This window comes from Macaca thibetana, chromosome 17 (genome assembly GCF_024542745.1).
Source record: "Macaca thibetana thibetana isolate TM-01 chromosome 17, ASM2454274v1, whole genome shotgun sequence".
Lineage (NCBI taxonomy): Eukaryota > Metazoa > Chordata > Mammalia > Primates > Cercopithecidae > Macaca > Macaca thibetana.
Window position 1 is genome coordinate 82,358,391 of NC_065594.1, and position 123,643 is coordinate 82,482,033.

The window sequence follows — 123,643 nt, forward strand, 5'->3', positions numbered from 1 at the left end:
CTCACCACCTCACCCCCATCAAAGGCGCATAACAACACAGGGGAACCCAAAGCCTACACCCCTTAACCTGCGACCTTCCAAGTTCATGTCCGGAGCTTTCGCCGACACCGCGGGCTCCTTAGCAGCTAAGCGTGCGTGCGCCGGCTCCCTTGCCTCGGGTCAGCACCCCGGGTCTGGGGCCCCTGCAGCAGCCGCACCGAAAAGTTTCATCCACAACCTTAAGTTTGGAAACTATCGTTTGCCCAGCGAAGGGTTCCCACTATTCCTGGCTGGCGGTCTATCTCCTTGCCCGTCTCTCGGGGAGTGTTTCGGTCCGAGACACCAGGACTCTTTGCTTAGAGGCCTGCTGTTGCCTAAAACCCCAAGCGCGGGCCTCTTTAGGACCCCAGGTTCGAGATCCGAACCCTCCAGTAATAGCCTCAGACTCCGCCCCCTTCACTGCAGCCCGGGCAATACTCGGGCCTAGCTCCTGAGAGCGGCGCCGTTGGCTTACGTAGTAGTACCTGATTGGCCACCGCTCCTTGGCAGGTCGGGATTGGTGGGAGAGGGGCCGACCCCGCCCCTCGCCCCCGCCTCCGGCCCGAGGCCGCACGGGTGTCCTCGCGCTGCTAGTCCGCGCGCAGCCTGGCAGTTTGCCGCTTCCTCGTCCTCCATCCTGCGTCCATGGCCACTGCTGCGACTGAGGAGCCCTTCCCTTTTCACGGTCTCCTGCCGAAGAAGGAGACCGGAGCCGCCTCCTTCCTCTGCCGCTACCCGGAGTATGACGGGCGGGGGGTACTCATCGCCGTCCTGGACACGGGGGTGGACCCGGGGGCTCCGGGCATGCAGGTGAGGCAGCCCCCGAGAGCCCGGGCGTGGGGGCGCGGGCGGCCGGGGACGCGGGTGGGGACACAGCTTCGGAGCCCGGCGTGCCAAAGCCCCGCTCTGCGGCCGAGTCCGGGCCTGGGTGGGCAGCACTGGGGTGGGCAGAGGTCAGAGCCGGGCGCTGGAGGGACCGGCGCCCGCCAAGGGTACTAACGGCGCACCGTGCCAGGGTCGCTGGGCGGGCGAGGGCCTGGACCCCAGGTTGGGCCGTGTTCCCGGCCCAACAAAAGCAGCGTGCCCGGCGCGGCTGGCTAGGGGGAGCCTGGGTCCGCCTTTGGCCCCAGGGACCCCCCTTCCTTCTCGCTTCGGCGCTGCCAGGCCGGACCCCCAGAGGCTCCTTCCCTCCACGCCGCCTTCCTCTGCAGACCCCTCGTGCCTCGGACACTGGTCCCTGCCTGACGTTTTTAAAGAGAATTTTACAGCTTTTATCATTGGGGTGGGGTGGGGACACCAGATAGGCAAGTGACATGAGAACTTAATGTTTAGGGATCGGGAGCTTTGGTTTGGGGAAGAATAGTTTGTCTTTAAGCACGAAAGCTGGGTTTCCAGAAGATAACCCAGTCCGCTTCCGGAATTGTTTCCTGTGGTAGTTTTGTGTATTCTATTTTTAAACGATCTTCTGCAGCGTATTTGCTTAGGGTCATTGAATCTTGTGGCTTAGTCTTCGTTTACATAAGGAGAATTCAGTTAGGTTTGGTTTTGGTGAGCCTCTCAGACCTTATGAAATGATGCGACTTTTTTTTTTTTTTTTTAAAACCTGAAAGCATAAAACGGTTTTTAAAAATTACTTAGTTTTGCCTTAAGCAACTTTAAAATCTGTAGATTCAGGGTATCATACCAGAAGGTAGTTTTTTTTTTTTTTTTTAAAGTATGTTGTCTCTCGTTGAAAGCATTCTGTTTAAAGTCTGTAAAGTTTAACTTTTGTACATTTAGCCCTTTGCTGAAATCCAGTAATAAATTTCACTATTGTTCAGGATCCATCTCCCAGCATCCCTGACTAATCCTACTGTATGCTGATCTCTCGTTGATCAGCCTCGGGCTATCTTATCCTCCTTTCTACACTAAACACTCATCCTCCTCCCCACAATATCGCTTCCCTTCTGGATCCTTTATCGTGCTTTCTGATTATTGAGGTAGCATTTTGGAAATAACTAGGGGGAGTCTGGCCGAATCTGCTTAGAAACCCCTGAGAATCTTGATTCCTGGTGTGTGTTCTTCAGCACCACTCTGGAGTACTGCACACCTTTGATGAATCAGAAGAGGAGCAGGTACTGAATTCCCTTCCAGTAACTGGCGTTGTATAGTTGTCGTTGTATTAATAGCTTAAAGACTTAAAACAATGGCAGCGATCAACTCATTGAGGCTTTATTACAAAGTAGTAATGCTTTCCATTCTGCTGTGGAGTGTGTTTACTTTTTATAGGATGAGTGGGAGGAAAACAGCTGGGATAAGTGGTTCACCGGTTCTGTTGTGAGGATAATAAGAGGGTCAGAAAAGGTTGGAGAAGTGCTGCTTGGTAGAATTTGTTGATAGAATTTCCAGATCTGTTTCTCACATTCTTGTGTTTCTCTCTCTAAAGTAACAATAATTTTCACCCCACAGCGTTGTTGTGAAAATTGGTTATAAGAGGACTAATTACATGTGACTTTTTTAAATTCTCAAGAAAAATATTAAACTATTTTCGCAATGATATTTATTTTATTCTTTTTTTATATGTAATTTCAACTTTTATTTTAGATTCAGAAGGTAGAAGTGCAGGTTGGTTACATGGGGATATTGCCTGATGTTGAGGTTTGGGGTGTGATTGATCCTGTCACCCAGGTGTAGTGAGCATAGTACCCAGTAGGTAGTGTTTCAGCCTTATCTCCTCCCCTTTCCTTTGGGATCCCCAGTATCTATTGTTCCTATCTTTCTGTCCATGTGTACCCAGTGTTTAGCTCCCACCATAAGTGAATAGAAGTTTATGCTGGATCTTTCATCACCAACTATTTGGAGGGTAAATATACGTTAGATATTTGCATGTAATAAATATTCAGATAATAAAATACTGAAATCAAATGAAAGCATAACTCTTTCTCTTTTAACAGCCTTGACTCAGATATTTACCTAAACATAGCCAGTTAAAAGAAATTGGGTAAGGTGGCTTACAAACAGGAGAATTTTTTTTCCTGTACCTTTAACAGATTTGTTTTGTAGATACATGTGTACATCATTAAGATTAGAGGATGGATAGAAATAAAAAGGAAGGAAAGAATGAAATAGGAGGAGGGTGAGGCTGAACTGGCCGTTTGGAAAGCCAGGTGGGGTCTGAGTAAAGGACTAGAGGCACAAGTGAAAACTTGGAAGAACATAGTGAGTTGTCTCAGTCTTTGGTGACTTCCTTGGCCCTAATTCTTTTGTGACAGCTCTGTGGGCATGATAAAGTGGAGGATGGGTGGCATGAGAAGAGTAGTAATTACATAACTGATTTCATATTTCCTCAGCAGGTATTCAGGCACCTACTAGGTGGCTAAGTTTGTGTTAAATGATATAGTCTTGCAAACTGTCACTGTTACAGAGATTGACAGTGGTTATTGGGGGGATGGGGCGGGGATTGGTGGGGAGCACTGGCCAGTAAGAGCTGGGCTGGTCAGGTTTCACAGACCAAATGGAACTTGGACTAGTCCAGAATATATATACACAGTAGCCAGAAGGTCTTCCTTCCACCAGTCTTGTTTCTCTTTGATACATCCTTCACATTTCTAGAGTTATATTCCTTAAAAAACAAACCTTGTATTATACCCCCATTTAAAACAAAGCCATTTTGGAATCTCAATTGCTTTTGTGTAAAAATAAAAAAAAAAATTGAATGGTATATATATGAGACCGTTTGCCATCCAACTCTGCCCTCCTCACGTAGCCTCAGTTCTCATCATTTCTTATGTCCACAGCCCCTTCATCCCATCTTTCATCTTTTGCCTCTCCTTGACCGTTTCACTCTTTCACTTACCCAGATGTTTCAGGTCTTTTTGCCAATACATGCGTTTGCATGTGGCGTTTCATCTTCCATCAGACTTCTACTACCCATCATCTGTAAACTCCTGCTTCATCCTTTTAAGATCCAGGTGGGTCTTGACACAGTTATGTTTTGGGAAATCAACTGATTTAATTCTGTGCCCACCCCACCTCATATATATGTGTGTGTTTGCCATTGTGTTAGGGCCTGCAGCTTCAGAGGTGAGTAAGGCCCAATCCCTCCTAAGAGTTATTTAGGCTTTTTGTCCCTTTGTTCTTATAGCAGTTTGCTCAGATCCCCTTAATAGCACCTGAAATACTTATTTTAGTATTTCTGTTTAGATAACTTTTTCCTGGTTAACTTAAAAATCTTCGAAAGCATCTATCAAAATTGTATGAAATGTGCTTGTAATGTTAAATGTTTTTGTTGAATGGAAAAAATACGTGTGTGCATAATGAAGGAATATAATTTCCTCATGGAGGGAGGTTTGAGGTTTGAGGAGGTTACAATTCGTTTCATAAAAATCTATTTTTACATGCACTAAAATTTTTATTACCTCTCTTTCAGTTAGCTTTCCTTCATTCCCCCCAAGCTGGGTTTTGTGTTCTTATGTTTTTATATGCTTTCATAGATAGTGTCCTAACCTCTTTTATTATTATTATTTTTCCCTCAAAGACCCGGTCTCTGTCACCCATACTGGAGTACAGTGGCACAGTGGCAGGATCGCCGCTCGTTTCAGCCTCAAACTCCTGGGTTCAAGCAGTCCTCCTGCCTCAGCCTCTGCAGTAGCTGGGACCATAAGCCTGTGCCACCACACCCAGCTAATTGTTTTATTTTTTTATAGAGACAGGGTCTCACTGTGTTACCCAGACTGGCCTGACCGCTATTATTTATTGTCCTGTTTTGTGATCGTCTCTCTACTTACTTTTCTTTCCAACTGACAATAACCTTTCTGAAAGCAAAGATTGTCTTATTTATATTAATCCTTATAATATCAGAATAAAAGTCACTGGTTAATATTTATTAAATCTTTATTTGCTTAAAAGAATATTTTCAGTATCTTTCCTGAAATTTTAAGTAAATTCATTAGCTTTGTGTTGTTTATGGTAGATTGCAAACTTCCCGAGGTTTGTTCTGGTCCTCTCTGCAAACGCCCCACCTTTTGTTCTGATCGTCTCTGCACATGTTTGGCAAATCTTCCAACCTTCACTAACTCCTCTACCTTAATGGTTACAGTGGAGACATACACAAAGATTTTTGACATTTTGGGAAAAGCTTTGGGCGATTTCTGTTTCATCCAGCCAACATAGCCCAGTAAGCATTTCCCAGTCTTCCACCCCAGGACCCAGGATTTAGTACTGAAGCTCTACCCATACTAACTGCCCATGCTTGTAGTCCCTCTTTCTCATGTGAAGCCTCCCCATTCTCAGAGATGAGGAATATAGTTCCATTGTTAGCAGTTCACCTTCTTCCTTTCCTTTACTTCTCCGAAAACCCCATGGCAAAATCCTCAGGGGATTTGCCTTTTTAAAACCCTCCTCTGACCCTACATCTCTGTTTTTGTCTTTTTATTTCTAGTGAAGTGGTTTTCTTTATCTAATGTTAAAGTAAGAAATTCATGGATAGAATAATTGCACGTATAATAATTTGTAATGAAAATGTGTGTGTGTGGGAGAGAGATCCTTATAAGCGTGTGGAAATAGGTGACAAATAAGCCATTAAATCCCAATAGACTTTTTTCCTTTGCTCATATATCGATAATGAGGTTTCTAATGAGAGGGATCTGTCTGACCTGTTAGTGCTCTCTTGTTACTCTTGATCTCAAGTCACTCAGGTTTGCCTATTGAGGTGAAGATAGGTGATTTGGGTTCTTAGTCCTACTGTATATCTTTCAAATTTCGTATTTATTTGGGGTACATTTTAAAATAGGTTATTTTCTTATATGATTAGTACATGACCTAGCTAGTTTTAATTTTATAGAGTAGTATCAACTTTGTTTCCATTTTTATTTTGGTAGATTTTCTTACATTTTTCTCTTTTTTAATTATATTTTTGAGACACATAGCCTATCTCTTCAGAATCAGTATCTGAGTTTTATAGTTGTATCATCAGGGTTTGGTATGATTCCCACAGTGATTTTTTTTGAATTATGACTTTGAGCTTTCTGAGTTATTAGAATTCTTATTTGTTACGATTATAGGACAGTTCTCAAGAAGTAAACATCCAACTTGAAAATTACCATACATGAAAATAACAGCTGTGCCTGGGAGGCCTTTATGGCCCCTTCAGCTATCAGGCCCTCAGTTGTTCCATGGCAACAAGATTGAAATGAGATTTGGGGTCCACCAGCCACCCATTTGCTTTGTCTGGTAAAGGAAGAAAAAAAAAAAACGTGTGCCTTTGTTTTCTCCACGTGGTGAATTTCCTTCTCCTTCTTTAGGATGTACCTTAATTACAGAGCTTGGAGGATATTGCAGAGGAAATACTTGGTGTTGGTCAGAAAGACCTGGAGCAGCGGACATTAAGCTTTTTCTTAAAGAGTGTGAATTTCCAGGTGGAATTGGAGTCTGAAGACTGGGCTCTTCCACTTTACTGACAGTTTCTATGGTTTTTATGTTTCTGTTTCTTTCTTGAGGATGGTGTCTTTTTTTTTTTTTTTCTTCAGTCTTTGTGTCTGTTTTCTGTCTGATTCCTACTGGTAACTCAGTACATATTCCCGAATGCGACATATTTCCTTTGGAAAGCTAGCCAAGAAAGAGCCCAGAAATTATTTTTCCCACAAAAATGTGTGAAAATATATACTGTTACTTGTAGCAATCATGTTATGGCTCAAATGAAAATTTGTGGACTGGCAAGAAATCAAACCTTTGAAAATCAGTCTTAGTGCTGAGTAACTTATGTCTTGTAATTCAGTAATTAAATATTCATTGAATGCCTGACAAGCACTGCTAGGTAGTGGGTATATGTTGGTGAATAAAGTAGACATGGCTCTTGCCCTCATGGAGCTTTCTATTCTAATAGGGGGAACAGATGAAGATGACCCACCTGTATGATTAGAAATAGATTTATGTTCTGTAAAGGAAATGAGGTACAATGAGAAAGAATAATCAAGTTTAGGATGGCAGCTACCTAAAGGAGGTCATCGAGGAGGCCTTTCTGCAGGAGGGACTTTAATAGAAAACTGAGAGAATGGAGTCCTGTGGAATGACTGAAGAGATAAAGTATTCTAGGCAGAAGGAACCTGTTTTAAAAAGTCATGAGGCAGGAAAAAGTTTGGCATGTTTCAGGAATTGAAAGGAGGTTGGTGTGGTTAGACTCCTGAGTAACGGGTTGGCAGGGATCAGATGGTGCGAGGCTTTTTATGCAAGTATTCTGAGGGCTCCGTGAATACATCGATGGGCTTAAAGGAGAGGACCGATAAAATACAGCTTGTTTTAATACAGGTTGAGTATCGCAAATTCGAAAGGCTCCAATGAACATGTCCTTTGAGCTTCATGTTGATGATTTTGGAGCATTTGGAATTTTCAGGTTAGGGACTCAGCCTGTGTTACTTTTGGTGGAGCCAAGAGTGGAAACCGAGGGACCGCTTAGGAGGTGATTCACCTCATGGAGGCAAGAGATGGTGGTGGTTTGGAGTGTTAAGATAGTGGTAGTGAAAATGCGATGGATTTGAGCTATCCTCTAGACAAAGAATTAACAGGATTTCCTGTTAGCTTCACTGTGAGGAGTCAACTGAAGTAAAGTATCAGAGGAGGATTGTTAAATTTCCGGGGTGAACAGCTGGGTGTGGGGATTCCTGGGATGGCAAAGCCTGGAGAAAATCAGGTTGGGGGGGGCATGTTAAGCTTGAACTTCATTGTGTTTGAGGTGCTAGTGTGGCATCCAATAATGGTGCCATTTAAAACATTTTTTCCCCCTAAAGCTCTATACTTGTCCAACCCACAGCTCACCATCTTCAGATCTTTTCTCAAATGTTACCGTCTCTGTAAGATCTTCCTTGACCAGTCAAACTTACATTGAAAACTCCACACCACCCATCTCCCTTCCCTGCTTAATTTTTCTGTGTAGTTAATTCTCACCATCTGACATGTTCTTTTTATTTTTTTCCCTAATACCCAGTGTGATAGCACATCTGACATGTTCTTTATTTTACTTTGTTATTAACTGAACTGCTTCCTCACTATAAGATCATCAGAGATTTTTGCGTATGGATCACTGCCATATCCCCAGCACCTAAAATAGGGTGTCGCCTATAGTACATGCTCAGTAAATATTTGTTAACTGAATATATGAAACCACTTGAAGGATTCTGTAGTGTTTCCACAATTAAATTTTCTTACTAGTATTTGTCCAGGCTTTTGGCTTAAAACAATTCAGTTCTCTTTTTTAAGTGAATGCAGATTTTGTATATACACACACACATATATGCGTGGGTTTGCATTGTTTTCTTTAGGAATAAAAACCTAAAATCTACCATTCATATTTTAATTTTCTTAATTTTCAGGTTACAACTGATGGAAAACCAAAAATTGTTGATATCATTGATACAACAGGAAGTGGCGATGTGAATACTGCTACGGAAGTAGAGCCGAAGGATGGTGAAATTGTTGGCCTTTCAGGAAGAGTGCTTAAGGTCAGAGCTTTTGTCTTCTTTTTGAATTTTTTTTTTTTACTCTTGCCTCAAAGCATCTAATGTTTTTACCTTACATTTAGTGATGGGGTATTAGTTATCCATTGCCACATAACAGATTACCTCAAAACTTCCTGGTTTAAAATGACTAATATTTATTACCTTGGAGTTTCTGTGAGTGAGGAATCTGGGTGTGGCTTAATGGGGTTCCTGTAGTTCAGAATCGCCTTGGAGGTTGCAAACGGTTAGCCATGGCTGTGACTTCATCTGGAGGCTCAGCTTGGGAGAGGAGGGGAAGTTTGTTTCCAAGCCTGGAGGGTCACTGGCAGGCCTTGTCTTCTTGCCATTGGGCCTCTCCACAGTGCTACAATACCTGGCAGCACCTTCCCTGGGGGAGTGAGCCGAGAGAGTCCCCACAATGAAAGCCACAGACTTTTTGTAAAAGTGATCTTGGAAGGGACCACCCATCACTTGACTATATTCAGCTTATTGGAAGTGAGTTGAGAAATCCAGCACACACTGAAGGGGAAGGGGTTTCACAAGAAGTGAGTCATTGGGGCTGCCTTAGAAGAAGCCATTATTTTGTTGTTTGATGAGGTGCTTAGAATTGGGCTGTATTTTTCAATGAGGTTGCCAAATTTTGTTTTGAATATAAAGGTAGAGAAAGTAACCACATCATAGCTTTGCCTTCATCTTTTATTGTCCCTTCGTAGTATTCCCAGTGAACTTGAAGAAATACTTAGGCTATAGTAGCTGTTAACTTAAATGGCCGGCTTTGTCTTTTCTGTTTTTTTTTTTTAAACTTCTTTTTTTCGAGACAGAGTCTTGCTGTGTTGCTCAGGCTAGAGTGCAGTGGTTCTATCTTGGCTCACTGCAACCTCCACCTCCCGGGTTCAAGCAGTTCTCCTGCCTCAGCCTCTCAGGTAGCTGGGATTACACCACATCCAGCTAATTTTTGTATTATTAGTAGAGATAGGGTTTCGCCATTCTGGCCAGGCTGGTCTCGAATTCTAGACCTTGTGATCCGCCTGCCTCAGCCTCTGAAAGTGCTGGGGTTATAGGCGTGAGCCATGGTGCCTGGCCTACCAGCTTTGTCTTATTCTATGTCCTTGGTAGAAAGGCCTGGGTAAGCTAAACATGAAAAATAAGTATAAAACAAGCACAGAGCGGCTCATGAGCTAAGGAACATGAAGGATGGCAATAATTTGTGATCCTGTACTCTATCATTTAAAGCAATAAGCAGAATTAGTTTGGAATATAAAATTATGATTATTTAGTTAGCTTTTCCCACCTTTTACCATCTATCTGAATTGTACTTAGGCCTTGTCTTTCAAATAAACTTTTTATGGCAGCATATTGGTTGTCTGTGCCGTGTAATAAAGTACCATAGACTTAGCAGCCTAAAACCTTGTGTATTTCTGTATTTATTATATCCCTGATTCCATGGGGTAGGAGTCCAGGCATGGCTTTTTGTGGATCTCTGCTCAGGGTCTCACAAGACTGCAGTCAAGGTTAAAGGCTCTGCTGAGGCTCAGGCTTCTTTTCCAAGTTTACATGATTGTTGGAAAAATTCATTTCATTGCAACTGTAAAACTCATGATAGCTTGCTTCTTCAAGGACAGTAAGAGAATCTCTGACCTTGGTGATGACTCCAGTCTTTCTTTTAAAGAACTCACCTGATTAGTTCAGGCCCACTGAGAATCATCTCCCTTTTGCTTTGCTCGGAGTCCTTAATTACATCTGCAAAATCCCTTCACCTTCTATACATACCATAATGTAATCATGGGAGTGACATCTCATTAGGTCCTGCCTTCACTTAGTGGAGGGACTTGGTTCTTCTTAGAAATCTGGCTGTCATGGGCAGATGGCAGCCATTAATAATCCAGGTTATACTTCCTTTTCCATGTGTTATGAACTGATTATGTGGGTCCCTACCCCCTGCCAAAATTCATACATTGAAGCCCTATCCCTTAGTGTGATGGTATTTGGAGGTTGGGCCTTTGGGAGGTATTTAGGGTTAGATGAGGTTATGAGTATGTGTCCCCTCAGGATAGGATTAGTACCCTTGTAAGAAGAGACACCAGAGAGCTCTCTGTAGAGCAGGCTGTTTCTAGGGCATATGAGGACACAGCAAGAAGGTGGCCTCTGTAAGCCAGGAAGAGGGTTTTCACCTGCGCTCAACCATGCTGGCACCCTGATGCTGAGCTTCCAGCCGCTGGAACTATGAAAAAGTTTCAATTGTCAGAGTCATCCAGTTTATGTTGCCGGTTGAGAATCCCTTATCTGAAACACCTGGGACCGGAAGTGTTTTAGGTTTCAGATTTTGGAATATTTGCATTGTATATACCAGTTGGGCCTCCCTAATCCAAAATCCGAAATGCTGCAAAATCCAGAACTTTCTGAGTGCCAACATGACACTTAAATGGAGCATTTCAGATTTTCGGATTACAAATGCTCAGCCATCTGAATTGCTCTAGAGTTTGGCCCGTCTTCCACCAAGTGAACCTTATTGTTAGAATATGTTTCAAAGGGAAACTTGGGATTCTCGTGAGTTATGGCACTCTGGGAAACTAGAGAGAATTCCCAGTAAGTCCTGCAGGCTTAGAACCATATAAAATTATTACTTACTTATTTATTTATTTATTTATTTATTTATATTAATTTTGAGATGGAGTCTTACTCTGTCGCCCAGGCTGAATACAGTGGTGCAATCTCGGCTCATCTCAACCTCTGCTTCCTGTATTCAAGTGATTCTTCTGCCTCAGCCTCCCGAGTAGCTGGGATTACAGGCATGTGCCACGACACTTGGCCAATTTTTTTTTTTTTTTGATATTTTTAGTAGAGAGGGAGTTTTGCCATGTTGGCCAGGCTCGTCTCAAACTCCTGACCTCAAGTGATCCACCTGCCTCAGCCTCCCAAAGTGCTGGTATTATAAGCATGAGCCACCATGCGTGGTCTCATTTGTTTTTAAATAGCTGTAGTAATCCCTGCTTTAGATAAACCACATGAACTAACAATATCACTAGTGTTCAAAGGTAGAATTATATATGTATCATAAATATTGATATCTATATAAAGTCAAAAAAATTATAAGGTTTGTCTTTTCTCAGCTTGGAGTCATATTTCTTTAGCTCTACTATTAAGTATTCTCAGCCCTTCATTGTGGGTTTTTACACTTAATTTTTAATTGTGTTCAGTATGTCTTAATAGTTTAAAAAGACAAATATTTTTACAAGGCTTCTAACAAAAAGAGTTAAATCCCCGTAACACCTCTCCCCTACTGTTTTCTACTTCAGCAGTGCATTGATACATTAAATTCTCTTCAGTTTAAAATAACATGCTAATAGTTTTTATTTCTTGATTTTTTTTTTCTAGTCTTAGTCTTTATTTGTAGAATTAATATGTGGAAGAAGAGTTTTTAATTCTCAGGTCCTTTATTTCCAAGACATTTTTTTGCATTTTCTCATAGGTAACTTCCTCTCCATTGTTTTGCTGTTTTTGGTTAATTGCACATTGGACCTCTTGACTTGATCCTCCAGTTTTTAAATTCTTTTCCACCCTCCTTTTCTTCACTGCCTTTATCTTTTTCCTTCCCGAGAGATTTCCAGCATTTTCTCAACATTGTAACCCTTGTGTGAATTTTTTTAAATTTTGCCTATTTTTAATTGCAAAAGCCCCTTCATGTTCACTGGGAGCATATTTTTGTATCATATATGCAACATTTTATCTCTGAGATAAAATTTTAACTTATTTCTATTTCATTGTTTCTTCCCTCCGCTTCCTCCTGTTCTCCTTTCTTAGTCTCCTATTCTGCTTTCTCTTCTTTCTCCCTTTTTCTTCACCCTCTCCTTCCTCCTTCTCTGCCTCCGCCTTTTCCTTGTTCTCTGCTTTTTACATTAGATATTTTGTTTAGGTGTCTAATCATTCCTGGCTGTCTTATTTTAGCAAGGTACAAGAAAAAGTGATTGGAAGCTCCTCTGCTTGTGTGGGGTCTTTTGGTGGGTTTCACTGTAGGGTAATGATAACATTTAGGGGGACCTCCGTAATATCAGTATACACTGTATTTTTTCCACTGGGATGCCCTGTTACCTTAAAGAAGTCCTTAGCTCATTTGACCTGGGGTTTAGGAGAGGAATGAGCAAGAAGTCTGGCCGTAGATATTCAGGTAGCCACACCATGCAAGGGGTCTGGAGTGATGTCATGCAGACTCATTTTTATGTCTCATCCTTCTTGTATTAGTTCCTTTTCACACTGCTATGAAGAACTACCTGAGACTGAGGAATTTATGAAGAAAAGAGGTTTAATTGACTCACAGTCCTACAGGCTTAACAGGAAGCATGACTTGGGAGTCCCAGGAAACTTGCAATCATGGTGGAAGGTGAAGGGGAAACAAGACGTGTTTTCTCATCATGATTGAGTAGGAGAGAGAGCCAGCAAAGGGAGAAGTGCCATGCATTTATTTATTTATTTATTTTTCTTTTCTTTTTTTGAGATGGAGTTTTGCTCTTGTTGCCCAGACTGGAGTGCAATGGCATGATCTTGACTCACTGCAACCTCCGCCTCCCAGGTTCAAGTAGTTCTCCTGCCTCAGCCTCCCAAGTAGTTGGGATTACAGGCGCCTGCCACCACGCCCGGCTAATTTTTGTATTTTTAGTAGAGACAGGGTTTCACCATGTTGGCCAAGCTGGTCTCAAACCCCTGACCTCAGGTGATCCACCTGCCTCAGCCTCCCAAAGTGCTGGGATTACAAGCGTCAGCCACCGTGCCTGACCCCCATGCATTTTTAAACCATTAGATCTCCTAAGAACTCATCACCATAAGAACAGTGGGGGGAAACCCACCCCAATGATCCAGTCACCTCCCAGCACGTCCCTCCCCTGACAGGAAGGGATTATAATTCCACATGAGATTTGGGTAGAGACACACAGCCAAGACATATCACCTCTTCTTTGCTGTGTTGACAAAGTTGATGTATCAGCTTTTCTCCGGTTCAGCTATGGAGATTGCTTGGTTGGTGAAGTTTGGGCGGGATGTGAGATGAGGCAATGGGAGTGTTCTTACACAAATTTTCCACCAGTCTTCTTAGAACTCTGTTCTCCATCCATCCATAAAGTGTACTCACACACATGTTCAGTTTAATTTTTTTCAGAGATGTGCAGGTGTTTAGATATTTTGCAGTAATCAATAAAAGGAAAAATTATTAATCACTGGGATTCTACTTGCATCTCTGCAACTCTTTGGTACACAGTTTTTAGAAAGCAGCACAATGAAGTCTTCAAGTTTCTTTGATGTAGTCATGCATTTATTTATTTATTTATTTAAGACAGTCTCGCTCTGTCGTCCAGGCTGGAGGGCAGTGTCGTAATCTCAGCTCACTTCAACCTCCGTCTCCTGGGTTCCAGCAATTTTCCTTCCTCAGCCTCCCAAGTAGCTGGGATTATCGGCGCCCGCCACCAAGCCCGGCTAATTTTTTGTATTTTTAGTAGAGATGGGGTTTCACCATCTTGGCCAGGCTGGTCTCGAACTCCTGACATCAGGTGATCCACCCGCTTCGGCCTCCCAAAGTGCTGGGATTACAGACGTAAGCCTTCGCACGCAGCCATGATGCTTTGAAATGAATTGAATGTTTATAGTCTATTTTTTTCACATAGCCCGTAAACTGCTAACAGACTTTTTATTTTTCTGTCAGTTTAAGATAACTGTTACGTGCTTTGAACACTTCAGTAACCTCATTCTCTGAGAATGACATTCCTAGGCCTCCTTGAGAAACCAATGGTAAGCTACTTATGGCCTATGGTATTCCCATGAGCAGATGAAAGTACGAAAGGGGAATATAACTTTAAAACCTTTTACTATAAAATATACATACATAAAGTACATAAAACACATATATACAGTTTTATGAATAGTATAGCTAACACCATGGTACCCACCCAGATCAAGATAAAGAGTATTGCCGTACATCAGAAACTTCCTGCATCCTCCTACAGCACAGCCTATTTCAACTTTTGTGATAATCATTCCTTTGCTTTTTTGTGTGTAGTTTTACCACATCTGTGTGGCTACATAAAATATATTGTTCAGTTTTGAACTTTACATGAACAGTCTCATTTCATTCATAAAATTTCGTCATACATCGTTTTTCCCTTGGTGTTGTGAGATTTCAGTTTCGTAAGACTTGCCCGTGTTGTCACGGGCAGCAATGATTTATCAGTTTCATTGCTGTGCAGTATGCCATGGTTTGTACCTACCACATTCTATCCATTCTGCTGTGATGTGTGTGTATCCTGTGCACATGTGTGTGGATGTCTCCAGGATGTGTTCTTAGGAGTAGAATTGCTGAATCATGGAGATATGTCACTAGGTCATGCCAAACAGTTTTTCCAACTGTGTGTTTTTTAATTGGACAGGACATCTCCTTGACCAAGTGTTTGTATTGAAAGACATTTCCAGGCCGGGCGCAGTGGCTAACGCCTGTAATCCCAGCGCTTTGGGAGGCCAAGGCAGGTGGATCACCTGAGGTCGGCAGTTCAAGACCAGCCAGACCAACATGGCGAAACCCCCTCTCTACTAAAAATACAAAAATTAGCCAGGCAGGGTGGTGCGCGCCTGTAATCCCAGCTACTAGGGAGGCTGAGACAGGAGAATCACTTGAGCTTGGGAGGCAGAGGTTGCAGTGAGCCAACATGGCACCACTGCACACCAGCCTGAGCGACAGAGCAAGACTCCTTCTCAAAAAAATTACAAAAAGACATTTCCACTAGCAGTGTATAACAAGTGTTTTCTGACCCCATGATCATAGAGATATTCTCCTATATTTCTAAGAAGTTTCACAGCTTTTCTCGTTTGTTCTAGAATTCACCTGGAATTGATTTTATATGCTTAATTTGAAGAGTTCTGTTTACTTTTTTCTGTAAGAAGACCCAGTTGTCCCAGCATCATGTATTCCACAATTTTCACCCAGCACCATGTATTCCACAATTTTCACTCTAATTTTTAGTGCCTTCTTTTCAGTTGGCACCCTTCAAAATGTGGTGAGCTTCTAAAGTCTCTTTCATATTCTCTTTGTCCCTTTGTTTTTGGATGCTTCCCCCACCTTTATTCTAATTTTAGTAGCATTTTGGAATTTTTTTCATTTTTACCACATTTAACTGGAAGTCATTTTAAAAATCAACACTTAGTCTTAAATGTTTTTGGTTTTTTTTTTTTTTTAAATAAATAAAGATAAATACAGGTATATTGAATGACTTGGCCAGATTCAGCATGGTACTTAGATGCAGTGACAGCCAAAGGAAACAGTGTGCATGTGCCCTGGCCTGTGTGATGAGGCTGGCAAGACTGAAATCATTTGGAAGCAAAAAAAGCTTCTAAGAGGACTTCACCACATGGTACCCTAACACTCAGGTGACACTTGGCCCATTAAGAAAAATGTTTGATTTGTTAGGCATCCTCTCTTTAAGAGAGTCAGAGAAATGAGGTGTAATTGGTAATTAAAAAGATTACTTGTATCATATGAAAATCAGTCTTAATACATTGTAGTTACTGTATAATTAGAACTATTTTTAAGATAGCAACTTAAAATGGTCAAATGTAAAGATTTTATTCTTAGAAATAAAAATAACTTTATGTAGAATACTCAAATATGCAAAATAAAATTTCATAATTGCCGCTTAAAGTTAGCTTTACTCTTACTCGCCTAAAGTTAGATAGCCCTGATTATAACTTTTATATGATTTTTTTTGGTGTACTTTTTGTAACTAGTCTGTCTTCGTGGTAAGGAAAAATACATAGTTGTGATTTGAGAAGTATCTGTTTCCATGAACCGTGCAGACTTGGATCTCATTTATATTTAAATATAAATTCTGTTGGATTGTTTTTATTGTGTGATTATATATAACTTAACGCCTTTCTATTTTGCAGTTATTTTAATTAGTTACTTCATTTAATCTTTTGGCATTTCATGATTTTCTGTAATGTCTTTGTACAAAGAAGTTGCTGCTTGCCGAGGGTTACAAAGCCACCTGTGTAGGGGACACGGGTGAATAAATACTCTGAATTTAAAAGCTAATGACTACTTCCCATTTTGTTGTTGCAGTGCGTTACTGTTTTGCCATGGGCTGTTGCAAAAACGTTAAAGTTCAGAATTCCTATTCTCTAAAGAAGGTTAAGTTTTGAGTGAAAAGTGCTAGCTTGTATGCCAGCATGTTTGAAATTACACATTCTCCAGACATCCAGTTGATTTGGAAGTGATTAATAGCACATAGGCCTTCAAAAGGTCACTACGTAGTATTAATAGCTCCTTGAAGCTCTGTGAATGATTGTTTTCCTCTATTTAGTTGTGAGGAAATTTCATCCAAAAGTTTTCTGCCTGGGAAGTAATTGGATGAAGGACATGGGGATGAGTTAAAGATACTGCACAACTGAGGATTGATGAGGCTACCAGCTCTGCGTGTTTCAACCTTGTCATTTATACGTATTTAAAAGCTGGTTTTGATGACCACGGTTCCATGATTGCAAAGAGTATAAATACCCTACATTTTCTTGATTGATGATTCATGTTGGTTGACGCTCAGTTCACTTTGTTGTTCACAAGAATAAGGTAGAGATTTTCTTCTTTTTACAGATAACGAAGTAGAAGCCTGTGGGTTCCTTCTAGTTAGTGATAGAGTTTGGATTCAGAGCCAGATTTATCTGACTTTAAATCCCATATCCTTTATACAGAATTTTTGATTTCCATGATAGAACTAGGTTCCAGTTTTCAACTTTCCTGTTGTTCGGGCAAGTGATTTGATTTCTCTGCTGCTTTGCTTTCTCTATTTGTAAACTAAGCATACTGTGTGCATCGCTCTACTAAAAGTTTAAAGTGTTTTAAAATACTTTGAGATAGTTTAAAAGATTATTACCAGATTTTAATGGTTTATTGAGACAGTGTATGTTGAAAGCACTTTTTACAAAACATTGTATAAATGAAAGGTATTATTCTAGTTGAATTATTTATGGACAAGAAAAAAAGTGATAAAGACATTAACTACTTAAGAGTATTAAACACATTGTTGTCATACATGAGCATCCTTATCCAATTTAAGCTTGTTAGAGTAGAAGTAATATACTTTTTTGCTCAGTAGTGTATCATTGGAATTGGAAAGCATTTAGTGAATGAACAGGTTACCCTTTTTTTTTTTTTTTTTCTGTAGATTCCTGCAAGCTGGACAAATCCCTCAGGCAAATATCATATTGGCATAAAAAATGGCTATGACTTCTATCCTAAGGCTCTCAAGGAAAGGATACAGGTAATGTACAATCTGGTACCAATGACTTATATTCTTCTGACTTGTCTTTTCCTCAGATTTTATTCCTACTGAAGAAATATTTCATAAAATCTTATTAACTCTTAGTTTTTTGGGGGGTTGGTGGCTTTCAAACAATGACTGCTTAAAGATTCTGCTCAATGGAATGTCATCCATGTAAAGTCGTGATTCTTAATCTTGAGTACATGGGTAAGCTTAGGGAATCTGTGAATACACTGAAATTATATTCAGATTTTTGTGTTTTTTTCTGGGAGATGGGATATAGCTTTCGCTGGATTTTTGAAGGACTTTTTTACTTGAAAAAGGCTAAAGACAGTGAATTCAAAGTCCAGACCACCTTTTCGTTTCTGTTCCTGTAGTTTCTGTGATAATGTCCCTCCCCTGTTTAACTAGCCTTCTTGCTCCCACTTAGTCATCATTTAGTATTAAGGTAAGTGTTAATCAGACCTAAAACTGCTGAAGTGTAAGAAGCACCAGTGTGCCGTTAGAAAAATAAGAGTGGTAAGCAGAATGATAAAGAGCCTGCTTTAAAACAGTTCAGTAAACTTTCTGTGATAATGGAAATGTTTGAAATGTTCAGTTTCTGCTCTGACCATTATGGTAGTCACTAGCTGTGTAGCTATTGAGAATTTGAAATATGTCTAGTGTGACTGAGGAATTGAAATTTTATCTTATGTCATATTTTAAAATTTAAGTTTAAATAGTGTCATGTGGCTAGTGACTACTGTGTTGAGAATGCTGGTACAAGTAGCTAATACAAGTACCTAATACAAGTCCAGGGTTGCAGCTGTAAGATAAGGTATAATCTTGGGAAGTGAGCCTGATGAATAAGATGTATGGGCCCTTGCCTCTGTAGTGTTATTTCCCCAAGGGCCTGTGAAGCGTAAGAAGTTACTCAGATTACCTTATTTGTCAGTTTCTCATCATTCTGCAAAATAAACAAGAATAATGCATATAACTTTTATTGCATAATATGTTATTTTAAAATTTCGGGCTGGAATGCAGTGACATGATCACAGCTAATAACTGCCTCAACCTCCTGGGCAATGCTCCCATGTAGTTGGGACTACAGGCACACACCACCACACCTATCTAATTTTTGTATTTTTTGTAGAGATGGGGTTTCACCATGTTGCCCAAGCTAGTCTCGAACTCCTGGGCTCAAGTGATCCACCTGCCTCATTCTCCCAAAGTGCTGGGACTACAGGTGTGAACCATTGCATGACTGCATTTTATACAGTTTATTAAATTTAATCAGCTGTGTTGATAGGATATAATTTAATATGCAAATATAGTGTTGTTAAAGTAACGTGGACTGTTCCTTTAGCTGTGTGGGGAGATACCATGAGTTAAAGACACTGGAGATAAGGTTAAAACCAATTTCAGTAATACAGAACCCTATCAAGTCAAAGAGGATGGAAAAAAAATAGAGAGGGAGGAAATTGAGGAAGCCTGCATTATCTGTCAAAGTGCAGCTGTAGTCTTAATCTAGTCCTCTGCTAGGCTTATGGCATTTCCCAATTTTGTATGGGCCCAGAATACAACATTTTCTTCCTTTTAATGACTGGGAATTCAGTCAGTTTTCTGAGGTAGTACTAGGTATTCCTGGAGAAGAGAAGGTTTTAAATTGGGGAATATGACACATAACAATACACCTGGATATGTCTTGGTAAACTTCTCTTAAACCGTAGGTGCAATGAATTGACTAACCAGTTTTTAATAAGTGATCCATGGCTTTATCCTCTTCATTAGAAATGATTTTTTTTTCTTTTTGAGACAGAGTCTCACTCTGTTGCCCAGGCTGGAGTGCAGTGGCTCAATCTCAGCTCACTGCAGCCTTCGTCTCCTGAGTTCAAGCTATTCTCGTGCCTTAGCCTCCCAAGTAGCTGGGATTACAGGCACCTGCCACCCCACCCAGCTAATTTTTGTATTTTTAGTAGAGACGAGGTTTCACCAAGTTGGCCAGGCTAGTCTCGAACTCCTGACCTCAGGTGATCCGCCCACCTCAGCCTTCCAAATTGTTGGGATTACAGGCATGAGCCACCACACCCAGCCAGAAGTGATTTTTTAAAACCTCTCTATGAGAATTGTGTAGCACCACAGCTGTAACAACAAAGTTCACATACAAATGCCTGTCTAGGTTTACCTGAGCATTTGTCAGCCTAATTATAACAATTTTTCTCTCTTTGCAGAAAGAACGGAAGGAAAAGATCTGGGACCCTGTTCACAGAGTGGCCCTTGCAGAAGCCTGTAGAAAACAGGAAGAATTTGATGTTGCCAACAACGGGTCTTCTCAAGTTGGTGCTAGTCGATTTCATTTAGACATTACCCTAGAACCATATTCCCATAGAGTTTTTAGAGAACTAATAGACTGTTTTTCACAAGTTTTCTTTATTCACAAATTTTCTTTTAAGTTAGTTAATTTTACTAATTTTTCCTTTATCCTCAAGTCAATGTACATGTGTATGAATTTTTAAAACTTAACATATAATACATATAGGGTAAAAGTACAAAAATTGTGTTTAGTTATGAATTCTCCCATGAAAGTTGCACCTGGGAATTTCTCTTGTGCCCCTTCCTCATCACTGCTCCCTTTCTCTTCCCAAAGACAACCACCGCCTTGACTTCTAACACTGCAGATGATTTTGCCTATTTTGATTTGTGTAAAATGGAACTATATAGTATGTTTTGTTGTTTTTTTTCTTTTTTTTTTTTTTTTTGAAATGGAGTCTCGCTCTGTCCCAGGCTAGAGTGCAGTGGTGTGATCTCGGCTCATTGCAACCTCCACCTTCCAGGTTCAAGCTATTCTCCTGCCTCAGCCTCCCAAGTAGCTGGGATTACAGGCATGTGCCACCACACTCAACTAATTTTTGTTTGTTTGTTTGTTTGGTTTTTTTTTTGCATTTTTAGTCGAGACGAGGTTTTACCATGTTGGCCAGGCTGGTCTTGAACTCCTGACCTCGTGATCTGCCCACTTTGGCCTCCCAAAGTGCTGGGATTGCAGGCGTGAGCCACCGTGCCTGGCCTATGTATTTTCTAATTATATGTATTATTGTCACTTTTCTAAAAAGGGATTTCAGAATACTTCATTTTTCAGTTAATATGTTAGACCTCATGGTCCTTGTTTCAAAACATGAGAGGGTGTAGTCCTTGGTTCCCATATACTGATTTATGGAACTGATACTGATGAACTGATTATTTCTAAATCACCTGAATTATTTTAAAAGTAATTAAGATTTCTGGGCTTTATCCCCTGATAATTCTGATTTACTATGTGGGATGAGAAATAGCATCGATATTTGTGGTAGGCTTTACATGATTGTGATTTGCGTGGAATTTAGTAATCATTGGCCAAGATAATTTGCTATCCTACTAGTTTCTGATGTGACAGCCTCAGATTATCATAAGGACAAATAACTTGCTCAGGATTGCACAGCTAAGTTTCTGAATTGAATCCATATTTCTTCCCTCTAGGTTAATACTCACACCACGCTATTTACAGAAGGCAGATTGATTTTAAGCAATATTAGGTGCTCTTGATCAAAGACTGCTACCTTTTTCTATAAATTGCCAAATAGTAAATATTTTTAGTACTCTCTTATGACTACTCAACACTCCCCTTGTATCATGAAAACATAGGCAATATGTAACTGAACCAGGAAGGCCATGTTCCAGTAAAGCTTCATTTACACAACTTTGTCACAGGCTGGATTTGGCCCATGCACCATGATTTGTCAATCCCTGCTGGATCTTAATATAGTAACATAGTGAGTCTAGAGATATTGTTCGTCTTAATATCAGTATTTATATGCCTTTCTATCTCCCAGCTTATTTCTGTTTAAACCAGTCATTTCCCTAATTATTTGAGTACCTAACTTATTTTTTATATATACTCTAGGTTAGAGAAATGTTTTGGAGAGGTAACACATGCTAGTGCCAGTTGTTGTCTAGTTTGTACATTATCGAATGTAAAGTACTTGGTTTTATTAATGACCACAGAGCTAAAATAAGGTTTCACTTACCCCATTAAGTGTTTCTTTTTAACATAGCAGTTTCTAAAAGAGATAAGATGATTCATGGGTTTTATTATTTATTTGGATTCTTAAGAAAATAAATTTGAGATAGAAAAGGTCCTGATATAAAAATCTGAAAGTCAATAGATAACCTATTTTGTAGCAGTTTTAGAGTTGCTTTTGGAAATGAGTTAGATGAGAAATACGTAACAAGCATATCTTGGCTAAAGGGAATCACCAACATGTAGCACAATGTAGTTCCCAAAGCAGGCCTAGTGAGTGAGTAAATGAGATTGAGTAAAATAACTGTTGTTTAGATCTTTACTGTATGAATGGATATCTGCTTCATTGAATTGAATGACAAGTTGCATAGATAGAACAAAATTTTCTTACGTTTTTTCAGGGTAAAATAAATTTACTATTGATTAACATTGTATCTTTTGTTGTATGTTAATACAACTTTCAGAAGTACAGAATGTACTAATGTTAATCAGTTTTCCAATTGACTAGGCAAATAAACTCATCAAGGAGGAGCTTCAAAGTCAAGTGGAATTGCTGAATTCTTTCGAGAAGAAATACAGCGATCCTGGCCCTGTATATGACTGCTTGGTGTGGCATGATGGTGAAGTCTGGAGGTAAACTTGATGTATTTTATAGATCTTCATTTACAAATGTTTTCTTATCTACTCTGAAAAACATTAAGTGCTCAGAGCTGCACAAAATTTTGGTTTATTCGTGACAGTATCACTCAGCAGAATCATTTGAGGGCCAAATCTGGGTCGTTTTGGACAAGCCCCTTGAACTTCTAGTTATGATTTTTGACACTAAACCTGAATTTTATCTGATTTAAAGAAACCTATTTCATTAATAATTTATTAGTATGTTGGCCATCTGTATTTTTGTAAATGTTTTCTCATTTGTTACTTGAGATAGTGGTACTTACAGGGCTTTGAGAAAACTAAATTTGATGTTTCTAGATATAGTAAGCAATCAGTGTATGCTATTATTGCTGCTGCTGTTTCTAGTACTAAAACTGAAAAATAATAATAATAATGTGATTTATACCAAGTTACCTATCATGTACGTTTTTCAGTTTCTTTTTTAGTGCCTTATATACTGCATAGTGCTTCTTGGAGTTGGTTAGTCTGCCTTCTTGAATTACTATCTGCATGAAAACTGGAAGACATGTTAATACACATATTTAGCCATATGTGTGCTTTAGGATTTCTGCAAAATAAAAAACAGGGACTATTTCTTAAACTTGTAGTCAAGAATTACTTGTAGTCTGTGTCCCTGCTTATATGCAAAGAATTGCATCACAGGGTGGGGCAGATACAGATCATGCCATGACAGCTTCCTCACTGCTCTCGCAATTGTTTACCTTCACAATGCACCCTTCTCCCACGTGTGCAGGTACTAACTCATCTTTAATCAAAGGTATATACAATGTTCAGTTGAATGAGAAATTTCGGCTCAATTTGGGGACGATGGTGTTAATAAAATGACTGCTGCACATAACTTTCAATCTAGATGATATTAAATATTAATGCACTTTTATGTGTATTCACATATGTTGTTTTGATGTGTGCACATGCATGCACGTTTTGAAAAATTATTTTTTAGAGGCTTTATAAAGAATAATAAACCTTGGTACATCCACCATCTGGGGTAACATGATACAGTCACACTCAGTGATAAGCCTTAGGTGCGTTTTAGTGTGGGGAAGGAGGCAAGGTTAAATTCAAGGAAAATGCTAAATACAAAACCGCATATTTAGGAAAGTATATACGACAAAAGGACTTAGAGAAATACTAAAATACTAGCAGGGATTGAGTAGTGAGGCAGTAGGTGTTTTCATTTAAAGTGTTTGCTCTAGGTTCTGAAAACACTGCAGATGACTTTGTCCTAGGAAAAGGAATCCGGAGTCAGGATGTTCAGGGTGCCAGTGTGTGTTTCCACAGGGTTTCCTTGGTCTTCACAGTACTTGATAAAGTGACTCACTTGTAGCAGTTTGTTGATAACTATTCTAAGGGTTTTGTTTAGAGTTTTTGAGTTAGAAATGAAATTTAATCTAACATTAAATGAAATAAAATCTGAAATCTTAGAATAACATTTTAGAACATTTTATTATAATAAATGAATATGGCATAATTATACTTTCAGGTGGTACTAGATAAAATGTAACTTCTTTGCATAATACAGTATATCCTGTAGGGCTTTGATCTCCAGGTTAGATCAAAATTTTTTGAAGAGAACCTTGAAGATCCCAGGGTACATAAGGTTAATCCAGTCCTGTCTGCAGATGTTCTCATTTCACATTTCAAAAATGCCAACCATTTCCGAAGGGAGGTAAAGTGAACTGTTCTTTTAAGTACTTTGGGTTTTTTGTTTTGTTTTGTTTGATGACGAATGTCCAGCGGGTGCTCTTCACATTTCTGCTAATTGTTAAGCGCATATCTCTGCATTTAACGGGTGGCCTCAGATGACTCTGCTCTGAGCATCTGTCAGGACGCAGAGCCTCAGACTCACTGTCACTCCAAATGGAACAAAAACTGGTTGAGAGAAGCAGTGTTTACAGAGGATTACATAAAGGAGAAGCTATTAGTTGATTTCTTTCGGTGGGTTTTGACCTTGCTTATGTCATGTTTCCTTTAGTTTCTTGATGAAAGCTCTATCTTCTTTCCATAGAAAATTGAGAGATGTGTGAAAAGGTCGAGAAATACGTAAAACAAAAGTCTTTCCTCATCATCCTCCCAGCTTACATGTACCCTGCTCTGTGTATGAGCCTCATTTTCGTATCCTTTCTCTGTATTCTAACTACTACTTGAATTCAGCCAACTAGACCTTCAGAAACTTATAACCTTGCACCACATTCATAGTTCTCCTGTCGAGTTATTTAGGGAAGTCAGTAGTAATTTATGTTTTGATGTGTTGGTTGTATTGTTGAGTCACTCCAATGATGGTGGTTATAAAAAACTGACCTGTGGAATGTGTCACTGTATTTGCTGTGAGAATGTTGTTAAAGATGATGATTTCATTAATTCTTTAATCATGTGGCAGATGTTTATTGAGTACCTTCTTTGTATCAGGTTGACACTATAGAAGCTACTCTATGGACTCTAGACTCCGTGGAAGCAAGTGTTGGGAACGTCTGAACCAGTCTAGGAAGCATTAAGAAAGATTTCCCAAAAGTAGCAATGACATCTTAAATTGAGACTTGAAGGATCATCACAGTAAACTAAGCAGAGAGGTAGAAAGGGTGGGGGAAAGATCCGGAGGATGTTGGAGGAACTGTGAGAAGTTTGGTGTGGCCACAAAGGATATGATGGGAGCAAGAGGTAAGGGAGGTGAGCAGATGATTATTAGGGGCCTTGCTCTGGAGTTTCAGTGTTAAGAGCCGTTGGAAGACATGGAAGGTTTTAAAAAGCAGGAGTCAAACGTAGAGGCAGAGCAGGCCATCAGCTCGTCAGGCAACAGAGGTAAGGAAGAGACAGTGGAAATAGGCAGACACATTGTGGAGATGGGACTGTGCAGTTAGATGGGCTGGGGAAGGGCAGTGGGAGGACTTCATGGGTGACTTCCAGGATGGATGCTGCCGATTGCATACATTTTGGAGACAAGTGCTACTTTCTGTAGCATATGGAAGATTTGGCGACATGCATTTTACCAACCAGTCTCAAGCCTGATTCTGTTTTAATACGTGACTTGTTTGCTGTTTGCTTCATTTTCCCCATAAGTGTTTAGTTTCCTATACGTTGGTATATTCTGTATTATTTGAAATGACATCAGTCACATTAGGGCATGCATAAAAACAAATTTTTAAGAATCCTTTTTTCCAAAGTGTTGTAATTTGTTAATGAAATATGCTTCAGTATTTATGATAAATCTTCTCTCTGTGCTCTACCAATAGGCTTCCATTAATTTACTTGGCAATTTTGACTGACTTGCATAGCTTGTTAAAACACAGTTCTTGCAGCTAAAACATACAGCTAAAAACATAATATTGAACTTTTAATGATGTTCATTTCATTTATGACTTTTTGAATGTTAGGTGTATTTTGTTTTAATCAGGCTATCTTCTAAAGTGTTTGGAATGTAATTTAAAAACTAAAATGCTAGTAAAATGGAAAAACATGAAGGAAGACAACCATAAAATAATGTAGAAAGTGCTTTTGTGAGAAATAAATAAAAGTCTGTTATAACTATAGGACTGAAGCTCAGTAAAATTCACCTAGTTTCAAAGAACTTGTGTAAACTGTTAGATTCTCGAAGCCATTACTAAAAGCAGCAGCTGGAAATTAGACCTAGGCCACGTGTCTGAACTATCCTAAACTGCTCTAAAACTCTAAGCCAAGTTTTAGCTCTAATTCTTAAGAGTTCAGGTGGTTTTCAACCTAAAGTTTTGTGAAGGACAGTATTTTTAAAGCACTTTGTGCATGATTTAAGAACTGGTTCCTGTAAGCTATCTTACCTAATCCTTACTGCCCGCTCTATGAAACAGCCTAAACCAGGTAGTCATTGTATTTGTTATGGTAGAAGTAGTAATGTAGTAAAGTAGCAGAGAGACTGTATTACATGATTTTTAAAAAGATAAGAAAATAAATTTTACTGTCTCCGTTTCTCTTTAATTAATAGAGCCTGCATTGATTCTAATGAAGATGGGGACTTGAGTAAATCTACCGTATTGAGAAACTACAAAGAAGCCCAAGAATATGGCTCTTTTGGCACAGCTGAGATGTTGAATTACTCCGTTAATATATACGATGATGGAAACCTGCTCTCCATTGTGACCAGCGGAGGTATCCCATTTCAGATTGACCAATGAGATATAGATATATGAGGTGATAAGTGGTACATTGTAATAGCCCACAGCAACCTTCTAGAGAATTTTAAGCTAGAGATCCCAGCTAAAGGACTAGGTCCAGAATCATAAATGTGATTTAATTCACCTGCAAGATGTTGTTTTTTAAGGTCATAACCATATAGGATCCAGTCCAAGAATATAAGCATGGTCCAACATCAGAAAATCCATCAATAGGCCAGGTGCGGTGACTCAGGCCTGTAATCCCTTGGGAGACCGAGGCGGGCGGATCACCTGAGGCTGGGAGTTTGAGACCAGCCTGACCAATATGGAGAAACCCCGTCTCTACTAAAAATACAGAATCAGCTGGGTGTGGTGGTGCATGCCTGTAATCCCAGCTACTTGGTAGGCTGAGGCAGGAGAATCGTTTGAACCTGGGGAACCTGGGGGGCAAAGGTTGCAGTGAGCCAAGACTGTGCCATTGCACTCCAGCCTGGGCAACAAGAGCAAAACTCCATCTCAAAAAAAATCCATCAGTAGAATTTATCTTATGAACAGCAATGTTGCCTCGAAATCTTAACTCTTGAGAAATTCACCCATGAGTACAGAGAATCAGATAAAAGAATCCTCACTATGGCGTTGTGTGATTTCCAAAAAGTTGGAAACTAAATACCTATTAACAAAAAAACAGATTTTTTCAACAACTGTGTGTTATTCTTACTATCATACAGTCATCCTTTGGTATCTGGGGGGATTGGTTCTAGAATGTCCCTTGGATGCTCAAGTACCTGATATAAAATGATGTAGTGTTTGTGTGTAACCTACACACATGCTCTCCCATATGCTTTCAGTCATCTCTACATGACTTCTAATACCTTACAGTATGTAAGTGCTATATGAATAGTTGTTATACTATTTTTTTTAATATTTATATTTTTGATCTGTGGTTGGTTAAATTGCATCTAGTTGGTGTGGAACCTGTGGATCCAGAGGGCTGAATGTATTATATAGCAATCAAAATGCTATATGTATGAACCCCAATACATAAATTATATTGATGATAAAACATGTAGAACTCTAAAACATGCCTAATAGTACTGTGCAGTGTTTATGGATATGTGTGTTTGTATGGTGAAAATGTTAAATATATAGATGGAAAGATTATGCACAAAGTAGGATGATGGCTACTTCTGGGGGAGGTTCTCCCTCCTTGGGTGGGGGGAGAAAGGAGAATGAAGTGGAATGACTTTAACTCTTTAATGCCCCCCTCCTACCTCCCAGTTCATTGAGGTATAGCTTCAGTACAAAAACGTCACATACATACATGTATATACTTTGATAAACTTTTATGTAAATATATAAATATATCCAGGAAACCACCACAATCAAGGTAATGAACATACTCATTACCCCCAAAAGTTTGTTCTCTTTATTATCCAGCCTCTCTCCACCCACATCCCAGGAAACCGCTGATTTGTTTTCTGTCACTCCAGAGTATTTCGCACTTTCCAGAATTTTATGGAAGTGGAATAAAAAATACTGTTTTCTTTCCTTCACTCAGCATAATGATTTTGAGATTCATTCATGTTATGATTATAAAGTTGGCTCTTTATTTCTGAGTAATAGTTCTTTATATAGCTACACCACAGTTTGTTTATCCAGCTTCCCATTGATGGACATTTAGATTGTTTTGGTATCTGTCGACATATATTTTTATTTATTTTGGGGCTGATAGCTGAGAGAATTAGTTGGATATGGTAAATATGTACTTACCTTTTTTCTTTTCTTTTCTTTTTTTCTTTTTTTTTTTTTTTTTTTGGAGACAGAGTCTCACTCTGTCGCCCAGGCTGGAATGCAGGTGGCACAATCTTGGCTCACTGCAACCTTTGCCTCCCAGGTTCAAGTGATTGTGCTGCCTCAGCCTTCTGGGTAGCTGGGATTACAGGCGCGTGCCACCACATCTGGCTAGTTTTTGTATTTTTAGTAGAGGCAGGGTTTCACCATGTTGGCCAGGCTGGTCTCAAACTCCTGACCTTGTGATCCGCCCTCCTTGCACTCCCAAAGTGCTGAGATTACGGGTGTGAGCCATCATGCCCGGCCATTTAACTTTTTAAGAAACATCCAAGCTGTTATCTAAGGGGACTGTACCCTTTTCACTTCCACCGTGGTGTATGAAAATTCCAGGTGCTCCGTATCCTCAGCAACACTTGGCTATGGTCAGTCTTAATAGTAGTAATTCTAACTGGTATAAGGTATTTTGGAGAAAAATCACATTAAAATTGTGCTTTCCCAATTTTATTTGGGGAAAAAATTAAGAAAGCCAGAATCCGCAACGTTGGGTGAGTGTTTTCTTGCATGACAGCATCTGGCTAGAGCAGAGGAGACTCAACATTGCTGCAGACCCCATTCAAAGCCACATAGAGATGCCTGCCTACTTCCCCCGGAGCTCTAACACACTATAGTCCCCAAACGTTAAGGCTCAGTGCCAGTTGTCATTTATCATTGTGCTTGTATTATTGTTTTTCTGAGAGTAGTGGAGTATTTCTCTATATTCATGTCTTTTAAGAAACCTTTTCACTAAAAGGCTAGTTTTTTGTTTTAGTATTACTTTATATATAACATGTATAAAAACAGTTAAAAATCACAAGTTGTACAACTCTTCGAATTACCACAAAGTGGACACTTCTTTGTAACCGTAACTCAGGTCAAGAAATAAAACATAATGAAACTCCCATCATGCCCCTTCCTAATCAGTAACCTACCCTCCCACCTCCTACAGTTAACTACTAACCTGATCTCCTTTGCCACATTAGTTTGGACCATATGATGTTGCTCTTTTTATGATCAGAAATGATAAAATAGTGCCAGTTTCAGATGGTTCGGCCTTTTTTTCATTTATATGAAATTTCAATATACATTTCTGTGTGTGACTTCTTTAGTTCAGCCTTATTTTTGTGAGCTTTATCTCATAGTACATAGTAGTAGTTTATATATATTGCTGTATAATTGTCAGTTCTATGAATTGACATACGTGTAACCATGTACTATTAATGGATATTGTGGTTGTTTTTAAGTTTTTGAATCTTATAAACAGTGCTGCCATGAACGTTTTTGTGGGTGTCTTAGTTATGTGTGCACACATTTTTGTATTGTGTGTAGCTAGAGGTAGTTATGGCTGGCTCATAGGCTGTGGCAGTGTTCAGCTTTCACTTCAGCCAGCAGTTTGTGGTATGTACTTCCATCCACACTTGCTTTTGTCAGCCTTTAACATTTGGCAATTCTAGAAGGTATGTAGAAGCATCTTTTTGTGGCTTAATTTGCGTTTCCCAGATGACGAGTGAAATTAAACATCTTTTCATGTGTTTATTTGCCCTTTGGATATCTTCTTTTATAAAATGCTTTTTCAAATGTTTGAAGGGGGGATTCTCCCTTTTTTTTATTGTGAATTTGAAAGATTTTTATATATTCCAGGTATAAGCTCTTTGTCAGCTATATATGTTGCAAATACTTTTCCTTTGTGACTTGAGTTTTTGCTCTCCATGAATAGGGTAGCAGAGTAATGTGTATTCTTTTTATCATGATTAATAATGTACAGATTGAATTGAATGACCTTTCAGTCCATGAGAATGTTTTGTCATTTCCCCACCTTTATGTCTCTAGGAGCTCATGGGACACATGTAGCTAGTATAGCTGCTGGACACTTTCCAGAAGAACCCGAACGGAATGGGGTAGCTCCTGGTGCTCAAATTCTTTCCATCAAGATTGGTGATACAAGACTAAGCACAATGGAAACAGGCACAGGCCTCATAAGAGCTGTGAGTGTTTGTGAGTTGTTGATTCAGAAGATTAATGATTAATGATCTTGGATATTTTTAGGTTTGTAAGTGCTCCTGGTTTACCAAGAATACGTTGAAATATATATACTATACAGGACTTTGTTTAACAAAGCAAAAATATTTACTAATTTATTTTTATTTTTATTAAATATTATTATGGTAAGTTATTTGGCCTAACCTTTGTGAAAAAATTACTTCATACTCGTCATTTCTAGCAAATCTCCTAACAAGCAATTTTGAGATACATGAAAGACCTCTTAGCCAGCTTTCTCTAGCCTAAGAGGAATTTAAAACCTCAGCTAATATTCTGTACGTCATTTTAACGTAGGAAAGTATATTTAATTTTAGTGATTTCTTTTTTGAGACAGAGTCTCACTCTGTCGCCCAGGCTGGACTGGAGTGCAGTGGCGCGATCTCGGCTCACTGCAAGCTCCGCCTCCCGGGTTCACTCCATTTTCCTGCCTCAGCCTCCCGAGTAGCTGGGACTACAGGCGCCCGCCACCACGCTTGGCTAATTTTTTTTTTTTTGTATTTTTAGTAGAGACGGGGTTTCACGGTGTTAGTCAGGATGGTCTCAATCTCCTGCCTTCGTGATCCACCCGCCTCGGCCTCCCAAAGTGCTGGGATTACAGGCGTGAGCCACCGCACCTGGCCCTAATTTTAGTGATTTTTTTAACCTAGGAAGGACCATTCCATTCCTTATACCACTCTCCCCCTCTAACCCCACTCTTTTCTAGAAATGCTAGCTTTTTTTTTTTCATTGACTACTTTATTATGTGTCTCCTCCTACCTTTTTGTGTTTATGTACTTATATGTCCAGGTATATGGTGATATGCCTGGAGGTAACTTATAAATTAGAATATGATTGGCTAAGAAACTATAGGATTATATATATGCCCTTATTTTACTGGCTAATCTGTTTCTATAAATTGTTGCCTAAACTAGACTCTTTAATCTTTTTAATAGATGATAGAAGTTATAAATCATAAGTGTGATCTTGTCAACTACAGTTACGGAGAAGCAACTCACTGGCCAAATTCTGGGTGAGTGTTCCTTGACAGTTGTTAGCCATAGAACCTTAGCCAGTGAAGAGCATTAGATGTTTTTCATAAGCGGATTGAATGTCACAGTGGAAGAAAGAACAGTTGCAGTGGTTAGATGGTAACTGTGTGTCTTGTAGGCCTCATGCCCCCATTCCTGTGGTCACATCTGTGATGATGTTGATGCCATTCACTGCATCATGCCTAAAGTCTCAACTCTGAGCATTCCTGTGCTGTCCTTTGTGACCCTTCCTTGGTTAGGTCTCCCTCACAGTTCTTCTGAGATGTGCAACCCACAGACTCCTCTGGTGTTTTTTCACTGTCAGATTCACTGCATCCTCACTTCTCTTCCCAGGCAATTTAGGTCTAACAGTCTATCCATCATTATCATTACTGTTGCGGGAAGTCAGGGACCCCAAACGGAGGGACAGGCTGAAGCCATGATAGAAGAACATAAATTGTGAAGATTTCATGGACTTGTATTAGTTCCCCAAATTAATACTTTTATAATTTCTTACGCCTGTCTTTACTGCAGTCTCTGAACATAAATTGTGAAGATTTCATAGACATTTATCACTTCCCCAGTCAATACTCTTGTGATTTCCTATGTCTGTCTTCAATCTCTTAATCCTGTCATCTTAATAAATTGAGGATGTATGTCACCTCAGGATCCTGTGACGATTGCATTAACTGCACACGTTTTTCATAAAGCATGTGTGTTTAAACAGTATGAAATCTGAGCACCTTGAAAAAAAACAATATGAAATCTGGGCACCTTGAAAAAAGAACAGGACAGGATAACAGCAATGTTCAGGGAACAAGGGAGATAACCATTAGGTCTGGCTGCCTGAAAGCCAGGCAGAACAGAGCCGTGTTTCTCTTCTTTCAAAAACGAATAGGAGAAATATCGCTGAATTCTTTTTCTCAGCAAGAAACAGCCCTGAGAAAGAGAATGTGTTCCTAGGGGGAGGTCTCTGAAATGGCCACTCTGAGAATGTCTGTCTTATACGGTTGCAGATAAGGGATGAAATAAGCCGGGGCCCTGTCTCCCGTAGTGCTCCCAGGCCTATTAGGACGAGGAAATTCCCACCTAATAAATTTTGGTCAGACTGGTTGTCTGCTCTGAAACCCTGTGTCCTGATAAGATGTTATCAATGACAGTGCGTGCCCAGTGGGACATGAAACTTCATTAGCATTTTTAATTTTGCCCTGGTCCTGTGATCTCGCCCTGTGTCCATTTGTCTTGAGGTATTTTATTACCTTGTGAAGCATGTGATCTCTGTGACCCACACCCTATTCGTACACTCCCTTCCCTTTTGAAAATCTCTAATAAAAACTTGCTGGCTTCGCAGCTTGGGGGGCATCACGGAACCTGCCGATGTGATGTGTGCCCAGATACCCAGCTTTAAAATCTCTCTCTTCTGTACTCTTTCCCTTTATTTCTCAGACCGACCGACATTTAGGGAAATAGAAAAGAACCTATGTTGAACTATTGGGGTGGGTTCCCCCGATACCTGACGCACCAATGTGGTTTTTTCTTTTTCCCAAGTGCATGTGGGAACCCAGTTCCCTCTGAAGCCATCCCCAGTTGTATATACATACCCAACAGACCCCCAGAATTGCTAAAATTTTGCTGTTCTCTTTAGTGACTTGCATCTCATCGGCAAAACTTACTGTTGGTGTCATATATTCACTGACTCGGTCAGTTTTCACATCTCCTCAATCCATTCGAGTGTGTCTAGGATGTACCCCCACTCCCCTCCTTCCTTGTTGCCTTCATTGTCTTTTTGCTGCCGAATCGTGTCATGGCCTTGACCTTAATGTTACCTTCCTTTTTTTTCTTCATATTAGTAGCTATTTGAAATTACCTTGAGTATTTACTTACTTATTGATCATCTCTCCCCCATTCCTATCACCAAGCTATCATCTGGTTTTTGAGACATCACTTTACCGTCCTTGTAACATGCACCCTGTTATCATCAGTCATTTCATTCTTCCCTCTTCTCTCACTTCTTTTACTTAAGTGCATTTCTTTCTCTACTTCTTTAACTTTCATCCTCTTGAAGTCCTCTTTTGCTGATATTCTTTCCTGTCTCAGATATTCACACTTACAACTTTGAAGGGCCCTGTACATGGCCTTGTAGCTTTTTAATGTTAACTTCATTTTCTTCTTCATGGTCTAACCTCATCTCCTTTACTTAATGTCAGTACATTTTTCTTGTTTGCTATCAAGCTTTAAGCAGGTTTCTTACACTTTAAAATCTTGCTCTTAAGTTCTTCCTAGGGCCTTAGTTACCTTTGCCACAAAAGATACTAGTTCTTTGGGTCAATTTCTGCTCATAATTGTATGTATGAATCTTCTGAGGTGTGTCTTCAGGAGTATGTTAACTGGGGAATGGAAATAGAACCACCTCTTGCCCCAGTCACTACTAATATTTTACTACCTTGTAGTATATTTTCCCATATATTTTTGTTTTACATCTAGCATTTTTCCCCACATTTAATTTGGCCTTATAATTGCCTCCCCACCCTGAAGCCCAAGTAGGGTATATCACCTAGAATAGCTGTATCATGTCCCACCAAAGGTGGGTGTACCAAAATTTATGTAACCATATATTTAAACAAGGTTTTGGTACTATATACACTTTGGGAATAGAGGCTGATTATATATTCAAAGGAATTATCTCTTTTTCAGGAGAATTTGTGAAGTAATTAATGAAGCAGTATGGAAGCATAATATAATTTATGTTTCAAGTGCTGGAAATAATGGTCCATGCCTGTCTACAGTTGGTTGTCCAGGTGGAACTACATCAAGTGTGATAGGTTAGTTTCCTGTTTTAGAAATAGATTTGTTTAAAAACAAGCAAACAAAAAACAATAATTAATAAAATGTTACTTGTATCTCTATTACGTGTAAGACACTGTACACTTTAAGTGTGTCCTCAGGAAACTTACAGTCTAGTAGGGGAACTGGCACATCTAGAACTGACTGTAATTTAAAGTGGACTGAAATAAGTTGTTTCATAGAAATATAAACGCATGCTTTTAGGTGCATTAGCATATTTAATTTGTAAAATAATCCTGGGAGATAGGTATTTTGTATCCAAAAGCAAAGTTCTGAGTAAAATGTCTGGTACATAGTAGACTTTCCTTGTTTCCTTATTAAATTGTATTCTTTCATTGTATTAGAGAGAGGACTGGTGTTGAGAGATTAGGCAGTTCACTCAAGCCAACAGTGGGTTTAGAATCAGAATCCCTATTTGTTTTCTCTTCTTAATGATTAAATCCATCCCATAGGTGTTGGTGCTTATGTTTCTCCTGATATGATGGTTGCTGAGTATTCACTGAGAGAGAAATTACCTGCAAATCAATACACTTGGTCTTCTAGAGGACCTAGGTAGGTATAGGTAGAACACGGGACCAGTACGTATATTTGGTTAAACTTTACATTGTTGAGAAGGGCAGAGTTTTAGATAAGTTTGCTAGTTTTTTTCTGTTGGTTTTTACTTTTTTTCAGTATTTTCATTTTGATTAACAGTCTTATCTCAAGGACAGATAATTAAAATAAATGAAATAGTGTTGTTGTTACATGGAGAACATCACTATTCTGAGTATAAATTCTTATTCCTATATCCATAATTCTTCATTTATAAGAATCTAAAGAAAAAGTGGGGACTTGGCTATCTTTATATAGTAGTGATGGCCTAGTTTTAAATAATTTTTGATATTTGAACTTTGGTGAAACAAAAGCCCTGAGCTTTATTATAAAGCATCACAGTTATAGGGCCCACATACCTGTGGCTCATGTTTTTGAAGTTATAACTTACTTTGAGCAATTTTGGGTGAGATCTGTAAGTAAACAAGTTCTGATTGAGAAATGAAGTTTATCTCTTTTGGTTCCCTGAAGCCCTCTGAACTATATTTATCTGATTCTGGGAACTAATTTTCTCAAGAGGTGTATTAAGTCCTAAATTATGTAATTCTTCGTTATACCATCAACGGGTACATAAACCTTATGAAAAATAAAGCCTATTTTAATTCATCTCTTTGGAGTTAATTTATAAAAAGAATAGACTTTGAATTTAGTTCAGCAAATACCTTAGTGCCTACAGTGGGCAAGGCATAAATGAACAGTCTGTGATCTGAGTTTCAAATGCCATTTTAGTATGATGGGACTCCAGAGGTGGGAGCAATCACTTGACCCCTTCATGGAGGAGATGCTATTGAAGTTGGCCTTAAAGGATGGATAGGATGTTGAGAGACAGAAGAAAAGAGTTCTATATGCCAAGAATAACATGAACCCAAAGATGAGCAGGTTTTAGAGTAAAGTTTTTTGAGGAAATAACTAGTAACTGAGTATGTTTGAAGTATAAGATTAGTGGGAAATATTGGAAGATAAGTTTAGAAAAATTGTGTTCAGGTGAGATGCAATAATGTTACATTCTTTGAGTTACAGGTATCTTCCTCATTTTCTCTAGGTGATTCCTCTTTAAAAAATAATCTTAGTAGTTTATTATCAAATGTCATTGAAAACAACCAGGCTGTGGACATCCACATGGATCAAAAAGCTTTGCTTTGCACTGTCATTGTAGACTGCCCCTGCCAGCCCAGCTGAAGACACTCAGTAAGAGTGGCTTAGGATAAGAGCCAAAAGTCAGCAAAGCTTGATGTGTTTTATGTTCAGTTAATAAAAGTGTAAAATTATTAAACTTACTCTCTTCTAAAACTGAGTTTGGAATTTTAAGTTTTATCTTATTGTCAATGTAAAAACAAAGTATTAGAGAATGTTTAAACCAGCCTTTGCTGATATTTGCCATAGAGCATTTAAAGAATTATTTTAAGAAAATACCAAGGAGTTCATGAATTATGGGGGAAGCTTGGATTAAAGTAGATACTGATTCACAAACCAGATGTTCTAAGAATTGAATTTGTTTCATTTTTCATAAACATGAAATATTATTAGAAATAATTTGCTTTAATTATTACATTAGATGGTACAAAACATAAAGCATTGACTAATGGTCACTGAGCAGAGCATGTTCTGTTATCTTTGGAAAACACTGCCTCACATCAGCATTGACTGAGACACACAGCATCTACTACTTCCAGGCATTTGCATGTGTGGCATATTTCTTAAAGACGTATTACCATATGTCTGGGCCGGGTGCAGTGGCTCACGCCTATAATCCCACCACACCACTTTGGGAGGCCGAGGCAGGAGAATCTCTTGAGGTCAGGAGTTTGAGACCAGCCTGGCCAGTGTGGTGAAATCTCATCTCTATTAAAAATATAAAATTTAGGCGGGCATGGTGGCAGGCACATGTAATCACAGCTACATAAACAGGTTGTGAAGTTTTATTATATAAATTGAGAAGAAAAATATTACTGGCTTTTTTTGAATTTTAAGGAAACATTTCTGTTTCATGAGACTTTTGTTTTTTTTTTCTTTCCTGAAACGGAGTCTTGCTCTGTCATCCAGGCTGGAGTGCAGTGGCATAATCTCGGCTCACTGCAACCTCCACCTCCCAGGTTCAAGCAGTTCTTCTGCCTCAACCTCCCAAGTAGCTGGAATTACAGGTGCCCACCACCACACCTGGCTAATTTTTGTATTTTTAGTAGAGACGGGGTTTCACCATGTTGGCCAGGTTGGTCTTGAACTGACCTCGTGATCTGCCTGCCTCGGCCTCCCAAAGTGCTGGTATTACAGGCTTGAGCCACCATGCCCAGCTGAGACTCATTTTTAGAATACTGATTTAAACACATAGAAATGCTTTATCATTTACCACTTTAACAGGCTAGTGGAAAATTAGTAAAGAGCAATAAGTAGTCAGAATTCATGATTCTTTCCAGTTATTTTTTCTAATGCTATCAAATACCAATGCTCATTTTGAATACCATTAGTCAATACAGTGCAAACAAGAAGGTAGAAAATCACCCTAAACCTTGTTATCTGTGATATGTACAGGTGACATTTTGATGAACATCCTTTTAGTCATTCTCCCATGAATTAGTGGGAGATGACACTGTTCAGGCACTTTTGTAACCTACTTGTCATTCAGTATTACATCGTGAACATCTTCACAGGTCAACAGATATTTCCCTAATAATAATCGTTCTAAGATATTTCCTAAAAGAGGTGCCATCAGCCGATTTCAAGAGGAATATATATGTATTGCTTTCAGTTCTCTATAAAAATGTAAAGCCAAATTGCCCTAGTGTTTTTACCCGAGTAAAATCGTTCACTCAGTTGGGAGATTGGTATAAGGAGAGTCTGGCAGCCTCTGTGGGGGAATGTATGGCCACTTTGCCAGGAAGGTGGAAGTAGTGTGCTATTCTGTGCCATTCCTTCTTTACTTGGGGCAGAGAACAGAGCCTTGTTGGATGATAATGTGGTTATGAATTCTAAGGGCTTTAATTCATCAGACTTTGCTTGGTTGAAGCTGTCAGCTGGGCAGTCCTGTTAGACATGAGCTATCCAGTATTGCAGCAATCAGGGACGTGAGGTTAGTCTGCATTGACATGTGCTGTAAGTATAAAATGTACACCAGATTTCAAAGACTTGGTACAAAAAAAAATGTAAATGAATTCATTTTTCTTTTTTTTCTATTAATTACATGTTGAAATGCTAATATTTTTGCTATGTCTAGTTAAACGTATTAAAATTAATTGCATTAGTGTCTTGTTAGCTTTTTTTATGTGGCTTATAGAAAATGTTAATTTATATGGCCCACATTATATTTCTATTGTACAGTGCTATATTAGACGTTAAACAAAAGGAAAGTTTCTTATTACAGATAAGAGAGAAGTACATTCATCAAAGAGTCAGAACAGTGACATTTGTTTCATCTCTCTAAATATACCTGACACTATGGCCTGTCACACATGCCCAGATATGTATATACACACGGACATTTCTGTACGCTTATAAGGAAAAAATAAATGCTGCCTATGGGAAAATGGCTATGCTGGGTGTTTTTCCCCCATTGATTCTTCATAATAATATCTTTGTCATTATTTGTAATGAGTGCAGTTAGTACACAGTGTTATACTATTGGATTTAACCAGTGGCTGTCTTAAAAATGCCCGTGTTATGTTGAGCTTTCACCATCCTAAGCAAACTTCAATGGCTTTTCATTTAGTGCTGACGGGGCCCTTGGTGTGAGTATCAGTGCACCAGGAGGAGCCATTGCTTCTGTTCCTAACTGGACATTGAGAGGGACGCAGCTAATGAATGGAACATCTATGTCTTCCCCCAATGCATGTGGAGGCATTGCCCTGATCCTTTCAGGTAAGCATGTTCCTTATTGTCCTTACATTATTGCAGACAGATATTTTTGTTTTCTGAAGCTCTCATGGTAAGAACATGTGGTAGAATTGATAATTCCCTTGGCACAAAGTAGAATTTAAGGTAACAAATAACTTATGTGATAATGACAATTTGAATGTGTATTTATTCATTCAGTAGTATATTTGTTAACGACTATCAAGCAGTATTTTAGCTCCGGGGCTAAATTAGTGAACAAAGCATCAAAACTACCTGCTTATGTGGAGTTTATATCATATATATTATGGTTGGGATAAACAGACTTTGAACAAAATAAAAAACTAGATGTTGCGTGTTAGAAGTTAATGGATACTGTGAGCAAAATGAGGTAGAAAGAGAAGGAGGGGTTTCTAGAGTGGTGCCCAGGATTAAATAGAGTGACACTGGGTTTAGCCAGGACTCACATTTAGGGTAGCCAGGCTGCTATGAAACTCCCTCCACAGAAATGTCCCTCTTTAAGTTGTCTCTCCTCTGCCTCCTTTCTTCACCCCTTTTCTGACCCACACCACAGTTTCTTCTGCTGACCACATCTCCTCAGCATGGCCTGTCCACACTGGTGCTACCAGCATAAACCTGTGATGATATACCACTGTCAAGTGCTACCATCCTTTTCTAGGTTGAGCCCACACTCTTAGGATGGATCCTAACATGACCCTCTTTCTAGTTCTCTTCAGCCTCACCAGATATTTCAAGGCCTCTTGGCCTCCATCTTTGGGTGTACTCCTTTCTGCCATGTTGTGGCCTTGAACACTCCTATACGTTCTCTAAGAGGCGGCTCATATGTCAGTTCCTCTGATGGAGCTTCACCTTTTTTAGATTCTCACAAAACTGGTCATTTCCTTGATTTGCTGTTATAACTTCATAGTGTTTCCATGCTTGCGTTGTGTCTGACAGTATCATCGATGTATGTATGTTTGATGAGCTCTGGAGAGGACAAGAATGATACAGCACTCATCTTACGAATTGGTGGCCTCCATATTCTTCCCATAAAACAGTAATTCCCAACCTGGCTGTACCCTAGAATCATCTGAGAGGTGTTTAATAAATAGCAATCTCTGGGACAGTCCTCAGAGATTCTGATTTTATTGGTCTGTCTTGAGACCTCAGCATCTTTTTTGCTTGAGTTCCCCTGGGGCTTATAACGCCAACAGCCATCTTGTTTAGTTTAACCCAGCAGTGTTTTAAAGAAAATGTCATTCACATGCCTTTCGGTGTCTGCTTTGTACATTTATATTACGGTACAAAACCCACACCAGAGTCTCTGCCCACCACATAATGAGAACACGTGATTTTTGTGGAATAAAACCTTCATATGATGCAAGCAGTTTGAGTCAGATTGTTTAGTTCAGGTCTTCAAAAAAGATTTTAAAATGAGTGTTAAAACACAAGACATTAAAACCAGAGAGTCTACAGGTGATCATACTGTTGGGCGGCTAAGGTTTCAGATAGTGAGTGCTACACTACTTGTTTTTGTTTCTTAATTTTAGGTCTGAAAGCTAATAACATTGACTACACAGTTCATTCAGTCAGAAGAGCTCTAGAAAACACTGCAGTGAAGGCTGACAATATAGAAGTATTTGCTCAAGGACATGGTATTATTCAGGTATTGTTGCCTATATGAAAAATGGGTTGTAAAGTATCATTAAGATAATATCTTAGGTATTATTGGGTAATATTTCATTTTATAACAACGATTCAGTGTATCTGAATTATAGATTATATGGCCATATAACTCTAAGCAAAAAGGATACACAAACAAATTTTGTAGTTAAGACAAATCTATTGCACTAAGATCAGGAAATGTAGTAGATGGAGGCCATGTAGAGGTTAGAAATTCAAAGCAAAGAAATCGAGGTCAAAAACTGTCCAATCATAATGGCATAGGGATTAGTTCCTAAATTTGGTCACTTGAGAATAACAGTGTGAATAGGGTGGAGTGGAAGATGTGACTGGTATTGTTTCTAAAAATGTAGAATTATCCTCTTAGTTGGGGTACCAGGTAGTTTTGAGAAGTGAATATAAACACTATTTGTTTTACAACTGAAATCAAATTGATTGGTAATTTGCAACAAAATATTTTTTGACCCAACTGTTTATATCTTACCATGTATATTCTTTTCACTAGGTTGATAAAGCCTATGACTACCTCGTTCAGAATACATCATTTGCTAATAAATTAGGTTTTACTGTTACTGTTGGAAATAACCGTGGCATCTACCTCCGAGATCCTGTTCAGGTGGCTGCACCTTCAGATCATGGCGTTGGCATTGAACCTGTATTTCCAGAGAACACAGGTCAGTAATAGGCTGGCAGTAAGCTGAAGTATTCACATTTGCTATTTGAATGAGTGGTATCATAATAAAGAATTGCTGTTTGGGCCAGTGTTATGAAGAGAATACATGAATTGCCAGTATGATTATTTTAAATCTTATAGTCATAAGAGAAAATATTAGAGCAATTTGGGGTCCTTGTACAATGGCAATTTAGTTAGCATCTTAAACTACCAAAGAAAACAGTAGAATGAGCCTCAGTGACCCGCAGCTTTATTAAATTGTGGATGATAAAACATCAAATTCCTTTTCCACTTTACCTGCTTAGGTATAAGAGAGAGCTTTCAGTTGAAGAATGAGAAGTAGAAGCACTCTAGGAGAATTGCAGCTTGATTAGGTGTGAAAAAAAATAGTCATCACTATTATCTGGCTGTCTTCATTTCAGTTGAATACTATTACCTGTGTGCAGTAATGAAAACATTCACTTAAACTCTTTATTTTAAGGTCATACCAGTGCTTGGTGAAAGTATAAATGAATCATGAATAATCTAAATTGTAAGGAAGATTGTTTGACTGTTTTATTTAAGCTGTGTTTTGGATGCATTTTACCGCCAACCAAACTAAGTTGCTAAATTTATTTGGGAAGATGCAACATTTTTAAAAAGAAAAAAATACTCATCTTTAATTTTTGGTCTTTTTCATGCCAGAAAACTCTGAAAAAATATCCCTTCAGCTTCATTTAGCTCTGACTTCAAATTCATCTTGGGTTCAGTGTCCTAGCCATTTGGAACTCATGAATCAATGTAGACACATAAACATACGTGTGGATCCCAGGGGCTTAAGAGAAGGATTGCATTATACAGAGGTATTGATGTATCTTCAATTTTACTTTCTTCACTCTTTAAAATGTTTAAAAGGTTAAAAAAAATCCAAAGAATATTTGCAATGTATTGCTTTCTTGCTAAGAAATAGCTAGACCTATCCACCTGCCAGGTTATGCAGTTCTTCTGGTGTGTCTGTATTCATTTAAGCAGTGAAGTTTCTAAAGAATATCTTTTGTCCTTGTATGAATAAGTAGAAAGAAAGAAGAGGTACAGCAGAACCTTTCAATTAGGTCTTCCTCTAACTGGTCTTTTGTCAGCTACACAAAGCTGCAGTTACTTCTTCTTCTTGTTGTTTTTTGTTGTTGTGGTTTTAAGAGACAGAGTCTTGCTCTGTTGCCCAAGCTGGAGTACAGTGGTGTGATCGTAGTTCACTGCAGCCTTGAACTCTTGGGCTCAAGGGATACTCCCACCTTAGCCTCCTGAGTAGCTAGGACTAGTGGCGTGCACCACCAAGCCTGGCTAAATTTTTTTATTTTTGTAAAGATGGGATCTCTCTATGTTGCCCAGGCTTGTCTTAAACTCTTGGCCTCAAGTGATCCTCCTGCCTTGGCCTCCCAGAGCATTGGGATTACAGGTGTGAACCACCACACCCAGCTAGTTATACCTTTTAGTACTCAGATGAAGAAAGCATCTGTTAAACAAATAGTTGTAAACCAGGCATAGAATAGTATCACAAGAGTGTCTCCACATCTAAAGTTATCTATAGTACTAGTTTGAGCTAATTTTCAGTTGGGAGTAATTAAAATGCACTTACTTTGTACTTGACGTCTCATTTTCCCATTTGAACTAGTCAAATGTTGCTATACATTTGTTTGGACTGTTTGCTATTAATTATGTGAGCTAGTGTCAGGAAACTGGTGTCAGCCTGTGGTTAAGACCTTGACATATTAAGAGTAGATTGATTTATTCTGTCAATAGTTTAGACCTCTTCCCCCCCTTTTAAACGTTTGTTTATGGATACTGAAACTTACCAATTCTTTTTTCAAGGTATGTGGCTATGATATAGCATCCCCTAACGCAGGTCCGCTCTTCCGAGTTCCCATCACTGCAGTTATAGCAGCCAAGTAAGTAACAGGTTACTCACAGCTTACTGTTACTTCTAAGATTTTAATGGCTATTCATGGAGTCTTGTGAACTTTTAAGGGATCACTAATACAGAACCGGTAGTGGGGATTTTGTCTTAGTTCTGCTCCCAACTAGCATTTTTAGGTGTCATGTAGTCAGCCATGCTGTCTCTTGTGCACTCTGAGAGTAACTGATGGCACCTGGCATCTCCCCTGCCTCTACATCAAAACTGTTTCCACCAGAGTCACTCTGAGCTCTGTATTGCCCAGTTCAGAGGCTAACCCAGCCTTCATCTGATCTGATCCCACTGCAATATTTGACAATATTACTTGATTCACCTCCATTCCTGCCCTTTTTGTCTCCCTCATGTTTGGGATTTACTCTCTTCTCTTAATGCTCCCACTTTTCTAGTTATCTACTGTAGAAACAGAAGTTAAGAAAGTCTTAACTTTCCATCTTATTCCCCAGGAACCAAGGAAAAAATCAGCAGATTATATTACTTCCTGCTTAAAATATATCAGTGGCACCTCCAAGGATCAAGTTCAAGCTCCTTAAAATAGCACACAATCTCCCTCACAGTTATAGCTGTAGACAGTGTTTCCTGCCTTTCCGTACACCAAATTACACATTTTGGCCAATTCACTGATTTTGGCACTCCAGGTTTCTCAGGATTTGTGCATGTACACAGCTGATAACTTGGTTTCAGTTTCCTGTCTCTTCAGTTAATGACCAAGTGCATTCCTGGTCATCCCTGGGTGAAGGGAGTCCCTTCTTTCTGCTTCGTGGCACATTTTACATGCCCCTGAACAGACTTCAGCCAATATTTTGTAATTTTTTATTTAACTTACACTATTTGACTGTGAGCCCACTGAAGGCACAGGGACTACTGTTATACAGGATGTATGAAATAAATTATCTAGTGGATGAAGGTGAGATTGAGATTGTGAGAGTACTGGAAGCCAAGTGGAAATTCTAAACTTTAACAGTTCTGTTAGTTACTCTGGTAAATATTAAGTATGCAACAGATACCTGCCCATGAGAAACAGGACGAAATTGAGGAGAATAAATTTAAAAAGTGGTGTACACATGGGAAAATTGTGCAGCAGTTAAATTCTCAGCCGTATATTCCCTCAAAATCCAGTAGTAATTTAGACAAGGTAATATGTAAGACCTTCAGGAGTCAGCTGCCACGCAATCTCCTTCAGGAAGCTTCCCAGGCTCCCTAACTCTTCCTGTCTATCTGGAGCATCTTATGTTAAATGTCTCTGATGATGATTCTCTCCATGCTAGACTGTCTAGGGTAAAGAATCATATTTTCTTCTTTGTTACCTTTTCTAGCTCCTAATAACAGGGCCTCATATGTCGTAGGCACTCACTTAACTGTCCTACTGACAAGAATTTGTCGCTAGCATAAAATTTGTTTCCATGGTGGGTAGTTATGAATTTAAACTTTGTTTCATTGATTTCTTACAAAAATACTTTGAAAGTAGTTTGCCTTTTCTTTACTGTTTTACATCATGGGAGTGTTTTGAAGCTACAGGAGGAGCTTAATTTAACATTAGTCTCATAGCTATAATATCAGTGACATAAAACTTTGTCACTGATTTTAATATCTAGGACTCACTGTAGTTTAGAATCTGGTAATTGGAAAATTCTGTGAATGTTGTAGAATGCCTTTAACAAAAAAGAGAATGCTTTTTAAATAGTGTGTGTGAATGTATCTTAAAAATCGTAAAATAGACAAAAAATAGAATCATCTGTACTCTGCTATTCAGAGGTTGTCTCTGCTAACCTACTACAGAAGTTGAATAATATTGTACATACTGTTTTGTAACCAGCTTCTAAGTCCCTGTGTTTATTTCTAATGAATTGGATAAATTTTGCATTTATCCAATAAAATCCAGAGTATCTGTGGTCTTATAATAAATATATACATTTAATTATTTTTATTAATTTTCAGAGTAAATGAATCATCACATTACGATCTAGCCTTTACAGATGTACACTTTAAACCTGGCCAAATTCGAAGGCATTTTATTGAGGTTCCTGAGGGTGCAACATGGGCTGGTAGGTAAAATTAAAATCCACGTGACCACTTATCTCTGTTTACATTCTAATGACTATAGCTATATGAGGTTCATTTATCTGTAACATGTATTTCCCTGGTACTAATGGTACTAATATATATATATTTGGGCACCTTAGACTTTCTGTAAAGTTCAAAACGTTTTTAAGATCTAATAATATTTTGCATTGGCCCATACAGCAAATTAAGGCATCTTAAGATGTTTTTAGTATTTAAGGTTTGAGCTTAGTTTAGAATAATGCCTTATCTGGTAGTAATTTTTTTTTTTTCTTTTTTAAGATGGAGTCTCACTCTGTTGCCAGGCTGGAGTGCAGTGGCATGATCTTGGCTCACTGCGAACTCTACCTCCCTGGTTCAAACGATTCTTCTTCCTCAGCCTCCCAAGTAGCTTGGACTAATAGGCGTGCGCCACCACGCCCGGCTAATTTTTGTGTTTTTAGTAGAGACGAGGTTTCACCATGTTGGCCAGGGTGGTCTCGATCTCTTCACCTCATGAGACACCCGCCTCGTCCTCCCAAAGTGCTGGGATTACAGGCATGAGCCACTGCGCCCCGCCTAATTTTTAAAATACTACAAATCAGTTTAAACAATGCAGCGTTGCTTAAACCTCAAACTGTTAAACTCTTACAATTTTAGAAATAGAGCTTTTAAATCTTTGAAGCTCTGTTTATGAGAGATTTTCACTTCAGTGTCTCTGAAATGTTGAGAGTAAATGATTGCCTAACACAAAGCTCTTGAATTAACATGTTATAGTCCTGTGAGAGTGCTCATGTCATTCTTTTATACAAGAGCTGTGGGTATACCATATTTTCCTTCACAAGTTATATGTCCTAAATTTACAATTTAACAGTCAGTATGGAGGGGTGTGTCAATTGTCAGAGCTCACTCACATTGGTAGAAGGAAGCAAATATGGGCAGTCAAGCAAGTGTCACCCAATTTAAATTAGCAGCCAGCATTGTTGATACTTCTTGGATTTGGCCTCTCTGCTAAGCACTTTACAGAGATTATCTTGTCTAGTCCCATCAGAACCCTATAAGGTAGATAGGTGTCATTAGTAAAAATGGCTTGTATTTTACTCCGGAGTGTGTTTTTTGTACTTGTATGAAAGTACAAATATATTTACATCTGAGACTTTATTGAAAATGCAATATTGATACCACACATGTATGACCTGGTTTGGGAATAACTGGTTGTATTTGATTCCCCATACCATCTTGTGGTCATCTATCTGTATGCAGTCCATCTGTTTGTTACCTGGTAGCACAGGAAATACAAGACTTTCCTTGTTTTATGTAACTAGGTAAGGGCAAAATAATAGCAAAAGCTGAGAGCTAAAGCAATGAATTGAACAGTACCCAATATTGCCTGTTAATTTGCGTACTGGGTTATAATGGAGCTATTGCAGCATTGAGAGGCTTCTAAGGATAATCAGGGGTTGTACTAGACTCGTTCATTAAGCATATTTTTCTGTACCATCTGTGTGCCAGGCCCTTTTCAACGGGCTAAGGTGGTGAGCTACTTAGACAAGGACCCTGCTTCCAGAGGCCTTAAAAGCATCTAGTCCAAGACATTGTAGTTAAGAGAACTGGATTAGAGGGAGACAGCACAGAGTAGCGGCAAGGCCATGGGCTTTGGAAATTGAGAAGTCTGAGTTTGGATCCACACTCTGCCATACACTAATGGTTACCTGAAGGCAGGTTTCTAAATTTTCTGAACTTCTGTTTCAACTATAAATATAGTTGTTAGTCTGTTGTAAGGATCAGGGATTTTATAGAGTACTTGATACATAGCTTGTCTTCGTTGGGATTTCGCTCACACTTGACAGTACTTCTAGGGAGTGGACTCAGAGTTGCTGTGTTCAACATTTCTGGGGTACCATTCTCATAGGGCCCCTTGGAGTTGTACAGCTCCAGGCTCTGGTAACCTGTGCACTAGTAAATTAAAGAATACAAATCTATAATACTGAATTGGGTATTTGTTTAGTGATAAATGGCACTGATTTATGATTGGTTTAGGTCGGTATTGGAAAGAATTTGTTTTTTGAATAAAAATTATCCAGTGATCTAGAATGCAAGTAGTTCAGAGCATTTAACAGTCTTAGTTTTATTTCAAATAATTAGAAATATTGTCATAACACTAGATTTTGTATTCTTGGCAAATGACTAGGTCCTGAGAGCTCTGTGCCCACTTGGTTTTGTCAGCCACGGGATTGCGCCTTGCTTCAGTTCCCTTGAATTAGCTTGGGTATTCTTTAGAGAAGCTGCCAATCTGGCATTGTGGTGATCTTGGCTTACCTCCAGCGCTGCCTCAGGGTAAAGTTAAGCCTGTGTAGTCCTGCCAGGCTTTGTGGAAGCACACAGCACGCAAGTAGACCAAGAAGAGAGATTAGGAAGAGTTATCAATGAGGAATTGAGGCATGATAACAAATAAAGGTTTCCAAAAATATAACCTACCTACCTTTATCTGGAATTGATTGGTTTGCAGCTAAAACGAGGAGGGATTTTAAAAGGTACCCAATTAATATAACTGTGTATGCATCTGTGGACAGCCTGCTGTTTCCAGGTGTTTACAGCATCATGATATTGGTTCATTTTAATACCAGTTTCTTTCTTTCCCATAGAAAATCTTCTACTCCTCTAACTTTATTAATATTTTATTGATTATTTGTTTTTATGAAAATATGCAGATTTGAGTGTATCATTTTATTTTTGATTCCTATTAATTCCCTACATGGGAATTATTCCCTAAGTGGGCATTATTAAAGCCACTTTATGTCAATTTTAGGTCTTATAAGTTTAAAGCTTTGCTTCTTTCTTTCTCATTTTAGAAGTGACAGTGTGTTCATGTTCTTCTGAGGTGTCAGCAAAGTTTGTTCTTCATGCAGTCCAGCTTGTGAAGCAAAGAGCATATCGAAGCCATGAATTCTATAAGTTTTGTTCTCTTCCAGAGAAAGGAACACTGACTGAAGCTTTTCCTGTCCTAGTAAGTTTAACTACAGTTTATAATCCTAAAACAATTTATTTGCCTTTTTGGTATGGGCTAAGACTAAGTATTTGCATTTGATTTTATATTTTGTATTTAGCACATTGGGATAATATATTTTTTAATGCCAAAGAAAATGAAGTAGGAAGATAGAAAATCTAATTAGGGTACTTGAAATCAAGTTAGAGGTAATTATCTCTGTAATTCTTGAATAGTTTAATCAAAGAAACATACTAGTCTGGTAGATTCTGGTGTCTTGTAGTTTGGACCCTGATTTAGATTATTCTTTGTTGTACAGTAGATTAATTTCTTTAAGACTTGTTTGCATGTCACTTAAGTTATTTTACTAATGCTGTGTTGTTAAGAAGCTATGAGGCTAATTTACATTAGAGGAAGACTGCTACTGCTTCATGTCTAAGTTATCTCAAATGATGGCAGCACTACATTCTTATCTGTGGTGTTGGAAACGATGACTAGTCTTTCTTCCACAGAAGGAAGAGTACTGATGTTCTTCCTTCAACTCGCTCCTTTGTGTTTTCAGTTGGTTGTGGGATTTTTGCAGTATCTCTTTGTTTCTGGTTACTTTTCACTTGTGTTCTTCCATGGATCAGTGTTGCATGATTCATCTTTTTAAACTTTTAAATTCACTGATTGCTAGAAAACGTACTTTAAAACTCAGTGCTAAGAGCAATTTTTTTTTTCTTTTCTTATCTTTGTTTTTTAACAGGGAGAAAGATGTAAATGACCGTAATGTCATTTTGTTTTAGCTGCCAGGCAGCTTTGAGCCCAAACTCAACTGTGCCTATTGAGTATACCTTACAAAGTTGTAGTATCTTTCTTGTGTCATTATGCTTGATTATTTTTCTTTTGGTCCTAATTTTTTATTTCACTTTGAAGTAATCAGATCACATTTGCTTTATTATATGTGCTTTCAGAAGCTGCCTAGGATCTTTTATGACAAGAAGCATAGGGTTATGAGTAAATAACTATGTATATTTAAATACTTGCACCATATCTTTGCAAATATACATGCAAATGATTTGTCTAACTCTTAGCATAGCTGTTCAAATTTTTGAGTTTTCTTGCTACAAATAGGAAAAGTTTGAAAACATGGAATTGCTCTGAAACAGCTAGTATTTATATTCTGTAATTTGAGAAAAATAAGAGATATATTTTATTTACTTTTATTTGCAGGGTGGAAAAGCAATTGAATTTTGCATTGCTCGTTGGTGGGCAAGTCTCAGTGATGTCAACATTGATTATACCATTTCTTTCCATGGGATAGTGTGTACTGCTCCTCAGTTAAACATTGTAAGTTCCATAACATTTTCATGATTTTTAATGTCAGTTACTTGTGTTATTGGAGAGTAATTTCATTGGTTAGATTTAAACTTTAATGAGGGGAAATTACCTGTGGTTCTGAAGATAATAGTAGGCTTTGTGTGTGGGTACTTACAAACTTTATATTAGACACATTTATTTTAGGTACAAAATATTGCTTATTTTTCGTAAAGTTTGAGAAAGTAATTTGACAAATATCCTTTGTAGCATGCGTCGGAAGGAATCAACCGTTTTGATGTTCAGTCCTCCTTGAAATATGAAGATCTGGCTCCCTGCATAACTTTGAAGAACTGGGTCCAAACACTACGGTATCATTCAATGTTTTAGGGACTACAAATATTGAATAGAGATTGGGGGGATCTCTTACACTCTGAAAAAAGAGCCTTTTTTTTTTAACCCATCTGCATGCTAGAGGTGAGAATTTTATCCTTGCCGATCTCTGCAAGGCAGTCCCAGTATCAGCTTCCAGCCTCACTGTCCCACCTGACCAGCAAAGTCAAAGATGGTGGATAGCCGATCCCTGTCATGACTAGTTAGCATCAGTGGACATTCACCTTTTTATTTCTTGCCGTAAAATAGCAAGTTAACATTCTCTCTGATATTATTTTGTGAGTCCTAATGCAATCATTTGTAGAAACTGCAATACTGAAATTTTTATTGAATGGTAGAAACTTAAGTACTGTAGCCTGCTATTTGTGCCTCAGTACCTCCCCTTACAAAAGCAGGGCACTGTGACCTGTGTTCACATACTCACTGTGTTATAAAGATACCTGGTTTCTGTTGCTCATCAGCATGCAGCCTAGTCATAAGTGCATTAAAATAACCATTTAGGGACAATAGTCAGTGACACGGTAATGTCTAAAGATACACCGCTTCCTAGAATTATCAATAAAAATTAAAACATACAACTTTGAAGATAGATCCAATTTATATCATTCTAATGTTGTCTTCCTAAATCTAAAAAATTGGAGCTAAATTTAAAGGAGTAGATTATGTTTCACTGACATTTTAAACTATATTTAAAACGTGCTTTTCAGTGTCAGTTTTCTCCTTTATAAAATCTGAACGTTAGCAGCTTCCTTCAGAGGACTACTAAAAATATAAAATACCATTCCCTCGGCCAGGAGGAGGGCTGAGTGTGGCACCTGCTATCTGGTGAGCACCCGGGGCCTGGGGAGGTCTGTGCTGTGCACAACACAGTACTGTCAATAGTTTGCACAAGGAGTACAAATCAGAACCTGTTTTACAACACTTTTAGTTGTCACCCTAGTGTTGGGATTTGGTTGTGTTAAGAGGTATTTGTTGGTATTTGAAAATGTTTTTGCCATGAAAAGATTGCCTTTGTAATATTTATTGCAAAATTTAAACTGTATGTATTGATATGATTCAATCAAAGAATTATGTAAGTTAATGGTTAAAATATTGTAGAGTATACTGAAAAGGATAGCTCTCAGGAAGGTTCATCTGTCACTTTTTGCAGTATGTTACAGATTTTGTTGCTTATGGTTTTGTCTGTTTCAATGAACTCTTGAATCAAACCAGTTATGTAGTTTCCTCATTACAGCCCAGTGAGTGCAAAAACAAAACCTTTAGGATCAAGAGATGTTTTGCCAAATAACCGTCAACTTTATGAGATGGTCCTGACATATAACTTTCATCAAGTAAGTGTTTGCCTAGTAAAGAATGAACTTTTGTGTTTTATTTATGATTCATAAAATCAAAAATGGAAGGACAGTGTATATGGTGTATATATATAAAACAGAATCAAGTGATTAACATTGGTTAATTTGGAATTACTCTTTAGGAAATTATAATTTGTAATTAAATACCATTCAGTCGTAAAGTCACAAAATGTAATTGAGTGGTGACCTAACCTTGAGCCTTAGTTGATAAAATCACTGATCACTGTCCATCTGACCCAGGGATGATTAGAAGGCTCAGAAATACCATCTGTCTTCTGATGATGGTGCTGGGCCTGATTGCTTTCTGTGAAGAAGGCACTGGAACAGGAAAAGATCAGAGTAGCTCCCAGGTGGAATGGGTGGCGGAAGTAATGGAGGCCAGTGTAAATGCTGGATCAATGAGATTTCAATAAAACTGTTACTGAAACACACATCAGTTTGGTTATAATGTTAGGGAAATGAATTGGTTTCAGTGAGTTTTCAGATTACAGTTTTATAAAGTAATTAGAGGTCCTGAAATATGTATATATTGCTTTATTAATGAATACACATAGCCAGGTGTGTGTTTTCAAAAGTTTGTAAGAGAGCAGTGACTTTTATAAGTGCCAAAATACTATGTGTTCTATATTTTCAAAATTTTTTGCCACAAGTACTTTTCATTTTTAAATGAAAAAGTCTCATGTCAATAACAATATTAAAAATTTGTATCAGAAATTATATGCAAATCATGCAAAGTAATCCTTTTTTTTTTTTTTTTAATAGCCCAAGAGTGGGGAAGTAACTCCAAGCTGCCCACTACTTTGCGAACTATTATATGAATCTGAATTTGACAGCCAACTGTGGATTATTTTTGACCAGAACAAAAGACAGATGGGTTCAGGTGATGCCTATCCACATCAGGTATAAAATACAGAAGCTCATTCCTGAACTAACAAAATCCTGGTTTCTTGTTATGGTAACGTTCATACTTTAAAAAAAGAAAATGATAGCTTTGCATTTAGTACTTTCACAAACCATAAGAGCCTGTTGTTTGTTGTAGTTGGTGAGGAACAGATTGTGTCAACTCTTTCACCATGTAGTTGTGCTGAATTAGAGGAGGACAAAGGTGAAGCTTGCCAAGTTGGCCAGCATAACTTTTGGTGTGTCCTATACACTGATTCTACCTACCTGAAGGTAGATCAAAGCATACATCAAAGATACGTGAACCTCTTGAAATGATCCTAAGTCTGAGGGGGCTAAAGAGAGCACTGCAGCAGTGGCCACGTGTCTTCGGTTCATTTGTACTTTTAAATTTGCTACCCTACTGGACAACTCTGTAATGAGCACTTACTACATACCAGGCACTATGCTTTGTGCTGTTTTATTGAAGAGAAAAATCACATAATTTATAGATATTTTATCCCTTAGAGATTACTGCAAAGAAATGAGACATTTCCTGTAACATGTATAATTTTATGCTGACAAATGAAAATAATTTATGGAGATTTTTTTCAATTCGTTGTTAAAGGAGTGATAATCTATTTTCCTCAAAGCAAGTAGCAGTCACATCTCATTACAGAATGGCCTACTGCAGTGCTATTACTTTGGTTACTTTTTAAATCTCAGAAAAAGTGGCTGACACAGGATACAGCATCTCATCCTTTTGAACCTGTTACCTGGGTAATGAACTTGTATTCCTTGATCTCTATTGGTTTCCTGTTTGTTTCAAGTCTGTAATAAAGGAGTGACATTTTGGTTGTAATTTGAAGATCAGCTGGGCATGGTGGCACATGTCTGTGATCCCATCTACTCAGGAAGCTGAGATGGGAGGATCGCTTGAGCCCGGGAGCTCTAGGCTATGGTGCACTATGATTGCACCAGTTAACAGCCACTGCACTTCAGCCTGGGCAACATAGCGAGTCCCCGTCTCTAAAAGTAAATAAGGATTACCAGTAGTCATAAGTTACGTGTGTGTATTTGTCTTAGATATTCTGTGGTGCCCCAATTTTGCTAATATTTTTGGAAAGAATAAGGGCTTTGAAGTCAGACCTGACTCCAGCTCTCTTATACTTTACTCTGTGTGATGTTAGGCAAGTCACTTGATGTCCCTGGTCCTGTCTGCTGACCAGCATACTAGGGACTTTGTGTGTATATGAAAGTCTGGATAGTGCCTTGCACTGTACCTCACATATTATAAGCAAGTCTGTGAATGGCAACTTTCACTGTATCCTCTTTCAGTGATTTCCATTGACTTGGTTAAACTTAACTTTTCCCAAATGTTGTTTTTCTTTTTTAGTATTCTTTGAAACTGGAGAAAGGAGATTATACAATTCGACTGCAAATTCGCCATGAGCAAATCAGTGATTTGGAACGCCTTAAAGACCTTCCATTTATTGTTTCTCATAGATTGTCTAATACCTTGAGCTTAGATATTCATGAAAATCATAGTTTTGCACTTCTAGGGAAGAAGAAATCGAGCAACTTGACATTACCACCCAAATATAACCAGCCATTCTTTGTTACTTCCTTACCTGACGATAAGTAAGTGATAACATTGCTTATACTTACTGCCCATCTTATACACTGTAGTCCTTTTAATGTAAGTTTATGACATCTAGGCTAAATTTGGAGTATGTTGTCATTTTTTTTTTTTTTTTGGCTGAAGTCATTTCTTCCTTTGATTTTTGAAGTCTTAGCTATGGGAATGAATTCAATATGGAATTGTTTTCATGTTTTTCCCCTTACTTGTCTTTGTGAAACTTTCTCTTTTGTTGCTTTTTTTCTCTTTGAATTCTCTTGTTTAGAATACCTAAAGGGGCAGGACCTGGATGCTATCTTGCAGGATCCTTAACATTGTCAAAGACTGAACTAGGAAAGAAAGCTGTAAGTATTAGTTTTTTAAACACTGAAATTACCTATTACAAAATTTCCATTTCTTTAAAGATAAGAATTAATTCTACATTTCAGAATGGGTAAAAGAGAAGATACTCTTGGGAAAACAAATTTAATCCTTTTTTCCCAGGTTACTAGTGAAGGTCAGTTAATATTTAGTTGTCTTTTAAAATGTATACTACTTTTGAAATATTTAGGCTTCTTTTTCACAAGCCGGCAGTACTCAGGCCCTGAACTTGTCTTACCTCCTGTGGCTAATACACTTGAACTTCCCGTGAAACACATAAATACAAATCAAAATTGGCTTTAAAAAATATGATGTTTAAGATTAGAACATGTAATAGAAATTTAACCAATATAAGATTATGGACATAGGAATAAATCAGATTATCTTGGGGTGCTTTTAAAAAGTAGTCAGAACAATTATTACTCTAAAACATGTTTCTTCACACTTCTACAGACCTTTCTCATTGGAATTTCACATGATTCCAATGTAGAAACCATGGAAACATGGTTCCATGGTTTCCAAGTAGGAAAATATGAGATACTTCTTTTGGTATTGCTTTTTAATTTCAAAATGATGCTTTTTGTTAGAAATATGTTTCTTATTGTTGTTTAGAGATAAATGTTACAATTTTACAAGTACCTACCTGTTTTTGTTTTTTCCTTCTGTGTTTTCATTAAAAATGTATTATGAGAATGGTGTTTATATAGATCTATCACCTTTTGTCATAAAAATCATTTTAGCTCAATGCCAGTAAAAGTTGTCATTCTTAACAGTTTTGTATCTCTCTTTACTATTACTTCTTACAGAGCTAAGCCTGCTACATAAATGCTGTTATCAGAATGAGTAGATCTCATATATCTTAAGAATTATATATATTTATTGTCAGTATTGAATCAAAGGCCATTTATTTACTGTCATTGAAGCATAATTGGGGAAGTTTGTGCTTAGAAAAAGTTGCCTACCCTGACATTTCTTGGGTCTCGTTTCAGTTTAGACTGTTTATACATACATACTTTAGTATAATTTGAAGTAAATCAATAGTTAATGATTTGCAATTAATACATGCACTGATTTAAGAAACCCTGGTAGTCTTTTTTGTAGATTTCATTTCACAGGAAGCATAGCTGCTTCAGCTATTGGGCTTCAGCTGTTGGGCTTCAGCTCTGAATTTTCATTCAGATGACAGATGACACTTCTGAAGAGTCTGTTTACTTGTGAAGAGTGTAACAGAAAAGCATTATTAGTAAAATAATGGGCTTTTAGCAATTCAGAAATAGTTACTACTTCCCAGCTATATTGTTTTAGGAGACAATTGTGAAATTAAATTACAAATATGTGGTGTTAACTATGGTGGCTCTTTATCAAGGGAGACTTTCCTGGGAGAAAGCAGTAACTTAAAGCTGTTGAGTTCATAGTAACTTCCATCACATTGTTTATGTAATCTTTTCTCAGTGGTTTAGCATTTCTTGTTTTTTGGTAGTTGGGAAGGTAACTTTTACTTCACTTTGACTTTCACAGTAACTTTGTTGCTTTTTATAGGAATGCATAGGCTGTGGGGTTGTTGTGGTACCCTTTAATCAGATTAGATCATCAACTAAATTTACTATTTTAAGAAATGCTTTCATAAGTAATGGATTTTGATCTACTAAATTTTTCAATAAGAAGTTGACAGGTACTCTTAGTAATAACATATTTGAGTACTTTTTCTTATTTAAGAAATGAAAGTGGCAATGTTGCTTTCTTTAAAAGCGTGCCATCTTGATCACAGACCTGAGCCTTCTAAGTGGTGTGACACAGGTGGAACATAAACTGAAAGACAATTAGACAGAGGTTCTGTCTCCATCCTGTGTAGATTATGCATGTTTTCTTACAGAATGTCGTTCTAACTCCCAGGGGCAGTCTGCAGCAAAACGACAAGGAAAATTTAAAAAGGTACTGATTGTCAGTTCTTAAAAAAGATGTCTTAAAGCCTTATTTGCATATTAAACTTTTTTCTGTCACTATTATAAACCTTTTTTTTTTTAAGTAAGTCTCCCTTAGTTTCCTTTCTTTGCATTCTGAAGTATAGTGCTCTTAGCTCTACTTACAAGCATTGTTGACATACTGCTTTTCTAAAGGGTTTTTTTTCCCCACCATAAATTCCTGAAAGACTCATTTTCTCTGTGTATACAGACATTTTAATGCTATTCATTTCTTGCTACAGATATGATAACAAGTAACAATATTTGAAATTTTTCATATTTACAATTTTACAGAGAGATGGATGTGATAGTTTTTTTTTTAGCCATATAAGCTAAAGCGCTTAATTATTTTTAAAGTCTAAAAGCACTTTTAAATTGGGTGATTTGATTAATAAAATGTTGCAGCTTTTTAAAGTGAACTTTATTCCCTGCTCTTGTATCAATTCTGGTTCTGAAAGAACAGAAACAAGAAAGAGCGATGGACGTAGCAGGAACAGAAATAAGGACTGTTCACTGACAATTAAAGCTTACGCTAAGACCACAGAGTTTAAGGCCATCGCTACTAAGTGGTCTGATCAGCCTCTCTGCAGCATATTAAGCAATCTTTGATTTACTGCTGGAGCCAGATTTAACTCAGAAAAGAAAATTTCTGCTAAAAATATATTTTAGGGCCAGGCACAGTGACTTATGCCTATAATTCCAGCACTTTGGGAGGCCAAGTTGGGCAGATCCCTTGAGCTCAGGGGTTTGAAACCATCCTGGGCAACATGGTGAAACCCTATCTCTACAAAAAAATACAAAAATTAGCCAGGCGTGGTGGCACACAGTTATAGTCCCAGCTACTCTATGGGAGGCTGAGGTGGAAAGATCGCTTGAGCCTGGGAGGCGGAGGCTGCGGTGAGCTGAGATTGCACCACTGCACTTCAGTCTGGGCCACAAAGTGAGACCCTGTCTCAAAACAAATATATGCGTGTGTGTGTGTGTGTGTGTGTGTGTGTGTGTGTGTGTGTGAAAGGGACTGCATATTTAATACGCTTTCTGGTGAAGACCTGCTACATCATTCAGTATTTTCATGATTTCCTTTTAAACAGAAAGATTTACAGTGGGAAAATCAGTAATGTCCTAATGTATAAACAAAAGATAACTTTATATTTCTTATTTCATAGTGATATGGAACTGGGGAATCACCATTCTGTAAACAGCTTAAATTCCTTTATTAAGATGTCTTCTGAAATGTCCATATTATTACATAATAGTAAATAATTTGTCCAAACAAAATACAGATAACTAGGAATCATCTTTCTGGAGAAAGATCTAAAGATCAGTATTTCTCACCTGGGTGTTTTGACCGATTTGGGGGCCGTGTAATGGGATAAAAACAACATTTTTTAAAAAATAGGAAATGTCAGTTCATCAGACTCATAAAATTGTGATTTCATTTTATGTATTAATGTGTATATCTTTGGGACATTGTGAAAATAGTTTGCAAGTCACTGCTTTAGAGAACAAGGAAAAGGTACTCTAGGAATCTATTAAAAATAGAAGGCACTTACCACGAAAGCCATAGCAATTATTTTTCTTATTTTAGTTGACCTTTTGCAAGTTTTGGTAGATTTTGTTTGAATTAGATTGTATAGTTAGGAAAACATTGAATGAATAGAAAGGCATTTACTTGATGATTAGTAAAGCTTCATTTGAAGAACTTAGCAGCTAGAGTTATCTCTGCTTCTTCCTTTCTGTCTTCAATGCAAGTACACAATAAAGCTCTTATTTTAGAAATAATTAGTATTATAGTTTTACAGTCACATTACGAAGAAAAAAATACATGTATAATTCCCGGTTGATGAAGATAAATAGCATTTTGTATATAATTCTTAATAGATTTTTTCTCTGGGTTTCAGTGACTTGATTTGAAAAAGTATGTCACCCTTTTTAAAATTCCTTGTAAAATGCAATAATATACTTTTTTTGTTTTTTTTTTTAAAGAGTCTCACTCTACACTCCAGGCTAGATTACAGTGGCACAATCGTAGCTCACTGTTGCCTCCAGCTCCTGGGCTCAAGTGATCTTCCCACGTCAGCCTCCCTGGAGTGGCTGGGACTACAGGCATGTGCCACTATGCCTGGCTAAGTTTTACTTTTCGTAGAGAGAGGTCTTATTGCCCAAGGTGGTCTAAAACTCCTGGCTTCAGACAATCCTACTGGCTCAGCCTCCCAAAGTGCTGGAATTACAGACATGAGCCACTGCACCCAGCCTGAATATTGTCACTTTTAACAGATCATAAATAGCACTCGAATATGATATACATCTTTAAAATGGTGTAAGTGAAGCTTTTAAAATTTTGAATATTCAGTTACTAATAATTTTAAGAACTAAAGAAATTGCTATTTGGAACCACAATTTAACTTACAGTGCATTGTGTTGCCCAGAGAGTAGTTATTGGTTTGGCAGGTGAGTTTGACTTTCTAAATAACACTGTTCAGTTTGAACACTGTTGAAATACTTCGTGAGTAGCTGGAATGCTTTTTTTCTAAACGTAACCATTAAATATGTACTGTAGAGAAATCTTCATAGCATTTCTGCTCTGAAGATTCTTCTTGACTGTCTCTTTAAACCATAATCAAGATTTCTCAAGATTAAAGGTACAAAATTATTTCTATTAAATTGATACTACGTTAACCCCTTGAGAATTGTCATAAAAATATTAATATTGGCACAAAGAAGAAATTATTGTGATACAGCAAGTGAGAAATAGCGCCATTTTTCTTTTGATTAGAAATTAAAACTACCAGGTTTATAATTTTTACTAATAAAAAAATTCCCTGTCCTGAAACATCTTGTAGGATTACACTAACTTTTATAGTTAATTTGATATATTTAATACGTAAAATGCTGATTACAAAACCTTGATTTTTGTTTCCATGAGATAATTCATCATAAACTTTTTTTGTCTCTTTTTTGCTTTTAATGATAGTTAAAAGGTTGCTAGGATATCTTTTTTCCTACTTTTGATAGGTCTTTGTTAGAGTTCATTGTAAATCCTAAATTAATTTTAAAGATGGCTCATTTTAAATTCAATTCTCTTTTCTCTGTTCTGTACTAAAACAATAGCACATATCTCTGAGTCTGAGGAGGAAGTGCCTCACAACATACAGGCTGCCTCCCTAAGAGCAGCAGACCTCTCTCCCTCATACGGCGAGGAGGTGCGGGAAGCTCAGGGAGAAAGACTGGAGACCGCTCATTCTAGCACACTGGGTGGCAGAGAAGCTCAATTCCATGGAAAATGGAGCTATATTAACAGAAAGTAAATATTGGAGGCCACTTAGCCCCTTCAATTCCTAGATGTGTTGTCTTTACTGTACTGATGACACGGATGCAGTCTGTTTTCATAAGAACTTGCTGGTAGAAGATCAGCTCAGATTTTGCGCTTACCTTGGCTTTGCTCAGAGCAGTGCCTGCCCAGAGAGTGAACCTTGAGAAGGAGAGGAGAAGGACAGGCAGCTGGGTCCTGAAAGAGCTAGCCCAAGCAGTAGACCTGTTTCCTTTTCCCAGTCTCATGTTTCACATAAGGACTTTGTTTACAGGTTCTGGCTCCCTGACCTCAGAGGGAGAATGACAGCCAGTGGCTATGAATGGATTTATATGGTTATATCTGATGTCAAAGTGGTTTTCTGTGCTTTAAATGAATCAGTATGGAGATAGCAGTTATTATTTTGTGTTGGAATACTATTAGAACTACAACCATAGTTCCTGGTTTACTGTTACATCATTTTATACCCTGAAATTGTGTTTATTTGTGAAAATTGTTAAAATGGGAATATTTGTGTAGTATATGCTCCTAAACATCCTATTTACAGGGAGGTGGGGACTTGCAATATTATTTTTTTACTCAACCAGAGTAAAGCTTTTTCAGTGAATGTCTTTTTGGTAACATTTGTTTCAATTTTATGAACTTTGTTAATTAAAATGAATATAGTATTTTAATTTAGCACCATTTTAAATACAAACCCAAAGATAGAAATTGAGGAACTGACTTAATAAATAATGGCTTAATTAAGGACACCCAGTTATTGTGCCAAAAACAAATCTAGCAGGTATAGCATGTGATTTCATTTCCCAAATAATGCTTTACCTTTCACAAGTCAAGATTTATCTGTGAATAAAATAAATACAGTTACTCTCCATTTCTCTGCTGCTGTCTTCAAAGCAAAACTTCTCAAAAGACCCACAGACGTATTGACTTCCATTCTCTTTTCATCTCTGTCTTCTCTGGCCTGGACTGTTCCACTGTCCCCTGACACTGTTCTTGTCCAGGGGGGTCAGCAGGCTCTGTGCTGCCAGGTTTTCAGTTCCTTCCTACTTCATCGTACACTGCCTCTCAGCTAGGTGGGCAGTTGATCATTTTCCTTCTTGCTGGTTTTTCCTCAAGGCTTCCATGATCCCAGGTGCTTTTTGTTTTCCCTTTCTCACTCACAGAGCTGCTTTTTCCATTCTCCATCCCTAATCTTATTCATCTACATATTTTTCAGCATTGTCAGCAAACGCATTGGTTCTACCTTTAAAGATCTCAAATCTGTTCATTTTCTCCAATTTTGTTTTTAGTCTAAGGCGCAGTGTAGGGTTTCCTAGGTTTGTTTCCTAACTTCTTGTTTTCCTGCCTCCACATTTACCCTCTATAATCTATTTTCCAAATAGAACACAAACCAAAATTTTCATCCATACAGGAACTAGAGTCATTAAACAAAAAGCAGAAATCTTTAATCATGTCACTGTCTTTTGTAAAACTCTTCTGGTATGCTTCTTAGTGCGCTTAGAATACTATATATAGTATTTTTTCTTTTCTTTTTTAAACCATATGCTCTCAAGCCCTACTTAAGTTGGCTGCCACCTGCTTTCTCAGAAGATACAGCTGTGCTTGCTTTATACCCAGCTCAGGTCTTTACACTTGCTCATCTTCTCCTTGTTCATTTAGGGTCGTTTGCATAAGATATTACCTCTTCAGAGTGGCTTTCCGTAGCCACTTTGTGTACATCGGCTCCCCCTTGTTACCTGACAGTCACTCTATCCTTTTATTCTGTTTTGTTTTCTTTATATCAGATGTCAGCATCTGGTGTGTTCTTTACCTATTCGAGCATTACCTGGCACGTCGCGGGGACTCAGTAAGTCCTGTTGGTTTAATGAAGGTGTAAATGTCCCCTTAAATTTACTCAGAGGATCTTTTTTTACTTTGGACTTATTTCATCCTCTTCTCAGATTTAAAATGTGAAAGGTTAGGGTACTTTTGTCATCTGTCTGCCAAGTAAAGCCAAGAATACCAAATATACTCAAATGGAGAAAAGTGGGTTCTTCTCTCTTTTATTTTAAAGGAGATATTTGAAGTATCAGTACTCAGCATCAGTTTGTGAGAAAATTACTGTGACCAGAGATTGGAATTTTTGGTGTATTGTGACCCTTAGAATCTAGAATACAGTGTAGTACTACTCAGGTGCAGCCCATGTTACATGACATGTAGCTATTGAAGATGATTTTGACATATGTAAAATTAAGCATATTAATCTAAGAATCTCTCTCCACATTCGTAGGATGTAATCCCTGTTCATTACTACTTAATACCTCCACCAACAAAGACTAAGAACGGCAGCAAAGATAAGGAAAAAGATTCAGAAAAAGAGAAAGATTTGAAAGAAGAGTTTACTGAAGCATTACGAGATCTTAAAATTCAGTGGATGACAAAGTAGGTTTTTAAATGTATTTTAATTCTTTAAATGTTTAGTTCTGTTTTCTCAACTATAACAATATTGTGTATATATACATAGACCGTATTTTAAAATGTTAACAGCAGATGGTAGGATTATAGGTGCTTTTAAATTTTCCTCTTTTTATATAAATGTGTAATTTATTTAAATTATAAATTTGTAATTTTGTGATTAAATGTTTTAATTTTTATTTTAATCACTCTAATTTGTTCTTGGAAGATAATTATATTGGAAAGTATAAAAAAGAAAAATCACTTTTGCCCACAATTCATAAATAGTCATTGTCCTCATATTATTTTTTTCTTCTGTGTTTGTACATGTAGCAGTGTGGATAAAATTAGTTTCCATTTTTCAGTTACTTTTTTATTATGATTTAACAGCCCTGTGAAATACCATTTGTAATGTCTGTGTTGTATATGGTTCTATGGATGCAACATAATGTATTTAAATGTTTTATTTTGCATATATATATTTATAGCTTTTCTTCCTGATGCTGTGATAAACATTTTTATACATAAAGGTGATTTTTTAAAATTTCCATCATGTGGCATCTTAAAAGTAAAAATCGTCTTGCTATATTTTGCCAGATTGCCTTCTGAGATGAGTATAATAATTTACACTCATCTAGCCATGTATGTGTGCTACTACACAATGCAAAAGCGGGCCATTACTGCTGTCTTAAATTACATCTCTAGTTATTATTAAAGGAGAACTTTTTAGATGGTATCATTCATTATTAGTGTAGCTTCTGACAGTTGAGCGTATTCTTCACCTTTTTTTCCTGTTGAGACATTAGATGTTTCTGGTTGATTAAAACTTTTTACATAAAAGATATTAATGCTTTTCTGCACTTGCCACAGATTTTACTCTAGTTTACTCTTTGACTTTGGGCTTACTTTCTACTTGAAATTTATTCTATGTAGTCAAATCAGTTGCTTTTTCCATCTGTTGTGCAATATTTCTTTTACTGCTGGTATTTTATGGGAATCCTCTTTAGCTGATTATGTATGCATCCTTGCAGTTACATGGTTTTAGAGGGAATAGAAGTCATCATGATGTGAAAATATTTCCCAGAGATTGAACCATTGTAATGTCAGTTCACATGCAAATATACCTTTCCCACTTAAAACTAAGTTGTATCTCCACTGGAAGTCAAAGTCTTCAGGTCTGTCTCTGCCTGATTTTAGGATGTCGTAAACAGTTGACAATAAAATATAAATTCTTCAAAAGTGAAATTGCAGAGATTGTCTTCTGGCATGACAGCCTGAGGAGACCCATGATGCTGGTCCCCAGTAAAACTAGTGAAAATTATTTAAAAACAAAACAAAACAACTTTTAAAAGCCCCTGGAAATGGTCCAAAGGACATACAGCAAATGAAGAAACATCTATTCAAAAATACCTACAAAAATTGGGTAAGAAAAGCAAGAGTCTGTGATATTTGAACCAAGACCACTGCCTCCCTTTCCTCTCGCAGTTCAGTGAGCCAGAAACTTTACTTCCGATCTTGCCTTCAGGAGCTCCAGCTCCTGGGGGAGGAAAGGCTTTTCTCCTTGGAGGAGCAGGATGTCATCATTTCTCATCCTGACCCACTGCCAGTTGTAGCGTCTCAGTTCTGCTGAGTGCTGTCAAAAGGTGGGGACTCTCTTCTTCTGCTAACCCTTACTTGTGAAGTACTGTTGGGAACACTGGGGCCCTAATATCCAGGAGGCTGTGGTTCCATAGCACACGAGGCAAGCTGAGAAGACCACAGGAGAGTGCTAAGCTCCTTAAGTGGGCGTGTGACTCAAAGAAAAACCTGCCATTCTTCCACTCCCTGTTCCAGAGCTTCAGCTTAGTGATTTTGCCAGTGGGGCCTAAGGAGTTCATAAAACTGACAACTCCTAATTTCTTCCTGAAGGAATTGACTTCATTTGCAACAGAAGATAGAGAAGTCCCTGTACCTAAGGGTTCTCTCCAAAACGGGGAAAAAAGGAATGAAAAAAAAATGAACAGAGCAGAGCCTCAGAGAAATGTGGGATACCATTAGTGCACCAAAATCCATGGAACAGGAGTACCAGGAGAACAGAGAGAAAGCAAAAATATATCCAGTGAAATAATGGCTGGAAACACCCCATATTTATTGAAAGATATTAACCTACATATCCAGGGAACTCAGTGAACTCAAAGTAAATGGAAAGAAATCCACAAATAGACATAGCGTGTTAAAGATACTGAAAGTCAAAGATAAGGAAAAGATCTTGAAAGGAGCAAGACAAAACTCCTCATCACTTATAAAGAAATACTAGTAAGGTTAACAACTGACTTCTGAGCAGAAACAGTAGAGGTCAGATAGCAGTGGGATTCTGAGTGCTCAAAGTCTCAACCAATAATCCTATATCCAGCAAAACTATCCTTTAAAAATGAAAATGAAATAAAAAATTCCCAGGTAAACCGGAGAATTTGTTGCTAGCAAACCCACCTTATAAGAAGTACTAAAAGAGGTTCTTCAACCTGAAAGCAGGTGATCTCAGGCAGTAATTTGAATCTACATCGGTGAGAGTGGGGAAAGAAATGCTGGTAAAGTTAATTATTATGGAATTATAAAAGCATGAAGTTCTCCTTTTTTTCCTGTTAACTAATTTAAAAAGCTCTTCTATGAATGTTGTGTATATATTAGGCCTATGTAATATTTAAATGTAATATTCTGTAATATATATTTACTGATAGCACAAAGGAGCAAAACTGTATTGGGCTAAAGAAATGACTGCAGATAGTAAAGTAATTATAACAATTGATTGGTGTATAACAGTAATAGATACAAACAGATAGAATAATACTACACAAGGAAGGAGAGGGGAGTAGAGCTATAAATGGATAACATTTCTATATCTCACTGAAATTAAGGTAGGAAAAATCTGAAGCTGATTCTTATAAGTTAAGATGTATATGGTAAGCCTTAGAGCAACCACTAAGGAAAACTAAAAATAAACTGAAAAAAATCATTAAATAAATTTAAATGTTCATTTAAAAATAATCACTTAATACAAAAGAAAGCTGTAAAGGAGGAACAGTGGAACAAAAAAAGACACAGGATACATCAAAAACAAAAAATCAAATCGAAGACCTAAGTCTAAATATATCAATAATTTAAAGTTAACAGGAAATTAAGAGAATCCCATTTACAATAACATTGAAAAAAATAAAATGTGTCGGAATATGTTTAGCAAAAGAGATGTAAGAATTACACATCAAAACTATAAAACATTGTTGAAAGAAATTTAAAAGACCTGAGTAAATGGAAAAGGTATTCCATGTCTGTGGACTAGTAGACTTAACATCATTACACTACTCTTCATATTGATCGAACGATTCAGTTGAATTCCCATCAGAATCCTTGAAGACTTCTTATAGAAATTAACAAGCTGATTCTAAAAGTCATATGTGATTCCCTGAGACTCAGAATAGCCAGACAATCTTGAAAATTAAGAACAAAGTTGGGCTCACACTTCCTGATTCCAAAACTTAAATACAAAGCAACAGTAAACAAGACAGTGTTATACTGGCACAAGGGTAAGACATATATAGATTAATGGAATAGAATTAAGAGTCCAGAAATAAAACCATGTGTCTATGGTCAGCTGATTTTTATTTTTGGCAAGGGTGCTGATGGAAAGACCATTTAATGAGGAAAGGATAGTATTTTCAGCAAAGGATGCTGGGATTGGATAGCCATATGTGAAAAGAATGAAGTTGGACCCTTGCCTCACATCATGTATACAAGTTAACTCAAAATGTATCAGAGAGCTGAAACTATAAAACTCCTCAATGAGAACATAGTGGTAAACTTTCATGACCTCACATTTGGCAAACAATTTTTAAAGATACCAAAAGCATAAGTAACATAAGAAAAAAATAGATAATTTGGACTTAATCAAGATTAAAAGCTTTTGTGCTTCAAAGCATAGCATCAAGAAAGTGCAAAAAAAGGCCTATTTGCAAGTTATATATTTTTAAGGAGCTTGTATGCAGAATATGTAAAGAATGCTGACCTTTTTTTTTTTTTAATATTTTGAGGCAGGGTCTCTCTCACTCTGCCACCCAGGCTGGACTGCAGTGGCACGATCATAACTCACTGCTGCCTTGAACCCCTGGGCTCAAGGGATCTTCCCACTTCAGCCTCCCAAATAGCTAGGACTACAAGTGCACGCCACCACGCCCAGCTAATTTTTTTAAGGGATGGAATCTCACTGTGTGGACCAAGCTAGTCGAACTCCTGGCCTCAAGTAATCCTCCTGCTTCAGCTTCCCATAGTGTTGGGGTTACAGGCATGAGCCACCTCCACACCCAGCCCCCAGAATACATAAGTAATTCCTACAATTTCGTAATACAAAGGCAAATGGCCCAATTTTTTAAATGGGTGAAGAATCTGAATAGATATTTCTATAAAGATATGCAAATGACCAGTAAGTGCATGAAAAGATGCTCAAAATCAGTAGTCTTCAGGGAAACGCACATAAAAATCACAATGAAATAGAACTTCACACTAGGATGGCTAGAATCACAAAGTCAGATGATGAGTTTTGGCAAGTATGTGGACAAGGCAGAATCCTCAGACATTGATGGTAAAGAATACAAAAATGATGCAGACTTTTTGGAAAGCAATCTGACTGCTCTACAAATGATTAAGCTTAGTTTCCATATGGCCCAGCAGTTCCACTCCCAGGTATATACCTAAGGAAAATAAAAACCTATATTCACACAAAAACATGTTCATGACAGTTTATAGCAGCATTATTCATAATGGCCAAAAGGTGGAATATCCATCAGCTGATGAATGGACAAACAAAATGTGATGTATCCATACAGGGGACTCCTCTTCAGCCATGAATAGGATTAATACAGGCTCCAACATGAATGAACCTTGAAAATAGTATGTTAAGTGGTAGTAGCCAGTCACAAAAGACCTTGTATTAATATGATTCTATTCATATTAAATGTCCAGAATGAGGAAATTTTCTGTAGAGACAGAAAGTAGATTAGTGGTTGCTTAGTGCTGGGGAGGTTGGGGAGATCTGATAACTAAAGGGTATGGCAATTTCTTTTTGTACTGATGAAAAATATTTAAAGTTGACTGTTGTGATAGTTGCATATATCTGTTACTATGCTGGAAAACATTGAAATTCACACTTAAAATGGGAAAATTGTGTGGAGAAAAAATTGAAAAGGTTTACCTAATAGGTGTTTTAGAAGAAAACAGCAAAAAATTATTACCATTCCCTTACAAAACTTAAAAAACCTTAGAACGTTTTTTTGGAAAAAAAAAAATTTATAATTAAGGTGCAGTAGTTTTAACATGTAAAATGAAAGTGTTGATTTTGCCCTCGTGTAATTGTTAGGGAAAAGAGAAAAACAGGACTTAATTTTTTTTGTACTAAGAATTAGTGTAAATTTTGTTGTCTACAAGTTAAATTTATTTTCATAGAAAGTTAGGGCCGGGCGCGGTGGCTCAAGCCTGTAATCCCAGCACTTTGGGAGGCCGAGACGGGCGGATCACGAGGTCAGGAGATCGAGACCATCCTGGCTAGTATGGTGAAACCCCGTCTCTACTAAAAATACAAAAAACTAGCCGGGCGAGGTGGTGGGCGCCTGTAGTCCCAGCTACTCGGGAGGCTGAGGCAGGAGAATGGCGTAAACCTGGGAGGCGGAGCTTGCAGTGAGCTGAGATCCGGCCACTGCAATCCAGCCTGGGCGACAAAGCAAGACTCCATCTCAAAACAAAAAAAAAAAAAAAAAAAAGAGTATCAAAATCCCAGTCAACCTTATTTTTATGCTACTATGGAGTTTTGTTGATATAGTAAGTGACTTTAATGTAAGTTACCCATTTCTGGTGCTAGTTACTTAGCATTTGTATGTTAATTTGTTTTTATCCTGATACATATAATCAGGTAGAATTGAGAATGTTATTCAGCCTCTGCATCAGGAAATGTAGAATAACTGTATTCATTCAAGACTTTAGAATTTTCAGAAAAGTTTAAATTTTTATTTTTTTTAGAATTTTCAGAAGAGTTTAATAGATCTTAGACATTTTTAAATCTTTTCATCTTTCTAGCTATTTGAGAATGTGCTTTTCTTCCTTTTAAATAAATATAGCTGGTATGTAAGAAAGCTATTGATGCATATTTTTATTTGGATATCTTATTGAACTCTTAATTGAAATGATTTTCAGTTTTTATTTTATTTTTTGTTTTTGTTTTCTTTGAGATGGAATCTCACTCTGTCACCAGGCTGGAGTGCAGTGGCTCAATCTCAGCTCACCGCAACCTCCGCCTCCCAGGTTCAAGTGATTCTCGAGTAGCTGGGACTACAGGCGTGTGCCACCACGCCCAGCTAATTTTTGTGTTTTTAGTAGAGATGGGGTTTCACCATGTTGGCCAGGATGGTCTTGATCTCTTGACCTTGTGAGCCACTGCACCCAGCCCAGTTTGATTTATTTTGTTTTCTAGTTAACCATTTATACTACCTGCCAATAATGATAATCCTTGTCAATGACTATACATTTCAGATTAATGTCTTATTTTATTGGCTTAAACTTCCAAGCAATGTTAAATAATAGAGAAGACAGAAATACTCTTTTTAAAAGAAAAAGTAAATATTTATCTCCTTCTTACATACTTAGGCTGGATTCTAGTGACATTTATAACGAATTGAAAGAAACATATCCTAATTATCTTCCTCTGTACGTTGCTCGACTTCATCAATTGGATGCTGAAAAGGTTAGACATGTTCATTCTAATACATCTTATTTTGTTTGTAATTAGATATGGTTTGTGTTTTGAGGAAAAGTGCATTATTATCTTTCTCTTCTGTTCTTGCTAACTAAAACGTGTTTTCTCAAATTGAATGTTGTATTAAGCTGTTTTCATGAAGGTTATTATAAGACCTAGCCACTACTCTGAGTTTAGTTTAGGATTCTTGCTCATGCTTGGTCAGTGAGATTAGTAATAGAGAAGATACCCTAAGGACTGTTCTCATTACCTTAACCTAAAGGGTAAGGGGCAGAAGGTAGTAATCCTGGCCAGGTGGAAATCTGAACACCTTCGCTGAAAGAATTCCTACTTTGCATTAACTTTGTTAATGATTCCCATTTGTGAGAGTTGGCTGTAGTTCTAGCCTGTGATGAGATGAACCAGTTCTCATTAGTCATCAAAGCAGTGGCAAAGTGCTGTCCTAATCAGATAAAAATCATCAAGGGTTCAGAGTGAACCAAAGGGTGTTTAAAGGAGATTTCTTAAAGGACTTTAACAAGAAAGAGGCAAATTGTTGGGAACATCATGGTAATCACAGTTAGACTGTTGATTATAATGTTTACTGTCATCTTTGTGTTTTTCATGATGGATCAGAAAGAACTGGTTTCATCAGCTAGGGCTTTTTTTTTTCCTCCCTGTTTTCAGGTAGTGTGCAACTAGAGTAATAACAATAGCCAATCACATTTCTAGAATCTTAAGAAATATAGAAAAGGAATTACCTTTGTTAAAAAAAAAAAAAAGAAAACTTTACATTTTTATGAAGTTTATATTTTGCTTACTTTACCATTGTACTCCAGCAGGGAATGTAAATAAGGTATTTTTATTATACATCTGAGCTCAAGTTTTATAGATATCAGCAATTAGAAAAATCACATTAGGAGAGAGCATGGAGCCCCCTGGGTTCAATTATGTAGTTTACTCACATTGCAGTTGTAGCTCTCATGGTTGAGACAGCAGAAGTGTAATTTCTTTCATATGCTGATTGATGTACCTATTTTTTATTACTTCTTTTTTCATCTCCAGGAACGAATGAAAAGACTTAATGAAATTGTTGACGCGGCAAATGCTGTTATTTCTCATATAGATCAAACAGCCCTAGCAGTTTATATTGCGATGAAGACTGATCCCAGGCCTGATGCAGCTACTATAAAAAAGTACCTAACCAGTAAATAATCTTTCTTGCATCTCATTTCTTAGTTAACTTGTTTTAAAAGTAGGGACTAATAATATAGAGAATATTGCTTTTCTGATGTTTGTTATATCCTTATAATGGGAATTAACACTATTTGGATACTCTCTCCTTAGAAATTTTAAAATAATTTTGTCCAATCTTTTTAAAAGCCCAAGAAAAGTAGTTTGCCTTCTCTGCTATTAAGTACTGTCAAGGTGGAGAGATATGAGTATCTGGGATCAAGCAGTCCAACCACTTGAGAGGGTTTATGTGAATTGGACCATATCAGGAAGACAAAAATTAACACTGTAAAATTAATTTTTAAAATGTTTATGGTCCAATAACATGAAAAACCCAATATTTGGTTTGTAGTGAAATAAATGATAAAAAATAAAATTAGGTAAAACTATCTGGCAACTTTTATGAAACTGGCTTTATAGTATTACTTAGGGAGAATAGAAGGAAAGAATTTAGAGTTTTGCCTTTAGAAAACCTAATGCTGTGTGTAAATAGAGAAGCTTCCCTGGGTTTATGAGTGGTTGGTATGGTTCCTTCTGTGCAAGAGTGTGATTTCCATATGTTGATATAATGGTCCAGTGACTCTGAACCAAGCTACCATTTGGTCACTTTCACCCTTCCATGAACTCTTAAACCATCACCTCATGGTAGCTCTTCCAATGTCAGTTACTTGTTTATCAGTTTGGTTCATTTTCAACATAACAAGATCGTTAACTAGTAGAAATATCCTGATTCTTTTGTGGTTATTATAACTAATTAACCAAAACTATTCAGGCTGCCTGAAAATACTAAATTTTCCTTAAAAATTTTATCAGTTTTAGTATTTTTTCTACATAAAATAGTTGGATTCTAAACTGCTAGAATTCTTTCCATTATATCATTTATATTGACACTATAGGATCTTACGAATCTTACAAGCAATAATTTGCAAGTGGGATAGAATGTATTTAAAATTAGTTCTTTGGCCACTGTTATTACCTTTTCATATTTTTCAAAAGAATAGTCTCAGACCATTGCCATTTTGTTGTTGTTGTTAATAATAGAAAATACAGCCGCCATTTATTAAGTGCCGATTATATACAAGGGACTATTGAGGGCGTTTTAAATACATTGTTTTATTTAAATTTAGTCTTCCAAACAACATGAAAGGCAGAGGCCTTTGTATCCCCCTTTTAAGGAAGAGAAAACTGAAGCTCAGAGGGGTTAGATGACTTGGCCCAGTTGCCACTGCTAGGACGTTGGAAAGCACATAGTCAAATCAGGGTCTGCCTCCACAGCCCATGCCCTTTCTTTTCTCTGTATATTCTTACTGCCTTCTTGAGAAGGTTAACATAACTCATTATTATCTCACAGAAAAAGGAGCATCATCTGCCTCCCACACATCCTCATTGTGTTCCTTTCTGTCTCAGGGTGATCATTGTTCATCTTATTATAAGAGGAGGCTGGCCTTGGTCACTTTAAAACTGTCTTCTGCAGATCACCAGTGATAACCAGTTGCTAAAAAAGAATGGCCCATTTTGAGTCTTCCTTGAGCTCTCTGCAGCCCCTGACATTAACTATCCCATATACTTTCTAGCTTTTGCTATTTTTTATACTTTGTGAAAATAATATGATTTTCTCAAACTCAGATATTACATGAAATAACACATATGGTTTTCTCAATTTTACCATCCACAGAGGAAACTCAATCTCGGATTACAGTGAGCCATAAACTAATACAAAATTAGTTTTATTTTGTTATTGGTCTTTTTTAATCACTGTTTTTAATCTCGTTTTTTTTTTTTTTTTTTTTTTTAATTTCTACTCTTTGGAGATTACTAGACACTGACTATCATGGCTATTGGAAATAAGCCGGGATAAAACTAGAAAGAAGCCATAAAACTTTGTAAAAATGCTGAGAGTGGAGCTGCGTTAAGTTTTTAGCAACACTGGGTCAACTTGTCTATCCTTGTAATTAAAGAATTTCTCTCCAGGCCTTTGCTTTGGCCGGACTGAAATAGACTCTGGCCAGGTTGTGTTTAGACAGAAGACAATTTTTAGAGTTGAAATATTTTACAAGATGCTATCAGGAAATACTTAACATTTCTTACAGATGTCATCTGTGGGCAAGTAGCAGCCAACTTAAGCATTAATTTCTCATTTCCATGCAAAATTGCTTTCTCTTAAATCACTAACATCAAATATTATAAAATGCCATCTTCTAATCTTAAAAATGATATTAACTTTTTGTTAATTTGATTTCAAGGTATTTATTGAGCAAATACTTCATGTAAGGCATCACTGACTGGGACTTAAAAAATGAACAAAATAGTCTCTACTTTTAGGAAACCACCATCTAATATAGAAGATGAAATTGCCAGATAGGAAATTATTAAGAGATAATGAAATACAAGTATTTTTTAATAAATATTTCAAATTGTAAAAACCTGTAGAAAGAAAAGCTGACTTTCTCCTGAGTGGAAAAAGCCTCATGTATTAAAAAGGTATTCAATCTCAGCCAGTCAGTACACAACCTAAGGAGAGGAGAGGAATACTCTAGATATGTAGCATTTAGAGTACATGATCAGAGGATGCTAAAATAGAAAGGGCTCTTACGGCTAATTTAACCCAGGTCTGACAAATGCAGATTACCTATGTCACCTCCAGGTTGCCTTCTGATTTCTGCATCATTCCAGCCCTTCTCTGGGCAGCCAGGATCCATCAGGCAGCATTTGCCGAGTCTGCCCTGCAGACTCTGGCCGAGCGACGGATGAAAGGAGTACTCAGACACAGGTATCCAGTGAAAGAGCGGGCTAGGGGACTGCCAGCACTAGGGGCTGAAGAGAGTTAGTAGTCCCCCTAAGCCAGTGATGCTCATATTTATTTAGTAGAGATTTAATGACAAAGGCGTGGAGCAAACACAATTTGTGGGTAATAAACATTGTCGACCCCCCGAGTAGAGAGCAGTCCTGCATGCAAATGATCAAAGGTTGGTTTTTGGAGACAGGAGTAAACAAAGTTATCTAGATAAGTTCCTTTACATTCCCTTGTTACCTGCCCTTTGCTCTCTGGCTCCAGATAAGAGAATTTGGCTGCCTTCAGTCAAATCGTCTTTCGAAGCTTTTGTGAGACCTCCCAACCTTCCAAGAAGGTTTGCATCTTTCCCTCTAACTTTTACCCACCACCCTGACTGGTGTCCTACATCTCCCCCTTTTCTGTTTTTTGCATCAGGTTTTGTCGATTGAAGAGTACAGATGTGTGCAGTAATCAGTTTGTCTGGCATAATGATTACTGCTTGTATTCCAGCTTTGCATTCCTAGAATTAGTAAATAATATAAGACAAACATGAGTATAATCAGTAACATGCTTTTCCAATCAAGGAGTGACGTGTAGTGTTTCTTGGCACCTCAGTCCAATGTGTGCTGTTACTAAGGAACCCCACTGGGGGTGTATTAACCCCTTCCAGCCAAGCAGTTACATTATTAGAGCCTGGGAAGGTGGTGTCTGCCCAGGTAACAGGGCAGAAGAAAGGCAAATCTAAGAGATGAGCCCAGTAGAGGTAGCAGGTACGGGTTGCAGGCAGAGTGAGAGAATACGAAGGTTTAATACCCTATGAGAGTTGCAGTGTACAGCAGAAAGTATAGCAAGGAACAGATTATCTGGAGTGAATGATATCTATGTCTGGAGCAGGATTCGCTTAGCCTCCTGAGTTTTCTTCTTCAGCATCCCCCAGGTAATGTCCGGGGCTTGTGTCGTCTGAAGAAGCCGCATCATCCAGGGCTATGGGTCCTGCAGGGTCATTTTATTCATTTCTGGTACCAGATTGGGTCCTAGCCATGCTATGGTATGGTTTCATGCCTCATGCTGGAATCCAGAGAGGACCTGAGGGGGTGTGAACACAAGCATATCTTCTTCCCAGCGTTAACAATTCATTTGAACCACACCATACATTACTGTTTATATCTTTCCATAAAACTGCAGGGTTTAATGTCTTGAGAGGTTTTAGCAAAGTGCTTTTCTATAGCTGATTGAAATTTATCATTTAGATTTACAAAGTAAGGGTAAATAAGGCTTGTGCCAGTGGTGTTGCAGGGTCCTTACTCATATTCCTTTGTTGTTGTTGTTATTTTCTGAGCGTATTTTTAAGGGCAGATTGGACACGTTCTACTATGGCCTGTCCTTGGGGGTTGTAAGGGATGCCTGTGGAATATTGGATGCTCCACGTGTGACAAAATTGCTGAAATGTCGAGCTGGCATAAGCTGGACCATTATCAGTTTTAATTTTTGTGGGCCACTCCATAAATGCAAAAGTTAAAAGAAGATGTTTAATAACATATTAGGCAGACTTTCCAGGAAGAGCATGTGTGCTGATTAGGTGAGAATTGGTATCAACAGATACATGTACATATCTTAGTTTTCTGAATTTAGGGACGTGTGTAACATCAGTTTGCAATAGCTGATTAGGATCTAGTTCTTTAGGGTTAACACCTGTTAAAGGAGCGGACGTGCCTGTGAGCTGGCAGTTTGTGCATTGCAGGATAATGTGTTTAGTCTTTGGGTAAGTTGAAATTGGTTAGATAATTTTCTCCAATTTTGGTGGAAACGTTGATGCGAATGGGTGGCTTGGTCAAGCAGTGACATCATAATCTGCAGGTCTGCTTGATCATTGCCATAAGCTAGGGGGCCAGGCAGTGAGCTGTGGGCCCAAATGTGTGTAATAAAACTAGGATGTGTACGTTGATCCACCAATTGCTGAGATCAAAGAAAAACTACACACAGGGTGGGCTCAAGAGTGGACTTAATGAGGGCTGTTTCAAGGTTTTGCAATAAACAAACAGAGTAAACAGAGTCACTAACAATATTGATAGGCTGAGCAGAAAAGGTCTCCAGGGCCAATATTAAGGCTCCAACCTCAGCTCTCTGAGTGTTATTAAATCCAGAACGAATGAGGGAATTGCGCAGTCTCCACCAAATAGCCACTTTCCCATTTTTTACCAGAGCCGTCAGTAAAAAGCATTAAAGCATTAGGTATGGTGAGGGTGAACCACTTTTGTAGGCATAACTACAGGAGTACAAGATAAGAACTGAAGTAGTTTATCAGCAGGAAGGGCATGCTCTATATGGCCTGTATAATCAGAGAGTACTATTTGCAGGTCTAGAGATAAGGGCAAGACTGCCTCGAATTGCTTTTTACTTAAAGGAATTCTGATGACATCAAGGTCATACCTAGCAACTGATGGCATCATCTGCAGCCTAAATAGACGACTTTACTAACTAGTTGGATATAGGGAGATAGAGTTTTAGTTCCGGTGTATGAGCAAAAAACCCATTTTAGGAAGCATAGCCCTGGGGACATCTGTCCTATTTAATCCTGTTGGGGAATGCTTAGTAGGAAAAACAAACAATTGAACTGAATATTGAATATTGTGGGTCTTTGTGATCCAGTTGCCTCTGAAAAATAGCATGCTGTATTTCCTCAATTTCCCTTTTTGCTGCAGGAGTGAAATACCTGGGAGAGTCTAGGGCTGTATTGCCCTTTAGGATAGAAAGCAGGTTTTGTAATGTATCAGTAGTTATGCGCAAGGTGGAGCGAAGCCAGCTAATATCGCCTAGTAATTTCTGATAATCATTTAAGGTGTGTAAGTTGTTAGTATTTAATTTAACTTTTTAAGGTCTTACTGACCGGTAAGTTAGAATGTATCCAAGATATTTCCAAGGAGAAGACAATTGTACTTTTTCAAATGCTATGATTAAACCTCTTAACTGTGTATTCTTTACGACAGCGGCATATAAACTTAAAAGTACTGGCTCTGTTGGAGCTGCTAGTAAAATATCATCCATAAAATTAATAATCTTGCAATTAGGCAAGTCTTTTCTACTGGGGAGCAAAGCCTGATTTACCTGATACTGACACAATATTCCTTGAGGAGGTACTTTCCAATGAAATTGGCGAGCTGGCCTCTATTGATAACTGCTATTGTAAACACAAATTTTTCTCTGTCCTGTTCTGCAAGGGGAATAGTATAAAAGCAGTCTTTTAAGTCAATAAAGTCAATAAGACTATAGGCCAATCTATAGGAATCGCCGCTGGGGAAGGGAGGCCCTGTTGAAGGGGCCTCATAGCTTGCAAATTAGCATTGATAGCCCATAAGTCATGCAAAAGTCTCCATTTGCCAGACTTTCTGGGAATGACAGAAATAGGCGAATTCCAAGTGCTGTTTGACGGTTGTATATGGCTGGCTTTTAATGGTTCCTCAGCTGATTCATGGGCTCTTTGTAATTTCTCTCCCTTTAAAGGTCACTGTTCTACCCAAATAAGATTTTGAGAGAACCTCGTCAGGGGTAGGGGAGGAGTAACAGTGGATCTCTAATAACAGTATTAGAGATCTGCAGAGTGACCTCAACCCTCTTGTAAATGGGCTAGCAGCTCTGTTTTTTGTTTTGTTTTGTTTTTGTTTTTTTATGCTTTTCCTTATGTCTTTTTAAGCATTAAAACTAACGGTTCATACACTTAATTGCCTTGTCGATTTTGCATTACCAGGCAGGCCAAGAGCTCCCCTTCTAATGCCACTTGCCTAAGACAGGGTCCCATAGCTATAGCATATTCCTTGTCTTTTCTCCAATTTATTGGAGGAGGGAGCTCAGGCAAAACCTCCATTCTGTCTTTGTTATTTTTGCCCTGTAACAGCGGGGCTGAGCGAGAAGGAGGAGGTGGTAAGGTAGATGATGGCTCCTCCTCCCTTCCCTTTGTAGGCTCTTCTGTGTACAGTGGGACCAAAGCAGCCCTAACTAAGGCCTGTAACCTTAGAGATGTTACTGGGACCTGTTGCCCTTGTGCATGATGTTTAGGATTTCTCCCGACTTGTTCCCAGAGCTCTATGTCTAGCGTACATTCTTCCAGGAACCATGGGTTATGGGAAACAACAGTTTGCATTAGGTCCCTTAATTGAGCCTGTGAAAACGAGGCTCCACTAGCTTTAAGCAGCTGTTTCAATAGTTTTATATACTGTTGCTGTTGAGCTGATAACTGTTGCCCCATGATGAAACCCTAGCCTGAACAATTCCCTCGAACTTGGAAATCCCAAGCGGGCACCAGTGACTTACTGACTGCGCAGTCTCTTCACCTTCATTTTTGAGGGTTCCATTGTGATCCATTGCGGCGTTCCTCACATGGGGCACCACCTGCCAAGTCTGTCCTGCAGACTGACTGAGTGACGGATGAAAGGAAAGGAGTACTCAGGCATAGGTATCCAGTGAAAGAGCGGGCTAGGGGTCTGCCAGCACTAGGGGCCGAAGAGAGATAGCAGTCCCCCTAAGCCAGCGATGTTCACATTTATTTAGCACAGATTTAATGACAAAAGCTTGGAGCAAACACAATCTGTGGGTAATAAACATTGTCGACCCCCAAGTAGAGTGAATGATCAAAGGTTGGTTTTTGGAGACAGGAGTAAACAAATTTATCTGATAAGTTTCTTTACATTCCATTGTTATCTGCCCTTTGTTCTCAGGCTCCAGACAAGAGAATTTGGCTGCCTTCAACCAAATCCTCTTTCAAAGCTTTTGCAAACCCCCCCAGCCTTCCAAGAAGGTTTCCATCTTTCCCTCTAACTTTTACCCACCACCCTGATCGATCTTCTACAAGCATTGGCCTGGGTGTGGAAACCTGCCTTGTCAACCCATTGCTGTTCCAAGCCCCTTTTCTGCTTCACAAAATCAGGATAGTAGTTGTGCCTGACACCTTGGGTTGTTGGAAGGCATAAACAAAGGACTGCTGAGAAGACATTTAAGGATGGCACTTGGCATCTAAGAGTGGAGGAGGGGAAGGAGGGTGGGTCAGGCGATGACAAGCCATGCAGATGCCCCACAGCTTGGAAGCCCCAAAAGTCTACTTGTAAATCCTTTTCTTCTTAATTCCAGTGTATACAAGCAGTACCCAGAAACATCTCCACAAAAAGGGAGTGAAAGTTGGTTCTTAAAGCTTTGAAATGCTGTGCTGAGAAGCACTGAGGGATCTTTTAGGCATAGTTTCATTTACATTGCAAATGTATTGGGGTTGGTAATTGTCCTCTTTGATGAACTCTGCCAGTCTGAAGGAATTTCTCAGCAGCTCTACTATCCACGTTGCCTCCCTGCTCACTTTCAAGGTACCAGATCAAATGGGCGTTGAACCTCTGAGAATACCCCAGTCTCCGGCAATGTTTCAGCAACAGCATTTTCCGTGGTACTTAGCATTCATGTTCCCTGCCATGCGGCCTCTTAGATTAACAGGACTCTTTGGTGCACAGATTAATGTGGGTGAGCCCTTGAGCTGTCAAGTTTTTGGGCTGATGGCTGCCTTTCCTACTGCAGATCCTTATTGATGGTATAGTCCCGGCAGGTTTCACATGCTACACGTTTCACTCTGAGTCTTTCAGAGTCACTCTTAGCCGTTAGTTTGTTCCACAGCTAAGTGCCTCATCATTTTCTCAGTACTTCTAGTCCACATTTTTTTCACGTGTATCTGACATGAGTTGGACAGAATGCCTCAAATAAGCATACATTCTAGAGACTAACACTTTCCCCTGGAGTGTAGGTGGTGGTTGTATTTCATTCAGCAGTGATTTATTGAGTTTCCATTCTGTGCCGGGCATTATCCTAGGCACTTGGAATGCATTGAAGAAAACAAAGATGCCTGCCCTGGATCAAGGCAGTGTGCCATAGTGATTAAGAGCACAGATTACAGATTTCTACTGCTAAGCTTAGAATCCTGGATCTGCCACTTCCTAAGTGGAGGACCTTGAACAAATAGCATAGTCTCTTTGGGCCTGAGTTTCCTCCTTTGCAACGTGGCAGTAATTAATAGTCTCTCTTACTCGGAATGGTTTGAATGTGAATGAATTAGCGTGTTAAAATGCTGAGACAGTTGCTGGCACATTCAGAGTAAAGCATTATATTTGGTTGTCCTAGTCATGAACTGAAAGTTTTAAGACATGACCTCTGTGTATACACATAGACAAATATATAATGATTGCTGTCTGTACGAAATCTGAAAACTCAGAAGACATTGACCTCATTAAGAGTTACATAGCTAAAAGAATTTAGAATAGTGATGAACCTTTCAACTCTGTTGCTTCTGGCATTCTGTTTCAACAAGGTGCAGCTACCCTAACTCATTTAATCTATATGTGTAATATAGTAGCTCGTTTGATGTTTACTAATAAGGCATCTTATTTGATGTACAATACAAGCATATGTACCTGGATATACAGTATTTCTGCATTATAAATCCTAAGCAAAAGAATACATAAATTTAAGTTCAGATAAAAATTTACTTTTAAAGACAGTTTACTGATATCTGAAATATTTTTTAATTTGCTGTACAGTGACATGGACAAACAAAAATCCACCCTCGTAGATGCCCTTTGTAGGAAAGGTTGTGCCCTGGCAGACCATCTTCTTCACACCCAGGCTCAAGATGGAGCCATTTCCACTGATGCAGAAGGAAAAGAGGAAGAAGGAGAAAGTCCTTTGGATTCTCTGGCAGAAACATTTTGGGAAACTACTAAATGGACTGATCTTTTTGACAATAAGGTAACCTTTCTGCTGCTTGTTTTGGCAAAGTTCTCGGGGTTACTTCACAGACCTCTCTGTGCCGCATTGCTGGTTACAAGAGGAAGGAGGTAAATGGAAAGAGTTAAGCTGGGCTCTGAATATGACATGTTTAGCATAGTACTTCGTGTTTGTCTCACCTTTTTTAAAAAAACATTATTTTATGGGCCTGCAAACTGGCTGTTAAACCATGATAATTTTAAAAAGTTTGAGAATATATGTAGTAGGCTTTTAGTTAAACCAGTTATGTATGTAGCTAAATTAAGACAGTCTTCTAGAAAATGCCTTCAGGCCTACCCTTCTCTATTTATATGCTAATTTGTTGGTGATAGGAGATTGGGGGCAGGTTGAGGGGGCATACTGGTTAGTTTAGATGTTACTTATTTTCCTCAAAACTCTTGAACTTCTAAATAATTATCATCTTGATTTGTAGCTAATCAGTTTTAAAACCCAATTCGGAAAAGCATTGTTGATGAACTTTTTTGGATTTTGGTTACAAAAACATGGTTAATTTCTTTGAGGTCTCTACTATAATTCTTGCAATAGAGATTATACAAGTCATTAATCTTCTTTTCCTGTGAAAATAAAGAAAATAAATGGAGTCAGTAGGATTCCCTTCACTTATCACAGACCATCGTTTTGTTTTAGTAGACGGATGCTTGTTCTCAGAATTAACTGGTAATTTGCAGTAAAGGACCCTGGAAGTGGGAAGAAAATTCTTATATGCTTCAGATTTTTCCAGCACAGTACGGTTGTGCATTTATAGAAGGTACTCAGTTATATTTGGGAAACTGAAAGAGCCAGTATTGCAGCAGAGGTCAGGAATTTGAATCTGAAATTAAACCCCTTGAGTTTGGCTCCTGTCTCTACCACTTTTATATGTGACCTTAGGCAACTTACTAAATTGTGATACCTTAGTTTCTTATCTGCATGACCTGCCTTAGGCTGTGATGAGTGAGTGTCAAGTACATGCAGTGTCCCCAACAATATTTGCTGTTACTGCGAACAAACAAGGGAACAGTTATTGAAGGCCTGCTATGTGCCAAACACTGCTTACCACTGGAAACATAAAGATGAATAAGAACCTGGTTTTTGTCTTTGAGGAATCTAACAGAGATTGACAAACACTTGATGAACATCATAATAAAATTGTTTTAGATCATTCTATTTTTGCAATACTACTACTATATTAGGGGTCATGCATTCTATTACCTGTTTACTGTGTTTATGGCAACGATTGTTAAATACTTTAGAATACAAATCAGTGTCATAGGATTTTCTTTGAGTACATTCTCCACATTCCAAAGTAGAGACCAAAAATATATATAAATGATTATAAGTATATTTGACAGATGCAGTAATTACAGGTAAAAACTTGTACCAAAGAATCCATGCTTATATAATCTAATACTTGTTTTTTGACTTCTATCCTCATTTGCAATTTTGGCAGTTTATACTGACTCTGCATTTTGTATTTCTATCCTGATTTGCGTCTTTGTAATTATTTATGTTAGCTCTGGTTTCTTATGCATGAAAAGGTATTTTTAAGTGGATTTCCACAGCTAATAATTTCTCGTATTAGTTTTCTTCCTAAAAAACAAATGGTTCATTCTGTGGAATACTCAGCTCTTTTGAAGACACTAATTATCTTTTTTAAAGTGTTTAAAAATGTACTCGATATACCATATTCATTTCAAAAGCTACACTTCTGTTAAAGCCTTAATTTTATTGTTAAAACTAATGCCTTAAAATGTAAATTATTTTATAAACAAGCTTTATCATGTTTTACATTGTAGGTTTTGACATTTGCATATAAACATGCATTAGTAAATAAAATGTATGGGAGAGGCCTTAAATTTGCAACTAAACTTGTGGAAGAAAAACCAACAAAAGAAAACTGGAAAAATTGTATTCAAGTAAGTGATACTTAAAATGTCACTGTTAAGCATCACTTTGATATTGCATAGTGACAAGATAACTAGAAAGGATTAGGACTGTGATATAGAAATCATGGTTTTATTGTGACCAGTTATTACACTAATTAGCATAATGTGAACTATAGAATAAATACATGAGAGACAGTCAATAAGCTATTTAAATTTTAAAAACACTTTTCACTGCTATCCAAAAAACTGATACTAGCCTCAAATGTTTTCAGCAAGGGCAAATGCATTTTGAATTTTGTAAAAGTAGAAGCCAGTTTTTCTTTATGAAGGAAACAATTCCTTTTAAATGCACGTTGCCTCAACTCTAAAATGGTTGAACTTCTGGAGTTTATATTTGATTTTATTCTTCATTTGAGGTGGTAGGCATTTTTAAAATTATTTTACCATGTATCATATTATGTGCAGAGAAATTCTGTAGTTGAACTTTCTGCACAAGTTAGTTGTCAAGTAAAAAAAATTAGCTGAATTCTACAGAAGTCAGTTTAGTCTGACCTCGTCTTTGTACTTGCATAATTGGTTTATGCCTAAAGGATACGTTAAGGCAGGGGAGTTTGGTGGTGGCAGATTCAGCTAAAGGGCAAGTCCAGGTTAATTATACCTTATATGTAAGGTACGCTTTGGATGTAAAACTGACCAGTAGGTTCCTCTGAAAATGTTTGATAATTAGAGTAAGATATATTCATATTTACTCTTAGAGCTTTTTGTTTACCTTCACCAGTCAGTCCAAATTGCAGGACATTTTAAATGAGCTCCTCCAGATCTTTGACTAGATTAGGAGAACTCTTTCTGGAGCCAGGTGTTGATATGTCTCATGTGGTTCTCATCATGTGGAATCGGATCCGTGAGCGCTTAGGTTTGTAAAGCCAGTGATCCCTGCCGACGTTCACATCAGGGAGTGTTTCTTAACTTGTGTGCCCTCCACTCTGCCCCGCTCCCGCTGCCTATTCTCCACACAGCAGCTGGAAAAGATGTCTTTTGACACCTGCTGTTGAATCTCCATCACATTTGGAATAAAATCCGAACTCTCCCCTGTGGTCCATAAGGCCCCTACCTACCTCTCCAGACTTATTTCATATCACACTTGCCCATATAAACTCTGCTTCTGCCACACCAGCATCTCTGCTTAGCAGAAACAGCCACACCTTTTCCTACCAAAGGACCTCAGCACTAACTACTCCGGCTAGATGGAATGTCTTTCCCAGATTTTCACACAAATTTCTTCTTGTCATTCAAACTCCACTTAAGTGTCACCTCCATAGAGATTCTTTCTTAACCATCTAACTCCCCAGTTAGTTTATATTGTATCAAATATTATGTCTACTGTACACCTGATAAATATCTTATTACTTGTTTATTCATTTATTAATTTGCTTATTATTTGTTTTTCCTGAAAGTAGGAGGTGAATTTGTTCCATGCTGTTTTCCCAGTGTTTGACATGATAGTTACTCAGAAAAAAATGAATGAAAGGAAGTTAGGTTGGTAGGAAGGAAAGGACCAAGTAAGTTGGAAGGAAGAAGGGAAGACAGGTTAATAGGAAAGAGGGAAAAGGACAGTTGGTAGAGACAATGATGAGAAGAATAGGTTGGTTGGTAGGAAAGTTGGTTGACAGTTAAGAAAAGTTGGTTGGTGGGAAGAAAGATCAGTGGGTGGGTGACGGTTGGTGCAAGGAAGATTCTGTATGCTACTACCTTACTGTTACTAAATATTTAATACAGAATTTATTCTAAATACTGAGCTTAAAAATCTGTCACTTCCTTTATAATAATATATTATTGTATTTTGTTGTAGCTGATGAAGTTACTTGGATGGACCCATTGTGCATCTTTTACTGAAAACTGGCTCCCCATCATGTATCCTCCCGATTATTGCGTATTCTAAAATAGGAAACAAGACTTTAAATTTTAAAAAAGGAAGTTTTATAGTGAATGGATATAAAAACAAATTTGTGGCATTTTTAGTCTAATGCATGTTTTCATCCACTATCCAATACTGATTATTAAAATGACGTGTATTTATCAGAGAATTCACTGACGTGTGGCTTAATACATGTAAATCTAGACCTCTGACATCATGATGTTTTCTTAATGCCTCACATTGCTGGCACGGGGATGTGCCCTGCCTGCCAGCACAGAGGACTTCGAGTTGGGTTGCAGCTTATGACATGCATGATAGGTTTTGGAGGGTAACTTTTAACTGCAAACCTGTAAAGTTCTATTTTTTATTTTATAAATGAACAGGGTTTTAACATGCTCAACTTTAATTTTTTTCAATTGTATGAAGGCCTTAAAAAAGCTACATTAAGCGTAGCTAAAATTATTTATTGGACTAAAAATTAACAGAACTTCATTTCCAGATTTTTTTTTTTTTTTCTTTTTGGCAAATGTTTACATTGAGTTAAGGGGAAAAAATAGAACCAGCACAAATGAGTGGCAATTGCTTCATCTTGGGGTAATTATAGGCAAGTCATTTTCACATCCTCTAGAAGTTCAGAGCATCAGAATGAACTCTATGAATACATGTGTAAGTGCCAGACAGCTGAATCTTTATCAGGTATTGTAAAGATACACATATGATATGTTTATTAAAATTGAAATAATGTAAAACACGTGAATAAATTTGCAAAACCAAGATCACAGTACACCATATGCACTCTGGTACCTTAATTTTTTTTTTTATAAATAATAAAAGTGAATATTGAAGCTTCTTAAAGTTCGTCTTAATTTTTCATAAATAAAATTTGGGGTTGTAACAAATAATACATTAAATACATAGACAAAAAATTAAACATAAGGTAATCTATTTTACAGTGTTTCTTATAGGCTTACAATTATTTGAATATATTTCCAATTCTTGTGTGATTAACTTTTTTATTATTTTTATCTTTGGCTACTACATGTGCATCTCTCGTCATTCCTCCACCAAATAAACAGACACAAGTAGTATTAAAAAGTTTATGATCCCTTATCTAATGGCAAATTGTGTGTATGTATTTTTTTATCTTGTTCTCTTAAAATTTACTGCTGCAAAAGGCCTACCAGTAATCCTATCTAGTCATTCCTGTTTTTGCTGTATCTCATGAAAGTGTTAGAGCCTTTATGAGAAACATAAATACATGTATAAGCATATTGTTTACAACTTCTGGGCTATGTAGGGTCTGAAGTCCATTCATGAACAGCTACATGCATGTTCTCTCTCACACACTCAGACTGTCACCTGCACAGACATACAGGTCCCCATTTGTATAGGTCTAGTCCAGTAAGAGAATGGAGAAGCCCAGTAAAGGTAGGATGACTTCCCAAGGTTATACTGCTGATCACCTGTTGGAAATTAAATTACAGACCTTGCTTTACAACCCAGGTTTTGCTATTTCAGGTAAGTACTACATACAGCAGGAATCAGTAACGTTTGGCCCTTTAACCCAAACTGGACTGCTGCCTGTTTTTGTAAATAAAGTTGTACTGAAACAGAGCCATGCCTATTCATTTATGACTCCTGTAACTGGAGGCAGTTATACAAAGCTGCCATGTTAGCTCCTGTTTCCTGTCTGGATCATTCTGCATTTCTGTGGTGACAAGTGGACCCAAGTAAGCTCCAGAAGATGTCCTCAGTAAAATCATTACTGTTTCTATGTGATTACATTAAAAATAATACAAGCAGTAGGATGGTACTTCAAAAAGTCAAGCAGTTTTCCTGTCTGGTCATAGTAGCCAATGTTTGCGCACACCCACTGAAAACAATTGAAAAAACTAGGTAAAAATAACATTTTAAAGAACCATTAGAGACAGTACATAGTATGTGCCCAATACTAGTTCTGTGGCCCCTTTCCAATAAGAAGAGGCAGTTCCCAATTGTTACTGGGAGGAGTTTTGCCATCTCATGGGATTTCTTTCCTTCCTCATGTTAGGCTGCTTCCTGGGAGAACTTCTCTTTACCCCAGAAGAGCCCCACCTGCTCCTCCTCTTAGGCACCACAAATCTCAAACCGTTTCTCCACCCCCAGCTCTAATGAAATGTGCAGGGACTGGATGACTGGAAGCCACAGCCTGGGTCTCTGCTGTCTCATCCTGGCTCAAGTACTGACAAGCCAAATCACTTGACCCTCATGAATCTCCTTAAGAAAATCATGGTGTTGAATCGATGTGACTGTTCCAACTAGAAAATTATTTCATTTGAATTAACTGAGTCTTTGCCTCCACTGTATTTCCTTCTCTGTCCTCCCAACAACCCAGCATTCAGAATACATGTGTCTTTGTCTTTCCCTTTAGGATCTAAGTCAGAGAAGCCTTCATAGGGAGATAGGTAAGAGGGATCCTTGCTGTCTCCCCAAAAGGGGAAGGGGGAAAACCTTGAATGGAGAGAATTTTCTGAGGAATGAAAAAGTGAGAAACTGAACTTCATGAGCCTGAGTCTGTGTTAACATAGTAAACCAAGGGGAGAAAAATTTATCGGTAGTCATGGGAGGTAAACTGAGAAAGGGTAGCTGACTAAGTAAAATCCTGAAAACCAGAAGAGGAAGATGTAAGTGATGCTCTAACATGAAGGGTTCTTGGGCATCCCAATCAGCAGAATTTCCACCTGCCCTCCTGGTACCGAGAGCCAGGTCAGGATGTGATGGTGCAGTGCCTGCCAGCACTTTGCTGCAAAATATCTCTGCACTCAGCTCTGCAAATGTACTGTTTTAGTTTCATTTAGAACCCCTGATTTGTGAGAGGATTTCAAACATCAGGCAAGTATGTAATGAATTCAAGCCGAGTCCTCTCGAAGGACAAACATGTATAACTACAGGTCCAATGTCAGTGCCAGCTGTCAGGTTTTCACTGTGCAGCTAGGGTTGCCTGCTTACTCAGTCATGTCAAACAAATTCACTCTAGAATCGGCCAGGTCTTACCCAAAATGCAAATAGAATACAAAGCAACTGAAAATATATTTTGTAATTTCAGTTTATGTGTGGTTTTAAAAGTTAAGCTACCTCAAAACTCAGCTGTCTACAATAATTTATTTTCACTAGTAAGTTACTTGCCTGGAATTTGGGAGATCTAAGTTGGGCTTGGGCTAGATGGTTTCAAGCCTGAGTCATTAAGTTGTAAAATTTACAGAAACAACAGGATTGAGGAACAAGTTAAACGACACTCTAATGATGCAGTCTGCATAATGCAGTAGTATGAAATTCTACAAAAAAAAAAGCAAGATGAAGGGAGGATCAGATTTAAGAGACATAACTAATTAATCAAATTTGGACCTGGTTGGGTTCTGATTGAAACTAAAAATAAATGTAATGACACTTATGAGACAATTGGAAATTTGAACACTGCATATTTTAATGTGTTAATATAAAATTTTAGATGTGATAGTATTGTGATTATGTATCTTGTATAGATACAAGCTGAATTTACAAAAGGAATGATTTGTCTGATTTGATTCAAATTAATATGAGAGCAGAGAAAGTAATGGTTTAGATTAACCACGGTTTTCCATGAATTGAAATACACTTATTTAGCAGAATATTGAGCTATAGTTGCCATATAATAAACTGCACGTATTTAAAATATACAGTTCGTCTACTTTCATCTATTTAAAACCTTCTGTAATAATGTAAAGAAAAAGATAACTAATCAATTCAGCCATTCTAAAAGGACACTTGATTTACAAAATAAGCATATGATCATATTCCTTTGCCCTGGAAATGTGAAAAGTTTAAGAGATTTAAAGGAACGAGTTTCATTGCTTTAGTTTTCTTAGTAGATTCCTCTACATTATGTATTTGAAAGATCTAGGATTTGAAAGAAAATTTGCATAACATTTGGGACAAACCATGGGGTTTTTAACAGCTTTATTCAAGTGTAATGTACATATGATAAACTTTAACCATTTCAAGTGTGCAGTTTAATGTCTAGAATGCAGCCATCAGCACAGTCTGGGTTTTTAGCACTTCCGAATCATCTGAAAGAACTCCCTCAAGCTCGTTTGTAGCCAGTCTCCATTCTCACCCCTAGCCCCAGACAGCCGGTGAACTGCTAATCCTATAGTTTTTCTGGAAATTTCATATACGTGGAATCACAGTTTTTAATTTTTTGTGTCTTCTTTTGCCTAGTGTAATGTTCTTGAGTTTCAGCCACTTTGGGCGTATCTGTTCATTCCGTGTTGCTGCTGTGTATACTGTGTTGTGTGATGTACCACATTTTGTTCCTTCACCAGTTGATGGATGTTTGGATTGTTTATATTTGAGGCTATTAGGAATAATGCTGCTGTGCTGCTGTGAAAGTTTGTTCACAAGTCTTTGGGCATATCTTTTCAAGTAATGTTGTATAGATAATCTAGGAATGAAATTGCTGAGACATGGTATATTTCTTTTTATATTGTAAGAAACTAGCAGACCATTTTCAAAATGACTGTACCATTTGACATTCCTACTAGCAATGTGTGAGAGTTGCAAGCTTCATACATCCTCATCAGCACTTGATGATGTCACCTTTTTAACTTTGGCCATTCTACTGGTTGTGATACAGTATCTTATTTTAATTTGCATTTCTCCAGTAAATAATGAACTTACTAGACATTTGTATATCTTCTTTGATAAAGTTTCTATTCCGATATTTTGCCCATTTTTTCAGTTGTTTGATTGTCTGTCTTGAGTTGTGAGAGTTTGGATACAAGCTGGTTTTTAGATGTGTGTGATGCAAATATTTTCTCCCAGTGTGTTTCTGCTATGTTGCCCAAGCTAGACTCCTGGATTCAAGTGATCCTCCCGCCTCGGCCTTCTGAGGAGCTGATACTACAGGCACATGCCACCGCACCTGGCCCAGTGTGTGTAATAGTCTTTTGAAGAGCAAAACTTTTTAATTTTCATAAGAACCAACTCAGCATTTTTTTCATTTACAAGTTGTACTTTTGGTATCACATCTAAGATATCTTTGTCTAACTTAAGGTAACAAAGGTTTTACCCTATGTTGCCTATAGAAGTTTTACAGTTGTTATAGCTTTAGTTCTTATATTTAGGTCTGTGATCCATTTCAATTTAATGTTCGTGTGTAGTATGAGAGAAGGGTCAAGGTCGTGTGTGTGTGTACAATTTGTTCAAACATCACTAATTTAAAAGGCTATAATTTCCCATTGAATTACCTTGGCATCTTTGTCACATATCAGTTAGCCGTATATGTGTGAGTCTGTTTCTGGACTCTGTTCCATTGATGTATACATCTATTTTTAAGCTGAAATCAACTGACTTGCTTACTGGGCTTCATACTAACAAATCAACGTTTTCCAGATTGAGTGACTTTCCTGGCCTTGCTCACACGAGACAGAGAAGCGGCTCCAAGTAAAATTGGGTAGAATAATTGGAAGTCACCAGGCAGACACCCTGTGCTTTTCACATAGCATCCAAATGTAGAAGACACACTGCCTCTTCCTACAACTTATCTTCTGCTTTGGGGGTTCTGATCTTATAAGTTCTGTATCGTAAAGGACATTGGAAAAGGAATGTTCATTTTCCTTCCCTTTTGCTTGAGAGAAAGGCAACTTCTTTAGCACCATATGTATGTATATATATATACACACACACACACACACACACACGCTTATATATATGTGGGAGTAGGGGGAAGCATGATTTCCTTTTTAAAAAACAATTAGTCTTAAAATCTTGGAAACAGGTTTGTATCAGGTAGATTTTGCTGTTGATGAATCAGCTATTGTTTATTTTAAAAGAAGAAACCTTAATCACCATCAAGAAAAATTGAAGAGTGTTTAAAAACATCACGAAATTTACCTTAGAGACTCATTCTCAGAAAGCAATATCAATAAAGGAGAAAATAGAGACAATTAAATCTTTGGAATTATGGCTAGAATGCCCATTTGTTCCTTAAACTTACAGATACTTCTTGTTTTACAGGCAGATTTAAAGATCACTTTAAGAAATACCCATATGTATTAATAATAGCAAATCATACTAATTGCTGTCTCAATTATTGCCTCTTTAAAGTACTACTTCTTATGAAGCAGATCTTCCCACCAGGTTCTTCAGGAGCGCCTTGATTCTTCTTGGCCTTTTTATTTTCACATGATTTTAGACTTAGCTTGACAAATTCCACAGGAAAGTATATTGGGATTTTTACAATGATTTCACATAAGCTGTTGATCAATTTGGAGAAAACTGACATATTTACAGTGTCTTCCAATGCATAAACTTGATGTCTCCCCACTTACCTATGTTAGTCTTAATTTGTCTCGATAATGCTAGATACATTTGCATCAACTTCTTGCCCATCTTTTGTTAGACTGATTCCTCAGTCTTCAATATGGCAATTGTAAGTGGTATCTTTATTTAAATTTCATTTTCTAACTATCTGTAGTTAGAATTTACAAATAAGGTTGAGCTTTCACTATTGACATTTGGCAACCTTGCCTAAACTCTTACAAATTCTAATAATTTCACTGTGGATTGCCTGCAGTTCCAGGGGTTGGTAAACTATGAGCTGTGAACCAAATCTAACTTGCCTGTTTGTACAGGCTAAGAAGGTTCTTACCTTTCCGTAAATGGTTGTAAAAGCAAATATATATAATATGTATTATATATAGAGAGAGATATATAGAGATATATATAGATATGATGTAGAACAGTATGTGACCGGAGAGCCTAAAATACTGTGAAAAAAAGACAATATAGAAATTAACTAGAAATTATTAAGATAATGGACACGGAGGGAGAGTCTTTGTAAATTAAGAAGTTCTTAAGACAACATTGTTCTTATTCCAGCAGTTTTATTTTTCACTTTTAATCAACTTTAAGCCTATTAATTGTTTTCTATCATTCAATATCCTCTTTTTGCTGCAGTTAAAAATCTGCAAAAGTAGAGTCTTCAAGCTAAGATATAGTGACTCTGTCAAGCCCAGTTTCAAAAATCATGTGACAGCAGTATATTGACAAGTTTAAACATATGCTCTATAGCAGAAACAGGGAAGAAATTCACTTATTAATTTATCCATATAAGATCTATTAAACATGTAACTTCGTTGGAACCAACAAAGCTACTTTTCATGTTTTTATAGTTTTTCTTTTTAGATATTTAGATTAACCAGATAATCTTAAGTTATCTTAGAAAGTTTCTGCAGTATTGTTACATTAGTTCCAAGTATACAAGTTGTTTGTATGCACTACCTTCTCAATCCTATAAAAGAAGTCTTTATTAACAAAGCAATTTCTAACACATCGCTCAAAAGACACACTAACGTTGTGAAAGGCATTTTGTTGGATTTAGTCCCATTTTAGTATCCCCTTAAAAAGTTTGACTGATGACTCTGGATATTCAGCCAACAGTGTTGTGTCAAAAACTTGCTTGAATTTATCTAAAAATTCATAGTCAGTGCTGAATCTGAACTTGTTTGCCCAAAGCAGCACCGTCCCTGGCTGAGAAAGGTACACCATGGTGGTGAGCAGCTTGTCCAGGAAGTAGTGATGGTAGACCACGTCCGAGGCTAGGACATAATCATAGTAAAAAGCTGACTTGGGAAAGTTTTTGTCCAGGTCTTCACCCCATACCAGTTCTTTCACTTCAGGCAGATGTGCTGTGCATCGTAGTGTGTTTTTTAAAAGATTGTATTGAAGGTTTCCCAGGACATCAGGCAAATCTGTTGCTGTGACTTGAGCTCCTAAGAGAGAAAGAAAAATTGCAACAATGACCTGGAAACATCTGGGCAACCACAGTGTACATAGACACAGGGAGAGACACAAGAAACAACTGGATTCCTTAGCCTTGGCTCTACTGGTGGGTGGGCTGGACATGTTTGACCTAATGTGGGCTGGCTAATTCTTCCTTGTGGGTGGTCTTGTCCTGTGCACTGTAAGATGGTGGGCAGCCTCCCTGGCCTCCAACCACCTGAGGTCAGTAGCTCCCCCACCTCACCCCACCCCCGAGATTGACAACAGAGACTGAGTCATGCCTCTGGACTCAACTTCGTCCCATGGAAACTGGTTGATTGGAGTTGATTAACCTCTCTGAGACTCAGTTATCTCTGTGGATAACAGCAGTAATTCCTGCTGCATGACATTTTTGGGAGAGTCACTGAGTGAAGTCAGGGCCAGGCACCTAAACCACAGCCTGTCATAGAGTAAGCACTTGTTATTGTTACAGTAAAGGTCTGGATAGTAGGTCAGGAATAAACAAACCTAAAATACTGGCCACAATGGAAACAAGGCCTGGTCCAGCACCAATTTCAAGTATTTTTGCATCTTGGAAATTCAGTTCCTCGGCATGTTCCTCCAAATACTGACACAAAGCCGTAGCCTGAAAAATAATTATAACTTTTCATGTGGGCATTGGAACGTTGGAAGTCAGTAGCAACCCTTTCTGGCACCCAAATTTAAATACTAAAAGACGTGTTATTATATATGTTCAGTTTATATTCATCAGAACCCAAATGTACACTCAATGCCATATATAGACCTCTGAAATAAAGAAGTTATAATAAATTGCATCTAAGGAACTGGGGAAACAGATTTGTTAAAATTGCCTCCCTCAGATTTGCTCAATCTCCAAAGCATAGGAAGAATGGTAGATCAGCTTAGCTCTTTCAAATCAGGGCAATGTTGGGCTGAAAAAACAGCAACTTCTTCCACTGGTTTAATCATAGGTCTCCAGCTGCTTTAAGAATGTTGTTTTATGTTAGAATTCTTTCTTGTAAGACAGTTTTTTAAATTATAGAAATAATTTTTTTTAAATGTCATTTTATAAACTTGAACACCTCTTTCCTGACTCCTTTACCAAAATTCAGGTTGGCTAGTGCTTTGCCATATTGAACAACGGGTTAGTGACTTTTTAAAATGTGGTTCTTCTAAGAAACAGACTGTTCAGAAATTGCTTCTCAGACTTCAGTGTGCAAAAAGATCCCCTGGATAGCTTGTTAAAGATGCACATCCTCATTCAGTAGGTCAAGAGTGGGACTCAAGATCCTGCACGTCTAAACAAGCCCTGACATGATGCTCATCTGCTGGCCCATGGACCCACTTTGAGTAGTAGCAAGGAGATTTTTTAAAATGTTTTATGTATCAACATTTGGTTATATACATAACAATATATAAGTTTTATATATAGTATAAAATGTTTTATATATCAACAGTTATATATATAACAATATATAAATTTTATATATAATACATAAAATGTTTTATATATCAATGTTTAGTTATATATAATATATAAATTTTATATATAATATATATAAAATGTTTTATATATCAACATTTAGTTATATATATAAAAAATATAACAATCTTATGTATAATATATATAAAATGTTTTATATATCAACATTTGGTTATATATAACAATATATATAACTAAATTTTATATATTATATATAAAATGTTTTCTATATCAACAGTTATATATCAATATATAACTAAATTTTATATATAATATATAAATATATCAACATTTAGTTATATATAAATATATAACTAAATTTTATATATAATACATGTAAAATGTTTTATATATCAACATTTATATATATAACAATATATAACTAAATTTTATATATAATACATATAAAATGTTTTATATATCAACGTTTAGTTATATATATAACAATATATAATTAAATATTGTTAGTTTTTTATACAGGAAATCAAACATCCCTTTCTTCTTTATTCATTCTCTTCTGCCTCCACCTTCCTCTAACCTTTCCACAAAGAGTAAAGGGTATTTGATTTGCATTGATTGCTGAGGTGTTTACATTTATGGCCATGAGGAATCAACCAGCAGTGCCCTGGAATGGAGAGATTAGGAAGAGTTATGAGAAGAAATGACAAAGTTACTTAAATTTGAGTATAAATAACCTAGAGTGAGGAATGTGAACACTGAGATTTAAAAAAATAATGAACTCTATGATTTACTTACACATTTAGGCCCTAGCTAACGATATGCCCCCATCTTCCTCTGGACTCTACTTTCGATTTGGGGCCCAGTTTGGAGTGGGGGCAACCAGGATGATTTGAGATGTGTCACTCTTAGGATCACCAGTGGTAGGTTTAGTAGCCAACCTGATCCTGTGTGTCACTCCATTTCATCTTCATCTGTTCATATTGAACTGCTACAAGCAAAGATGAATATGACGCAGTCATCTCTACTGTCTGGGAACTCAGTAGTGGGGCTTGGGGGCCATGTCAGCCAATTACAAACTGCATTCTGGGGAAGTAAGTGCTGTAGAGGAAGCGTACAGCAGGTTGAGGGGAGAGGGATCACCACAGAGCTGCCGAGGAGTCAGGGCCGACTTCAAGGGGCCGGGGAGAAGCCAGCTGGTGTGGAAGGCCAGGGTGGTGGGTGAAATAGCAACATGGGTGTGACATAAACAGCACCAACCGCAGCACACTGCAAGGAGCTCCAGAGTCTAGAAGGGAAGTTTTAAAGAAAGGAGTTATTTGGTCCTTAAGGAAAGAAGAGTAGTATTTGTAGTGGGGGCTGGGGGGGAGGAGGTCAATATCAGGAAGAGAGTGTCACCTGGAGCCATTCAGAGGGCAGCTCTGAGAAACTTCCTGGAGATGGCTGCAGGCATCCTTCCTGGTGCCCTGCTCTGTGAGGGGCTGACCCCAGGGTGTCATCTGGAGACCAAGCTTTTCTCGGGAACAGCTATGTCTTTTGACATTGTAAACATTCCCCCCAGCCCCTAGTCCTATTAGCAAACTCCGAAGGGATCTTTTCACAGAGTTGCACCTAAAGTCGCACAGGAAAAGGGTGCCATCCCACTCTAGATACCCTTCTTATGCAGCTTTCAGGAAACAGGTTTCGTGAGAGGCTAATGTTTGGTACATGAATGATACCTTGTTCAGAATAAAACAGTCAGGTGGACAAATAGTCTTTTTTCAATTTCTGATCTCTTCGTTTTTATTTTTTTTTAAAAAGAGAGATGGGGTCTCACTATGTTGCCCAGGCTGGGCTCAAACTCCTGAGCTCAAGCAATCCTCCTGCCTCGGCTTCCCCAAGTGCTGGGATTACGGCGTAAGCCACATGCCCGGCCTCTGATCTCTTACTACACCACTTTATCGCTACACCACTGCTATCGTCTATTTGCCAAATGTGTTACAATAGGAAGCTGTGAGTAGTTTGATGATTTTCAAACTTGTTTTTAAGGCAAAGAAAAGCCTTTGGTTGAAGGAAATTATATGCATACGGTGTAAAAATAGAGCTCCCTGTTTGGGAGTGAGTGAAGGTCGACACTCTAAGAGCCTGGAGCCCTTTGGCTACCCTTCTCCCCATCCTGTGTCATCACCAGATGACCTGAGGGAGCCCTATGGAACCACTAACCAGGACTACTCAGTGTGGCGGCCCTGGCCCAGCAGATACACATCACCTGGCAATGTGTAAGAAATGTGCCCCACCCTGGAACTCCTGAATCAGAATCTGCATTTTAACAAGACTGCAGATTGAGAAATTCTGATCTGGAGCCTTTCTAAGCTGACAACATCTGCAGTGGGAAAAGCGACAGCGCTGGCTCCGAGGGCCACTGCCCAACTTGGCTCTGCCCTGCACCCCAGTCGGGAGGTTTACCACGCCAGCAGATGGGCCCGCATCCCCATTTCCTCAGCTGAAGGTGGCAAGAATATTACTTTAATGAGGACAGCTCATTTGAGCTTACACTAGGACTTCATTTAATCTCACAACCTGAAATTAATTCTCACAATTCTGACAACCACGTCAGGAGTGCTGTAGACATTACCACCACCCTAGGTTTTAAACATGGAAATGAAGGCAAATGGAGGTGAAGTGAACATTTGTGACCACCCAGCCCGGAAATGGCAGCTTTTCTGACTCAAAATCCAGAGGACTGCCCTCATTTCAGCGCCATCCTCTCAGGGCTGTGACAGGGGTAACATGCCGCAAAGTCATGCTTCCAAACGTCCCTACCGACACAGCCCCCATGGAAAAGAGATGAATGGCTGGTGACCGGGCGCAGTAGCTCACACTTGTAATCCCAGCACTTTGGGAGGCCAAGGTGGGCAGATCACTTGAAGCCAGGAGTTGGAGACCAACTTGGCCAATATGGTGAAACTCTATCTCTACTAAAAATACAAAAATTAGCCGGGCGTGGTGGCACGCACCTATAGTCCCAGCTGCTCGGGAGGCTGAGGCAAGAGAATTGCGTGAACCCAGGAGGTGGAGGTTGCAGTGAGCCGAGATCGTGCCGCTGCACTGCAGCCTGGGCGACAGAGTGAGACTCCGTCTCAAAATTTAAAAAAAGAGAGAGAGAGAGAGATGAATGTCTGAGGGTTGACGGGCATGTCTCGGAGATGCCCACTGCAATATCTAAACTCTAAATCTCTGGGTTTTTTCTTAACAATGTATATAAGTTTTGCATTCACTTCCTCATATAGCTGAGTTTATTTAATATAAAAATAATGTTTCAAGAAACAGAGCTTAAAGTAAAACCAGTGTTTCTGAAAGAAATACTGTTTTTGCTGATCCCAAGCCCACCACCAACACCCCGCAGGGGCTTCTCAAATTGAGAAGCACAGGATATGAAGGAACTTAACAAATTGTCCAAGGCAACTCGGAAGTACGGAATTGTTATCTCCAGAAATCCTGACATCACAAACGTGACACTTCTCTCACCCCTGGCCACACCACCGCTCCGTAACTCTCTATGGATTCCTGGATGACAATCTCCTTTCCTGCAAACCGATAATGCTCCTGAGTGTAGCTGGCGTAATCTGTAGGAACAAATTTCTGGAGGCTGTGAAGAGATGGTTCTATCCTGTTGGATTCTGTGAAGTAGAAAAATAAACTGGAGTTCATGATTTGTTAAAATCCAGTGCAAAGACACACTTGGTACAACTGTAAGACGGCATTAGATTGAGCGACCTTTCCCTAAACACAGGGGATGATGCTATCAAGGAGAACGCCTGCAAATTGGCACAAAATTGAATTACATGGGATGACGGGGACATGAAATTTGGATGTGACATTTTTGTCACATGACAAAATGCCAGAGAATGCTCTGGGCCCTTTCTTTATTTAGGGGAGGACAGAAGAGGTGTGGATCCGTCCCCACCATATGTTTTGCTGATGGAAAAACGGCGAATTTACCAGCAAAATTGCACAAATGAGCTGTCTGGATACAGAGCAACTAGGTAAACACAAACCTGCCTTTTTTCCCCCCTTTTTGAAACAGAGTCTCTGTTGCCCAGGCCGGAGTGCAGTGGCACAATCTCAGCTCACCACAACCTCCACCTCTCGGGTTCAAGCGATTCTCCTGCCTCAGCCTCCTGAGTAACTGGGATTACAGGTGTGTGCCACCACGCCCAGCTAATCTTTGTATTTTTAGTAGAGACAGGGTTTCACCATGTTGGTCAGGCTAGTCTTAAACTCCTGACCTCATGATCCACATGCCCTGGCCTCCCAAAGTGCTGGGATTACAGGCATGAGCCACCGCGCCCAGCCAGACCTGCCTATTTTTAGGTCTTGAAGTGAAGTAACATTCCCACATGTTGGCTGGAGCGTGTTCCTTCAATCTTTCCTACAATTGCTGCTCAAAAGGTAGAAGCCACCCAAGCCCAGCCAGCCCCACATCCCTGGGGGAGGATGTCAACTGAGCTCTGGCTATTAAGTTACTATTGCTTTAAATACTCCTTTAAACCCATGACCCACGCTAGCAGCTCTCAAATGACATATAAAATGAGAGGAAAAGAGCACCTGATCGGGCCGACACCAAGGGATCACAAGTGTTTGCAGGTTTTCCAGAGTGTTTGGGAGTAAAAAGAGCAGTGAGTCAAAGTGTGCAGAAGAAGGATCAGGAGCAGAGGAAAAGGTGTTGGTCCCAGCGTTGGGAAAGAATTAACAGTGCGGAGACTGGCGGGGAGGAAGGTCAGTTTTGTTTGCACGAAACCTGCCTTTGTGGCCTGGGATATGACTGTAAAACGTTTAACAGGAGGTAAAATACGGGCTTTGGACAAAGGTAGAGGAGGCAGCCAGTGAACATTGGAAGTGTTTTAATCTGAAATAGGCACTCAAGGTGGAAGGCAGAAGGAGGTGAATACGAGGCAAAGGGAAGTGGGTCTTGGGAGAAACCTGGTCAGCAGAGCATCCCTCAGGTCAGGGGCAGGGCCTCTGGGTGTTTCAGGTGTCACTCATGCCATACACACTGGAACAGTTCCATGCCACTGCTCTGCAAATGCCAGTAACAGCTCCACAGTAAGTAGAGGGATTTGGAGTGAGCCTTTAGAAACAGTCACAACCATTTGACCATGTCTGTTAAATCCACGAACAAAACGCGGAGCTTGTATTTTCTATGTCTCTTTATATTTTCATTTAATTTATCTAGAAATTCGTTTTTTGTTGTATAGTACAAAAGTATCAGTGTGCAGCACACTGAAAAAAACGGGAATGAAGTGACTCATTTGTAAATTAGCATCACGGGTGTCTTCGGCCCTTCACAGTGTTGTTTTCGCCTGGGACTTTGATTTAGTATGTTCTACCACTTTGAAGGAGAATTCTCTGCCCTGACAAAAAAGGTGAGCTTCCAGAAACCTGGGACCTCAGTGAACTTGCAAGACCCCTCTAATAAAGGTAGCCAATTCAGTCCTGAGACCTTGTCCTTTGTTGTCACCTGCCCTGGTAGGAGGCTGTAGGGAGGTTGTAGAAAAAGGAGGGAGCCCTGTAGCTCTCCCCACCTCTTTTGGGAAGCCACCGACATCTAACAGAATCCCAGCTCCTACCACACAGAACTGAGAGACTGACTCTGAATTCTGGTTCAGAGGCAGGAAGAAGGCCGAAGAATAGGGTAATTAATGTTTAATAACCATTAATCCCACTATGCCGATTTCAGAGAAGCAGCATGACGTCGCTGGGGAAAGACGTGCAGTACCTCGCCACTGTGTAGTGTTCCTACCACACAGGCACCATAGACACGATTACCCTCGAGAGCGTAGATATTAGGAAGAGGTAATAGAATAATTGATGATGACTTTTGAGTATTTATCAACTTCGCTTTTAATATACCTTTGTCTTTAATATCCTTTGTCTTTAATATAATCTATTTAATAATAAGATTCTAACTTAAATTTGAATGATGGTTATATATAACAACCAGCTACAAAAAAATTACTGAAATTCAGGTGCCAGTACAAGCCATCACCAGCACACTGCTGGGTGGTGGCTCAGAGTATCAGGGACCTGTACCAGCCCCTGCCGCTTCCCTGCCCTGCCCCACTCTCATCCAGGCCATGCCTGTCCCTCCTCCCATATGTCACCATCTGGGGACTTATTTTTCTCTAGAGACTAGGAAGAGTAAGTAGACTGATTTTGAATGGCTCATCATTTCACAGGTAAATAAACTGACAAATATTAAGCTTGACAGCTACACTTTTCCAATCAACATTGCAAGGAAATATAGACATACATGTATTCTCTCATAAGACCCTGTGAGGTTCTACAACAATAAAGAAATGTATGTTTATTACACCTGAAATATTTTCATTTATTCTATCTGTGCTATTCTGATAGTTTTAGAGAGATCAGATTTTCAGATAAGGTAGAGTTGCATTTTTATGTAAACAATTCAGTAAAAATAGACAACATTCTCATTTATTAGAATTGGGATGTATTTTTTACCACCTTTAATTATAAACACTGTAAATGCTGCATCTTGGCTTTTATTATATTATTTGTTATGTCTATTATTTATTTACAACTGAATCCATGCCCAGAAATGTAACCCTAAACTGTTACATTGTCCTAATGGGAAAATACAGTTTGATTTCTAAAGATTCGCTATATGACAAAGCTGCCAAGAATGTATTTTGGGGAAAAGCAGAAACGAACCTAGATTTTTTTTTCTTCTTTTAAGTTCTTGTTACAAAAATATAGCAAGCTTAAATCTATACATGCAATAAAAACAAATGTGTGAACTTTGGTAAGTAAATAATGAAAAAACAGGAATTACTTTTAAAAGTAAATAATGAAAAAACAGGAATTATGTTTATGCTTGCAAAACAGCACTTTTCTGCTAAGCTTCATTATAGTAAAAAATCTAGTGTTAAAAGGAAATGGAAATTCTTGTCACTGAAATTTACTTGAATATGTCATCGCCAGGAAAGCAACTGAGGACAACTGTTGAAGTGGTGAAGAAGGAGGTTACCTTCTAGGGCTGCCCCGGTGCTGTCTTTCTGCGAAGCCCCCTTCTTCTCAGCCTGTAACCAGCCACCCGGGGAGCTCAGTCCTTCCTCCCGGCGCCCAGGCTGCTGCGCGGAGCTCAGACACACGTCCATAGCCGGAGCCTGCTGAGAGGAAAAAGCTGGACAAGGCCCGAGTCGCTCAGCCCAAGACATTCCCGGAGGGCTCCGAAAGGTGTAGTTTATCTTAGCTGAAAAGAACGCCTGCTTTTCAGCTTAGTTCCCTGAGTGAGCAAAGCAGCCACCCAAGGAGCTGTTATCCTGGCTTTGCAGAGCAAGGTGCAGAGAAACCATTCAGCATTACTGAACCTATGTGCGTGAAGAAATGCCAAAACAGCAGCTTTGGCCTGAAAACCAGTTTTATGTTGCTCAGGGGCCTACAGCAAGTTCTTGTTCTTTTGAAAAGTTATTCTTTGCCATCCTCCTCCCCACTCCAAATACTGTAGCCCATCACTAAGTTCTGGAACTCCATACTGTATCTCTAATAACTTCTGGAATTGAATCATAAAATCTGTCCAGACTTGCATACCACTGGGGGGACGTGTGGATTCTGGGGTTAATGACATCATGGATTAGAAGCTGGGATTTGGAGCCAACACAAGGCTGCTCTGCTTTCCTCTGAGGCTCTATTGCAAGACAGTAGAAAGCACTGGGACCGGGGCCAGGAGCTCGACTTGGCTCCCTCTCTAACACTGGGCAACTCACTCAGTCCCTCAGGGCCCATTTCCTCATCAGCGAAAAGGCGATCATACTATCTGCCTACCTCCCAAGGCTGCCGTGAGAAACAGAAGAGTGAACGTGATTATTAAAGCGCAGGAAATGGTACCTGGTCCAGAACAAGAGACCTAGCTATTGGGATCATTGATTGGTCCTAAAATACGATGCCTGACATTGCTGGAGGAATTCTCACATTGTTGCTGCGCATAGTTCTTGAAGGGCTTGATGTGTATTCATTGAATCCTCACAAAAACCCTATAAGGTAGACACTGGCATGACGCCTTGTCTCAGATGAGAGAAATTCAGGCTCAGAGAGATTAAAAACCAGCACAAGACCAAGCACAGCTGGCCAGGGATGATGCCAGGAGTCACAGCCAGGATGGGCCATCCAGCCCAAGTCTCCATTCTTACTCAGCAGGCAGGACGCAGCCCACGTTGCCTTGGTTCTGACTTGTTTTTCTATGCCTGCTTTGTCCTGACATTTCTCATCATGTTTTGTGTATCTGAAGTCTACACCGTCACAGTGACATTTTCTAGTCCCTTTTACAAAATGTAAATGGTTCTCATCTGTGTTTACTGTCCTGGGTTTATTCCTCACACACAGGAGTTGCCCATCACATTGAGGTTCCATCCAACTGAGGGTGGAAACTGGACATGCCAGCCACGCCACGACTGACTAGCTCACCTAAGACCAGCACCAAATCCAGCCGTGCAGGCACGAAATTGCCCTCAGGGAACAAAGCATGAGAAAGAGTGCCAGGCCCCCACCATGTGGGTAATTCTGTCTACACCTGGGGGAGGCTGTGTGCCCCACACGTGTCCGCACAACAGATTTCAAAGCAATGAGATTATGGTGGAAGTAATGTGGCATTTTCATTGACTCTAGAATCACATAATCAACTACTTGCCCCAATTTTCCAGCTCACCAAGCCAGCCAAGAATGCTCTACCAGGCTCTGCTTCACAGGAGGATTTGTTTCTCTTGCAGGCGTTCACTTGCTCCTTCTTTCCAACATTCTCACAGCTGCAGGAAGTGGATTGTTCCCCCTAGAAAATAGCAGACTGGTTGTTAGAAAGTATCTGGAGGGTCCGCAGTGTAGACGTCTCAGCACTGTGGTGAGAAACCTGCCTGCCTTTGACTCTTGCCTGTGCCATGTACAATACAAGTAAATCACGTAGATGACGGTGAGACTGCTTCATACTATGGTTGTGGGAATTAAGAGGGGTCGCCCATGCAAAGCCTCCTGCTCATGCGATATCAACTGTTGTTATTGTTTTCAAAGTTACAGAGGAAATACACAGTGTGACGCTGTATACGGAATTTCAACCTGTCACCATAGGACCGTGCACATTCAATCTAAGGCATCTTCATTTTCCATGCAAGGAAAGAACTATTTTCAGTCAAATACCAAGGACAGTTTTCCTTGTGCAATGAAATGATGACCTCTCCATCACTGTAGATGTGATAAATTAACTTTTCCCGAAGACAGCTGTGCTCTGAAAAGCCATCTGCAAAAGAACTGCTATAGTCTACTGACTGTTATTAGTTCAGCACGTCTATGATCTACATCACATGTTCATAGTTAATAAAGAGTTGGAAATGACTCGTTGTTAGTAAGCCCAGAATAATTTTGAATTGTTAAACATAGCTTTACCTTATGCAGCAGAAGAGAGTGGAGCTTCTGTGCACCTTTAATCCCCAATGTTTTATATAGGTCTACACCTGAAAGGATTAGCATTTTATGAACAAAAGCCAGCCAGTGGAAGCCCAAGTTATTTAGGGTAGCATTATCCACCAGTCCTCATAGACACATTACTTTGCTAGAATTCTCTTTCTCTCTCTCTCTATCTGTCTCTCTCTCTCTCTCTCTCTCACACACACACACAGAGACACACAGACACACACACACACAGTCCTAGCAACATTAAATGGAATTCCCTTCAAAAGTTTCAGGAATATCACTGCAACAGAACAGAGGCTACCCCTGTGGCATCCAGTTGCTGCGATGTGGTAGGAAACATTAGACTTCCAATTCACTTTTCAAAGAAGTGGGTGCTGGACAGTTGCACAGACCTGCGAATTTTGTGCTCATTTACCAAACTCCGGTAGCCACAGGGAGGACATGCCCACCCAGGCTCTGCCTAGGACCCATATCCTGGCAGCCAGAAAGAACTCACGGATCTACCAAGAGGAAAGGAATGCTTTTGGGAGGAAGAAAGGAGAATGTCTATCCATGAGAAGGGACAGGAGTCAAAGGCTTAACGCTGAATCCGGGGGATTTAGAAGGAGCAAAGAGAAGAGGAAATCAGAAACCCTCTTCCAAGAAAAAGTAAGCCATTGTGATTTATGTGATTGAAATAAGGGACAGTCGAAAGGGAAGGAGGAAAATCATGTGCTCATTTGTGAAGCTCAGAAACCCTTAAAATAGAATATAGGTCATGTAAAGTAAAGCCTCAGACAAATGGGAATTAAAGAATCATTTGTGATAGGCTACATTCAACCAGGGAGTTGGATGAATGGTGTTTTAACTTGAGTAGATATAAAAGCCCTTTTATGTTTTTGTACCCACCCTTGGTACTCGTTTCTCTGGTGTCACTATTTTGTGTTCTTTATGTCAGTTTCTTTTTACTCAGGATGTTCATCTAGATGTGCTGTGGTCCCATATAAATCACCTTTCCCACTTTCTTAAATGATGGGGGATGACCAGGCATTTGTTCTTGCTCTGTCGTTCTAATGCTTTCTTATTCCCCAAATGCTCCTAGTCTATGATCGCATTCTGCATGTCTGTGACTTATTTCTTCCAGGGGTCATCAGTCCCTATGAGAAATAGCAAAAAGATGGCCATCAGTACAATTTTACAAAAATCTTTTAAAAACTAATGGCAATGTACATGAATATGTGTGTGTATATCTATATACATATATACACACACATAGACACACATACGCATTCATTCTACAAGCTTTAAAATGAAGCAAAGGACAAAGGAAAAAATGTTGATCTCCTTTGATTCTACTATCTAGAGAAGGAAACCTCACGAACATTGTTTTTGTATCAACTTCTAGGCTTTTTTTTTGCATAAACTTTTTAAAAGCTATTTTACTGAAAGTGTGACTTGATAGAAACATGTACCTCTTTAACCTAGCATCCTATTTTTAGGATGAGTTCATGTCCTTTACAGGGACATGGATGAAGCTGGAAACCATCATCCAGCAGACTAATACAGGAACAGAAAACCAAACATTGCATGTTCTCACTCATAAGTGGGAGTTGAACAATAAGAACATAAGGACACAGGGAGGGACACATTACACACCGGGGTCTGTTGGGGGGTGGGGGACTAGAGGAGGGGTAGCATTAGGAGAAATACCTAATGTAGATGATGGGTTGATGGGTGCAGCAAATCACTATGGCACGTGTATACCCATGTAACAAACCTGCACATTCTGCATGTGTACCCCAGAACTTAAAGTATAATCAAAATAAATAAATAAATAATTTTTTAAAAGAGTTCCTTTTTAATACTTTCTTCAAAGCCATCTTTTAGATAGCTGCTTTAAGATACAAATCAGAGCTCTATTGCCTGGAGCTAGACCACGGTAGATCAAAGGCTCTTAAATGCTGGACTTAACTGTAGGCAGACTATGCCCAAATCCCTCGGAAGCTTTAACATGCATGAACTCCAGGCTCTGGCAATTCTTGTTTGCAGGTTTGAGAAGGAACCAAGAAGTTTGAATTCCCTGTCTGAGAATTGTTCCTGACATAGGGTAGCACCTGGCACATAGTAGGTGTTGTAGTTGCTGAATTTGTTATTGAGTGAACCTCTGAGTGCCCAAGCAGCCACGGGGATGCTCCAAAGGTTCAGGGAGGGATTGGCGGGAGGCAGGGCAGGGAGGGGACAGGGCAGGGACACACAAGTTGTTTTCAAATAGTTGAAGTGCAGCCCATGAAAAGGATTAGAACTCCTGCATGGCTTCAGAGGGCACGCTGATGAAGTCAGTTACCGGGAAGCAGATTTGGGCTCAACAGGAAAGAACTTTCTAACAAGTACAGCAATGGAACAATTGATCCCAAGAAGCCTACATAATGGAAAGTGGGCCAGATTTGGAGTCAGAAGATACAAGATTGGATCAAAGTCTCCATAAGGAGGCTGTCCGTGTGCTGTCACTCGCCTCTCTCCGTCAGGATGGGCACTGCCCTTTTTCCTATGGAATCTGGCTCTCTTGGGCTGTGGTTCTCAAGGGGGAATCCTCCCCTCCTGCCAAGGGGACATTCAGCAATTTTGGGGAGACATTTTTAGTTATCACAATAAGGGGTAGGATGCTCCTGGCATCTAGTGCATAGAGGATGCAGGAAAACCTCCTACAATGCACAGGGCAGCCCTGCACAGCAAAGAATTACCCAGCTCAGAATGTCTACAGTGCAAAGGTCAAGCCACCCTGGGCCAGGAAAAGGATCAACATTGCCATGAAGGGTAAACCCCAATTGCCATCCCAGGTGTCTACTGACTAAGTGATGTCAGGTGAGTTGTTCTCGCCTCTCCTGTGTCTCAGTGTTATCCATACAGTGGAGGTGGATTCGCATTGATAGAGGGATTAACACAGGACCAACCCTGAGCTGCATCTTCCAAGCGTCCCAGAAGCCCCCATCTTACTTAGTTTGGTTTCTTGAAGAAGCAGACACAAAGGCAGGGATTTGAGTGAAAGCATTTTATTTGGAGAGTATGAATAACACAACAAGAAAAGTGGACACAACCCAGGGAAAGGGTGACAGCCTGCCACATGTGTGCCACAAGACCAGCAACAGGAGCAGGTGACCAGAGTTTAGCCTCATGAGGAGACACTGGGAAAGGAGGCAAAACACACGCTTCAGAATTATTCCACTCCAGCTTCAGAGAGCTCCGGTGGTATTTTTCCACCAGGACCTCAGCTACACGTGCAGAGCAGCAGCCGGGGCACTCCAACACGTCTGAGAGACGTGAGTGAGGCCAGGACAGCATCTGCTACAGCTTCATAAGATGCCGTCATTCCTTTCCGGAATCATCAGGAGAAAGTGAAATTTTATACATCTGAAAGAATCTGGCACAGTGCCAGGTGCTTAGAAGGTCCTCAATAAATAAATGTCTCATATTATCTTGTATGTTGTTCAAGCAGAGGGTTGAGTCCACAGGGTTCTTTGGAAGGGTTCTGGGTCACTCACCTAATCATGTGGAAAGTTGAGCATCTGAAACCATCCCAATAAACTTCATTCAAGTAATCAGGGAAGAAGGGAGGGAGAGAAATGAAACTGAAACAAGTTTGCAGCACACCCAGCATTGATCGTGAGGGCGGCCTGTTCTCTGACACGCTTCCTTGTTGTTGTTTGTTTCTTGTCCTAGAATCACATAGACCCTGTTACAAGATTATAGATCCCCTTATCTGCTCTAGAGATAACAACTGGAACCTTATGAAATGTTGTTTTCCTTTGAGATATACTTTGACATCCTGCATGCCACTAAAACCACCAGCATCAGCAGGTCTGAAGGACCCCACAAGAAACTGACTCACCAAAGCACACAGGCTCCACATCCTGATGATTTCATCCTCCTCGCCCTGACCAATCAATGACCCCAATTTTCCAGCCCCTCACCCTCCAAGATCCCCTTTAAAACTGCAACTCAGAACTCTCGGGGAGATGGATTTGAGGGTCTCCTCCCATCTCCTTGCTAGGAGCCCTGCAATCATTACACTTTCTCTGCTGCCTCCTGGCTGTCTCAGTGCATTGGCCTGTTACTACACAGTGGAATATGAACTTGTTGGTCCCATAACACATCCGGCCTTGAGATACAAAGGGTACAGGGCTGCTCTGGTTTCAGAGATCTCAGCAGCAGGAGTTCACAGACCTTCTCTTTAAACATTGCCATTGAAGGCCACAACTGCAGTCACCATCCATCACTGTGTATCTATGGTCAAGATTCAATGTCTAGGGAAAAAGATTCTGAGTGCTCTAACTTAGTCCTAAGTTCACCCCTATAGTCAGCACTGGGTTGTGTGGGAAGCCTTGCACCAAATCACAAAGAGCAGGCTGGCAGCTCAAAAAAGGGATGCAGGGTCATAACTCATAAAAGGCAAGGGTTATAATAGCCCTCCTACCCTTCTTCTCACCCAGTGCATACATACTTCCTTATTTCCATAAATACAACTTCACAATGGAGACCCACCCTTTCTACAGTGGAAAATAATCTGAAGTCTCCTCCAGCTATTGCAACTAAAAGCAATGGAGTTGCACTTCCCCAAGTCCAAACCTCTAGATGATGTCCATTTCTCCCCTGGCTCCATTGCTTCCTCCGTAACAGGCACGTGATCCCAGGGGACCACTGACAATAACGTGATTGGCTGTTTCACCACAGCTTGCCATGGGCTGCTCTTCTTGTTCCCATCCCAGAATATCAATAGGAGGCTCATTGATTTCCACACTGATCTTTCCTAAAAGGTCCACAAAGGAAGAGATACTGATCAGACAAATGCAAGACATATTCACCATGCCTACTTATAAGGGAGACTCAATGGGAATTCCCTCCCAGAGAAGTGAGGGTTTCATTGGAGACACAGACATTCTTCAAGAACCCTGGAACCACTGACATTCGATGTGTGTGATTTTCAGTGTGTAATGGAGAAAAGGTCATAGTGAAATCAGGCAATTTCATAACTTCCGGTCCCTCAATTAGCTGGTAACACAGTGACCCAAAGCTCAGAACCCTATCTGTCGAACGGTCCAGGGCTGCTGCAATGTCCCCTGACCCATCCCTGCACTGGCTAGACTTCTGGGGGAGTCCCCTGAAAGCAGCCGCTGAGACTGCCAGCTGCTTCTATATGGGATGCAACGATTGAGGCCACTTAGAACACCTGTGCCTTGGGATCTTCAGATGGGATTCTTCCCGCCTTGGATTTGGCTCTGGTAACAATTAAATCCCGTATCCACTCAGGTACAGTGTCAAATCTCCACCTGCAGAGAAAGGAATTTTGTAAACTAAAATTTGTCAGACTTATGAACATGGAAAATTTTACTTCCGTTTCGTCTTAGATGACCAACATTACCAGTGAAGAAGGGAATAAAGCATAGGAGTAAAATAATCCAATAAGTTTGGAAACCGCAGTGAAGTTATAGTCTCTTCATTTTAAAAATAGCACATGACTGTCCCTAAGCATTCAAGCCCCACGCTTCACTGCAGGGGACGGCCTGGCTGTCCATAAATCACCTGCCTTGTAAAGTGGCTCTGATCGAAGGCCAGTGTGTTGCCTTGATAAACTTATATGCACTTTGGTGAATAGACACACTTAGTTGTTCACTTCTATTTTTTTATTTTCTTTCCCCAATCCAGTCCTTAAAACAGATTTCCCCACAAAGAAATTTTATTGTAATTTTAGAAAAATCTCCAACTGCAACCACGTGTAAATCACAACTGGTAACAGCCAGGTTTCATGTTATCAAAATAGCCAAGAATGCTTTTCAGCTGAGCTATAAGCATGTGATATTAATTACATGGAGGAACGCCGTGCTTGGGAAACAAGTTTGGATGAGAAAGTCTGACACTGAAAATGTGCTTGAAATAAGGGATACTCTGGTAATGACATTGATTCTATTTTCCACTTTAATAAATGATACCTTTCGGCAGCTCACTTTCATCCTCAGATAAATGAAGTGAAATAAATGTATCAGTGTGGAAACACCATCTCTTCACAGTGATTCAGCTTGGAAGCTGAGGAGGGGCAAGGATGCCTCGGTTACTGTTTTACTGTGAGGCCTGGGAAGCAGCGGGAGAGACTGCCCCATGACTCTGACATCCTACGACTCCCAGCCAGGAGCAGATGCTTCCAACGCTGTCCGTTCTTTCCATAGTGCCGTCTGCTGCTTGGACATGACACTTTTGAGAGGGGACTTAGTTGTCGCTAATCATGCTCCGATTTTAGCAACAGCAGTTGACCACTGTTCAGAAAGATCATTTTTTCCCAACAGATTTCTATTAGGAAAGAATGTGTTTACCTGGTGGAACTATTCTGGGATGTGCCACAACGCGGCATTCCTTTCATTCCTTCCCCTAGAACAGGGGAAGGAATGGACCCAGTTGGAGAGACATGTTCTCCCATGAGGCCATGCTGTCAAGGTTTGGGGGGAAATAGGCTGAATTATTTAAATATCTAGCCAGGTGAGAAGCAACAGAGAGCCTGTTCCTTGGAAGCTGAGCCCTCCCCCTTTCCAAATGAGTGGCCTAGATGTGCCTCTTCAGCTCTGTGGTTCTGTTTCCTTCGTCTCTGAGAGACATAGCACCTTTCTCATACCAACTCCACCAGGTTCTGGAAGGAAAAGTCTCTGGGAACTTCTCCAATCTGCTTCGCCCCCATTCTCTAGTAAAAAGCAAAGTCTTTGGATGGAGAAATAATGAAAGCATTCAAGGAAGCTGCCTCCATAGCTGCACCTTCTCATGGACAACCACTGCCCCTTGCGTGCAGATCTTATATGACCAAGACAAACGTTTAGGGGACAAACCACTGAGATGCTGGGGGTTTGTTATCACACATACTTCTAGTCTAGCCTGATTGTGTGTGTGTGTGTGTGTGTGTGTGTGTGTGTGTGTGTGTGTGTGTGTGCTGTGTGCATACTCTTGTCAAATGATTATTCTATAAGCATGAAGAAAAATACAGGGCACATCCTGTGATATTAGTGGGAGGTGAGAAAGAGGGAATTTGTATGTAATTTCTCCCTTTAACAGACTAAAGAAGAAAAACTATATGATCATCTTGAAAGATATATAAACAAGGTTTAGTACAAGTCAACATCATTCATGGTCTTTTAAAACCAACATAAATATTAGGGGACTTTGGCAGGGCCCAGTGGCTCATGCCTATAATCCCAGCACTTTGGGAGTCTGAGGCGGGCAGATCGCTTGAGGTCAGGAGTTTGAGACCAGCCTAAACAACATGATGAAACCTCATCTCTACTAACAATATAAAAATTAGTCTGGTGTGGTGGTGGCTGCCTGTAGTCCCAGCTCCTCTGGAGGCTGAGACCGGAGAATTGCTTGAACCTGGGAGGCGGAGGTGGTAGTGAGCTGAGATCGTGCCCTTGCACTTCAGTCTAGGTGACAAAGCAAAACTCTGTCTCAAAAAAAAGTGTGTATATATATGTGTGCGTGTGTGTATGTGTGTGTGTATATATGTATATATATGTAGACTTCATAAACATGACAACACGTGTCCACTGAAAGCCCACATTAAATATATTCATTATTTATACATAATATACACATTAAATGGAGGAAAATTACAAAGACAGGAAAAAGGCAACAATATCCACTGTCACTGTTCCTTTTTAGCATTGTGCAGAAGTCTGGACAGTATGATAAAAGCAAGGAAATGAAATAAGAGCTGTAACAATAGGAAAGGAATCAATGAAAGTTTCATGTTTGTAGACGACATGATTTTCTATCTAGAATATGCAATAAGTTCTACAGACAAACTATTTGGAACTAATGAAGGAGTTTATCAACTGAGTATAAGATCGTGTACAAAAACAGCATTATTTATTTATTTATTTATTTATTTATTTATTTATTTTTTTTTGAGATGGCTAGAATGCAATGGTGCAACCTCCACTCACTGCAGCAACCTCTGCTTCCTGGGTTCAAGTGATTCTCCTGCCTCAGCCTCCCAGGTAGCTGGGATTACAGGCATGCGCCACCACGCCCGGTTAATTTTTGTATTTTTAGTAGAGAGGGGTTTTCACCATGTTGGCCAGCCTGGTCTCAAACTCCTGACCTCAGGTGATCCGCCTGCCTCGGCCTCCCAAAGTGCTGGGATTACAGCCATGAGCCACCGCAACCAACCCCAAAAACAGCATTCTTATATACCAATAACAGAAATTTAGAAAGGGTACTTTTTAAATATGCCATTTGCTATATAACAGAAATTCTAAAGTACCATGGAATAAAATATATTGAAAGATGTTACATGAAATTGTCTTTTTCTCAAGATCTTTCCCTGTAATTGATGGAGAGACAGCTTCAAATAAATACTCTCATTACAGTGGGATAGAGGTAATATGAGCTATCATAAACTACCTGGTTATGACAGTTACCAAATGACACCTTTCTTTCTATAGCTGATGACTAGATCTTCAGCAAAATAAATCAGAAGCTTTTAGAGCTTCACATGCTGCCCTTCTCCTTTCCCCTCCCCGCCCTCTTCTGCTCCTGCCTCTCCTTTCCTAGAGCTTAGTCAATGGGCAGCTGGAACTTCTAGCCCTGAGGGTTCTAGGTGCCCCGTAGCCAGGCCTATAGGCCAGAAAACATCAAATCGCTTGGTGCTGCCACAGTTAATTCATTGGGGTTCTTTTTCTCTCTCTGTCTCCAGCTCTGTTTGCTTTTTGTTGTCTTTAATTACTCAGTTAAAGTTAACTGCAAGTTTCATGTAGTTTTGTCAAAATAAATGGAAAGAAAACCCTGAAGCAGGAGATGAATGTAAACTGGGAAAATCTTGCAAAATCACAAAGATAGTTCTTGGTGCTTCTGTTAAAGAAAACATTATTCAGGGATGCTTGTTACAGCACAGTAAAGCAGATGTTATTCAGGACCATCAGGGTTGGTGGAGGAACTACGGCAGTGAGATTTTGTGATGGGGGAGATGGGGCTTGTGAAAATAAGTAACTTAAAATCTAAGCTTTTGGAACTTTAAATTATTTTGACCCTTAAATGAATGTGATTATGGGACCTGAGTCAGGCGAGCAGGCAAACATAACCCAGGCAATTGAAACCTGTGTTTCTCTGATTAGAGATTAGCCTTCTTCCTTCCCTATGTTGTTCTATGAAGTGTAAATGACTTAAAGGCCCTGAGGAAGACCTCTTCCCTATTCACTGTGGATCTTCGTTATAGATAAACTTTCTCCCTGCCTTTCTCACACAAAGGCTTTATGGCTATCACATAATATTGTCTAAAGATGCAATATTAAATATACTGTTTTAAATTGGGAAGAAAATGCAAACAAACAGAAAACAAACTGTCATTATTTAAATTGTTGTAACTCATAAACTAACCTTGTATAGAAAACGTTATAATTGAACTAAACTTCTCTGTTTTCTGCCTATATAAGCAAAAGCTTAATTTTTAACATCAGAGCACCCACCTCATTTCTCCGGAGTCTGTGTTTCCTGGAAGGATATTCTATATTCTCAGCTTTTCAAAGCCTAAATAACCTCTTTCAAGCTGGGTTCTAATTCTTCTGATTATTTCAAGTTGACAGGGTCAAGTTCTACCACAGCAGGGGCAAGTAAGAACTTACAGTCAAGGAGCAGGGAGGGGGCAGTGGATAGAAAATTACTATGAGGTAACATCCGGGTAAGGAGGATTGTGGCTAAATCGACCTAACAGGATTCTTGCTGAAGACAGATCAGGGTATGAGACGTCACCTAAGGGATGGTGGAGGATGAGGAACCTTACCTTGAAGATGAGGAAGATGGAAGATGATCAGATATCAAAGGTTTTGGCTAAACTGACTTAGCAGGGTTCTTGCTAAAACTAGATTTCACAAGGAAGTGCACAGATAGACCAAGAAGTGGCATGAGGAACCTGAGACATGTGAGAATTTTTGTACCTTCCAGAGACAGAGGGCACTGAAATAGATACACTTCTCCCTGAGACGGAGAAAGTTAACCTTCTAAAACCTCTGGAATGAAAGATGACATTTACTGGTTATCTCTTAGATTTCAAATGCTACTGTCAACTGTAATACAAAAAAAATGGTCTCTCTCTCTCTCTCCTCTCTTTTTAACAGGTTGGGGTCTTCCTTGCTCTGTTGCCCAGCCTGGTTTGCAGTGGTGCAATCATGGCTCATTGCGGCCTTGATCTCCTGTGCTGAAATGATCCTTCCACCTCAACCTCCCAAGTCTTTGGGATTATAGATGTGAGCTACTGCACCTAACTAAAAATTGGTCTCTTTATTACATTTTTCTTTCTTTCTTTTGTTTTTTAAAGAAGGATGGTCTCTTTTTAATTAGTATAATGAATACAACCCACTGGCCAAAGAAGAAAGAAATAAAAGCATGTGGATATATATGTGCATGTGGTGTGTTTCTCTGTGTGTGTGTGTGTGTGTGTACTGTCAAGAGACTCGTAATGTCACCTGATAGGTGTACAGCTGCTTTTCAGTTTCAAAACCCCATCTGTAAACACCATGTCATATGATGCCCATGGCAATTGTGTAGGATCCACAGAAATGGCATAATCCAACTGGGGCACAGAAAGAGGAGGAGAGGTCCCTATTAGTCATCAAGGGCAGTGAGAAAGAAAATAATGAGACAAATAAAAACAAACCAGACATGAAAGAAAACATTGATATCCTGGACTTCATTAAAGCTTAAACTTCCGCTCTGCAAAAGACACCACCTAGAGAATAAAAGACATCACAGACTGGGAGAATATATTTGCAAAAGACATATCTGATAAAGGATTTTTATCCAAAATATGCAAAAAAAATCCTCTTAAAACTCAATGATAAGCAAATGAATAACTCAATCAAAAATGGACAAAAGATCTGAACAGAAACCTCTCCAAACAAGATACATAGATGGCAAATAAGCAGATGAAAAGATGCTCAACATCACATGTCATCAGGAAAATGCAAATTAAAACAAGATCCCACTATATACCTATTAGAATGGCCAAAAGTCAGAACACTGACAATACCAAATGCTGGTGAGCATACAAAGCAATAGGAAGTCTCTTTCATTGCTGGTGAGAATGCAAAAATGGTACAGCAACTTTGGAAGACAGTTTGGTGATTTTCTTTCTTTCTTTTTTTTTTTTTTTTTGAGACAGAGTTTCACTCTTGTTGTCCAGGCTGCAGTGGAATGGCGCGATCTTGACTCACTGCAACCTCCACTTCCCAGGTTCAAGCGATTCTCCTGTCTTAGCCTCCTGAGTAGCTGGGATTACAGGCGCCCACCACTACACCTGGCTAATTTTTGGTATTTTTAGTAGAGACGGGGTTTCACTATGTTGGCCAGGAGGATCTCGATCTCCTGACCTCGTGATCCACCCCCCTCAGTCTCCCAAAGTGCTGGGATTATAGGCCACCACACCTGGCCCAGCTTGGTGGTTTCTTACCAAACTAAATAAACGTACTCTTATTATACAATCCAGCAAACAAGGTTTTTGGTATTTACCTAAATGAGCTGAAAATTTATGGAACCCTAAGTTTATGTCCACAAAAACCCTGTGCATGAATGTTTATAGTAACTTTATTTTTAAACTTTATTTTTTTATTTTACTTTAAGTTCCAGGTTACATGTGCAGAATGTACATGTTTGTTACATAGGTATACATGTACCATGGTGGTTTGCTGTGCCTATCAACCAGTCATCTAGGTTTTAAACCCCACATGCATTAGATATTTGTCCTAATGCTATCCCTCCCCTAGCCCCCCAGCCCCCGACAGGCCCTGATGTGTGATGTTCCCCTTCCCGTGTCCATATGTTCTCATTGTTCAACTCCCACTTATGAGTGAGAACAGGCGGCATTTGGTTTTCTGTTCCTGTGTTAGTTTGCTGAGAATTATGGTTTCCAGCTTCAATCGTGTTCCCTGAAAATAACATGATCTCATTCCTTTTATGGATGTATAGTATTCCATGGTGCATATGTGCCACATTTTCTTTATCCAGTCTATCACCGATGGGCATTTGGGTTGGTTCCAAAGCAACTTTATTTGTAACTGCCAAAAATTCGAAGAAACCCTGATGTCCTTCAATAGGTGAATGGATAAGTAAACTGTAGAACATCCAGGCAATGGATTATTATTCAGCACTAAAAAGAAATGATCAAGCCATGGAAAGCCATGGAGGAATCTTAAATGCATATTACTAAGTGAAAAAAGCTAGTCTGGAAAGGCTGCATGCTGTATGATTCCAACCATATGGCATTCTGGGAAATGCAAAACAATGGAGACAGTAAAAGGATCAGTGGTTTCCAGGAGGTGGGGTTGCGGGGGATGAATAGGTAGAACCCAGAGGACTTTGAGGGTGGTGGAACTACTCTATATGAGAGGATAATGGTGAGTACATGTCATATATTTGTCTTAATGTACATTCAGAGTGAACCCTAATGTAAACTATAGACTTTGGGTGGTAAAGTGTCAATGTAAGTTGATCAATTGTGACAAATGTACACTCTGGTGTGAGATACTGATAGTGGGTGAGGCTGGGGAGAGGTGAGTGGCATGTGGGGTGTATGGGAAGTCTGTGTGTTTTCTGCTCAATTTTGCCGTAAGCCTAAAAATACTCTAAAAACGTCCTTTTAATAACTGCACACATAATAAAAGTAAATAGCAAAGATATTCTTCAAGATTTAACGTTTTAGTTAAGAGACTTTCTTTGCAATAATAGGTTAGCTTCTGTTTTAGTTCTCCCAGAACAAAATTCCATAAGTTAATATTTTACTAATCCTTTCTCACAATGTTAATAGAAAACCCTGAGTGGAAATCAGAATTCAATCGTCAAGTCTGTGCAAGTTGAAACCCTGAATTGCAGGGTAGCTTAAGTGCTTTACACACATTAAAGATCAGCTGATTTAGTTACTAGTCTTGGATCTCTTCCCAGCACAGCAATAACGATGGCATTATTAGTGGCTCCAATATGGGATCGTCTTGTCATTCCAGACGTATGAATCACTCTAGGTATTGGAATAACAACACAGGGATTGCTCCCAAAAGAAAGAATTACAGCATGCCTTAATACAGAGACAATAAAGTCAGAAATACTCAGTTACACATGCATAGAAAACCTCAAGTTTATGTTGTAATATCTCTTTAAGAAGCCCAGGATGACTAGGAGAGCAAGGAAATGTCACACTGCTCTCACTTTACAGAAGATGAATGTGATAAAACGCTCATCTCATGAAAGCTGTCTATGTCACCTGTCCCAGAATGTGTTGATTCTAGTCTGAAATGCATGCCACGTTATCCCAACCACTTAAAACCATCAACATTAGCAGATAGGCAAGAAACTGACTGAGGCCCAAATATAGCCTCTCTTTTTTTAGCTTTTCTGGCACAATAGGAGCTGTAGGTTCATAAATCATTTATAAAAACTTCGACTCCATCAAACTTATTAATGATTTTATTTAAAATATAGCTCATGTCTACAGACATTCTTTATTTAGAGTGTAACCTTTTCCATTCTCTTGGGTTAATTATTTCATAAGTGACAAACTGGGCTAGACATTTTTCTTCCCAAACATTTAATTCATTATCTGAAAAATGTGTCCTGCCTCTCTTTACCTAGATAATTCTTACTGTTTCCTGCATCACAACGAGGCATCACCTGCATCAAGTCCACTTTAATTATCTGAGAATCTGCTTCTGCCTCCTACCCACTGGACTGTAAGGAACGTGAGGGTTGAGACCTTGTACCCGGTCTGGTTACTGGCATGGAAAAAAATGCTCATTAAAAGTTTAAAGAATAGGCCGGGCGCGGTGGCTCAAGCCTGTAATCCCAGCACTTTGGGAGGCCGAGATGGGCGGATCACGAGGTCAGGAGATCGAGACCATCCTGGCTAACACGGTGAAACCCCGTCTCTACTAAGAAATACAAAAAATAGCTGGGCGAGGTGGCAGCGCCTGTAGTCCCAGCTACTCTGGAGGCTGAGGCCGGAGAATGGCGTGAACCCGGGAGGCGGAGCTTGCAGTGAGCTGAGATCCGGCCACTGCACTCCAGCCTGGGCGACAGAGCGAGACTCCGTCTCAAAAAAAAAAAAAAAAAAAAAAGTTTAAAGAATAAATGAATGTACGAATGAAAACTGGGAACAACTTCTTTTTATTTCTTCAACAGAATTTAGGTCACACAATTTTTAAAAATTATGCAAGTCAGTTTCTTTTCAAGTAGAGAGATGCTTAAGACTCTTATACTCTCTACTTTAGAGAGATTGAACTACTATATACCGATCACTTTTTCTCACTAAGATTTTTCTTTACTAAATTTAAAACATATAGAAAGTTATAAAATGAATATAAGAAATACCAAAATTCCCACCACATAGAATGTTAACTTAATATTTTCTCCTATTAGCTTCCAGTTATTTTTTAAAGATACAGATACAAGTAGAGGTCCCTTACAACAGATGCACTGTGTCAATCATGCACTTACCACCTTTCAGCTCCAAATTCACCCTTTTTGCCCACTCTTTGCAAATGGATGCGGGCCCTTTCAATACTCTGCCAGCTGGAACAATGCTAAACTTTGTCAGTGGACTAGACAGAGGAGAGGGTTTTGCCCCTTGGTTCAGGTGTGCTCCTGCAGACTGGCGGCTTCCCCAGTGTGCAGCTCCTTTAGAGCCATGGTTTCCCCAGGACCCAGCTCCTGCAGAGCTCATCACCTCTCTAGTTCTCAGTCTCCGCAAGGCATGGCAGCCAGCAGCACCCAGCAGCAGCAACTCACCCCCCTACCAGCACCCTTGAGTAGTTTTGTAGCTCAGCCCTTCCCTACAAACAGCTTTCCCAGAACCCTCTGGGGCAGATTTCTGACCAATGTGACTAGCAGCAGCACCACAGCGACTTCTCCGCAATCCAGTGAGCCATGGCCACGCCCTCTCAACAGGCTCTGGATCTCAGCCCTTTTGAGGGGAGAGGCAACTTCTATCTCGGCCTTAAGCATGGAGGCTGCTGCTTATATTTGTTATTTCCACATTTTTTAGGGTTCTCGTTTTACTAGTCAATGCCTCATTATTCCAATCCCTTGTTATATCTAATTCTTTTACATTCAACTTTCCCTGTTTAAATTACTGGCTGGTTTCTTTCTCCTGATTGCACCTAAGCAGAAATACATACAAAGGGTCCTTCCAACAGGAATATAAAATTTACGTTTTTCTTGTAAGGTATAAAATTAATCAGTGCAGCTGCTATAGTTCCTTCTCCATCTAGAGGTATGATGGGAACTGACATGCCTGATACTCCCTGTCCTGAAAGTGCCAGAGGGGATGATTCTGATTGGGAAGAGCCACCTGCAGAGACATGCTAGTGCCCTAGGAGATTCATGCACTCCTGGTTCCTTTGAGCTTCAGGTCACGGTGACCAATGATTATGCCAAATGGAGTCCCTGGCAATGGGAGACACCCTCCACCCACACACACACCCAGAAGTGTTGAACTCATCACTTCCCTGTTGTGACCACCAGGCAGACTCCTTCTGAAAATCAGCTATCAGCTTGGTCTTGTCCTCTAGTTGAACTGCACACCTGACCTGTAAAGCCGTTGTGACTCTCTGGTCTGTTTAAAGCCAGACTCAATCACTAACATGGTGAGAAGGGTCCAATAAGCCTAGGCTGGAAAATGGAATTCGGACAGCCTGGCCCCAGCAGCGTCTTGGCTGTACACAAAACAGTGGACACAAGCCCTCTGAGGGGAATGCTATCTCCCACCTGAGGCAAAGCTATGGCTTCCTGGGGCCCTCCCTTTACAGAGGTTCCCCTAAATGCAGGGGCCTGGGTCACTGATGGTTTTTCCAAGCTGAACCCCAGTGGTGTCCCCTGAGCTGCTGGGACTACACAGATCCAAAAACAGATGTGAGCTCTCTGCTCAGAAGCAGAATGCATGGCTGTTCTTGTACGTCCAGCCAAGACTGCCTTTGATGCAACTTGCCCTATTTTTAGTCATTCTTGGGCTGTTGTCAATGGCTAAGTGTTTGGTCAGTCTCACTTGGAAAACTACAGATTCCAGATTAACAGCATCCCGTCTGCAGGTCACACAAACTGTGGAAACAAATCGTGACTTCTGAGAGAAACATCTGGGTCACTCACATAGATGGAAATGGTCAGGGCCCCTTCTCTGATGAGACCAATTAGAGCCAAGCTGCTGGTGGAGTCTGCATTAGGCAGATGGCCACGTTGCTCCTCGGACCCATTGTTGTGCTGAATGTGGGAACGCACCCACCACTGTGGATGGGCACGACGTGCAGGGCTCCATGTTTATGATGCGGGGTTCCCACTAAGCTCCTGACACAAGTTGACCTACTTGCCTCACAACGGGGCGATTTCATGGCAGGGTGTGCTGTCCCTGCCGCCCCCCACAGCCTGACCTTTGGGCCCTTCATGGGACTATGGTGGTGCCCTGAAACTCTTGACACCTTTTCAGGTTATGGTGTTATTGTTCAAGTTCCATTAACCAACTCTGGTCACATCATTGTGGCCCTGGAAGTTAATCTTTGCCATATTTTCAACTCTGTGAACCACCAGCAAAACTCAATGGCCCTTTCTCTCCCTAACGCCCACCGGCATCTGATATTGTTGATCATTGGAACAGCCTCCTGAAAACTTGATTTAAAAGACTTCTGACCCTATCTCTTTCATCTCTTCCTGGTCCACACTCCTTAGTCAGGTAGTTTGGTCATGTACGCGGCTCATTACTGACTGGAGTAACATTATACAGCATACTAATAAAAGACACAAAGTTGGCTTAAACAACTGGAAAAACACAATACGTTCTTGATAAGAGGACTTAATTCCTTAAGATGTAATTTCCCCCTTACTATATAAATCTGACGCAATTCCATTAAAAATGCTGGTTTTGCCCTCTGGAGCTAGATTATAGTGTTTGTGTTAAATAAAAAATTAATAGGCTGGGCAAGGTGGCTCATGCTTATAATCCCAGCGCTTTGAGAGGCCAAGGCAGGCGGATCACTTGAGGTCAGGAGTTCAAGATCAGCCAAGTCAACATGGCGAAACCCTGTCTCTACTGAAAAATACAAAAATTTGCTGGGTGTGGTGGTGCATGCCTGTAACCCCAGCTACTTGGGCGGCTGAGGCAGGAGAATCGCTTGAACCTGGGAGGTGGAGCCTGCAGTGAGCCAGGATCGTGCCACTGCACTCCATCCTAGATGACAGAGCAAGACTCTGTCTCAAAAAATAAATGAATAAATAAGTAAAATTAATAAACAAGACTATCAAAGAAAGTTCTGGAAAAAAGCACAATATGGGAGGCTAATCCCATCAGATATTTAAAACATTATAAAACTTCTATATTCAAAGCTTCATGGTATTGATATGTGATAGAAAAACAGGCCAAAGTTTGCATTTGAATAGGACATCTGGAAACAGACATATATGGTTATGGAAGTTCAATAAATAGTGAAGGTATTATCTCAAGTCATGGGGAAGTTTTGAATTATTTAATAAATAATATTGAGTTATGTGGAAAAAAATACACAGGAATACATTCCAAATGGATGAAATATAAATGTAAATAATGAAACTATAAGTCTTAGAAGGGATGTGTTAATTTCTTTATAACTTGTGATTTAAGAAAACTTTTAAAACCATGATTGAAAATCCAAAACCAATGTCTAAAAGATGTACAAATTTAGGCTGAGCCCAGCGGCTTACACCTGTAATTCCAACACTTTTGGATGCCAAGGCAGGAGAATCCACTGAGCCCAGAAGTTAGAGACCAGCCTGGGCAACATGGCGAGACCTCGTCTCTACTAAAAATTATAAAATTAGCCAGGATGGTGGCATGTACCCATAGTCCCAGCTACTCGGGAGGCTGACACAAGAGGATTGCTTGAGCCCAGGAGTTTGAGGTTACAGTGAGCTATGATTACCCCACTGCACTCCAGTCTAGGCAATGGAGCAAGACTCTGTCTCAAAAAAAGGTACAAATTTGACCACGTAAGATTTAAATAATACTGTATGACAAAAAATTCAGATGCGAGGCTGGGTGCAGTGGCTCACGCCTGTAATTGCAGCACTTTGGGAGGCCAAGGAGGGTGGATCACCTGAGATCAGAAGTTCGAGACCAGCCTGGCCAACACAGTGAAACCCCGTCTCTACTCAAAATACAAAAATTAGCTGGATGTGGTGGCACACACCTGTAATCCCAGCTATCCAGGAGACTGAGACAGAAGAATGGCTTGAACCTGGGAGGTGGAGATTGCAGTGAGCCGAGATCATGCCACTGCACTCCAGTCTGGGTGACAGAGCGAGATTCCATCTAAAAAAAAAAATTCAGATGCAAGATCACAAGATGAATGAACAAACTAGGAAAAGATATTTGCAATTTAAGTCTCTGATAAAGGGCTAGATCTCTGTTCAAGGTGAGATTTGGGTGGGGACACAGAGCCAAACCATATCGGTCTCTGAAAATTTGTTTAAAAGATGTACAAATTAACTTACAGTAAACAATGTACAAAAATATAAAGTTCAAAGAAAAATAAAAATGACCTTAAACATACGAAAAAATGCTGAATTGCACGCAGGTAAAATAAATGTAAGTCAAATTACATTGAGATTTCATTTTAAACTGTTTTTTGTTTTTTTTTGTTTTTCCAAGATGGAGTTTCACCCTTTCGCCCAGGCTGGAATGTAGTGGTATGATGTCGGCTCGCTGCAACCTCTGCCTTCCAGTTTCAAGCGATTCTCTTGCCTCAACCTCTCGAGTAGCTGGGATTACAGGTGCCTGCCACCACACCAGGCTACTTTTTGTATTTTTAGGAAAGACAGAGTTTCACTATGTTGGCCAGGCTGGTCTTGAACTCCTGACCTCGTGATCCGCCCGCCTTGGCCTCCCAGAGTGCTGGGATTGGAGGCATGAGCAACTGTCCCCAGCTTTAATCTGTCATAGTAACAAAAAATCCAAAGGTTTGACAATAAGTTTTATTGACAAGAGACTGGAGAAACAGACACTCTAAAACTGGTAGCAATGTAAAATGGAGAATAATTTGTCAATGTCTAGAAAAAAATTATATGCATTTATACTTTGACCCAGCAATTCAATTTCCCAAAGGCACACTAGCAAAAATATAAAATGATTTATGCATCTAATTAGGGGACTGGTTACATAAACTGTGACACATTTTCCTAATGTAATGCCATGTAGCAGTAAGAGGCATGAGGAGGGCCACCACATACTGCTGTGGAGTAAGTGGTGGATATATTGCTAAATGAAGAAAGTACACTGAAAATAGTACATATGGTATGCAACCAGCTGGGCACAGTGGCCACGCCTATAATCTCAGCACTTTGGGAGGCTGAGGCAGGTGGATCATTTGGGCTCAGGAATTGGAGACCAGCCTGGACAACATGGCAAAACTCCATCTTTACCAAAAATACAAAAATTAGCCAGGCGTAGTGGTACACACCTCTCGTCCCAGCTACTTGGGAAGCTGAGGTGGGATGATTGCTGGAGCCTGGGAAGTAGAGGCTGCAGTGAGCTGTGATCGTGCCACTGCACTCCAGCCTGGGTGACGCAGTGAGACCCTGTCTCAAAATAAAAAATATATAGTATGCAACCCAATGTGCAAGCAAGCAAGGAGAATGCAAGTACTGCTTATATTTGTTAAAAGAAAGACTAGAAAGATAAAATTAAAGCTAACAAAAATGGCTGCTTTTATGGAGAGGGAGGAAGTAGAACGAAGGGACAGGAATGTAAGCAGGACCCTCTTGAGAGTCATTTGCTATATAGCTTTGATTTCAGAGACAATTCAAAAATAAAATAAAAGTTTAAAAACTAAGTGGGGTGCGGTGGCTCACACCTGTAATCCCAGCACTTTGGGAGGCCGAGGCGGGTGGATCACGAGGTCAGGAGATTGAGACCATTCTGGCTAGCACGGTGAAAACCCGTCTCTACTAAAAATACAAAAAATTAGCTGGGCATGGTGACGGACGCCCGTAGTCCCAGCTACTTGGGAGGCTGAGGCAGGAGAATGGCGGGAACCTGGGAGGTGGAGCTTGCAGTGAGCTGAGATCGTGCCACTGCACTCCAGCCTGGGCGACAGAGTGAGACTCCATCTCAAAAAAAAGCTTAAAAATTAAAATTAAATTCAAACAACAATAAATGAGTCAATATGTATGGCATACAGATAAAAGAGTTGTTTCAAGTGATTTTAGAACATAATATTTTGACTATGCGTGCTTATAGAGATATATTCTAAGGGCAAATACAAGTGTGAGTAAATGTTGGAGTTGACTGGGTAGTCTAATTTTAAGTAGGTATACTGTATTACTAGTATTTTGAAATTTTTACATAGTGTAGGATAATAAAAATAGATAATTAGACTAATGTTATTAATAACCAAAATTTTCCGTATGACAAAAGAGAAACAAGTATAAAGTCATACCAAAAGGGCACAATTTGGGCATGAATAAGAAAAATATATTCATTCAAGTAAATGAATAAATTGAACATATGAGAGAAAGAGAGATCCAGCTCATTGGACACTATTGCAAATACCAGGACACCAATTCCTTACTCTGAAAATTTACAATTAAAAGAGATGAATTAAGCACTCATCTTGTCTTTCAGGATAATTAAATAGCTCTAATTGGAGAGAGAAAATTATTATTTACTGAGGAATTCCAGCTAATAAGTTAATAAGGAATGTCAGAATGAGAAAACCGTCGCTTTGCCATCCCTAGTGAGACAATTGAGTTGCACAGCAGTCACCAGAGGATAACATTACTTCAGGATTGGTTGGTGGGGAAGAATGGAGGGGTCTGGCTGTCACTACTTGAATTCTTTGATCAATCTCAGCATCACTAAAAATGGAAACCGATCATTTGGTGCCTCCTGATGTAATGTGATATGAAGCACACAGCACCAACTGTAATGTATTCTTGCCAAAAAAAAAAAGTTAAGCCTGAATCTAACTAAGCCTCTAGAGAAACACAAGGGCTAAAGAAGGAAGTTAAAACCACAAGGAAGCAAAAAAAGAAATCAAAATATGGGACATTCTATAGGACAGCTTGTCTGGCTTCTTAAACAAGCCAACGTCAGAAAGCGAGGGAGAGAGGGGAGGGAGGAATCAATTTGATTAAAAAAGACTTAGAAATTACAATATGCAAATGAAATGAATGGACTTTGATTTGATCCTAATTCGAATAAACAATCTGCACAAGTATTTTTTTTTTTTTAAGATGGAGTTTCACTCTCATTGCGCAGGCTGAAGTACATTGGTGCAATCTTGGCTCACCGCAAACTCTGCTTCCCAGGTTCAAGCGAATCTCCTGCCTCAGTCTCCCAAGTAGCTGGGATTACAGGCATGTGCCACCATGCCTGGATTACAGGCGTGAGCCACTGCACCCGACCCTGTACAAGTATTTTTGAGACAACTGGAAGAATCTAATCATGGTCTGATTATAAAATGTCTCTGAAGAATTATCGTTAATTTTATTAGGTGTGATAACATCGGGAGCAAGGAAGATAATGCTGTTATACTTTAGGGGCTAAAGTATGCAGAAGAGAAAGGACATGTTGTCTAGGATTTTCTTTAAAATACTTTAACAAAGAAAAAGAAAATGGACGTGGGTAGGTAAGTATGGAAAACTCTTGAGAACTGTTGAATCTGGGGAGCGGTGTGCTAGAGTTCATGTGCTATTCTCTGCAATCTTGTGCATGTTTAAAATTTGTATAATAAAATAACTTAAAGTCTTTTACATAACAGATTAAATAATAAACGAAAAGAGAAATTATAGACCATTGATTTATCAGCTGAAAAGCTGAAAAGCTTCCGGAATGAAAATAAGAAACTTACTAAAGCAAAAGATTTAGAGT

At 39.1% G+C, this 123,643-nt stretch overlaps 2 protein-coding genes and 1 long non-coding RNA gene across 11 annotated transcripts; 1 reads left to right on the plus strand and 2 right to left on the minus strand.

The window, feature by feature from the left end:
- Nucleotides 1-561: 561 nt before the first annotated feature.
- TPP2 (tripeptidyl peptidase 2) lies at nt 562-83,915 on the plus strand. Of its 9 annotated transcripts, XM_050766661.1 has the most exons (31): nt 562-828; nt 8,364-8,492; nt 17,684-17,779; nt 19,990-20,094; nt 22,321-22,445; nt 26,446-26,609; nt 30,272-30,426; nt 31,414-31,490; nt 34,183-34,310; nt 34,785-34,884; nt 38,627-38,775; nt 40,299-40,414; nt 40,937-41,105; nt 41,789-41,946; nt 42,953-43,029; nt 44,991-45,097; nt 47,945-48,099; nt 49,294-49,410; nt 49,648-49,748; nt 51,005-51,101; nt 51,885-52,022; nt 53,398-53,642; nt 53,906-53,984; nt 55,894-55,932; nt 61,544-61,695; nt 68,374-68,470; nt 69,527-69,657; nt 72,339-72,464; nt 79,034-79,241; nt 81,056-81,175; nt 82,995-83,915. In XM_050766661.1, the coding sequence occupies exons 1-31, from the start codon at nt 664-666 to the stop codon at nt 83,082-83,084; spliced, it is 3,915 nt and encodes a 1,304-aa protein (XP_050622618.1). In that variant the 5' UTR covers nt 562-663; the 3' UTR covers nt 83,085-83,915. The 9 variants fall into 9 exon arrangements, with proteins under 9 accessions (XP_050622618.1, XP_050622623.1, XP_050622624.1 ...); XM_050766663.1 differs by lacking the exon at nt 72,339-72,464 and having other exon boundaries at nt 576-828; XM_050766662.1 differs by lacking the exon at nt 55,894-55,932 and having other exon boundaries at nt 576-828.
- Nucleotides 83,916-90,178: 6,263 nt separating this feature from the next.
- Nucleotides 90,179-99,547, minus strand: METTL21C (methyltransferase 21C, AARS1 lysine). The gene is made up of 4 exons (XM_050766696.1): nt 99,332-99,547; nt 95,809-95,960; nt 91,368-91,485; nt 90,179-90,850 (listed from the first exon to the last, which is right to left on the minus strand). The coding sequence occupies exons 1-4, from the start codon at nt 99,519-99,521 to the stop codon at nt 90,456-90,458; spliced, it is 855 nt and encodes a 284-aa protein (XP_050622653.1). The 5' UTR covers nt 99,522-99,547; the 3' UTR covers nt 90,179-90,455.
- Nucleotides 99,548-104,779: 5,232 nt separating this feature from the next.
- On the minus strand, nt 104,780-111,367 carry LOC126940653 (uncharacterized). Its single transcript, XR_007720851.1, has 3 exons — nt 111,240-111,367; nt 108,105-108,217; nt 104,780-106,546 (listed from the first exon to the last, which is right to left on the minus strand). It is a non-coding gene; the product is annotated as an uncharacterized LOC126940653 (long non-coding RNA).
- Between the last annotated feature and the right edge of the window lie 12,276 nt (nt 111,368-123,643).

Coding starts and splice junctions, on each gene's coding strand:
- TPP2 (XM_050766661.1), top strand. CDS start 664: ATGGCCACTGCTGCGACTGAGGAGCCCTTCCCTTTTCACGGTCTCCTG. Junction 38,776..40,298: donor CATTGCCCTGATCCTTTCAG/GTAAGCATGTTC, acceptor TCTTAATTTTAG/GTCTGAAAGCTAATAACATT. Junction 61,696..68,373: donor AAAATTCAGTGGATGACAAA/GTAGGTTTTTAA, acceptor TTACATACTTAG/GCTGGATTCTAGTGACATTT.
- METTL21C (XM_050766696.1), bottom strand. CDS start 99,521: ATGTCTTGGGCTGAGCGACTCGGGCCTTGTCCAGCTTTTTCCTCTCAG. Junction 91,486..95,808: donor GAGCGGTGGTGTGGCCAGGG/GTGAGAGAAGTG, acceptor ATTATTTTTCAG/GCTACGGCTTTGTGTCAGTA. Junction 90,851..91,367: donor CATTGTGGCCAGTATTTTAG/GTTTGTTTATTC, acceptor TTTCTCTCTTAG/GAGCTCAAGTCACAGCAACA.